Below are 138,812 nucleotides of genomic sequence, written 5' to 3'. Positions count from 1 at the left end.
TCAGATTTAAAATTTAAATACTTAGAAAAGGCTTTCACAAAACCAGAAACCAACTTTTTAGAATCCGGGGAGCTCAGAAGGAGTGTAAAAATTGACCCCTCTTCCGGAAGAGATGGAAATACTCTGACGAGCATAGATTCCTATCTGTAAATAATAAAAAAAATGTGACGCAGGGAGAGAGAACTTGTTCTGCAACTGAGTAAATGATGCAAACTGCCTGTCAATATATAAGTCTTTGAGAGTAATAATACCTTTCTGTGTCCAGACCTCAAAAGAGGCGTCTAAACATGAGGGTGGAAATGCATGATTACAATATATTGGAGTATGGATCGAAGTGTCTGGTGGGTTCTTTTACATTTGACAGAAGCCAATTGAGTCTAATAATGGATTAAATGCCATGTTGAGGCTGTCATTTTTAGCATCTACATGAATATTAAAATCACCCACAATAATTATTTTATCTGAGCTGATCAATAAACCAGATAAAAAGTCTGAGAAATCAGACAGAAACTCAGTGTAAGGCCCAGGTGAACGATGGATGATAACAAGTAAGACTTTATTGGGTCTTGAAGACGAATTAAATGACAAAATAAAGGCAAAAACAAATTGTCAATAAATACACTGCTTGAGCGCGCCACTGGGTTCAGTGACAGTAATCTCTGGCTGGACTGGATGGCTCTAAATGCTAGGGAACAAGAGGTATCCAATTGTGTTGCTTGTGCCTCTGCTAGACCACGGTTGTTCACAGAGCCCGCTCCGCTTCATCCGGAGGACAAGTGGGGTTATGATTGCATGTTGCGAATGACTAGAGGAGCGGTGAGTACTGGAGACTGTACTGTGTTATCCAGTTTGTTTCCTCCAGTTGATAAGCGGACAAAGGTAGGACCATTTTTGCCGAAAAAAGGTAATTATACGTGTTTTAAGTTCTCCACAGATAAAGTAATATATAACGTGGGGGAAATCGACCAAGTTGGTGCGCTGTTACCCAGACGGGAAGAACCACAAACAATGTAAGTGATCCCAACACTTTAATTGGGACTTGGGCTAGAAGTGGACTTTATTATTATTGTGGGCACAAGACTCTTTTGGCTCGTGTTCCTCTGGGAAGTGTGGGGACGTGCGCGATGGTGAGACTAGGAGCACCTCTTATGCTAATTGGAAATCAGGTAAAAAACATTCCACAGCACAACACACGCACATTGGCAGCTAGGCGGAAGAGACACATCCTGTCCAAAAGCGGGATTGAGGGAACACACGCTTATGACCCTAGGCTGAACTCGCCAACCTGGATTGACTCAATAGGGGTCCCCAGAGGAGTTCCGAATGAATATAAACTCGTAGACCAAATAGCTGCGGGTTTTGAGAATCTTCCAATAATTTCTGCTCTTTTTCCAGTGACCCCGAACAAAAATGTAGACAGAATTAATTATGTTCACTATAATTTGTTGAGGCTCTCTAACCTTACCAGAGACGGGATGGAAGGGTTAGCGGAGCAGATGGGTCCGACCTCATTAATGGGAGTCCAAAATAGAATGGCCCTTGATATGTTATTGGCGGAAAAAGGGGGGTTTGTGCGATGTTCGGTGATCAGTGTTGTACTTTTATCCCGAATAACACTGCTCCAGATGGCTCGGTGACGCGAGCCTTGGAGGGGCTAAAGAGTCTCTCTAGAACCATGCATGACCACTCGGGAATTGACAACCCGCTGGAGAGTTGGATGACCTCAGTGTTCGGAAAGTGGAAGGGGCTTGCTCTGTCAATTATGTTGTCTCTATCTGTATTGGTGGGTATTTTGGTGACCTGTGGTTGTTGTCTCATTCCTTGTGCCCGAAGGTTGGTAGAGAAGGTGATTGTAAAGGCAGTGGACCCTGGGGCGGTGGCCCCTATGTCCATGATGCCGATGATGGATCTGGAGGTAGTCGAGTGGACTGAGGAGTGAACAACAACCTATGTATCGACCTCTGGTGTGCCAGCGGTCGAAAGGGGATTGTGGGGATGAACAAAAAAGTATTTGACCAGCATAATATAATCTGCAGTATGATCATTGCTTTAACAATGTAACAGATAGCTTTAAGATGGCCTTAAGATGTTATGCATACAGTTATTATGTTGACCTTGTATTTCAGGTGCAGTTATGACTATTTTATACATAATGCATATCTGTGCTTATTAAAGAGTTGGAGCTCGGTCAATTAATTGGGGGTCGGAAGCTTTGTTCAGCGCGATGTTCGGACAATCTATTGTGCAAGTGACTTGGAGCCATAGAAGGAATTGCAATACATGCTTACAAAACACTTATATATCAGATCATTTTATATTAAGGTTTTAGTAGAAGTTCTTGGTTAAACATTTATTTAGTAGAAGACATACACATAGTCTCAGTGAGCTTCTGGTCTAGTGAAAGGTCAGAGGTGCAACAGGTGAATTGAGAAAGAGCATTTGAGGACGAGACACAGACAGTTAAGAGGTGACACAAAGAGCATGTGAGGTCAACACATACACACATTAGTTAGACTTATTTAGAGGAGAGATTAGTTATGTCTCGACAAGAAAGAGGAACAATTCACTTTAAGACAAGAACGGAAAGTACCAGCCATGAAAATAGAAGATGATTTTCTGGGTGAAAAGTCATTGTGGTGTTTATCTGATCTATGTATAAAATGTATCGGTGACGCATGAAGGGGCGTCAGTAAACAAACCCTGATGTTATAAAATAATTGTTTGTGCTTTAGTAAGTCGAAGATCAATTGCTGTTTCCAGTGATCTTCCCACGTGTGAATTAAAATCTTCGTTTGACTTCACCCGGCCGGACCAGTGTGGTTATTTTTCGATCACCTCTTGTACCCTTTCTCAACTTTTGAATCTTAACACTACATCTGTGCACTTTTGGCTGCGTGAAATGGAACCACAAAAATCCCCTTTTAATGAGACGACTTGTTGGGTAGGAAACATGGAAATAAGAAAACTAGGTTCAAGCCTTGTGGAAATATTCAAATACTGATGCTGCTGATAAAAATGTAAATTGATGGTCATGAATGGACACTTGTTTGTCAGCTAAAAAAATACCAGTTACGAAAGACCTCCATGTCTCACTGAAACTAAGCTGGATGTTTTTTCATGAAGTGTTTGATGTAAGAGAGCACAGACTAAATTGAATGAGTGACAGTACCTGATAGTTTCCTTGTCTCACAGCCAGGTCACCTCTGAACTTGTAAACTTTCTGCTTCTCCAGAGAATCTTCAGTATCCAAAGCAGCACTGTGACAAAACCACTGCAGAGAGGAACAACTTTACTACACAGCACAAAGCTGTTAGAGGATGCTGCTCAGTCAGTCACTGCCAGAGAAGTACATATCTCCACAGATACTCAGCTTCCTCTATGGTTAAACATCAACATAATAATAATAATAATGATAATTGTTGTTATTATTATTATAATTATAATATTTATTATTCCCCAAAGGTTGATTCTGTTCATCTGGACGTAGAGTTTCATCACTCATCCAAGAGACTTCTTCAGTATCAGCTGCAGGTTTCCCCAATCTTATAAACAGTACATTTGCATAATGACTGAAACCAGCCCACTGAAGGAACAATGGGCTGGGAGGTCAGTTACTTCATCATGATTATGCAAATTCTCATGACCATAAACTTACATCTGTAAGCCTTTTTAAAAAGAAATTTCTCTCCATATAAAAACTATGAAGACATTTCAACTACTATCCGAAGCCTTTTACGGAGCCATTATTATGATTATTATTATTATGTGTTGTCTTGCTGTGCACAAGACATATGTAGAATTATACAGTGTGTTTAAAGGAGACGATCTGAAACACAGATGGAGTCATTGAATAACCTTGATAGAAACATCACACCACACTGGTGGCTGCCTGAGCTTCCCCTCGAGCTTCCTCTTAGGAGATGCAGCTGTGGCATATCTCAAAAATCAAACATCACCTCATTCTTGAGTTACAGTGTTCACTAAGTTAAGTGTCCACACCACAAATCCACCAGGTAATGACATAGTGAGGCGTGAAAACTAAACTGACAAACATTTGTACTCCATTTACAGTTTTATTTTTAAAGCAGGTTCACACATGACAGACACGAGGAAATCATGTTTTAATGAAAGAATATATAAGTTCAAAATAATATATGTTTTATAATCTAAAGATTTGTGAGAAATACCTAGACTCTGAACATTTTAGTTTCACATAGCTATCATATCAAAGTAAATTCAACAGGAGTTTGTACTGAATGTAAGTTCAGACACACAAAGGTGGCAATGACAACAGTTAAGTAGGCTGTAGAAGATTGTTAAAAATAAACAATAACATGTTTATAATACGAAAGTTCTGCTTAATTTCTCCACTGTTTATCTTCCTGCTACACTGAGCCTGAACCCATCACCTTTGATTTATTAGAGGAAAGTTTGCTGCAACCCAACAAGCCACTACTGACACCTGTCTAACTGAATAAACAAAACCAACCCATGGATCTTCTTACACTGCACAGATGAAATTATATTTATCATAAACAGACTTCTTGTACCACAAATGGTTCCCACTTGTATTCATAGCACCACTTATGCTACAGTCTGCTGTTCTTGTCTTGTCAGCCCACTGATCAAAACCTACACAATGATCATCAGCCCAGAACCAGAGGTCCAGGGTGCAGCTGTAGTGAAGACCCAGCCAGACAAAGGGAGTGTCAGCCTTCTGAGCCTCCAACCCAACCCAGACCTGGGTCTCGTTATCAAGGATGGAAACCAGATCCATGTGTTCCTCTCTGCAGTGGTACAGGGCGTCTGCCCATGTCTTGTTCTCTTTAATCAGTTTAAAGGGCTCTAAAAGGAAAAACATCAAGAAAATGAAACTTAGAAGCATCAAAACCAAACAGTGTTTCTGAGTGTCTAACATGCTGCGTTAATCTAAGCACATAATTCTTCTTACTTATTCTCGCTTATTCTTTAACCCTCAAAGAGTTTCTCAGTCTTGTTCTCTAAAACCTAAAGAATTATGCGCTTGATCAACTGGTCCCATAATGGAATTGATACCCTGCTGAGCTTGGGAGAGCCCGATTGTCCTGCGGAGACGTTTGCTGCAGGATACTCGATGGTCGTTGCGTCGTGTGTCTGGCGACACTCTCGATGGAGGACATTGAATGACATCTACCAATTCGGAACCACAATAACAGAGTTCTGGCTGATTGGACCTGGCTTATCGAAGTAAAAGAAGCGGCTACAGCTGTTCAAAATCCCATAAGGCTGCCCGACATGATAGACAATGGGCAAGGCTGTGAGTACTCAGATTGTGTTTTGAACGCAAAATGGATAACATCTTGGAGAAGAACAACAGGAATTGAGAGGATTGGTGCCAGCTGAAGGCCTGCCAAGGTTGAAGCTGACTGGAACAACAAAAATTCTTCCATGATAACAGGATTGTTGTCAAAACTCTTTGTCCCTCCTTTAAGGCCATCCGCGTTGATCGAAGATTGTTGACTTTTGCTTAACCGGGTGAAGGAACACTTTCTCTCAGCTGAACACAGAAAACACACACACGCACACACACACACACACACACACACACGCATGTACACTGACACAGACCTGCACTCACCCCCCACCCCCTCCAAATGCCTTTGAAGCTTATGTCTTCTATGTTGTGAGATGTGATCACTCATGTGCTGAGGTGTTTTTTTCTGTTCTCAAACTGATCTCGCTGTTGGACCTCAGCCTGGGGGGAGTTCTTTTTTCTCCTCATCTTTCCTCATGTTGTGCATTTTCCATTGTTATATCTCTCTGACCTGACTTCCCCATGTGATGCTGTGTAATGTATGTATGGTCGGGAGGGTAAGATGGCGCTGGCAAAGGTCGGCAGCCTTAACCCAATTTCCCTCGGGATGAATAAAGTATTATCAATCAATCAATCAATTTACACATTTATATCGACTCTACTGACTGACCAGTTAACTTAGTGGGTAAGAATGTTTTATTGTACCTTTTTTTATGCCTTTCATCGTCACCTCACACAGAATCACAAGCCCAGGTGTGTTTTTGTACACAGTTACATAACGCCCCCACTTTGGTCCATTTACACAGTTAAATGTTTTATTTTCTCCTTTGGTATTTGTGTTGATTGTTGCACACCTGTAAACAAAGACAAAAGGTTGGACAGATGTACAGAAAGAGTTTCTGGCTCTGTTTGATTAAATCATGCTGTAAACAGTGGAGACAGTCGAACAGCTGGATAATAAATGTGAGCTGCTGTCTGAGAACATTTTAGAAAGAAGGAAAACACCTACAAATAAACAACAAAGGAAAAAGAGAATAAATAAAGATTTTTATATTCTTCACATATACTTGATTATTACTCCAAACCACATCACACCATATTAGACCTCCTATTTCATCTGATAGGACTGATACAGGGTTCTCTGTGTTACTGTATTACTGGATTTAAATGCATTTAAATGTTCATAAAATTATCTAAAAACATTGGACATGCTGGAGCCTGACTGAGAACAGAATGATTCAAAGTAAGATGAAGGTATTACTCAGTGGTGTCAGCAGCATTTCTCTCAGATGAGTTCCCGATGAGGATGTGAGCACTACTTAGATCGACATTGTGTTGATCTTTGTTGTAAATGCTGATGCAGGAAATTTCATATAGACCCAATAAGTCAACTGTCCACCAGTTGATGGGCTGTTTTTCTACAGTGTTAGAACATGTTTCTTTATTTCCGTCCAAAGCTCTGTCAGCAGTGTAGTTGAGACCATTGTCTGTGTAGACTGAAGACTGAAATGCCACTTTGTCATCCAGTTTGATAGTTTCCCATCCTGATGGTGTAACAGAAAGTAAAGTAAAGTAAGAAAAAAGAAAAGAAACAATGTCAGTGGCAATAATACTTCAGACCAGGTCTTCTAGTGTTTTTTAGGAAAAATCTCCTTTTCACTCCTAAATAATGAATCTGAATTATGACTTCATGATCTGACTAAATCTTTTGTGGCAAACATATTACACACACACACACACACACACACACACACACACACACACACACACACACACACACACACACACACACACACACACACAGGTTATTTCCAAGCAGCCTCACTACATTATAAATGTTGAATAGTTTTGCAGTTAGTGAATAAAAATTAATCAGAATTTATGAAATGAATAATTTGACTCTCAAAACATATCAAAGACTGCACGTTTATCAAAGCACTTATTTCTAAATCACGTTGATCACATATCATAGAACATAATTCAATATAAATTTACATTTATAACATATATTTATACAGATGTTTGTAAAATTACTTCAGTCCAACAGAAAATCCCCACATGAAACATTCCCACAGATATGACGTCTACTGTGATGCAATAAATAAATAAATGAATTGAAAAATAAAATATAAAAATAATTAAAAAGGCATAAAATTAAATACTTTACAAATAAGTATAGTCAGAACAGAAGCACCATCATACTTTTGATATAACCTGAAGAAACTGATTAGAAATGCACTCTTACCTGGATCCTGTTGAGTTGATCTTCCTGTGAAGTTTCAGAGAACGATGTAAGAATGAGTGAATTACTGCCAGCTCTGATATTGTTGTTTGGTAATACAGCAGAAAGCACAGAATGTAAACCATCCTTCAACACTCAGAAATGAAACTGGCTTTACTAAAGTCAAATCCTCTTTAAACTAAATGAAACGACTTTTGCTTTATCGAGCAGTTTGGATCAACTCACAGTAAAACTGAACTGTTATATTTGATCTTTTTCATTCTTTATAACGATCATTGAAACATCACTGTGCCAGGCAGGAACATCAAATGATCCACTTACCAATCAAAGTGATGAACAACAGACTCCACAGCATCTTTACTTTAGACTCTTTGCACAAATGTGTCCTCTAATAAGAGAAAGAAAAGACTTCTACCCTCACTCTGGAGTTTTCTGTAGACACACTGATGTTGATATGATCCCCTCTCTGAGTCAGAGCTGGATTTGTATTTCTGTCACTTCCCTCACAGCAGAAAACATGAAAATATTCATTTCTCCTGTTTACACTCAGAGTGAGGCTGTTATGTTCAGTAGGCAAAGCATTCCCAGACTTTTACATCTGATTTGCAGATGTGATCATACCACGACTGTTATGATCACCATGTTCAAACTACATTGTGCGTGCATCCAAGTACATGCAAATACTTGAAACTTAGCATAGCAGGAAATTTACTTCACCAGTGGAGGCTGTGTGAATAAAAGGTATTCAGTGACATTTCAACAGGTGGACATTTGGTCTACTTTAAAGAAAAAAAAGAGACATTATTAACAATCGGTCATTCATTAATAAGCTGCCGGGAAAAAACCTTCACAAGTCCATCATTGTGTCTACTTTCTGCTCTGCATCTGCATTTAGTCTGGATTTCATGTTTCATGCAGAAATTATTTATAGCAAAGTGCTTCACACACTGCTGAGTATTTGTAAATGTGTGCATGAGGGCAGGAATGCATGTTTGTGTCTGTGTGAGCCTGTTTCTCTAAGTCTATGTCAGGCTACCCCCAGGTGTGGGGCCGATCTCACCACACTCCATACCAGTGGTTGATGCCCTCGGGCATCGGTGCGTTGGTGGTTCTCGGTGTCCAGGGCTGGGCACTTAGGTATGTACTGGGTCACTCCCGGTGGCTGTTTGGCGGGGCCTGGCGCCCGTGGCTCGGTCGGGCCCCTACCAGAAGGCAGGGGGCCCTCATACCTTGGGTGGCTGGGCCTGGTACTCTGCTGCAGCTGGCTGCCAGCACAGCCTGCGGGCACGTCACTGCAGCCCCCTGTAGCTTCTGCACCTTTGCTGCAGGGTGAGTCCTATTCATCACCAATAACATGAATTCAATCATGTACAGTCTTGAAGTGCAGTTCTCACTTTGATTTGTGCACATTAAATACATTTGGTCATTGGAGCAGAGAAGCAGCTGGGATATTCAAAGTAAAGCAGCATCATGGTTTTTGCTGCAAAAGCACAGGAATCTGCATATCAGACTTAAGTCCTGGTGTGTTATCACAGTGTGAAGTTCTTGTTTTTAAAAATATATACCGGTATATATATTGTAAGTCATTTTAATCAAGAGTTCCTTTTCATTGGTACTTGGTTTCAGACTCAGGTCTGTCACTGTGTTCATGTGTAAAAGAGGGTGAAAGAGTAGTGATAAAGCACACAGCTCAGTGAACATGGAGGTGTGTAGACCAAGGAGACAATATTCAACCTCATCTGGTAGTTCATTGCTTTGAGCAGTAGGTGGCGCTGCTGCATAAAATGAGGATCTGAGATTCAAACATGAAGCAGCCCCTGAGCTCAGAACTGCTTCTAAATCAATTTGTCATTTTTTGTCATTTGTCAAAAAATTTGTCATTCTAAAGAACTCACTGAATTTGAGCATGCTACTGTAAAAGGATACCGCCACTGCAACAAGTCAGTTTGTGAAATTTCTTCCCACCTTGATACTGTTTGAATAATTTTCTTCTTTTCTTTTAGAATGAGATGCTCTGACTTTCATGGTGGCCATTGCATAAGAGCTGTCTTCTATTCCATTCATCTACACAGATTTATTTACATGGAAGAAAGTTTTCCATCTACTAATAAATCTGAACCACAGAAGTTTAATGCTGGACTTGCACTTTGCCATGGCAGAGGGCAGTAAAATAAGGAATGACTTTTATGAACCACTGTGGAGTAGGGAAATTATTTTACTGCTATTGTTAAATAATTGTCATCATTACCATTGCATTAATAATATAATCTGGAGTTTATATTGCATTCAGAGGTTGAACAGTGTGTGTGTCTTTCAGAAAGACTAAGTGGCAGGAAACAGGCTTGCAGAGAGTTTGCAGAAGTGAAAGTTATTTTGAGCAGCAGGCTAAGACGAGGCTTTAACAATGTAACAGATAGCTTTAAGAAGGCCTTAAGATGTTATGCATACAGTTATTATGTTAACCTTGTATTTCAGGTGCAGTTATAACTATTTTGTACACATTGCATATCTGTGCTTATTTGAGTTGATGTTCAGGTTCTTTAAAGGTTTGAAGCTTCACTGGCGCGACTGTTCAGGTGATACATGTTGAGGGAAAACTAGAACATAGAAGGAATTGCAATACATGCTTACAAAACACTTATATCAGGTCATTTTATATTAAGGTTTTAGTAGAGGTTCTTGATTAAAACATTTATTTAGTAGAGGACATATACATAGTCTCAGTTAGGTTGTAACACATAAGGATGAGCCTCTGTTCTGGTAAAAGGTCAGAAGTGCAACAGGTGAATTGAGAAAGAGCATTTGAGGACGAGACACAGACAGTTAGTAGGTGAAGAGGTGACACAGAGAGCATGTGAGGTCGTGACACACACACACACACACACTCAGTTAGAGAGAATCATTTATACGGGAAAGTTTAATTATGTTTTGCTGGGGTTGCAAAAAGCAGTTTGTCACAGAACTGCTGCTGAGGTGTCAAGATGACAAGCGAGCATCCGGCAGTGACAGGATGTACCTGTTAGGGAGATAGAAGACAATGTTTTTTGAACTGTGTTAAAAGTCATTGTGGTTTTGATTTGATCTATGTATAAAATGTATCTGTGACGTTAAAGGGGCGTCAGTAAATTTAAGCCCTGACGGTATAAAATATCTGTTCATGCTTTGATTAAGTCGAAGACCACTTGCTGTCTGCGTACAGAGTGTTCTTCCCACACGTGTGTATTCATTAAAATCAATCGTTTGACCAAGAGCTTCTGGACCATGGGTGGTTTGTACTCTCCTTCCTCAATATTTGAACCTTAACACCACATAGCAGGAAGGTGCAAGATGCTAACGTGCAGGGCATACATGGAACATGATAACCAAATGGCTGGCATAGTTCAGAGGCTGGGCCTGGAAGTCCCAAAGTCAATATGGGAGACACCGCCAAGGGTGGTCGAGAATGACCGGACTAAGATCCTGTGGGACTTCCAGATACAGACGGACAAACTGGTGATAGCAAACCATCAGACATACTAGTGATGGACAAGCCACTATACCGAGTAATAGCAGCATCAGGAATAACGAATACCAGAAGCTCGAAAAACAACAAGGCCTGAGAGAGGAGGTTAAGAAGATGTGAATGGTGAAGGCAACAGTGGTCCATGTAGTAATCAGAGCACTCGGGGCAGTGACCCCTAAACTGGGCAGGTGGCTCCAGAAGATCCCAGGAATGACATCTGAGATCTGTGTCCAGAAGAGTGCAGCTCTACGAAGGGCAAAGATACTTTACAGGATCCTGGTAAACATTTGTAATAACGGATGTGTGTGACTCTGAGTGAGGCACAGGATTGCTAGATCAAGGCTAGCGACCTTAAAATGGAGATTCCAGAAACTTTCTTTACCGCGATGATCAAGCATCAACACTTAAAATGGAGAGCACTTCAGTCAATGTGATATTGATGTAGTTATTTTTATTCTCAGATGTTAACTGTTGGAAAATCCTGCACAAAAACACATTTTGTCTTTTAAAAGATATCAGGAACTTAAGGCCTTTTTTGATTATGTCAACGTAACATCAGTTCAAAGTACAGTCATGGGTGTGGAACCTTTTCTCAGTGTCTTTGGCTTTAATGAAGGCTATATTATTAAAACACTGTAAATGCCGTAATTTCACTGCTCATACAGATTCATTCAGAATAATTATCACTGGTTCAAATTCATGGATTGAATAAAAGGGTCATCAGGTGTTGGTCGTTACTGAACTGTCTCCATTTGAAAACATTAAAAAGACACTTTTGTGCAAATGACCATTTTAACTGAAACAAGCATTTTACAGTGTAAAAATCATATATGGAGTTATTTAGTGAATTTAAAGGAGACAATCTGAAACACAAACACAGTCACTGAATGTCTGTAAACTTGACAAACATCCCAACAAAAATAAACTGAATTGACAAACATTTGTTTTCCAGTTTATGTTTTATTTGTTCAGCAGGTTTAAACATGAGAGACGCGAGTAAAACAATTCAAAGGCCAACGATCCATTTACAACTAAAGGAAATAATATATATATATGTCAATTCAAAATTATAGAAAACACTGAATGCTTAATTTTTTAAGTGTCATATAATCATCATATCAGTGTATCATGAAATACAATCAAAAGTAATTTATAATAATAACATGTTTCTGAGTGTTAATAGAGAAGTTCTGCTTAATTTCTCCACTGTTTATCTTCCTGCTACACTGAGCCTGAACCCATCACCTTTGATTTATTAGAGGAAAGTTTGCTACAACCCAACAAGCCACTACTGACACCTGTCTAACTGAATAAACAAAACCAACCCATGGATCTTCTTACACTGCACAGATGAAATTATATTTATCATAAACAAACTTCTTGTACCACAAATGGTTCCCACTTGTATTCATGGCAGTGTTCATGCCACAGACTGCTGTTCTTGTGTCATCTGGAGCCCACTGATCAAAAAATACACACTGATCGTTGACCCAGATCCAGAAGTCGAAGCCACAGATGTATTGAAGACCCAGCCAGACAAAGGGAGTGTCAGCCTTCTGAGCCTCCAACCCAACCCAGACCTGGGTCTCGTTATCAAGGATGGAAACCAGATCCATGTGTTCCTCTCTGCAGTGGTACCGGGCGTCTGCCCATGTCTTGTTCTCTTTAATCAGTTTAAAGGGCTCTAAAAGGAAAAACATCAAGAAAATGAAACTTAGAAGCATCAAACCAAACAGTGTTTCTGAGTGTCTAACATGCTGCGTTGATTCAAGCACATAATTCTTACTGTCAACATTTACACAGTTATATTGACTCTACTGACTGACCAGTTAACTTAGTGGGTAAGAATGTTTTATTGTACCTTTTTTTCTGCCTTTCATCGTCACCTCAAACAGAATTAAAAACCCAGGTGTGTCTTTGTACACAGTTACATAACGCCCCCACTTTGTTCCATTTTCACAGTTAAATGTTTTATTTTCTCCACTAGTAGTTGTGTTGATTGTTGCACACCTGTAAACAAAGACAAAAGGTTGGACAGATGTACAGAAAGAGTTTCTGGCTCTGTTTGATTAAATCATGCTGTAAACAGTGGAGACAGTCGAACAGCTGGATAATAAATGTGAGCTGCTGTCTGAGAACATTTTAGAAAGAAGGAAAACACCTACAAATAAACAACAAAGGAAAATGAGAATAAATAAAGATTTTTATATTCTTCACATATACTTGATTATTACTCCAAACCACATCACACCATATTAGACCTCCTATTTCATCTGATAGGACTGATACAGGTTTATCTCTGTTACTGTATTACTGGATTTAAATGCACTTAAATGTTCATAAAATTATCTAAAAACATTGGACATGCTGGAGCCTGACTGAGAACAGAATGATTCAAAGTAAGATGAAGGTATTACTCAGTGGTGTCAGCAGCATTTCTCTCAGATGAGTTCCCGATGAGGATGTGCGCGTCTCTTAGATCAACTTTGAAAGGATCCATGTTGTAAATGCTGATGCAGGAAATTTCATATAGACCAAATAAGTCAACTGTCCACCAGCTGATGGTTTCATATTCAGTGAAGGAACCTGTCAAATAATTTCCATCCAAAGCTCTGTCAGCAGAGTAGTTGACACCATAATAATCTGTGTAGACTGAAGACTGAAATGCCACTTTGTCATCCAGTTTGATAGTTTCCCATCCTGGACTACATCCTGATGATGTAACTGAAAGTGAAGTTGGAAATAAAAAAACAAACAATGTCAGTGGCAATAATACTTCAGACCAGGTCTTCTAGTGTTTCTTTATCAAAATCTCCTTTTCACTCCTAAATAATGAATCTGAATTATGACTTCATGATCTGACTAAATCTTTTGTGGCAAACATATTTAGCGTGCACACACACACACACACACACACACACACACACACACACACACACACACACTCTCTCTCTCTCTCTCTCTCTCTCTCTCTCTCTCTCTCTCTCTCTCTCTCACGCAGTTGGTGAAAAAGAAATCATCAAAATTAATGATATGAATAATTGGACTCTCAAAACATCCTGAAGGATGACCCTGTAATATATTACACTCCCACCCACACATCAAAGACTGCATGTTTATCAAAGCATTTATTTCTAAATCACAGTGATAACGTATCATAGAACATAATTCAATATGAATTTACATTTATATCATACATTTATACAGATATTTGTAATATTGCTTCAGTCCCAAAAAAAAAATCCCCACATGGAACATGTTCCCACAGATATGGCGTCTACTGTGATGCACAAATAAAGGGAGAAAAAAATATATAAAAATAATTAAAAAGGCATAAAATTAAATACTTTACAAATAAGTATAGTCAGAACAGAAGCACCATCATACATTTGATATAACCGGAAGAAACTGATTAGAAATGCACTCTTACCTGGATCCTGTTGAGTTGATCTTCCTGTGAAGTTTCAGAGAACGATGTAAGAATGAGTGAATTACTGCCAGCTCTGATATTGTTGTTTGGTAATACAGCAGAAAGCACAGAATGTAAACCATCCTTCAACACTCAGAAATGAAACTGGTTTTACTAAAGTCAAATCCTCTTTAAACTAAATGAAACGACTTTTGCTTTATCGAGCAGTTTGGATCAACTCACAGTAAAACTGAACTGTTATATTTGATCTTTTCCATTCTTTATAACGATCATTGAAACATCACTGTGCCAGGCAGGAACATCAAATGATCCACTTACCAATCAAAGTGATGAACAACAGACTCCACAGCATCTTTACTTTAGACTCTTTGCACAAATGTGTCCTCTAATAAGAGAAAGAAAAGACTTCTACCCTCACTCTGGAGTTTTCTGTAGACACACTGATGTTGATATGATCCCCTCTCTGAGGCAGAACTGGATTTGTATTTCTGTCACTTCCCTCATAGATGCCAACATGAAAATATAAATTTCTCCTGTTAACACTCAGAGTGAGGCTGTTAGGCAAAGCATTCCCAGTCTTTTACATCTGATTTGCATCTCTGGACTTATCATGATTCTTATGATCACCCTGTTTAACCTACATTGTGCATGCATCCAAGCAGCAGCACATGCAAATACTTTAGCATACCAGGAAATTAACTTTACCAGTCGAGGCTGACTAAATAAAAAGATATTCAGAGATATTTGGTGTGCTTGAAAGAAAAAAAGGAGGCTTGTGATTCATATTCAAATTCAGTTTTATTTAAATTCCTGAAAGTGACGTACATTCAGTGACATCTATGTGCATCTTGTAGAGATTTTCTCACCTCTCACTGCTGCCAGGAGGAAAGCTTTCTAAGTACAGAAAGTTACATTTATTTTGAAACTAGGTGGGTAAATAATGCAGCTGAGTAGGAGGTGAAGCACAAGTACATTGCTAAATAAGGAATGACTGGACTGACAGCCGTCATTGTAATGAGCTTGCTAGCATTATATTAGCATGTTGCCTTCAACAGGTGGTTAAGTAATTTCCGCCATGCACACTTGATATAACAGTAATAACAATCTCGTCATGATGAATCACTATCTTACATATCACTTAAAAAAATCTGGATTCCAAATTTGAGTTTTTGATCACTTTACTTATTGCTCAGTTTAAATTGGATTTTTAAAAAGATTTTGTTATAGGAGTTTTTTGTTTGAACCCTTTGGTATTTCCATGTGGAATTTTACTCTGTTAAATTAAAATCCATCATCTCATATTTTATGACGTTTACTAGAATAGATTTATTCATCAAATTCTGAATTTTGGGTAACCGTAGCTGAACTGAGCACAACCTCTAGAGTGTGGAGAACTACTCTGAGCAAATATAGAGTGAAATCCAGAGCAGAGACCGAGGAGAGCTGAGGAGGTGAAGCACTGTGGACTGTGGTGGAGCAGTGTGCAAGCAGGGGCTGCAGGTTATTGATCAGAGGCAGATGCAGATAAGATGATAAACTCTGTTCTACTTTTACAATCATTTTAAAAATGTGTTCTTATTCTTTTGTTGTCAGCTATGAGGTCAATTTTAAGACAATCAGCTGTTCATCTTGTTTTACAGTGAGTGCTCTGTGTTATACTGCCTATTAGCTCAGTTATTGCCACTCCTTATTCAAAATAAATTTTTAACATTTTTAATGCTCCTTTCTTGTTATTTAGTCGCGACACAGGACCGAAGGATTCACTCTTCAGCTTTATCGATAGCAGTGCAACTGTCACTTCTCTGAATCTGTCTCTTTCCCTCTGCTCCATCTCACTTCAAGACATAAATTTCCATTCATCAGTCCAGTTCAGCACACCTGCTCTTCCCCGCTTCCACGCTGCCCTGTGAGCTCACGGCGTCACCCCTCCTCTGCAGCAGGCCAAAGACCACACGTCTGCCACATTAGTAACTGTGTTACTGTGTTGTTCTAACTTTCCAATTTGTAAAGAAATTTGTAAATCTAATAATTTGTAAATCTAATAAACTTTTTTTGACACAAATCGGAATAATAATGAGAAAATATGGATAAAATTAGCAACTTCTTTAAGAAATTATGTCTTTGCTATTGCTGCTTTTTTTAAGCCTTTTTTTCTTTTTTTTATTCATCAATGGATTAATAGTTTCAGAAATATTTATTTGTAATTCCTCTTTTTTATTGTCAGTTAAATAATGATATAAAGAATTACTGTTTTAATGTCTAAATAAAAAGAAAGACTCTTCAGCCCCTTCATAATCTTTTACAAACTTCTGGTCACATTCAGCAGCAGACAAGTAGAATAAAGGAGGCAGTTATGTCATTTCCCATTATTACACAGAGCTTCATTTATGGATATTTATCGTTTGATTTCTTTGCATGTATGAATTGGATTGGTTGTTCTCGACATCTGATGAGAATTTCGTGCCAATAGCACCTTTAGAAAAACAAATTGGGGATGTGTTCAGTTTTTATTTTATCTGCTGTATGTTTCTAATAATATTTCATCTGTTACTTCTTGCCGTTATTCCCTTTTCTTGCTGCCTTTCAATGCCCTTGACACACAATTACCTCTATATTATTGTTTCAATCTTTTCTTTCTTCTCGTCTGTTCTGTTGTCTGATGTAATCCCACTACCCGCCTTATTCTTTCTGTTAGCTTCTGTTGTGTCACCTGAAATGATTGAAGGTAAAACAAGTCAGAAAAAGCTTGCATGCTTTAAAAGCAGAATTAATATCAAATTGTGATTTATCTGATTACAGCAAAAGATTATTTGAATTATACTTGAAGAAAAGTGGATTTGTCCAGCACAATACAGAAAGACTAAACAGAAAAGGGAATTATAAACAGTTGTATCCCATCAACAGAGTGTCTTACCTCTCCAAAGCTGGATGCAGATCTCAGACTTCTGTCCTCCTGTAGATATGCTGCTGTTCCATTATCATGTCAGCTGCTTGATTTTAAACAGACTCACTGATCCTGCACGAGCAGGAACATAACTACAAATCCTCATCGTCCTATCACAGAGTTGTTCATTTTGCACTGCAGCAGTGGTCACAGTGCCTGATTTAGTAAGAGCTTTCATAAATGTTTAACGCTCTACACTTTTCAAGGTCCTGGGTTAATTAAATTGTTATATCTCCACATGATGCTAACTATTTTACTGATATGTATAATTGGAACCAAAACAATCTTTGCTTTGTTAAGTTTAAAAGTACTTTAAGAAGTTTGTAGTGCAGTAAAATGACAGATGTTTACTATGATTACACAAACATTATGTAGGATATAATGCATTTAAATGCATTCTGGGGTCAGCCTCAGAGACAGGCAGAAGTGAGGTGTAAAAGTGAGGTCAAATGTTACATGATATTTGGATGCAAACTATGATGTGATATTTAAAATCACCATATATCATTCTCTATATACCTATATGTTATTAGTACAAACAATATAAGTAAAAAACACAGTTTTAGATAACAATGCTATATACATGCAGAGCTATCAATTCTGTCAGTCGAAGATATTTTAAATCCTTTCGTGCTACTTTCTATATGCTGACAGTATACACCACATTTGTAGGAATCACAGTCTCACAGTTTTTGTCAGTTTTCAACCAATAAATCATGAAGTTGACCTTGAAGATGTTGATGGATGTAAGCCAAATTTTAATGGATTGTTAACAACATAAAATTGTTAGAAAACATCACCTCTTTGGCAGAGATGTTACACATTTTAAACATGTTAAGCACAAAATGAAGCACTTAAAATAATTCACTTGTTTCATGGTTTGATACAGATCAGAGGCACTGCCGTATATTTATCACCGTGAAGTGGATGAAATAGTGAAGGTTCAGTCTGCAGGCTTAATGACGACCACATTCACTGTGCTGCTTGTCTGAAACATCTTCAGCTGGTTCTTCACTTCCTTCCTGTCTGTGTTCACCTTTGTAAACAGTCAACACTGCAGCATGAGGATATTGTGCCCGTCAGTCTCTAACACGCCTGTCAGTAAGATCTTGTTCCACCAGCGCTGTCTGAAGCTGTGCAAAGAGACACTGGTCAGGCTCTCCCCATCCTGGTAGTCCTCCCTCATCTTCTCTGGGATCAGGTCCTCTGACATCACCTGGAAGACCAAAGAGAGATAATGTTGATGTGTAAAAATGAGCCAATTTAACCCAAACTGCCTGGAATTTAAGCCTCCTCAAGCAGGTCTTGTAGTCCAGCTAGACGGCATGTCCCGTCTACCTAGCCAAGCTGCCAGATGGAAGCAGTCTTTAAAGTATGTGGTACAAACCGTCTGTGGGCCACTGATGCTCGTGCTGTTGTTGGTCCACCAGCCAACCGTGTACAAAGAGCTGAAGTAAACCAGAGTCTTAAAAACAATGAGCTGTCCACTACAGCCACTGTCTTTGCTTTTCATGCCATTTTTTTGTCTTTGAACTTCTCCATATTCCTGTAAATCCACTGTCACCACTTTCTTTAATCAAGCCCACTTGTCAACCAGTCAACATTTAGCAGAAGCTTATGTTATCCACCTCCACTGACACCCAATCAGGATCTTGACGAACTCAACAGGAGCAAGTCTGGTGTGTGAAAACCCCTTCGACCAGAATCGTGGGACTATAAAAACTGGTTTCAGAGTATGTGTGCAAGAAGGATTCTCACCTCAGTGAGAGCCTGCAGGGTTTCTTGTTTGGGGTTTAGCCGCTGTAACGCCTCTTCTGTCATCTGTAGGACTCTCTCACTACGCTGAAGCACAAAGGAGGACTGCTGTTGTCGTAGGATTCTCAACAGGAGTCTGTAGGAGGCAGCAAAACAATGTGAGTACTCTTATATCTAATATTATACCCTATATTATCGGTCTATACTTGGTCTTTTTTATGCTTAAATCTTTGACAGCTGGCACAGACATCATCCAAAAGACTGTGGCTGTGGATAATTAAAGGATCCATACAACACTCTGCACCACTTACTGGACAGTCACCTGTTTCAGCTCCACTTCACACCACAATAACTGCATTTATTTGTTACCATCTTACATATTAAGCTCTGTATTGTATTAAATTTAGGTTTTTATTCATTTTTTATTTTTTTTCCATTTTCCACTTCACTAATGTTGTTATTTAGTGTAAGTGTCACCTTTTTGACCTATTTTGTGTTGTCATATTGTATATTTTATTTAGTAAGAGTTATGTCTTAACTGTTTTGGATACTGTAATCCAGCAACTTGCTCACTGTTAGGATAAGAACTGTATATCTCATTATATTCACACAAGGCCAGGGGGGCACTTGCGGCCCGTATTTTGGCATGAAGAACTATAATGAAATTTGGCCCTAGAAGTTAGTTTTTTTTGTTAGGAAGGATTTGTTTGTTGTTGAGTGCAATGTTAAAATAAGTTCTTTAAAAAGCAAATAATGATTTATTATGAAGGCAATATGAGCAGAGAAGACAAACATGCTGAGGGATTGGCCGTGTTAGTTCAGTAGGAGAGTTATTTGTAAAGAAAACAATTTTCACTAGCAGTCAAAAACTAATGTGAACACTTATGTCTGCATTTTTATTTTGTTAAATACGAACAAAATTATAGCAGAAGTGCTGCCACGTGTCTGGCCAGAAAGACAGTACTAATTTGTTTATGTGGTAGTTCAATGAAAGGCTTCAGTTAGTTTAGAGTGAGGGGAAAAAAAATTGCATTCACATTTGCAGTTTTGTCTTGTTACACAATATTTGAAATAAAAAACAAACAAATGGTAAATGGACTGATTCTTATATAGCGCTTTTCTACTCTCCCGGAGTACTCAAAGCGCTGTATATTCACCCATTCGCACCCCACTCATACAAGCACTTCTCAACACAAGTGCAAACTAAACTACATTCACACATGTTCATACTCCGATGAACGCATCGAGGGCAACTTGGGGTTAGTATCTTGCCCAAGGATATTTGGCATGCAGACTGGGGAAGCCAAGAATCGAACTACTAACCTTCAGTACCTAATCTGCTCTACCACCTGAGCCACAGCCACCCCATAAACATTGTGACACATTGTGGGTGTTTTCTTATTTGTTTTTTGTACTACTTGAACACTAAAGTGGTCCTGCAACGCACAGGTTCTCAATGTGGTTCGGATCAGGTGAACAAGGAGGCCATGTCATTAGTTTTTCTTCTTTTATACCCTTTCTTGCCAGCCACGCTGTGGAGTACTTGGACGCGTGTGATGGAGCATTGTCCTGCATGGAAATCATGTTTTTCTTGAAGGATGCAGACTTCTTCCTGTACCACTGCTTGAAGAAGGTGTCTTCCAGTAACTGGCAGTAGGACTGGGAGTTGAGCTTGACTCCATCCTCAACCCGAAAAGGCCCCACAAGCTCATCTTTGATGATACCAGCCCAAACCAGTACTCCACCTCCACCTTGCTGGTGTCTGAGTCAGACTGGAGCTCTCTGCCCTTTACCAATCCAGCCACGGGCCCATCCATCTGGCCCATCAAGACTCACTCTCATTTCATCAGTCCATAAAACCTTAGAAAAACCAGTCTTGAGATATTTCTTGGCCCAGTCTTGACGTTTCAGCTTGTGTGTCTTGTTCAGTGGTGGTCGTCTTTCAGCCTTTCTTACCTTGGCCATGTCTCTGAGTATTGCACACCTTGTGCTTTTGGGCACTCCAGTGATGTTGCAGCTCTGAAATATGGCCAAACTGGTGGCAAGTGGCATCTTGGCAGCTGCACGCTTGACTTTTCTCAGTTCATGGGCAGTTATTTTGCGCCTTGGTTTTTCCATACGCTTCTTGCGACCCTGTTGACTATTTTGAATGAAACGCTTGATTGTTCGATGATCACGCTTCAGAAGCTTTGCAATTTTGAGACTGCTGCATCCCTCTGCAAGATATCTCACTATTTTTGACTTTTCTGAGCCTGTCAAGTCCTTCTTTTGACCCGTTTTGCCGAAGGAAAGGAAGTTGCCTAATAATTATGCACACCTGATATAGGGTGTTGATGTCATTAGACCACACCCCTTCTCATTACAGAGTTGCACATCACCTAATATGCTTAATTGGTAGTAGGCTTTCCAGCCTATACAGCTTGGAGTAAGACAACATGCATGAAGAGGATGATGTGGACAAAATACTCATTTGCCTAATAATTCCACTGTGCCAGCCTCTCTCTTCACATGTTGCCTCCTGTGAGATTCCTGACACCCCTCCCCCACCCATCACCTTCACTCAATACCAGGTTGAGATGCAAATGAGGAGACTTCACTCAGGCAAGTCTGCTGGACCAGACGGAGTGAGTCCCCTTGTCCTCAAGGCCTGTGCCCCCCAGCTGTGTGGAGTCTTTCATAAACTGTTTATGCTGAGTCTGAGTCTGCAGAGGGTCCCGGTGATGTGGAAGACATCATGCCTCGTCCCTGTACCAAAGACGCCTCGTCCCAGTGGCCCCCAGGATTACAGGCCCGTGGCACTGACCTCCCACATCATGAAGACCCTGGAAAGGCTCATCCTGGACCAGCTGCGACCCATAGTAAGACCACATCTGGATCCCCTTCAGTTCGCTTATCAGCCTCGTCTCGGAACAGAGGACGCCATCATCTACCTGCTCAATCGTGTCTACACCCATCTGGACCAGCCGGCGAGCACTGTAAGGGTCATGTTTTTTGACTTTTCCAGTGCTTTCAACACCATCAGGCCGACCCTCCTGGGTGATAAGTTAGCAGCGATGCAGGTGGATGCTTCTCTGGTGTCCTGGATTGTTGATTACCTGACAGGAAGACCACAATATGTACGTCTCCCACAGTGTGTGTCTGACAAGGTGATTAGCAACACAGGGGCACCACAGGGGACTGTCCTCTCCCCCTTCCTCTTCACCCTCTACACCACAGACTTCAGCCACTGCACAGAGACCTGCCATCTTCAGAAGTTTTCTGATGACTCTGCGGTGGTTGGATGCATCAGCAGGGATGATGAGACAGAGTACCGGGCTGTGGTCGACTCCTTTGTCACGTGGTGTGAGCAGAATCATCTGCAGCTCAACGTGGCAAAGACCAAGGAACTGATCGTGGACTTCAGGAAGACCAGGAAACACTTGACCCCTGTTTCAATCCAGGGGGTCAGTGTTGACATTGTGGAGGACTATAAATACCTTGGAGTTCACATTGACAATAAACTGGACTGGGCTAAAAACACCACAGCACTTTACAGGAAGGGCCAGAGTCGTCTCTATTTTTTGAGGCGACTGAGGTCCTTCAACATCTGCCAGAAAATGCTGAGGATTTTCTATGAGTCTGTGGTGGCCAGTGCGATCCTCTATGCTGTTGCATGCTGGGGGAGCAGGCTGAGGGTCGCAGATGCCAACAGACTTAATAAACTGATCCGTAAGGCCAGCAATGTTGTGGGGATGGAGCTGGACTCCCTCAAGGTGGTGTCGGAGAGGCGGATGCTGTCCAAGATAAAGACAATGTTGGATAACACCTCCCACCCACTCCATGACATGTTGGTCAGTCACAGGAGCTCGTTCAGTGAGAGACTGAGATTACCGAAAAGCACCACTGAACGACACAGGAAATCATTCCTGCCTGTGGCCATCTCCCTGTACAATGCATCCACTTAACACACTGTTTGCTGCTACAACTACACATGTTTCTTTTCCAAATATTTATTTATAAGTGACTTATGTATGTATGTATGTATATATATGTATATATTGTACTATTCTTAGTTAGCGTATTGTCTGTCTTGTCTTAATGTTGGTTTAAAATGGAGCACTGTAACAAAAAATAATTTCCCCCAGGGATCAATAAAGTATTCTGATTCTGATTCTGAATTCTGCACTCCCTGTAAATACAGGGGTCACAGTCACATGTTGTACCTTGTCCTGATGAAACAAGTGCAAGCTTTGAGCCAGACTCTGTCCTCGCTGAGTTCTGCGGTCTCCTCCTGATGCCCCTCTCTGTCCTCCTGCTCATCTGTTGATTTGCAGCTCTCAGAGGAGGAGGATTCTTTGAAAAACACAAATACAGCAAAGGGAAAATGTTATATCTTTGATTACCTGCTGTAAAAAATTACAACAGAGTTCATTTACCATAGCAATACACTTGAAGAAGGAAGTTAAAGAAACACTACCTGTGGTTCTGTTTCTGTCCAGCAGTTGCAAACACATCTGTCCCAGGCTGAACCAGTGCCAGGGGTTAAAGGGCAGCAGGCTACACAGCTGCTGCAGAGACGACATCTTTGATCCTACAGCTCCAAACTGCTCATAGATGCTGACCTTGGAGAAAAAGTAAACATTAGATTTGTACAGAATGATTGGGACTGTGAGCAAGAAAAGGGTGAAAAGGCCGTCTGTGTTAGGAATACTGGGAGCAACACAGTGGAACTGATTCTTCAATATTTAAGTTACTCATTTGTAATGATTTCTAAAAAGTATCAATAATAAAATGAAAAAAGCAGTATTAATCACTTCCGAACATTTATTTTTTCCCGTGGGTAGCACTGTTGTCTCAGAGCATGAAGGTCGTGGGTTCGAATCCATCATCTGGTTGGGGCCTTTGTGTTCACATGTTCTGCCCGTGTCAGGGTTGGTTCTCTCTCAAGTAGTGGAAACTAAACTAGTGAATCTAAATCATTGGTGTGTGTGTGTGTGTGTGTGTGTGTGTGTGTGTGTGTGTGTGTGTGTGTGTGTGTGTGTGTGTGTGTGTGTGTGTGTGTGTGTTTTTTTTTCAAGCTGACCTTGAGCAGCAGGAGGCTGGTTAGGTGACAGGTGTTGGAGGCGTCTTTGCTCTGTAGAGAGATCACGTACATATTACTATCAGGTCCGGATTAGAGTTAAACCAGTTCACACTAAATCTGGTCCGTAGGCTTTTAGCCTCTGAGGACAAACTCTGGGTGCGTTCCAATAGTCCATTTTGCTTATTAAGGTCCTAAGTGAGAAAAGTGACTCTTCAATCCTTCCTTTATTGCTTCCTTAGGATCCACTGGAACATCCTTTACGAAGGGGAGAAGATGGCATACCATAATTCAGAGCGGCAGACCATCCGACTGTTAATGAAAACAATCGACATTATAAACAAAGTGGTGCAGATCATGGAAATGTTAATTATAACTGTATTTTATACTTCATGAAGAAACAACTCATCAAGAAGTAGTTTTTAATCCAGCTGTGTGATGTTCAGAGTTCAGCTGTGACTTTTGTTAACTCAAAAGACACGACGTCGTACTCTCATTCACAGCGCTTTATCCGTTCCGCCATTTTTCATACTGAACACAACAACAACACTTCGCGGGCAACCGTACTCTCGCGATAAAACAGAAAATAACAAGTTAACAATCTCCCTCTTTCTTAAAAAAAAATAAAATAAAAGTATAAACACACCCCTGTAAACATTTGTATACATATATGTATATATTTATATTAAAAAAAACATTTCAAAAGTGCTTTGCTTTACTTAAAGCATACTATCATTGCACACAATAAACAATGGTACATTTGAATGCAAAGACAACTTTGTAGACAAAGGATTACAGTATCCAGAGTCCTTCATCTAGCGCCTTTAGAAGGGTTAAAGGTGAAACTCCCTTTTTTGTCAGACAATCAGCAAGTTGAGATTTTGAATCTGACCAACAAACCTGTCTGATTTTATGGCTTGTATGAGCTCTTTAATACTGCTCATTTCTAGCCTCAGTCTTTTCTCTGTAACCTGCTTAGTAGACTTGAGTGCGTCAAACAAGGAATGATTATCAGTTACACAGATCAAAGGAAGAGCATTTAGACCAGTGTTACCAGTTGTAAGCTCAGAAAAAAAGTGTTGCCAGGAAGACAGCACTGTCTATTCCATCTGACATGGCAAGAGTTTCTCCTGCCAGTGTCCTTCTGACTACGCGCCTGATTTTTTTAGACTGCCAGAAGAGAGGACAAAACTTTCCTCCTTTACCCATAAGGACGATTAATGCCCCTCCTTGAGTACCGCCATCAGGAAGGTTTCCAAATGAAGCATCACTGAAAACAACCAATGCCAGATCCTCACTGTTACCCAAGTGCTGAAACTTAAGAGTCACTTTCTCTGCCTTAAGTTTACGGATAACTTTGTTCACTTCATGAATAGACTGTACAGTTGCATCTTTGATATTAGATCCAAGGCTACATGTGTCAAACATAACATCAGGCCTTGTTTGTTTGGCAACCCACAAAATCTGTCCTATTTTTGACCTGAGTTGCTCACGTTCTGTTTCACTTAAGGAAGCCTCCCTCTGTACAGCCCGTGCTGCTTGTAACTGAACCGGTTGTAGGTTGTCAATGTAAAGTTGTTGATGCACCTCTATTACATCATTAACTGTACAAATGTCCATACCAACATAAGAAAAGCTGTCATGTTCTTCACGGCCCACAAGGAAGGTAGATTTCAGTACAGGAATGATATGAGTTGCAAAGTGACTTGAACCAGCCCAAAGGAAATCATCAACGTGACATGCAAGCACTCCTGTAACCTCAGATTGTTCATTCTGCCAATAGAACACTGCAGGATCAACCTGTGATATTTTACCACCAGTTTTAAGCATAATGTCTTTGACCTTATTGTACCAATAAAGTGAAGCATCTGCAAGTCCATAAACACACTTTTTCAGTTTCCATAGAACATTGTCCTTGCCAGCTTCAGGTGGGGGACGAAGATAGATGTCTCTTGACAGTTCCATTCCCTGCAAGAAGGCAGATTTAATGTCCATTGAATTTACTCTCCACTTGTTTTGACATATCACAGCTAGCACCAGTCTGAGGGACTCAGACGCACATGTTGGAGAGTCTTTCTGTAGTTCTTTAGTATTTACCTCTTCAAACCCCCGTGCCACAAGTCGAGCCTTTGGGACAACACCATTAGTAGTTTCTTTGAGTGTACAGACCCATCTAGTAGACACACATTTTTGACCCAGGTCTTTCACTTCATCAAACACACCATTACTTTGCCAGCTCTCAATCTCCTGCTGCTTAGCAGAATCAAAGGAAATATCTTTTGTTATGAGTACATCTGCATCTCTGTTTTCAGCTTCAGTGCAAAGACCATCAACAAGTGACATGTCTACAGCTTTCTTTTCACCTTCACTACCATCATGCTCAAGATATTGCACATTGTACCAGTTTTTGTATTGCCCTTTTGCTTTTCCCGCTCTGCCTAGCACTCTGGCTGTGTGTTGAACACCGTTGTCTCTGTTGGTAAAAGCAATCAGCTGTCCTGATCTTAACTTTACATTTGCAGAGACATGATCAGTGGGTGTAGAGGGCTCATTTGCAGTTTGTGTGACAGACATGTTTTCTGTAGTGTTAGTTTCTCTGTCAATAGTGATGTCTTCTTCCTCACTAATACTCTGTTCACCATCGGGTGTGTCAGTGTCATCATTTTCAACTGTGTCTTTGTTGTCATTATCAGTAGTACTGTGTGGTATTTGTTTATCTCCAGTCTGTGAATCCACTTTAGTCAATCTTGACTGGTGTACTCTTACAAGAGTCCCCCCATGTCTTACAAATACAACAGTTCCATCCTGCCCAATAACTACACCTGGACCCTTCCACTCTGTACAGTCGACTCGTTTGTAGTATACTTTATCTCCTGCCTCATATTTGTCATCTGTAGGCCTAAGTTGTTTGCGTAGTGCTCTCCTGATCCTTTCTGAACACTCTGCCTCAGTAAATGCTTTCCTGGAAGCATGTAATGCTGAGATATGTTCAGCTACTCTTGCACTTACAGTTGTGCCCTCTAAGGCAGGTGGCTTATCCATCAACACAGAAGGAAGGTTGGGGTTTTGGCCAAACACAAGTTGATGTGGACTATAACCATGTACATTAAGCATACTGTTTTTGGCCATAAGGGCCCAGTCTAGCGCAGTGTGCCAGTCACATCCTCGTTCCTTTTTTACCTTCAGGAGGATTTCTGTAGGTGTCATGTTATGTCTCTCCAGTAGTCCGTTGCTCCAGGGACTATACCCCGCCGTTGTTTTTACCTCAATGTTGAAGTTTTCAGCCATGTCCCGAATGTCTGTGTTGTTGAACTCTCCGCCGTTGTCTGTGTAGAGCCGTCTGGGGGCACCGTGAATGCTTATCCAGGTGTGAATGAAGGAGTTGACAATCTCTGCAGCTTTCTTTGTCTTTACGATGCTGCCAGCACTGAAGCGTGTGAAGTGGTCGATGATGTGAAGGTACCACACATTGGGCTCCAGCTCATGTAGATCCATCGCTACTGTCTCATTATACTCAGAAGCCAGGGGTAGACCAACAGCAGGTCTCGGCTTGGTTTTGCAATATTTCTGACAAATGTCACAGTCACGAACTATCTCTTGTAGAATAACTGCACATTGTTTATCTGTATTGCCAGAGCTTTGGATGAGCCTCAATAACCTCTCTGCAGATGCATGACCAAACTGCTTATGAAGTTTCACAAGGACTTTCTGTTTCTCTTTTGTAGACATTTCAGCAGTTACCATGAGAACTTCATTTTCATTGCAGCTTTCTGTAGTATTTTCATCTCTAATGTCCACACAATAGTGTCCCGAACTAGTGAGCTCTAGGGGAACAGGCTGCTTGAACATGACAACACTGTCATTCTCCATGTCTAGAACAGTCCCTGCTTTCTTGAGAGACGTTTTGCTCAGTAGTAGTGGAATGTCAACAGGAACTACTTCACTTTCAATGTCACATTTTGTTTGTCCAATTTTGGCTGGAAGTTTCACTTTTCTGCTGGAATACACTACAATACCATCCCCAAAGCGAAATGGTCTGGAGCTGGGGGTTTCTGATTGCAACAGCTTGTTTACTTGGCCTTGGCTGAGGTCACGCATGTAACTGTCTAGCCACTTCTGACCACAAACTGTACGTGTACATGCAGTATCAATAATGGCTGACCCCAGTGCCTCAGTCAGGAAGATTTCAGAGTCTGTCATTGAGGCTTTAGTGTACAAAGTAATGTTACACTCCTCCACTTTCCCATCTTCAGTTAGCTTTACTTGGTCACCATTACGATGAGGACAGTCTTTCGCCCAGTGGTAAGTGCTCTGACAAATAGCACATCTTGTTCGCTTGCCAAACTTGTCAAGTGGGTTGGTACCTTGTAGTGGTTGTCGCTGTCCACTCCGCGACGAAGTACCGTTGTTTTGTTTGTATTTGGGACCTTTTTGTTCCGTAAGGAAAACTGCTTCTTGGTTCAGTTGAATTCCGCTGAAAACTCCGGTTACTTTCCCTCCGAAAATCCGTTTCAGTGCAGACTTCATAGACGCAAACGTTAAGTCCGTGCACGCTGTCAGTGCAAGCTGTCGACTTTTCTCATCAAGACAAGCTGTATCTAGAAGCTTAAATGCTAGCACAGCGTCAGGCAGCGTCATGTTGTACTTTTTCATCCGGTTATAACGCTGTTCAAAGTCTATAATGTAGTCTGGCATGGACACGCTGTGGTTCTTTGCAATGGAGTCAAAACACGAGTAGGCTTCATAAGCGCGGTCTTTCTCTTCTCTCTGAAACACCGCATCAAGTTTTGCAAGTAGTATTTCCATACCGTCATCTTTGTCCAAATCTTCCGCGGGTATCTCCATGGCCGTTTCTCTGGCTCTTCCCTCGAGCCCCAGCGCCACCGCGAGTGCCTGTTTCTTTTTATCCAGCTCCATAACTCGTCTCCAGATATTGACTTCATTCTTCCAGCATTCGTATGGCCTGGCTTCATCAAGCTTTGGTGGTACTTTGTAATTGGAAACCATCCTCTGCTACCAATGTTAACTCAAAAGACACGACGTCGTACTCTCATTCACAGCGCTTTATCCGTTCCGCCATTTTTCATACTGAACACAACAACAACACTTCGCGGGCAACCGTACTCTCGCAATAAAACAGAAAATAACAAGTTAACAACTTTAACAGGTTGCTGTTAAAATGTAAAACTATATCAGCAGATTATGGCATGAAGGACATGGATTTATGTAAGCTCTGTAAAGATTATGAGCTCGTCCTTTGCTGTATTGAAGACTTTCGGATTGTCTTAAATTTATTTTTACTTCAGGTCAGCTGGTATAAGGGAGGGATGGAATTTTATTGCAGTCACAGAAATCCTAAAAAGGGAAAAAGAAGTATGATCCACTGGATCACAGCAGAGAAACAAAAAAAAATTGTCCATCCCAGTTGCTGTGTGACTGTACCACGTGTGTAGATGCACCTTTAAAATGTCAAAAGAAGGCCTAGTGGTGCTGCATGACATTAATAAATCTGGCCCTAAATGTTCCTTCTTTATAATTTCCAAAGAGATATTTCTCACAGGCTGCTATCATTTAAATGACAAGCAGAGTGAGGTTAAAACACATTGTGGTGAAATAAGATTCTGTATTCTGTAGTCCATCTGCACGAGTTAGTTTCAACATTCGTCATCCGACTGGTGTAAGGTTGTTCCAATTCTCATCGCACAGCTCTTCTCTTTTCCTAAATGCTTTTCAGTGATCCTACCCACTTTTCTTTGACCTCAATGATGTTTTCATCCAAAAAGAGGAAAAGAGGTTAGAAAAAGGAGATAGGAGGGACTTTTGGAACACACCCTTAGTGTTCAGAGTTTATAGTGCAGACAGGGTCACTGTTAAGGAAGACAGATTTTTAAAAAGCGGATAAAAAGTCACAGGATGGTCACATGATAGCTGACAGTATTCACTCTGACTGTTCCTCATGGAAAACCCAGTCAGGTAAAGAATTACCAGTAACTGGGCCAACTCCAGCGCTCTGTCTCTCTGTCCCAGTCTGGTGCAGCATCGGGCCATCCCCTCCACGACATCTCGTCTAATGGTCAGGTTGTTGTCAGCGATCCACTGCAGGCAGCTGCTGTATGCCTCCAAGGCTTTCTGACCCACACACACCAAACAAAAAGAAACCAAACAAAACTTCTAAAACGTTACAAACGCTAAGGTGGAAAAGTGAGAGTGGCAGCAACAACAACAGGAAGAGTCAAACCCAGAGTGTGATTTGGTCCAACGCTTAAACAGCTTCTGTAGGTTTTATTTTTTCACTGAAACAGAAGTTTCTTGTCAATATTTTATGAAATCTTTTCCATGCTGTCTGGAAATGTTGCTGCTGTGTAAACCACTGCTGACTACATCTGTGCTCTTTGGCTGTGTGAAATGGGACTATAAAAATTGCTCTTTTCTGAGGTGACTTATTAGGCTGGAAATATGAAAATGATCTAACTAGTCTTGTTTGTTCATAACTTTACAACAGTCTTACAGAAATATTCAAATACTGATGCTGTTGATAAAGCAACAAAGTGATGGTCATGAATGGACTTTTTTTTTTTTATTTGCCTGTTAGTTTGCATCAGCTGTACAGGAGGTTTATCAGCTATACAAATACCTGCTACAATAGACCTCCATGTCCCAGTGAAACTTTCCGAGGAAGTGTTTGATGTAAGAGAGCACAGACTAAATTGAATGAGTGACAGTACCTGATAGTTTCCTTGTCTCACAGCCAGGTCACCTCTGAACTTGTAGACTTTCTGCTTCTCCAGAGAATCTTCAGCATCCAGAGCAGCACTGTCACAAAACCACTGCAGAGAGGAACAACTTTACCACACAGCATAAAGCTGTTAGAGGATGCTGCTCAGTCAGTCACTGCCAGAGAAGTACATGTCTCCACTTTTGCCCTGATGCAGCAGCTACTCAGCTTCATCTATGCTTAAACGTCAGCATAATAATAATGCAATTTAACTTACAGCGAGCAGCACAAATATCAAAGAGGAGCAATATTGAAATCTTGCACTTAATTCAGAGATGGGATATCCGATTTGTCTGCTTGTTTCTCTCCATGTAAACGAAACATGTGACAGACTCAGCCAAGTGCAATAACATGGGAGACGTCTGGCCTCTAGAAATGCCACAGGGTACTTATTTGGGCACTTATTTAGAAGCATGAACTTCATTTCCTTTAATTTGTGTGTTTAAAACTGAGTGTCTGTAATCACCAGCCTAATTTGACACAAACGCTTAAAATGACGAACCATAGTTACAGTTATTCTCCTGTATGAGCTACATGTCAGATCGTAAACGTTACAATTCGCACTTTAGTCTTTTAGCTCCGTGTTTGTTCTGTACATAACGCTCTGTGTTCGTGTTCACCACGAAGGACAATCTAAACAACCTTCATGTCTATCTTCATGTAGTAACGTCTCTGTGTAAGACTCTCACCTCTGGCTCACACAGTTTGGCGCTGTAAGAAGACAGAGACGCACACACTCGGTCTCTGACCTCCGAAAACACCGAGTCGTCAAACGTGCTCCCTAATATCTCCATCTGGAGCTAAATACATACAATTTACTCCACAAATACAGGCTGCCCATACAGCAACTACTGTGCGCTTGGTTAAACAGCCCGACGAATTCATTTCCGGACAGAAAGGTTCCGGCTGATGACGCAGTAACCACTCAGCTCCCTGGATATAAAGAAGAATTCATATCGTGGTGTCAAACATGCGGCTCAGACAAACGCTGTAAAATGTAAAAGTGAGTCTCCATTGTGTCCTCCCATCTAAACAGTTGACCACTTTTGATAAGTGTTTGCCTCTGTGCTCAAATTGCATATTCATCCAATGAAATTAAGGCAAAAATACACTGATGATGCTGCATCATTTTACAATGTACAAGACATATGTGGAATTATGCAGTTTATTTAAAGGAGGAAATTTGACACAGATGCAATCACTGAATATCTGTAAACCTGACGGAAACGTTACACCACACTGGCGGCTGGCAGCGCTACCCCTCAGCCTCCAAGTTGATGCACCTATGGCATCAATTTTAAAAAGCCTATGTCACCTCATTCTTGAGTTAGTCACAAAGTTAAGTCTCCACACCACCCACCAGGCAACGTGATGACGTGCTGACGTGCTGAGGGTATTTGACAAATTAATCTACTTATGCTACAGACTGCTGTTCTTGTCTTGTCTGGAGCCCACTGATTAAAAAATACACACTGATCGTTGACCCAGATCCAGAAGCTGAAGCCACAGGTGTAGTGAGGACCCAGCCAGACAAAGGGAGTGTCAGCCTTCTGAGCCTCCAACTAAACCCAGCCCTGAGTCTCTTCATCAAGGATGGAAACCAGATCCATGTGTTCCTCTCTGCAGTGGTACAGGGCGTCTTTCCATGTCATGTTAGGTTGAAGGGCTCTGAAAGGAAAAACATCAAAAACATGAAACTCAGTTCCACTTTCACTGAGCTGTGTACTTTATCATTATCCTTCACACCTCCTTTCCACAGTGACAGAGCTAAGACTGAAAATAAGTGTCAAAAAAGGGAAAAGACTGAAATTGAGAGGAAAAATTCTTAATATTGTGGTAAGAAAACCCACTGGTACTTAAAAGACAATGTTATAGTTAAATACATCAAAGTTGAACTTATTTAAAGTTCAATTCTGTCTGATCCAAATGTATTTAATGTGAACCAATCAAAGTAGTTACCAGTTTTATAAGCAGGTTTGGATTCTTAGTGAAACATTGCTCCTTCATGCTATTATGTGAGTTATTGGGTGACATGGGTGAAGGTGGGAGTGGGGGCTGAGACACCTGGGGAGGGATTTAGAAACTGCTATATAGGTGGCTAAGAGTTCACCAGCCAAGAATAACAAGAATAAAAAAACATCACACCTGAACTTTTTTTTAAATCCTTTATTTTAATGAAATATTATATTCCCTTTGTACCATTTTCCTCTGTGGTCCCTGAACTCCACAGCACTCAACCAGCTGTGAGACATGAAATGTGTGCAATTTTAATTTAAAATGCCAGCTGTTATTGAGCTTCACTCTTGATAGGTTGATTTAGAAAAGTTTATATTTCATACTTGCTTGAGGACAGAACCCGATTCATTTTTGCTTTAAATAATGCTTCATGAAACGTGAGGTCCGGACTAAATGGCAATGCTTTGGCTGCTGAGACTAGGCAACAGTAACTCAAATATCCACTCGTTAGAACCAAGGCATGCAGAAAAGTATCTCTGAACACAAAACATGAACACAATTTCTTGACAAAGGCAAATTAGACATAAAACTCTGGGAATGCTTTGCCTACTGAACAGCCTCACTCTGAACAGGAGAAATGTATATTCCATCTGCTGATCTTGTTGATCTGTTTATTTTCATATTTTTGTGTTCCAGGTGCTGTATGTTTGGTTTTCCTTATATTTTTCTATTTGTGCTCAATGCTTTTATTATGTAGTCTCGTATTTTCCCCCTTGTTCTTTTTTTTCTCCATCCTGTCCACTTAGACAATTGTCATACTACACATATAATGTAACAAGTGAAATAACACAAAAAGAAACAGATAAATAAACAGAACAAAAAACACATGAACAAGAAGAGCCTGTAGAGAATTTATAGAGAACAAGTTATAAAAGCAAAATGTGTTGAGCCCAACAGTGCTTTCAGATTACAAGTGTGCCTGCAAAAGCTACAAAACAGGACAGGATTTTAAGTAAATAAAATAAATAAAACCAGCAACAACAATGAAACACAACATGTTAGACACTGAAGCATCAAATCAAACAGTGTTTCTAAGTTTATAGGTTGATTTTGAAAAGATTTATATTTTATACTTGTTTGAGGTCAAAACCCAAAAAAATCTCGATTAAATTATGTGAACAGGTGAGAAGCATTTGCTTTAAATAATGTTGCATCAAGACTGAACTGAATGTAGACACAGAGCAGAAAGCAGGGCTTAATGGTTGACTGGTTGAGGGGCTTTTTTTTCTAGCAGCTTGTTAATGATTTACTGATTGTTACAGTAATTAGTTTTGTTTTAGTTGTTGAAAAGAATTACTATAAATTAGTTATAGAGTAGATCAAAATTTATAATTTAGAAATTGTAACTGTAACATTATGTTACTCGATACCTCATTATTCACCCATCTTCTACTTGTTATATAAATTTCCTGGTATGGAAAAGTATTTGCATGTGCTGCTACTTACGGACAATGTAAACTGAAACATAACGACTGTGGTATGTTCACAGATGCAAATCAGTGTGGGGATGCTTTGCCTAATGACCATAACAGCCTCACTCTGAGTGTTAACAGGAGAAATTTATATTTGGCTCACAGTCCCAATCTGTACAAATTAGAGATGGACCGATCCGATATTACGTATCAGTATCGGTCCGATACTGACGTAAATTAGTGGATCGGATATCGGAGAGAAATAAAAAATGTAATCCGATCCATTAAATATCAAAAAAGCACCTCACAAAACTTGCGACATGGCGTAACTCGGCTCATAACTGTAGCACGTAGTAGGTGTCACGTGATAGAGCGGCTGCCTGTATTTGTAGCCTCACTCCGGCATTTCATCTCCGAGGAAGTTATTCCAGAGAGAAGTAAAGCAAGTGTGTAAGTTCATCTCTGAATGTTTGTAAAGCATTCCCATGTTAAGCTTAACAACCGATATATGGAGCGACTGCCTCTCTCTCCCTCTCCTGCTGCTACTTCAATCATGAAACTGATCAATGATCAGCTGATCGTCGCGAGTCCGTCTCTCTGGTTTGTTTTTGGCCCACTTTGCACCAGAAAGAGGAAACCAGCGGCTGAACAACAGCAGCACGTTTAAGCTTGATAAGCTGTTGTTAGAATTTATTTAATATTACTTTCTACACCAGGATCCTTTTCTAAGTAGCTGACGGCTGGTAACTGTGCAGGGGCGGATCTAGCAAAGTTTAGCCAGGGGGGCCGATAGGGCATTAACAGGGAAAAGGGGGCACAAAGACATACTTTTTTTTCTTATTCTCATTTTAAATGTCTAGCTTTTAATAAATAATTATCTGAATCTTACACCCAAAGTTTTAATCTGATGTAAAATATATAGAAGTCCATTACTGTATATAGTAACTGTTAAGTCTAATATACCCTAGTAAGCTATAGTACTTTTTCCTTTGGGAAGGTACGATCTGTGCAGTCTGCAGTTCTGTTGAAGAAAGATGTTGAATCTATTTAATTATTCTTGAAAAATAATTTATTTCTGGGCATTTTTTTCACACTGCATCAAATTGAAGTTGATTACGTCAATTAAGCCTTTTTTGCGCCACGGACCGGTTTATGCCCGACATTATTTTTCACAGACCGGCCTTTAAGGTGTCGCGGATAAATACAACAAAATAAAACTAGTACCGGTACCGAAAAAAAGAAGATTTATTCATGACACACGTGAAAAGACCCAGGAAAACAGAGTTAACGATAAAAACGATAACAAAATAACGCTGAAAACCGATAAAAATCCCTGAAAACTATACATTTCACACCTGAGTATCAACTCTCGCGGCCTGGTACCAAACGACTCACGGACCGGTACTGGTCCGAGGCCCGGGGGTTGGGGACCGCTGAATTAAGCATCATGAGGTGGAGGGTGGTTCCTTATTTTATTTTATTTTTTTTGCTGGGAGTTTTAGAACCCTATTAGTTAGGTTGCTTACTCTTTAAAATACCAGAATAGGGAGGATGGAGTAGGTTTAAGTTTATTAGATTGATCAGTATTGCTGAACTATGAAATATTTTGGGTGCAGTGTATTTTTTGCATACAGGTATAACAGAATAGCTTTAGTGTTTTGTTTTGTTTTTTTAACTTGAGTATGAACTTATACAAAAAGCAGCAAAATATTTAAAAAAACAGTTTTATTGATTAAAAAACACACTATATCGGATTCATATCCAAATTTATGATATCGGTATCGGACATAAAAAAGTGGTATCGTGCCATCTCTAGTACAAATATAATGTTTACTTTGTCTCCAAGGTCAGCATCTATGAGCATTCATATCTGAGGGATCAAAGATGTTGTCTCTGCAGCAGCTGTGTAGCCCACTGCCCTTTAACCCCTGGCACTGGTTCAACCTGGGACAGATGTGTTTGCAGCTGCTGGACAGAAACACAACCACAGATTGGCAAATTGTCGTGATACATTAACACTACTTTTTACAGCAGGTCATCAAACATATAACATTTTCTATCAGTTTCATCAGGACAAGGCAGAAAACCAAACCAAAGCACATGCCAGCTTCACTGAAGTTGCAGCTAAAATAAAAATGGAGGAACAGGCTTGATGTTTAGTGAATGACTGGCATTTGTAAGATTAAAACCAAATAAGTAAAGAACACTTTCATTTGAACAAGAAAGATATAATATGCAAATACCTCACTTATTTTAAATGCATTATTTGCAAAAAGGTTTAAAACATCAGCTTAGATATATTTTTTTCCCCCTAAATTACCGTCACAGCAGGCAAAGCATTAAACACATATCAGAGGACACCACTTAGGGAAGGAGGAAAATATGTAATTTTGTAATAGTCAAAATTCCCTTGAAAGAGCAACAGGTCTGATGTTTAGTGTATGATGGTGTCACAATGTGCTTTGTGGAAGGTGGTTGTTGCTTTGCAGACGCAGATGCAGAACACAACCCACATCCTCATCTCTACTGCTCAACCCACAAATGCATTTTCCTTACAAATGTGGCACCACTGAGGGGAAAATAAACAGGCTTTCCCACAGTGTAAGATTTATTAGTAAGAAACATTGTTACAATTTTCTTTAAGTTACAATTTTTTTTACCATATTCAATATGTTTTCACCCCAAATTTGTTTAAGGAGGACAGAATTCTGATCTCAGATCTGTCTTTGGAAAGGATAAAACTATTTACTCACCTTTTCTGTTTAGTTATCCTGTATTGTGCTGTGCGACGACTAAAACAACTTTCTTAGCATTAGAATTTTCACAACACAATTTCAATTTGTAAACATTCTTACACTTGGTACACAAGTTAAGTATCTGCATAACTGCACTAAGGTGTTAATGATGCAAAAATCATATTTTGATTGGAGCTTTCATGTTGAAACTTCTGCACTTTGGTAACTTGTCTCTTTTTTCACCTGACATTTTGTTAATGTCAAAGAGTTCACAAGTGTTCAAATACTTTTTCTTTAAATATGCAAATTCTTCATTATCCTTTAAATGTGTGTGAATCTGTGTAAATCACAAGAACTGTAATCTGAACTCTTGACAAGCCAGGTTAGGGTTTGTTTTTTGTTTTATTTTGCTAACATTTGACACTGAACAGTTTCTAAATATTCTAGATATAGTCCTAACAAAGTGGCTTGAGTTATAAAACCTGCTGCAGGTTAATCTGGATCAAAATCAGAATAATCCCTGAGGAAATTATGTATTTCCTTGTAACATTGCAGTAAATCCGTTAGATTGGATCAAATTGGTGTGGAAATGATTCATTTTTACAGTGCTGTGATTGTTCTTTCTTAATAATCTGTATCAAAATTGCATCCAGACTGCTTCCTTCAATAATGCCCTTCCAATTTCTTTGTACTGTTGTACTAGGTATGACTGTGCAATGACAATAAAGAGTTATCTTATCTGTTATCTTATCTTATATACTATTCACATAATTTTGCTGCCAAACAGACAAACAGTCAGCAGTGGTTGACAAACTTTGCATACTGGCAAACCTGTATATCAGCTGTTTACAGGTTTTGATTTAATCCTCTTATCCACTGCAACACTCTGTGCTACAATGTTTAGCCAATCTGAATTCTATAAAAAACTTAAAATATAACACAAATCAGGTACATGTAAAGGGGTATTGCAAGACTGAAATCTATTTAAAGCATGCAAATTTTTCCCTGTTTTTTATATATCAGATTTGTATATTTGTTATACCAATCTCAGAGAAGGATTCTTCCCTGTCTGGACATTTGCAGATGTTGGTAAAAGATGGCAATACGCTGGAACAAACTGGTCATCAAAGCAGACGTTTCCCCCAGGAATCTGGAATATTTCCTTCTTTCTTTAAAGTGACAGTGTTTTGTGTTTTGATATTATTTATATCTAAAATACTGAAGCTACATGGTACAGCTGGACAGATTGTGCTAAATGGAAGAGAGACTTAATTCTGGTATCTTAAATCATTTGTTTTGTTGCATTTGACTAAGTGCCTGGGAATACTGCACATATTCAATAAATTAAGAAAAATACATTAATATTGTTGTAAATTATTATATTTTATAGAACTGAACTTGACTGGTTAAAGACCCCAAATGTTACCCTGACAGCAGTAATAAATATGCTTATTACTATTTTTAATAAGTAATAAATACACAGACCACCATGTTCCCTGAAATAATTTTGCTAATGTTAATGAGATGCAGCCTAAAAAGGCTTGTTTTACATCAAAATCATTCTTTATTCTACTTAAATACTTATTAATGTGAACAGAAGTTTGGCTACAGAAATTAAAGAAATGATTTAAATAAAAATAGTCATTCTTTAATTCATTTATAAATTCATTGTGTATTCCCATCCGTGGTACAGAGCTACAGCTTTCAATAAAACAAGTGTTGTATATAGGTCAAGTAACCCAGGTAACAGAATTAATATGCTTAAGAACATTAGTAGTCACAACGACACACATAATTAACGTCACAACAGATTTGCACATTCACCTACCATCTGTTGCACAATATTAATGCTGAGTTGCTTTTTGCATGAATTATAAATAAATTGTAAAAAAAAAAAAAAAGTCTGTTCAGAGTAAAAACTTTATACTTTAGTGTTCAACACATTGTTTCACAAATGCAAACAAAGATACTGAAATTTAAACTTCATTTGATTTTTGTTGTTGTTTAAAGAGCAAATGAAACACTAAACATGAAGGCTAATTTACACCACTGAGACATGCTTTTATATGTAACACTGTCTGTGAGCTGGATTTACGTAGCGTTACGTAGTAGTAACTAGTAACAGAACCAATAACTCAGGGGACAATAAGGACACAAAAACTAAAATTCCATCTAAGGGGATCAATTTTGTGCTGCCACTGGCTGTAACAACCATGTTTATGTTAAAACTGTCCAGTTTCATTCTTTATTTCCTAAGCAGTAAGTGGTTCTTTGTTGTTTGGCTAGCTGCGCTGAACTGTTCGGTTTTGTAAAGTACTTAATGAATGAGGACTGTGTGGAAGTCACCAGATCTCAGTCCAGTAGAGCACCTTTGGGATGTGATAGAAAAGGACTTTTGGATGAGCAGCTGACAAATCAACAGCAACTGTGTGATGCTATCATGAGGCAACACACATAAACATTCAAACACATAATTCTCTGCACAGATTGTTTTCCTTTTGACAAAAATCTGTTGTCAGTTGAACAACAGATTGTGCTGCATCTCTTCTTCAGCACAGTATGTTCATGGTGACACTGCCTCTGATTTAAGATGGTGGGTAATAATGTTTTCTACCAGCATTTGGCGCCTAAATTGTATTTATTTTATTAAAAAAATAATATTCTAAAGTGCTTTGGCAATTTCTGTCCTGAAGATGGCAGCACAAACTCTGTAAACAAATTCAGATAGTGTTTAAAAATGTCTTCCTACTGATGTTATGATGTTATAAACTTATCATAAACAAACTGGTTATTCCATATTTGGAAAGAATGCATGCTGGTTGATAATTTGAAATATTAATTTAACAATAGAAGATTTGTCACAGAAAAGGTGCAGAGTAGATGAACTGGCACTTCTTTTCTGAAAGTACAGTGAAGTTCAGTTCATCAGCATTGAAATCAGTTCAGGTTTAATGCACAATTCTGCTCATTTCTAATGTTACACGTGTTGTTGATGCTCCTAAATGGGCCAAATGTAGCTTTTGTGGATGTGGTGGTATTAAAGACCCTGAACAGAAAGTGGTGGCACATAGTAAATGCTTTGATTGTTGATATTCTTTGTTTTTAGTAAGGTAATGGTTAGATTACCCATCATATGATTCTTAACATATTTGAGTGTCAACTTTGTGACTGTCAGTAACCTGGAAAGCAATTTCCAAGTAAAGAGGACGAAACATTAGAAAGTGTGGGTAATATAAAGTTTTTAATGATTTTCACATTTTTTATGACTTTCACTTTGATCCCGTTTTCACCTAAATCATCTCAATCAGTTGTTGGTATCTACCATCACACAAAATCTAAAAAAAAATACCTTGAAAACTGAGGATGTAATCCAAACTGATTACATCCTCCCTCGTTCAGAGGGAGAAATATAGTGACATTAAATAGTGACATTAAAACAAAGGCATGTCTTAAAGCATAATTTCATTGAATAACTCACACACACACACACACACACACACACACACACACACACACACACACACACACCAACTTCGTTTTGCAAAATACTCTTTCTTAGTTTCTTAGAGTGCAATGTGCAGTTTTGCTCCTGTGCTTGTCTGTTATATGTCATATCAGGGTTTCTCCGAGACCACTGTCTCATTTCACTCTGTACTGCACCACTGTACACAGTTGAAATGACAATAAAAGCCACTTGACTTGACTGTTACGTTAATATTTTAAATAATTTATACAATTTCATCACATGTAAACATGATTTCCTGTGGATTTGTTCATCTCTTTCCACAGCTTCACACTGGAAGGTCACCAATTAACACTAACAGACCAACCGACTGTCTCTTGTTACTTTTCATCATGTGTTAGGAAACCATCTTGCCCTCTAGCATCACCTATAGGCCTTTGCCATGCCAGTAGTATAGGGAGTTCTGGACTGACATCATTTTTATAATCCTGTTTCAAATCTTTTAATTATTAAATATGATAAAGTTTTTTGGGAACATCTGGACTGATGAGACTGTTCACAGAAAGCATTATGATAATTATTTTAAAGGCTGCAAACTCTATATTGGCTAATTTTATTAGTTTATTTATTTCTTACTTATTTCTTTTACACTGTATTTTATAAATATTTTAAAAATCTGAAAATTATTTTTGGTAAATGCCTTTTTCATTTGAGGTCGTTATTAATAGAGTTATTAAGTTTTGTCATAGCCCTTGGAGGAAGCACTCTCTAAATACTGTTTTAGTTCAGTTTTTTAGTTCAGTGTCTTGGTTGTGTGTTTTGTTTTGTGTTGTTCTTGTGGTTTTGTTTGTTTGTTTGTTTGTTTGTTTGTTTGTTTGTTTGTTTGTTTGTTTGTTTGTTTGTTTGTTTGTTTGTTTGTTTGTTTGTTTGTTTTCCCCTTTCTTGATGATAAAAAATATAAAAAGGAAGCAATGTCAGCCTATGGGGCAATTTGTAATTGTTACTTGTGCTTGGTGCTTCACAATAAAAATATCTGAAGAGAGAAGAAGAAGAGCTTAAAGAGCAATTAGAGAACTGTACAGATTCATTTCCATGTTAATAAAATAAAGCCTTAATTTTTAACCTGACTTCATACAGTTTTCAAGTCACAGTTCTTGAGATTTAGAGATTTGTTTAAACATTCTGAGGCAATGGAGAATTTCTGTATTTACATGAACAACAAGTAACTGTATTAATTATTAAAGTGTACAGCTATGAATACAGATTAGAACGTTCACTATTCACAAACAAAATGCAGTGTGGAAAATAGACGTGTGTTTTTACTTTTTACTTAAGTCAACATCAAGTGCATTATGTATAGCTGGCACAGGTTAAAGGGAAAAGCAGCAAAACACAGCACGCATTTCACTTTCATAACATAACTTTCAAAGTTGGATGCAGACCTCAGATCAGAATTCTGTCCTCCTGCAGATGCGCTGCTGCATTACGACGTCACTGCTGTCACTGAGAACAGAAAACTCTAATCATGATCTCAGCTGTTTGATTAGAAACAGACAATCACTGATCCTGCAGGAGCAGGAAATGAATTACAAACCTTTGTAGCCCTCATTACAGTTGTTCGTTCTACACCGTGGCAGTGGTCACAGCGTTTTAAGTGGCTTAAGCACTTAAAGCTGATCTTTAATAAAACTTTTGATAAATATTTAGCCTTCCCCACATGAATGAGAGTTCAGTTTGAAGGCTTAATGACGACCACATTCACTGCGCTGTTTATTACAGCCATCTTCAGCTCGTTCTTCACTTCCCTCCTGTCTGTGCGCACATTTGTAAACAGTCTACACTGGAGCGTGAGAATGTGTTTTATGCTGCTGCCAATCAGTCTCTAACAGGCCTGTCAGTAAGATCTTGTTCCACCAGCGCTGTCTGAAGCTGTGCAAACACACAGTGGCCCAGCTCTCTCTTTCCTAGTAATCCTCCCTCATCTTCTCTGGGAGATGAAAGAGAGAATTAATGTTGGTGTGTGAAAATGAAGAAGTTTAAGCCCAAACAGCCTGGAATTTAATCTTTGTCACAGTGTGTGTGCAAGAAGCAGTGCATCTCACCTCAGTGAGATTCTGTTAATGTTGCAGATCAATTTACCATATAAGCTTCCTCGCCCTATAACGGTTTAAGCAAATCTGGGGTGAAAACATAGTGAATGTGGTGCCATAGATAGTATAAACTTAGATTAAAAAGTAAGGAAATTTGTGCTTGGTCAATTATTTCTTTGGTGTAACGATGCTTCTTGGCAATAAGTCTTATACTGATGAAAGCCTAATGGTGCCACATTAAATGGTGCCACATTTTTAAGGAAAATACATTTATGGACTGAGTGTAAATGACCTCATTAATATTTGGTAAAGTGTTTTGTAAACTTATGAGTGGCTATTATATTGTTGGAGTGAATGCTTTTATTTTGAAAGTCACAGAGCGACAAGGTGCCGTAAATTAAGTGGCGTAAACCATATAGCAGAAGCGCGAGTTTTAATGCACAGAGAGAAGGTGTGCTCTATGGTTAATGGACGGGAATGGGAAAAAGAACGGCTATTAAGGTGCAACACTGAGTTGAAAGCAGTTTCTTAGCACCTGGTTGATGAGGGAACAAGGTTTGTAACAAAGTTTGTCCTGTAGATATGTATTTTGTTGTTTTACGGAGCATATAGCTGCTGACCGCTACTAAGCATAAAGGCTAAGTTTTCACCCACTAGAGGGCGCTAACGTACCTCGTCATGTTTAGGCAGCGATGCAACGATTTCCCTGTTATATGCAATAATTTACAAGTTTTAGTGTTATTTGTTATGTAAGGTAAGGAGAATTAATTTGTGATTAATGAATAAGTCAAAAGGTTAAAGGTAACACACTGTTTGATTTACTAATAGTCTTTTATTCTGTATGTTGTAGCTCTTACGGTGTGTTCACATACACAGCTGTTTAATAAAAGGATTGTGAACCATCAGTTTGAGAGACCATCTTTTCAACCGGGGATGCTACACTGAGCAGTAGACATGAGTTTGTGGGATTCAGCCATAAAACACTTGCCAAAATGTCAAACTGTCTAATTCTTTTTAATTTATTGTCTCAGTCTCTCCTTTGTCCATTGTTGAGTCATGTCGTGTGTGTAAAGGTGCTCCTGCAGTCTACACAGCCAGTGGACTCCTCCTCAAATCCAAGCTTTGAGCCAGACTCTGTCCTCACTGAGCTCTGATGCCTCCTCAGTGTTTCTATCCTCCTGCTCATCATGTTGATTCACACAGATCTCAGATGAAAAAGATCCTGTAAGGTTTAAATATGGCAAAAACAAACAAACATATTCATAATATTTCTGTAACATAACTCTATTTATCAGGAGATTTTGAATAATTAGTTTTGACTGGCTGTTGTGTGTGTCTTTCGTGTCGTGTCATTTGCTGTTAGGTGTCATAAGTATATTGGATGCAGATAATTTTAAAAAGCTGATAAAAAGTCACATGATGGGATGGTCACATGATAGCTGACAGTATTCACTCTGACTGTTCCTCATGGAAAACCCAGTCAGGTAAAGAATTACCAGTAACTGGGCCAACTCCAGCGCTCTGTCTCTCTGTCCCAGTCTGGTGCAGCATCGGGCCATCCCCTCCACTACATCTTGTCTAATGGTCAGGTTGTTGTCAGCGATCCACTGCAGGCAGCTGCTGTAAACCGCTGGTCATGAATGAAGACTTTTTTGCATCATTTTTAGTTTGCATCAGCTGTATAGGTTTGTCAAGAATGAAAATACTAGCTGAGCTTAAGCCGGATACTATTTGAGGAAGTGTTTGATGTAAGAGAGCACAGACTAAATTGAATGAGTGACAGTACCTGATAGTTTCCTTGTCTCACAGCCAGCTCACCTCTGAACTTGTAGACTTTCTGCTTCTCCAGAGAATCTTCAGTATCCAGAGCAGCACTGTCACAAAACCACTGCAGAGAGGAACAACTTTACTACACAGCACAAAGCTGTTAGAGGATGCTGCTCAGTCAGTCACTGCCAGAGAAGTACATGTCTCCACGTCTATGATATTTTTTATACATAATGCAATTTATGCTCAGAACCATAAATATCAAAGCAATATTATCTATTATTTGATCTTGAACTTGAACTTCCATGCAGAATCATGATGAAAAGAAAGTACACCAAAATCAAAGGTCTTGCACATTAGGGCATAGAAATAATTTATTTTCTGCCAAGTTCTAAAACTATTTAACTACAACCTGAATAAATGAACATCAACATTTGTTCATAAACAACAAACACAAGGCTAAAACATTAAAGTCCACAAGTCTCGTGCAACATTTTTGTTACACTAGTGTAGTGCAACAAAAGTGTTGCACTACATTTTGCAACATTGTTGTTTGTCCTGCACATAGTAATTCATGGTAGACATTTATCTAAAATAGCTAGCATATGTTTTTATGGCAGCTTATGACTGTTGTAAAATCTCGAACTTGCTGACTTATCTAGTAACTTACAGCAAGTAAGGGACTCTCACAGCTGGTGTTCTAACAATAGAGAGACACTCACTCAGTCTGTGGCCTCAAACAGGCATCTCCATCCTTCCTGTGCCTTTCCCCATGAAACTGTAAGTGCATCTAATGACCGCAGACTCACTCACTGTTTAAAAGAACTGAGGTACAGTTTTGAAATTGAACTTCTTTTTCTTTGGACATCTCAGGCACCTGGTTTGTAAATTCATTGTTCATATATAGTTTGTTGTGTTATCTGGCAAGAATTTAGAGGACTGCTTTAAGAGGATTTTGGTCTTATGGTTTTAGCTGTTTAGTTGAACATTTTCAGAAATTAAACATTCTTAAACATCAAGAAAGCATGACGATTGTAGACGGCCCATGATCACTTGTATTCCAGACACACTATACTGTTGAATATGATGTTGGCCCACCCTTCAGCTATGACAGCTTCAACTCTTTTGGAAGGCTTTCCACAAGGTGTGTTAATGGGAATTTTTGTTCATTCTTTCACATTTGTGAGGTCAGACACTGATGTTGGACAAGGAGGCCACATCAGGATGCCTGGCTCATAGGCTCTGCTCTCATTCATGATCTAATTAATCTAATTAATCTAATCTAATTCATCTAATCTAATATGGAGTCATATTGGAGCAGGAAGGGACCATTCCCAAACTGTTCCCAGAAAGATGGGAGTATGAAATTGTCCCAAAAAATATGCTGAAGCATGAAGAGTTCCTTTCACTGATAATGGAGGTGTTTAGAACACCAGAATTCAATGATCTGGATGAGTGAATATAGTGTATGAACACATATCAGCTTTTCTTGACACAAAACACAAATGTGCACATCCAGAGTGTCCTCCCAGCTAAACAGATGACTGCGCACAGATAAGAGACACTTGCTTCTGTGCAGAAAGTACCGTAGAAAAATTTGAAGTATCATATTTGACCTCTGACCTCTCCTTCAAATTCAAAATGATAACATGTTCATTAACCTCCTAGGACCTGGCATCATATTTTGGGTTGTCTAGACCAAAATACTTAATATTGCTCTACAAGGCCCTGATATCCACTTACGAGGACATTATACTGCCACTTTTCTATCGAAAGTTAAAACTAATGTCCTCATATGTGGCTCTCATTTTATCAGAAACAAAAATCAGGTAAAAAAAAAAAAAAAATCAGGTAATTCTTTGTTTTTACATTCATCAGGTCCCAATAAACCCAAAGAGCAAAGAGAAATTAAAAAAGGATGTCATGAAAGAGTTTGGGTCTAAGGAGGTTACATGCAATTCAGATAAAAATTATACAAATTATATCTTTTTTTTTTATTTTTTTCACAGCAAATTTTCATGAGACATACATGAGCAAATCAATAACTCCCAAAAAATTACCTTCAAGAGAACAAAAGCAAATTAAGATTAATTTCTATTTATAAACTGCATTTAATTAGATTACAAACAAAATATAAAATTGCGTTATTATACCACAGAATGATTATTTTTTTCTTAATTTCACCACTGTTTATCTTCCTGCTACACTGAGCCTGAACCCATCACCTTTGATTTATTAGAGGAAAGTTTGCTACAACCCAACAAGCCACTACTGACACCTGTCTAACTGAATAAACAAAACCAACCCATGGATCTTCTTACACTGCACAGATGAAATTATATTTATCATAAACAGACTTCTTGTACCACAAATGGTTCCCACTTGTATTCATGGCACCACTTATGCTACAGTCTGCTGTTCTTGTCTTGTCAGCCCACTGATCAAAACCTACACAATGATCATCAGCCCAGAACCAGAGGTCCAGGGTGCAGCTGTAGTGAAGACCCAGCCAGACAAAGGGAGTGTCAGCCTTCTGAGCCTCCAACTCAACCCAGACCTGGGTCTTGTTATCAAGGATGGAAACCAGATCCATGTGTTCCTCTCTGCAGTGGTACAGGGCGTCTGCCCATGTCTTGTTCTCTTTAATCAGTTTAAAGGGCTCTAAAAGGAAAAACATCAAGAAAATGAAACTTAGAAGCATCAAACCAAACAGTGTTTCTGAGTGTCTAACATGCTGCGTTAATCTAAGCACATAATTCTTCTTACTTATTCTCGCTTATTCTTTAAATGGTCTGTATTTATATAGCGCTTTACTAGTCCCTAAGGACCCCAAAGCGCTTTACATATCCAGTCATTCACCCATTCACACACAGATTCACACACTGGTGATGGCAAGCTACATTCTAGCCACAGCCACCCTGGGGCGCACTGACAGAGGCGAGGCTGCCGGACACTGGCGCCACCGGGCCCTCTGACCACCACCAGTAGGCAACGGGTGAAGTGTCTTGCCCAAGGACACGACGACCGAGACTGTCCGAGCCGGGGCTCGAACCGGCAATCTTCCGATTACAAGGCGAACTCCCAACTCTTGAGCCACGATTGCCCTCAAAGAGTTTCTCAGTCTTGTTCTCTAAAACCTAAAGAATTATGCGTTTGATCAACTGGTCCCGTAATGGAATTGATACCCTGCTGGGCTTGGGAGAGCCCGATTGTCCTGCGGAGACGTTTGCTGCAGGATACTCGATGGTCGGTTGCGTCGTGTGTCTGGCGACACTCTCGATGGAGGACATTGAATGACATCTACCAATTCGGAACCACAATAACAGAGTTCTGGCTGATTGGACCTGGCTTATCGAAGTAAAAGAAGCGGCTACAGCTGTTCAAAATCCCATAAGGCTGCCCGACATGATAGACAATGGGCAAGGCTGTGAGTACTCAGATTGTGTTTTGAACGCAAAATGGATAACATCTTGGAGAAGAACAACAGGAATTGAGAGGATTGGTGCCAGCTGAAGGCCTGCCAAGGTCGAAGCTGACTGGAACAACAAAAATTCTTCCATGATAACAGGATTGTTGTCAAAACTCTTTGTCCCTCCTTTAAGGCCATCCGCGTTGATCGAAGATTGTTGACTTTTGCTTAACCGGGTGAAGGGACACTTTCTCTCGGCTGAACACAGAAAACACACACACACACACACACACACACACACACACACACACACACACACACACGTACACTGACACAGACCTGCACTCACCCCCCACCCCCTCCAAATGCCTTTGAAGCTTATGTCTTCTATGTTGTGAGATGTGATCACTCATGTGCTGAGGTGTTTTTTTCTGTTCTCAAACTGATCTCGCTGTTGGAGCTCAGCCTGGGGGGAGTTCTTTTTTCTCCTCATCTTTCCTCATGTTGTGCATTTTCCATTGTTATATCTCTCTGACCTGACTTCCCCATGTGATGCTGTGTAATGTGTGTATGGTCGGGAGGGTAAGATGGCGCTGGCAAAGGTCGGCAGCCTTAACCCAATTTCCCTCGGGATGAATAAAGTATTACCAATCAATCAATCAATTTACACATTTATATTGACTCTACTGACTGACCAGTTAACTTAGTGGGTAAGAATGTTTTATTGTACCTTTTTTTGTGCCTTTCATCGTCACCTCACACAGAATCACAAGCCCAGATGTGTTTTTGTACACAGTTACATAACGCCCCCACTTTGGTCCATTTTCACAGTTAAATGTTTTATTTTCTTCTCTAGTAGTTGTGCTTATTGTTGCACACCTGTAAACAAAGACAAAAGGTTGGACAGATGTACAGAAAGAGTTTCTGGCTCTGTTTGATTAAATCATGCTGTAAACAGTGGAGACAGTCGAACAGCTGGATAATAAATGTGAGCTGCTGTCTGAGAACATTTTAGAAAGAAGGAAAACACCTACAAATAAACAACAAAGGAAAATGAGAATAAATAAAGATTTTTATATTCTTCACATATACTTGATTATTACTCCAAACCACATCACACCATATTAGACCTCCTATTTCATCTGATAGAACTGATACAGGGTTCTCTGTGTTACTGTATTACTGGATTTAAATGCACTTAAATATTCATAAAATTATCTAAAAAACATTGGACATGCTGGAGCCTGACTGAGAACAGAATGATTCAAAGTAAGATGAAGGTATTACTCAGTGGTGTCAGCAGCATTTCTCTCAGATGAGTTCCCGATGAGGATGTGAGCGCCTTCTAGATCAACATTGTCTTGAAATCTGTTGTAAATACTGATACAGGAAATTTCATATAGACCCAATAAGTCAACTGTCCACCAGCTGATGGGCCGTTGTTCTACAGTGTTAGAACATGTTTCTTTATTTCCGTCCAAAGCTCTGTCAGCAGTGTAATAAACACCATGCTGATCTGTGTAGACTGAAGACTGAAATGCCACTTTGTCATCCAGTTTGATAGTTTCCCATCCTGGACTACATCCTGATGATGTAACTGAAAGTAAAATAAAAGAAGAAAAAAGAAAAGAAACAATGTCAGTGGCAATAATACTTCAGACCAGGTCTTCTAGTGTTTTTTAGGAAAAATCTCCTTTTCACTCCTAAATAATGAATCTGAATTATGACTTCATGATCTGACTAAATCTTTTGTGGCAAACATATTACACACACACACACACACACACACACACACACACACACACACACACACACACACACGCACACACAGGTTATTTCCAAGCAGCCTCACTACATTATAAATGTTGAATAGTTTTGCAGTTAGTGAAAAAAAATTAATCAGAATTTATGAAATGAATAATTTGACTCTCAAAACATATCAAAGACTGCACGTTTATCAAAGCATTTATTTCTAAATCACGTTGATCACATATCATAGAACATAATTCAATATAAATTTACATTTATAACATATATTTATACAGATGTTTGTAAAATTGCTTCAGTCCAACAGAAAATCCCCACATGAAACATTCCCACAGATATGACGTCTACTGTAATGCAATAAATAAATAAATGAATTGAAAAATAAAATATAAAAATAATTTAAAAGGCATAAAATTAAATACTTTACAAATAAGTATAGTCAGAACAGAAGCACCATCATACTTTTTGATATAACCTGAAGAAACTGATTAGAAATGCACTCTTACCTGGATCCTTTTGAGTTGATCTTCCTGTGAAGTTTCAGAGAACGATGTAAGAATGAGTGAATTACTGCCAGCTCTGATATTGTTGTTTGGTAATACAGCAGAAAGCACAGAATGTAAACCATCCTTCAACACTCAGAAATGAAACTGGCTTTACTAAAGTCAAATCCTCTTTAAACTAAATGAAACGACTTTTGCTTTATCGAGCAGTTTGGATCAACTCACAGTAAAACTGAACTGTTATATTTGATCTTTTTCATTCTTTATAACGATCATTGAAACATCACTGTGCCAGGCAGGAACATCAAATGATCCACTTACCAATCAAAGTGATGAACAACAGACTCCACAGCATCTTTACTTTAGACTCTTTGCACAAATGTGTCCTCTAATAAGAGAAAGAAAAGACTTCTACCCTCACTCTGGAGTTTTCTGTAGACACACTGATGTTGATATGATCCCCTCTCTGAGTCAGAGCTGGATTTGTATTTCTGTCACTTCCCTCACAGCAGAAAACATGAAAATATTCATTTCTCCTGTTTACACTCAGAGTGAGGCTGTTATGTTCAGTAGGCAAAGCATTCCCAGACTTTTACATCTGATTTGCAGATGTGAAAATACCACGACTGTTATGATCACCATGTTCAAACTACATTCTGTGTGCATCCAAGTACATGCAAATACTTGATACTTAGCATAGCAGGAAATTTACTTCACCAGTGGAGGCTGTGTGAATAAAAGGTATTCAGTGACATTTCAATAGGTGGACATTTGGTCTACTTTAAAGAAAAACAGAGACATTATTAACAATCGGTCATTCATTAATAAGCTGCCGGGAAAAAACCTTCACAAGTCCATCATTGTGTCTACTTTCTGCTCTGCATCTGCATTTAGTCTGGATTTCATGTTTCATGCAGAAATTATTTATGGCAAAGTGCTTCACACACTGCTGAGTATTTGTAAATGTGTGCATGAGGGCAGGGATGCATGTTTGTGTCTGTGTGAGCCTGTTTCTCTAAGTCTATGTCAGGCTACCCCCAGGTGTGGGACCGATCTCACCACACTCCATACCAGTGGTTGATGCCCTCGGGCATCGGTGCGTTGGTTCAGAAGCCGGGCCTGGAAGTCCCAAAGTCAATATGGGAGACACCGCCAAGGGTGGTCAAGAATGACCGGACTAAGATCCTGTGGGACTTCCAGATACAGACGGACAAACTGGTGATAGCGAACCATCAGACATACTAGTGATGGACAAGCCAGTATACCGAGTAATAGCAGCATCAGGAATAACGAATACCAGAAGCTGGAAAAACAACAAGGGCTGAGAGAGGAGGTTAAGAAGATGTGAATGGTGAAGGCAACAGTGGTCCATGTAGTAATCAGAGCACTCGGGGCAGTGACCCCTAAACTGGGCAGGTGGCTCCAGAAGATCCCAGGAATGACATCTGAGATCTGTGTCCAGAAGAGTGCAGCTCTACGAAGAGCAAAGATACTTTACAGGATCCTGGTAAACATTTGTAATAACGGATGTGTGTGACTCTGAGTGAGGCACAGGATTGCTAGATCAAGGCTAGCGACCTTAAAATGGAGATTCCAGAAACTTTCTTTACCGCGATGATCAAGCATCAACACTTAAAATTCGAGAGCACTTCAGTCAATGTGATATTGATGTAGTTATTTTTATTCTCAGATGTTACCTGGGTCATGGGTGTGGAACCTTTTCTCGGAAGACCAGTGGAAGGTTTCCAAAGCCTTATCAATTCTCCTACTCACCTTTGACCTCAAAAGTCAAGGAAAAGAGGTTTGGAAAATGAGACTGGAAGCACATTTGGAATGCAACCTGGGTTAAGAGGCAAGAGGAAACAGGTGGAAGCACAGAAAAAAAAACATAAATACGACGAAGCAGGGGAAGTACACACATCAGAAACAGAAAACAACATTTACTGCAAAAACACAGGAAGACACAACTGAACACTTACTTAACTGAATTACTTCTAATGCACTAGTGGTTTATAAAACAGAGTGAAAAGGAAACACTGTGTCCCTGTGGTTCATGTTTTGATTTACTCTTTGCATGTGACATACTGAATGTAAATACAGAGGTTACAGTCACACGCTGTACTCAGCAAAATCTCCAGTGTTAAATTAACACTGGAGAGTGTCTATATGGGTCCACACCTCTGAGTGTTAAATACAACACTGTTGAGTGTTAAATTAAGACTTTTGACAGTGTTATATGTTTAAAAGTAATCTAGTCAGTTTTGAAGATTAACAAAGACTAACACTGAGCAGTGCTGATATTCTAACACTGGAAAATAACTCAAAATGTTAGAAATATTCCAGTGTTAATTTAACACTGGAGATTTTGCTGTGCTTGTCCTGATAACTTCATATATAATTTTTACACTGTAAAATGCTTGTTTCAGTTAAAATGGTCATTTGCACAAAAGTGTCTTTTTAATGTTTTCAAAGGGAGACAGTTCAGTAACGACCACCACCCGATGCCCCTTTTATTCAATCCATGAATTTGAACCAGTGATAACTATTCTGAATGCGTCTGTATGAGCAGTGAAATTACGGCATTTAAAGGGTTTTAATAATATAGGCTTCATTAAAGCCACAAAAACAACTGAGATCAGGTTCCACACCCATGACTGTATTTTGAACGGATGTAACACTGATTTCATCGAAAAAGGACCAGAACTTCCTGATATCTTTCAAAAGACAATCTGTGTTTTGTGCAGGATTTCCAACAGGTAAGCTGTGCAATAGTGAGCAACTGAGTGTAAAATCTTTACTTTCTTGAAAATCGTTTTTTGCAGTGTATGTAACTGAACTGATTTCTTTTGACACACATCTTTTTACTGACAGTCTGTCACCTAACCAGCCTCCTGCCGCTCAAGTCAGCTTCAGTCTGAAACTGCTTTTCATTAATCATATTTTTTAGGGTCTTGTTTCCCTCTGACAGCTTTGAATCAGCAGATGAGCAGGAGAGTGAGGGACAGCAGGAGGAGACCGTGAAGCTCAGCGAGGACAGAGTCTGGCTCAATGTTTGCACTTTTCAGGACAAGGTACAGCGTGTGACTGTAACCTCTGTATTTACATTCAGTATGTCACATGCAAACAGTAAATCAAAACATGAACCACAGGGACACAGTGTTTCCTTTTCACTCTGTTTTATAAACCACTAGTGCATTAGAAGTAATTATTAACCCCTCAAGCATGCACGCCTAACCCTAAATGCGATCTCCTCCCTTTGCCCCCGTATCTGGGGGTGTTGGTGCTTCAGAGGTTAAACTCTCTCCTGTAGTTTAACCTCTGGACCAGCTTCTGGTATTCGTTATTCCTGATGCTGCTATTACTCGGTATAGTGGCTTGTCCATCACTAGTATGTCTGGTTGGTTCGCTATCACCAGTTTGTCCGTCTGTATCTGGAAGTCCCACAGGATCTTAGTCCGGTCATTCTCGACCAGCCTTGGCGGTGTCTCCCATATTGACTTTGGGACTTCCAGGCCCGGCCTCTGAACTATGCCAGCCATTTGGTTATCATGTTCCATGTATGCCCTGCACGTTAGCATCTTGCACCTTCCTGCTATGTGGTTCATAAAAGTCATTCCTTATTTTACTGCCCTCTGCCATGGCAAAGTGCAAGTCCAGCATTAAACTTATGTGGTTCAGATTTATTAGTAAATGGAAAACTTTCTTCCATGTAAATAATTCTGTGTAGATGAATGGAATAGAAGACCATTCATGGCCACCATGAAAGTCAGAGCATCTTATTCTAAAAGAAAAGAATAAAATTATTCAAACAGCATCAAGGTGGGAAGAAATTTCACAAACTGACTTGTTGCAGTGGCGGTATCCTTTTACAATATCATGCTCAAATTCAGTGAGCTCTTTAGAATGACAAATTTTGTTTTATTACAAGAAACTCACAGACCTGTCACAGGTTTAAACGAACTTAAAACACCTGAGTTTCCTAACGTCTAAACTATCAATATTGAACAAAAAACTATGTATTGTAAGTATATATGGTCCAAATGTTGATGAACCCTCATTCTTCCACGGAATTTTTTAGTGCACTCTCTGAACACCTCGATTGCACACTCATTCTTGGCAGCGACCTCAACCTTGGACTAAATGAAGAAATGGATAGGCTCAACACAACAGGAACTCAGCGCAATTGGCAATCCACAAATATAATCAAACAGTATATGAGCGACTTTGGCCTTCGTGATGCATGGCGCTCCCTTCACCCCAACAGTAAGGAATATACTTTTTTCTCACATTTTCATCACTCCTACTCTCATCTGGATTATTTTTTGGTCAGCAGCTCACTGCTGAACGACATTTCAGACACTGAGATTCATCCTATAGCTGTCAGCGATCATGGTCCTGTATCTTTAACACTAATGCACAAGAATAATACTACGCCAAGTAAAAACTGGAGATTTAATACATCATTGCTTAAAGATGAAGACTTTATTAAATATTTTAAAAAGGAATGGACTTCATATTTAGACTTTAATGACACTCCCGGAATATCTGCTTCTGTTCTATGGGAAGCAGGGAAAGCTGTGATGAGAGGTAAAATAATTTCTTTCTCATCACACAAAAAGAAAGAAGAAAACAAAAATATTCAGGAATTAGAAAAAACCATCAAATCACTAGAAGAAGCCTACGCATGCGACCAAGATCAGGAAACATTGAACAAAATACGCAAAACAAAACTAGAATTAAATGAAACTATTAATAAAAAAACACAATTCCTTATACAAAGACTTCGCTTGCAGAATTTTGAACACAGTAACAAATCAGGTCGATTTCTAGCAAACCAGCTAAAAATAAATAAAGAAAAAACAACTATATGTGCTGCTAAAGATTTATCGGGGAACACAATATATGACCCTGGAAGAATAAACAACATTTTTAGGGATTTCTATGAAACTTTATACTCACCACAAATAAACCCATCTAAAAATGAAATTGATTTGTTTCTTGACAACGTAACTCTTCCAAAATTACTAGACAGTCAAGCAATGGAACTGGATTCGCCACTGACGCCAGGTGAACTCCAGGAAGCCCTGATAAGTATGCCCAATAATAAGGCTCCAGGTCCAGACGGCTTCCCTGCAGAATTCTACAAAGAATTCTGGACAATTCTGGCACCAGTATTCCACGGAATGTTGCAGGAAATCGAGGAAAATGGCAGACTACCACCAAATATGAATTCTGCCAACATTAGTCTCCTGCTAAAACCAGGCAAAGACCCTTTATTTCCCTCAAACTATCGTCCAATTTCTCTTTTAAATGTAGACCTTAAAATAATCTGCAAAGCTCTCTCAAAGAGATTAGAGAAAATGACCCCCCTCTTAATTCATCCTGACCAAACTTGTTTCATAAAAGGTCGGCACTCCTCAACAAACACTCGTAGATTACTTAATTTAATAGACTACTCATACGATAAAAACATCGAAACCATAATATTATCTCTAGATGCAGAAAAAGCATTTGACAGAGTTAACTGGAAATTTTTATTCGCAACTTTACACAAATTTGGTTTTGGAAACTCTTTCATAAACTGGATAAGAATATTATACAATTCCCCAACAGCTCGTATCAGAACAAATGACCAGACATCCTCCAGCTTCTGTCTCCTGAGGGGCACCAGACAGGGATGCCCACTCTCCCCTTCACTTTTTGCAATTTTTATCGAACCTCTAGCAGCAGCATTTAGACAGGCTACAACAATTAAGGGCATAAAATGTAAGAGCATAGAACATAAAATCAGTCTCTATGCGGATGATGTGTTGCTTTTTCTGCAAAACACACAAACCAACCTCTCTGAGGTAATTACTCTAATAAACTGGTTTTCAAGAGTTTCAGATTATTCAATTAACTGGCCAAAATCTACAGTTCTCCCCATTAACTGCTCCTTCCATAATTCTTCCTCTGCCCCACTACAATCTGGAAATATTAAATATTTAGGTATTAATGTCTCTCCTAAGCTTTCAGACTTAACTAAATTAAACCACATCCCACTTCTAAAGAAAGTAGAAGGCGATCTGACTAGATGGAAATCTTTACCCATATCACTCATGGGAAGGGTCGCCACTATAAAAATGATGATCTTGCCAAAAATAAATTACTTATTTTCGATGATCCCTAACAAACCATCACAAGATTGGTTCAGATCTCTGGATTCATATATTTCCAAATTCCTTTGGAAAGATAAACCCCCGCGTATCAGCTTAAAAACGCTACAAAGAACCAAGGATAGAGGAGGATTAGATCTGCCTAATTTTCACCAATACTTCTTAGCCAACAGGCTTCAGTTCATCTCAGAATGGTTAAAACATACCTTCTTAGATGAGCCCTGGCTAGATGTTGAACAGGCACTATGCAAGGATCTAGAGATTTCAGACCTACCATTTATTAGCTCAAACATCAAAAGACATGAATGCTTTAAAAGTATCAACATCAGCTTCTCTCTGACAGCATGGTGGGAGTTTCTAAAAATAATGGAGTCTTCATTAATCCCATGCAAACGTACACCTATCTGGAATAACCCTGACATATTACAAAACAATAATATGATTAATTTCCCAGAATGGAGTTGTAAAGGAATTAAATACTTAGAACATATATTAGAGGGAACAGAATTTATTCCATTTGACAGACTAGTTGCACAATATGGGATCAACAAGAAAAGATTTTTAGAATATCAACAAATTAAATCCAGAGTAAAACAGAAATTTAACCTCAGTCAAGTTGAATTACAAACACCACCAAGTGCGGCACATTTCCTTACTCTTAAATCCCCCAAATTATTATCTAAAATATACAGAACACTTTCTAAATTAGATGAATCAATATCCCTTCCTATTGCAAAGTGGGAAGCAGATTTATCAGTCAGCTTAGACCAAAACTTCTGGTCTCAGATATGCTTAAAAACCTTTAAATTGATTAAAAATCCCAGTTTGCAATTAATACAATACAAAATACTACATAGAGTGCACTATACAGGTCATCGGATGTTCAAGATGGGCTTTACATCTTCCAACAACTGCTCACACTGTCAAGGCAATACACCAGACAATTATATCCACACTCTTTGGTTCTGTCCACCAGTGCAGAAGTTTTGGCGCGAGATATGTGAAGACTTATCAAAGTGTCTGAAATGTAAAATTCCAACCTCCCCTTTAGTATGCTTGTTGGGAAAATTGGATGAGGTCACTACAGAAACTACTACAGTCCACATGGTTTTCACTGCCCTATGCATCGCCAAGAAAACGGTCCTCATGAACTGGAAAAATAAAAATAATCTTAATTCTAGCCAATATAGAAACTTCTAATGGATCACATTAGTCTCGATATAGCCTCTGCCACCACATTAGATCAATCCCTCTGGGCTCCATTGATCGGCTCCATCACTTAGCGGGGGTAGGGGGTCGTGGTTTGGTCCTGCCTCAGCTACTGTGGTTAATATGGAGTTGGGACAGGCTTAGGGCGCCTGGAGGACCCCTAGAGACATTATCCCTGGAGGGCTTAACCCGGGGGTTGTGTTCATAACCTGGTTAGTGGCTCTGGTCGCTCTTAGAGGTTGTTCTCCTCGTGGCTGTGTGCAGCGGGGCTGGAGGATGGTCTGTACTGGTGGACGTAGGTTACTGGCCTGGTGGCCTGGCTGCCCCTGAGTGGATCCGGGGCAGGCGTGGGGGTTTGGGGTTCGGGGGTGCTTCGCCTCTGTGCTGGGGCTCTGGCTGGGCCTTGGGGGCTTCGGTCCTCGTCGGTGTGTCACCGAGGTTGTGAGCGGGTGGGTGCACGGGGACTCAGCCCTGGCGCAGGGGGCCTCTTGTGCATCGGCCTAACTGGGGGGCTCTTCAACTGGCGGGGAGGTTGTTCCATCCTTGCAGGAGTCCACTCTGCAGGTGGGGGAGAGACATAAGAGAGGTGGAGAATAAACTTAACCTGGGTGTCTGTAGTCTTGTGTAGTCTGGGAGACGATTGAATGTTGGTGTGGGTACAGTTTCCTCTGCGGTGGGGTAGGGTGGGCTGCCCCGGGTCCTGTGGGGCTTGGCAGTGCTACCGTAGGCCCCGGTCTGGATGGACCTGGGCTCCCTTGCCTTGGTGGGTACCAGAGGACGAGGGTACCTACTGGGGTCAGCGGGGGAGCTGGCCCTAGGGAGGGGCATCCTCCCCTCCCTCCTTTTCCTCCCCATCCCCGGCTACCTCCCTCTTCCCGCTCCACCACACTCACCCACACAAGTAGGTCCTTGGGGTGCGAGTGTGTCACAAGGGTGCAGGGGAGACACCTGCTGCTCTCTGGCAGCAGCACCATGCTCTCCCTTGTTTTAAATGCACTTTAGAACAACACGCAGCAACACTACACATGAGCGGGAGGAGGGAGGTATGGGGTCTTCACACACCCCCGTTCTCTGCTAGCCATCGGGGCGGGGGGGCTGGGAAGAGATGTTAGCTGTCCGATTGGCCTCCCTGCTGCTGCGGAGCCTGGGACGGTCTGCTTGCCTCCATCCCGGGGGGAAGGGTAACATCTCTTGGGTCTGGGTTCTGTTTCCCCCTCTGGGGGCGAGGGTACCTGGACCCGGGGTATAGAGTATGTTTGGGGAGTGTGATTGTGTGTACATGTCCATTTATGTCAATCCTTACGTTGGGTGAGTGCTGAGTGTTTGTATATGTGTGCATGAGGGTGGGAATGCATGTTTGTGTCTGTGTGTCTGTGTCTATTTGTCAGGTCGGGTCTTAGACTCCACCTCTCTGGGAACTCCCAGGCCCTCCAAGGCCTATCTCCCCTCACCACACTCCCTGCCGGTGACTGATGCCCTCATGGGTCGGTGCATTGGTGGTTCTTGGTGTCCGGGGCTGGGTACTGGGTATGTACCGGCTCACTCCCGGTGGCTACTTGGTAGGGCCTGGCGCCTGTTGCTCGGTCAGGCCTCCTCCTCCTCTGGGCCTGCGGCTCGGTGCACTCTGGCTCAGCTGGCTGCCGGCAGAGCCGGCGGGCACGCCGGTGCAGCCCCCTCTAGCTTCTGCTCGGTTAGATTAATGCGATGCTGTTGTGTTTAGTATGCTGGTTGGGTTTTTTTTTTGCTTGTTTTCTATTCTTCTTCTCTCAACAGGTGATCCAGGAGATTTTTTTCTCCCCCCTTTTCTCACTGTCCCTCTCCCCTTCTGTTTTTCTTTTCCTTCCTCTTTCTTTCTCCCTTTCCTGTCCCTCACTCATGTCTGTCCCGTCTGTAACATCTGAAAATAAAATATAATAAATAATAAAAACAAAGGTCAGTCAAATGGACCAATACGGCAATGCCACGATGATCCATTTGGCAAAGTAAATCCATTGGGTATCCTTGTTGGTCTTCAGACAACAATTCTGATGGCTAAAGAACCAAATAGGACAGGCAAAAGAAAAGAAAAAAAAGAATGACAAATTTTTCGGGTTTTTGTAAAGACAAACTGCAAAGCTGAGTCTTACACATCCATGACCAGGGTGCATTTGTGTGAAAGACCCAGAGGAGCTCAGATATGTTTTTCCCCACAAAAAAATACTTCAGGAACCAGTGATGCTATATACTCTGAGCATGTACTATGGTCAATGTAACCTCTATGAACCTTCATGAACTTTAACTAATTAAATTCAGAGATTATAATAATATTGTAATGTTCTTAAAATAAGTGTAAATCAACATCTGCAACATTTCCAGTCTAATATTTTCCTCCTCAGACTCATTCTAACACAACAATACGCTTTAAGACACCACTTAGCAACACTTGGCCAGCTACGCCACTTAAAATCAATATTTAATATGAAATCATTTCCAAATACTAAATCTTTAAGTGATGCCACTTTAAAGAAAAAAGTTATTCATATTTCACTATAGTAGATTCCAAATAACACACTGTGGTTGATGATGGAGGTTTTCTGCTTTCTACCAGAGCTCCATCTACAGTGTGCTGCTTGACCTTTATGCATATCTGCAAATCTCAGGAAAGGAGGCAACTCTGTTACATTCACTGAGATCAGCAGACGTTTAGAGTTTGAGAGTCAGGCTGCTGTGTTAACATTAATAAAAATAAATGAACCTACTAAAAAAGCCTTTTCCTGCTCCTTCTCTATCTCCTCTGTTAAAACCCTCTTTGCTTCCACTGGTCCATTCAACTCGATTGTTTTTACATCCTGCTACTACCAGTCCAACTATTTATATTGGGGCGATCGTGGCTCAAGAGTTGGGAGTTCGCCTTGTAATTGGAAGGTTGCCGGTTCGAGCCTCGGCTTGGATAGTCTCTGTCGTTGTGTCCTTGGGCAAGACACTTCACCCGTTGCCTACTGGTGGTGGTCAGAGGGCCCGGTGGCGCCTGTGTCCGGCAGCCTCGCCTCTGTCAGTGCGCCTCGGCAACCTTCCAATTACAAGACGAACTCCCAACTCTTGAGCCACGATCACTTCTGAAGGCTGATTCATGTGTTGAAATTGGTTTAGGAGCAGTTCTGAGCTCAGGAGCTGCTTCATGTTTGAATCTCAGATCCTCATTTTATGCAGCAGCGCCACCTACTGCTCAAAGCAATGAACTACCAGATGAGGTTGAATATTGTCTCCTTGGTCTACACACCTCCATGTTCACTGAGCTGTGTGCTTTATCACTACTCTTTCACCCTCTTTTACACATGAACACAGTGACAGACCTGAGTCTGAAACCAAGTACCAATGAAAAGGAACTCTTGATTAAAATGACTTAGAATATTTTTTTTTTTTTAAAACAAGAACTTCACACTGTGATAATAAAACACACCATGACTTAAGTCTGATATGCAGATTCCTGTGCTTTCGCAGCAAAAACCATGATGCTGCTTTACTTTGAATATCCCAGCTGCTTCTCTGCTCCAATGACCAAATGTATTTAATGTGCACAAATCAAAGTGAGAACTGCACTTCAAGACTGTACATGATGGAATTCATGTTATTAGTGATGAATAGGACTCACCCTGCAGCAAAGGTGCAGAAGCTACAGGGGGCTGCAGTGATGTGTCTGCAGGCTGTGCTGGCAGCCAGCTGCGGCAGAGTGCCGGGCCCAGCCACGCGAGGTATGAGGGCCCCTGCCTTCTGGTAGGGGCCCGACCGAGCCACGGGCGCCAGGCCCCGCCAAACAGCCACCGGGAGTGACCCAGTACATACCTAAGTGCCCAGCCTGGACACCGAGAACCACCAACGCACCGATACCTGAGGGCATCAACCACTGGTATGGAGTGTGGTGAGATCGGCCCCCACACCTGGGGGTAGCCTGACATAGACTTAGAGAAACAGGCTCACACAGACACAAACATGCATTCCTGCCCTCATGCACACATTTACAAATACTCAGCAGTGTGTGAAGCACTTTGCTATAAATAATTTCTGCATGAAACATGAAATCCAGACTAAATGCAGATGCAGAGCAGAAAGTAGACACAATGATGGACTTGTGAAGGTTTTTTCCCGGCAGCTTATTAATGAATGACCGATTGTTAATAATGTCTCTGTTTTTTTCTTTAAAGTAGACCAAATGTCCACCTGTTGAAATGTCACTGAATACCTTTTATTCACACAGCCTCCACTGGTGAAGTAAATTTCCTGCTATGCTAAGTTTCAAGTATTTGCATGTACTTGGATGCACACAGAATGTAGTTTGAACATGGTGATCATAACAGTCGTGGTATGTTCACATCTGCAAATCAGATGTAAAAGTCTGGGAATGCTTTGCCTACTGAACATAACAGCCTCACTCTGAGTGTAAACAGGAGAAATGAATATTTTCATGTTTTCTGCTATGAGGGAAGTGACAGAAATACAAATCCAGCTCTGCCTCAGAGAGGGGATCATATCAACATCAGTGTGTCTACAGAAAACTCCAGAGTGAGGGTAGAAGTCTTTTCTTTCTCTTATTAGAGGACACATTTGTGCAAAGAGTCTAAAGTAAAGATGCTGTGGAGTCTGTTGTTCATCACTTTGATTGGTAAGTGGATCATTTGATGTTCCTGCCTGGCACAGTGATGTTTCAATGATCGTTATAAAGAATGAAAAAGATCAAATATAACAGTTCAGTTTTACTGTGAGTTGATCCAAACTGCTCGATAAAGCAAAAGTCGTTTCATTTAGTTTAAAGAGGATTTGACTTTAGTAAAGCCAGTTTCATTTCTGAGTGTTGAAGGATGGTTTACATTCTGTGCTTTCTGCTGTATTACCAAACAACAATATCAGAGCTGGCAGTAATTCACTCATTCTTACATCGTTCTCTGAAACTTCACAGGAAGATCAACTCAACAGGATCCAGGTAAGAGTGCATTTCTAATCAGTTTCTTCAGGTTATATCAAAAAGTATGATGGTGCTTCTGTTCTGAATATACTTATTTGTAAAGTATTTAATTTTATGCCTTTTAAATTATTTTTATATTTTATTTTTCAATTCATTTATTTATTTATTGCATCACAGTAGACGTCATATCTGTGGGAATGTTTCATGTGGGGATTTTCTGTTGGACTGAAGCAATTTTACAAACATCTGTATAAATATATGTTATAAATGTAAATTTATATTGAATTATGTTCTATGATATGTGATCAACGTGATTTAGAAATAAGTGCTTTGATAAATGTGCAGTCTTTGATATGTTTTGAGAGTCAAATTATTCATTTCATTAATTCTGATGAATTTTTATTCAGTAACTGCAAAACTATTCAACATTTATAATGTAGTGAGGCTGCTTGGAAATAACCTGTGTGTGTGTGTGTGTGTGTGTGTGTGTGTGTGTGTGTGTGTGTGTGTGTGTGTGTGTGTGTGTGTGTGAGAGAGAGAGAAATGTTTGCCACAAAAGATTTAGTCAGATCATGAAGTCATAATTCAGATTCATTATTTAGGAGTGAAAAGGAGATTTTTCCTAAAAAACACTAGAAGACCTGGTCTGAAGTATTATTGCCACTGACATTGTTTCTTTTCTTTTTTTATTTTTTTTTACTTTACTTTCAGTTACATCATCAGGATGTAGTCCAGGATGGGAAACTATCAAACTGGATGACAAAGTGGCATTTCAGTCTTCAGTCTACACAGACAATGGTGTCAACTACACTGCTGACAGAGCTTTGGATGGAAATTATTTGACATTTTCTGCCACTCTATATGAAAACATCAGCTGGTGGACAGTTGACTTATTTGGTCTATATGAAATTTCCTGCATCAGCATTAACAAAATGGATCCTTTCAAAGTTGATCTAAGAGACGCGCACATCCTCATCGGGAACTCATCTGAGAGAAATGCTGCTGACACCACTGAGTAATACCTTCATCTTACTTTGAATCATTCTGTTCTCAGTCAGGCTCCAGCATGTCCAATGTTTTTTAGATAATTTTATGAATATTTAAGTGCATTTAAATCCAGTAATACAGTAACACAGAGAACCCTGTATCAGTTCTATCAGATGAAATAGGAGGTCTAATATGGTGTGATGTGGTTTGGAGTAATAATCACGTATATGTGAAGAATATAAAAATCTTTATTTATTCTCATTTTCCTTTGTTGTTTGTTTGTAGGTGTTTTCCTTCTTTCTAAAATGTTCTCAGACAGCAGCTCACATTTATTATCCAGCTGTTCGACTGTCTCCACTGTTTACAGCATGATTTAATCAAACAGAGCCAGAAACTCTTTCTGTACATCTGTCCAACCTTTTGTCTTTGTTTACAGGTGTGCAACAATCAACACAACTAGTGGAGAAAATAAAACATTTAACTGTGAAAATGGACCAAAGTGGGGGCGTTATGTAACTGTGTACCAAAACACATCGGGAGGATTTTTAATTCTGTGTGAGGTGACGATGAAAGGCAGAAAAAAAGGTACAATAAAACATTCTTACCCACTAAGTTAACTGGTCAGTCAGTAGAGTCAATATAAATGTGTAAATGTTGACAGTAAGAATTATGTGCTTGAATCAACGCAGCATGTTAGACACTCAGAAACACTGTTTGGTTTGATGCTTCTAAGTTTCATGTTTTTGATGTTTTTCCTTTTAGAGCCCTTTAAACTGATTAAAGAGAACAAGACATGGGCAGACGCCCGGTACCACTGCAGAGAGGAACACATGGATCTGGTTTCCATCCTTGATAACAAGACCCAGGTCTGGGTTGGGTTGGAGGCTCAGAAGGCTGACACTCCCTTTGTCTGGCTGGGTCTTCAATACATCTGTGGCTTCGACTTCTGGATCTGGGTCAACGATCAGTGTGTATTTTTTGATCAGTGGGCTCCAGATGACACAAGAACAGCAGTCTGTGGCATGAACACTGCCATGAATACAAGTGGGAACCATTTGTGGTACAAGAAGTCTGTTTATGATAAATATAATTTCATCTGTGCAGTGTAAGAAGATCCATGGGTTGGTTTTGTTTATTCAGTTAGACAGGTGTCAGTAGTGGCTTGTTGGGTTGTAGCAAACTTTCCTCTAATAAATCAAAGGTGATGGGTTCAGGCTCAGTGTAGCAGGAAGATAAACAGTGGAGAAATTAAGAAGAACTTTTCTATTAACACTCAGAAACATGTTATTATTATAAATTACTTTTGATTGTATTTCATGATACACTGATATGATGATTATATGACACTTAAAAAATTAAGCATTCAGTGTTTTCTATAATTTTGAATTGACATATATATATATTATTTCCTTTAGTTGTAAATGGATCGTTGGCCTTTGAATTGTTTTACTCGCGTCTCTCATGTTTAAACCTGCTGAACAAATAAAACATAAACTGGAAAACAAATGTTTGTCAATTCAGTTTATTTTTGTTGGGATGTTTGTCAAGTTTACAGACATTCAGTGACTGTGTTTGTGTTTCAGATTGTCTCCTTTAAATTCACTAAATAACTCCATATATGATTTTTACACTGTAAAATGCTTGTTTCAGTTAAAATGGTCATTTGCACAAAAGTGTCTTTTTAATGTTTTCAAATGGAGACAGTTCAGTAACGACCACCACCTGATGACCCTTTTATTCAATCCATGAATTTGAACCAGTGATAATTATTCTGAATGAATCTGTATGAGCAGTGAAATTACGGCACTTACAGTGTTTTAATAATATAGCCTTCATTAAAGCCAAAGACACTGAGAAAAGGTTCCACACCCATGACTGTACTTTGAACTGATGTTACGTTGATATAATCAAAAAAGGCCTTAAGTTCCTGATATCTTTTAAAAGACAAAATGTGTTTTTGTGCAGGATTTTCCAACAGTTAACATCTGAGAATAAAAATAACTACATCAATATCACATTGACTGAAGTGCTCTCCTTTTTAAGTGTTGATGCTTGATCGTCGCGGTAAAGAAAGTTTCTGGAATCTCCATTTTAAGGTCGCTAGCCTTGATCTAGCAATCCTGTGCCTCACTCAGAGTCACACACATCCGTTATTACAAATGTTTACCAGGATCCTGTAAAGTATCTTTGCTCTTCGTAGAGCTGCACTCTTCTGGACACAGATCTCAAATGTCATTCCTGGGATCTTCTGGAGCCACCTGCCCAGTTTAGGGGTCACTGCCCCGAGTGCTCTGATTACTACATGGACCACTGTTGCCTTCACCATTCACATCTGGTGACAGCTCTTATGCAATGGCCACCATGAAAGTCAGAGCATCTTATTCTAAAAGAAAAGAATAAAATTATTCAAACAGCATCAAGGTGGGAAGAAATTTCACAAACTGACTTGTTGCAGTGGCGGTATCCTTTTACAGTAGCATGCTCGAATTCAGTGAGTTCTTTAAAATGACAAATTTTTCGGGTTTTTGTAAAGACAAACTGCAAAGCTGAGTCTTACACATCCATGACCAGGGTGCATTTGTGTGAAAGACCCAGAGGAGCTCAGATATGTTTTCCCCCACAAAAAATACTTCAGGAACCAGTGATGCTATATACTCTGAGCATGTACTATGGTCAATGTAACCTCTATGAACCTTCATGAACTTTAACTAATTAAATTCAGAGATTAAAAAAATAACTACATTGTTTATAATAATATTGTAATGTTCTTAAAATAAGTGTAAATCAACATCTGCAACATTTCCAGTCTAATATTTTCCTCCTCAGACTCTCATTCTAACACAACAATACGCTTTAAGACACCACTTAGCAACACTTGGCCAGCTACGCCACTTAAAATCAATATTTAATATGAAATCATTTCCAAATACTAAATCTTTAAGTGATGCCACTTTAAAGAAAAAAGTTATTCATTTTTCACTATAGTAGATTCCAAATAACACACTGTGGTTGATGATGGAGGTTTTCTGCTTTCTACCAGAGCTCCATCTACAGTGTGCTGCTTGACCTTTATGCATATCTGCAAATCTCAGGAAAGGAGGCAACTCTGTTACATTCACTGAGATCAGCAGACGTTTAGAGTTTGAGAGTCAGGCTGCTGTGTTAACATTAATAAAAATAAATGAACCTACTAAAAAAGCCTTTTCCTGCTCCTTCTCTATCTCCTCTGTTAAAACCCTCTTTGCTTCCACTGGTCCATTCAACTCGATTGTTTTTACATCCTGCTACTACCAGTCCAACTATTTATATTAACCTTCCTCATCCTGCTATTAATAATAATATGGCAATTATAATAATGACTGTGGCTCAAATGTAATAAAATGATTTTTGTGGTTTTATGTGATGGTCAGTGACCAACATGCATCATAAATATTTTTAGACATGGACACATGCAGGTAATAAAATGTTAGTGTACTAATATATGCTGTGTTATTGCAGATAAACTTGTTAGACTGTAGTGGACCTCTTATCACTTCTGAAGGCTGATTCATGTGTTGAAATTGATTTAGAAGCAGTTCTGAGCTCAGGAGCTGCTTCATGTTTGAATCTCAGATCCTCATTTTATGCAGCAGCGCCACCTACTGCTCAAAGCAATGAACTACCAGATGAGGTTGAATATTGTCTCCTTGGTCTACACACCTCCATGTTCACTGAGCTGTGTGCTTTATCACTACTCTTTCACCCTCTTTTACACATGAACACAGTGACAGACCTGAGTCTGAAACCAAGTACCAATGAAAAGGAACTCTTGATTAAAATAACTTAGAATATATATATATTTTTTTAAAAACAAGAACTTCACACTGTGATAATGAAACACGCCATGACTTAAGCCTGATATGTAGATTCCTGTGCTTTTGCAGCAAAAACCATGATGCTGCTTTACTTTGAATATCCCAGCTGCTTCTCTGCTCCAATGACCAAATGTATTTAATGTGCACAAATCAAAGTGAGAACTGCACTTCAAGACTGTACATGATGGAATTCATGTTATTAGTGATGAATAGGACTCACCCTGCAGCAAAGGTGCAGAAGCTACAGGGGGCTGCAGTGATGTGTCTGCAGGCTGTGCTGGCAGCCAGCTGCGGCAGAGTGCCGGGCCCAGCCACGCGAGGTATGAGGGCCCCCTGCCTTCTGGTAGGGGCCCGACCGAGCCACGGGGGCCAGGCCCCGCCAAACAGCCACCGGGAGTGACCCAGTACATACCTAAGTGCCCAGCCCTGGACACCGAGAACCACCAACGCACCGATACCTGAGGGCATCAACCACTGGTATGGAGTGTGGAGAGATCGGCCCCCACACCTGGGGGTAGCCTGACATAGACTTAGAGAAACAGGCTCACACAGACACAAACATGCATCCCTGCCCTCATGCACACATTTACAAATACTCAGCAGTGTGTGAAGCACTTTTCCATAAATAATTTCTGCATGAAACATGAAATCCAGACTAAATGCAGATGCAGAGCAGAAAGTAGACACAATGATGGACTTGTGAAGGTTTTTTCCCGGCAGCTTATTAATGAATGACCGATTGTTAATAATGTCTCTTTTTTTTCTTTAAAGTAGACCAAATGTCCACCTGTTGAAATGTCACTGAATACCTTTTATTCACACAGCCTCCACTGGTGAAGTAAATTTCCTGATATGCTAAGTTTCAAGTATTTGCATGTACTTGGATGCACACAGAATGTAGTTTGAACATGGTGATCATAACAGTCATGGTATGTTCTCATCTGCAAATCAGATGTAAAAGTCTGGGAATGCTTTGCCTACTGAACATAACAGCCTCACTCTGAGTGTAAACAGGAGAAATGAATATTTTCATGTTTTCTGCTATGAGGGAAGTGACAGAAATACAAATCCAGCTCTGCCTCAGAGAGGGGATCATATCAACATCAGTGTGTCTACAGAAAACTCCAGAGTGAGGGTAGAAGTCTTTTCTTTCTCTTATTAGAGGACACATTTGTGCAAAGAGTCTAAAGTAAAGATGCTGTGGAGTCTGTTGTTCATCACTTTGATTGGTAAGTGGATCATTTGATGTTCCTGCCTGGCACAGTGATGTTTCAATGATCGTTATAAAGAATGAAAAAGATCAAATATAACAGTTCAGTTTTACTATGAGTTGATCCAAACTGCTCGATAAAGCAAAAGTCGTTTCATTTAGTTTAAAGAGGATTTGACTTTAGTAAAGCCAGTTTCATTTCTGAGTGTTGAAGGATGGTTTACATTCTGTGCTTTCTGCTGTATTACCAAACAACAATATCAGAGCTGGCAGTAATTCACTCATTCTTACATCGTTCTCTGAAACTTCACAGGAAGATCAACTCAACAGGATCCTGGTAAGAGTGCATTTCTAATCAGTTTCTTCAGGTTATATCAAAAAGTATGATGGTGCTTCTGTTCTGACTATACTTATTTGTAAAGTATTTAATTTTATGCCTTTTAAATTATTTTTATATTTTATTTTTCAATTCATTTATTTATTTATTGCATCACAGTAGACGTCATATCTGTGGGAATGTTTCATGTGGGGATTTTCTGTTGGACTGAAGCAATTTTACAAACATCTGTATAAATATATGTTATAAATGTAAATTTATATTGAATTATGTTCTATGATATGTGATCAACGTGATTTAGAAATAAGTGCTTTGATAAATGTGCAGTCTTTGATATGTTTTGAGAGTCAAATTATTCATTTCATTAATTCTGATGAATTTTTATTCAGTAACTGCAAAACTATTCAACATTTATAATGTAGTGAGGCTGCTTGGAAATAACCTGTGTGTGTGTGTGTGTGTGTGTGTGTGTGTGTGTGTGTGTGTGTGTGTGTGTGTGTGTGTGTGTGTGTGTGTGTGTGTGTGTGTGAGAGAGAGAGAGAAATGTTTGCCACAAAAGATTCAGTCAGATCATGAAGTCATAATTCAGATTCATTATTTAGGAGTGAAAAGGAGATTTTTCCTAAAAAAAAACACTAGAAGACCTGGTCTGAAGTATTATTGCCACTGACATTGTTTCTTTCCTTTTTTTATTTTTTTTTTACTTTACTTTCAGTTACATCATCAGGATGTAGTCCAGGATGGGAAACTATCAAACTGGATGACAAAGTGGCATTTCAGTCTTCAGTCTACACACACAATGGTGTCAACTACACTGCTGACAGAGCTTTGGATGGAAATTATTTGACATTTTCTGCCACTGAATATGAAAACATCAGCTGGTGGACAGTTGACTTATTTGGTCTATATGAAATTTCCTGCATCAGCATTAACAAAATGGATCCTTTCAAAGTTGATCTAAGTAGTGCTCACATCCTCATCGGGAACTCATCTGAGAGAAATGCTGCTGACACCACTGAGTAATACCTTCATCTTACTTTGAATCATTCTGTTCTCAGTCAGGCTCCAGCATGTCCAATGTTTTTAGATAATTTTATGAACATTTAAGTGCATTTAAACCCAGTAATACAGTAACAGAGATAAACCTGTATCAGTTCTATCAGATGAAATAGGAGGTCTAATATGGTGTGATGTGGTTTGGAGTAATAATCAAGTATATGTGAAGAATATAAAAATCTTTATTTATTCTCATTTTCCTTTGTTGTTTATTTGTAGGTGTTTTCCTTCTTTCTAAAATGTTCTCAGACAGCAGCTCACATTTATTATCCAGCTGTTCGACTGTCTCCACTGTTTACAGCATGATTTAATCAAACAGAGCCAGAAACTCTTTCTGTACATCTGTCCAACCTTTTGTCTTTGTTTACAGGTGTGCAACAATCAACACAACTAGTGGAGAAAATAAAACATTTAACTGTGAAAATGGACCAAAGTGGGGGCGTTATGTAACTGTGTACCAAAACACATCGGGAGGATTTTTAATTCTGTGTGAGGTGACGATGAAAGGCAGAAAAAAAGGTACAATAAAACATTCTTACCCACTAAGTTAACTGGTCAGTCAGTAGAGTCAATATAAATGTGTAAATGTTGACAGTAAGAATTATGTGCTTGAATCAACGCAGCATGTTAGACACTCAGAAACACTGTTTGGTTTGATGCTTCTAAGTTTCATGTTTTTGATGTTTTTCCTTTTAGAGCCCTTTAAACTGATTAAAGAGAACAAGACATGGGCAGACGCCCGGTACCACTGCAGAGAGGAACACATGGATCTGGTTTCCATCCTTGATAACAAGACCCAGGTCTGGGTTGGGTTGGAGGCTCAGAAGGCTGACACTCCCTTTGTCTGGCTGGGTCTTCAATACATCTGTGGCTTCGACTTCTGGATCTGGGTCAACGATCAGTGTGTATTTTTTGATCAGTGGGCTCCAGATGACACAAGAACAGCAGTCTGTGGCATGAACACTGCCATGAATACAAGTGGGAACCATTTGTGGTACAAGAAGTCTGTTTATGATAAATATAATTTCATCTGTGCAGTGTAAGAAGATCCATGGGTTGGTTTTGTTTATTCAGTTAGACAGGTGTCAGTAGTGGCTTGTTGGGTTGTAGCAAACTTTCCTCTAATAAATCAAAGGTGATGGGTTCAGGCTCAGTGTAGCAGGAAGATAAACAGTGGAGAAATTAACCAAAACTTCTCTATTAACACTCAGAAACATGTTATTATTATAAATTACTTTTGATTGTATTTCATGATACACTGATATGATGATTATATGACACTTAAAAAACTTAAGCATTTAGTGTTTTCTATAATTTTGAATTGACATATATATATATTATTTCCTTTAGTTGTAAATGGATCGTTGGCCTTTGAATTGTTTTACTCGCGTCTCTCATGTTTAAACCTGCTGAACAAATAAAACATAAACTGGAAAACAAATGTTTGTCAATTCAGTTTATTTTTGTTGGGATGTTTGTCAAGTTTACAGACATTCAGTGACTGTGTTTGTGTTTCAGATTGTCTCCTTTAAATTCACTAAATAACTTCATATATAATTTTTACACTGTAAAATGCTTGTTTCAGTTAAAATGGTCATTTGCACAAAAGTGTCTTTTTAATGTTTTCAAATGGAGACAGTTCAGTAACGACCACCACCTGATGACCCTTTTATTCAATCCATGAATTTGAACCAGTGATAATTATTCTGAATGAATCTGTATGAGCAGTGAAATTACGGCATTTACAGTGTTTTAATAATATAGCCTTCATTAAAGCCAAAGACACTGAGAAAAGGTTCCACACCCATGACTGTACTTTGAACTGATGTTACGTTGATATAATCAAAAAAGGCCTTAAGTTCCTGATATCTTTTAAAAGACAAAATGTGTTTTTGTGCAGGATTTTCCAACAGTTAACATCTGAGAATAAAAATAACTACATCAATATCACATTGACTGAAGTGCTCTCCTTTTTAAGTGTTGATGCTTGATCGTCGCGGTAAAGAAAGTTTCTGGAATCTCCATTTTAAGGTCGCTAGCCTTGATCTAGCAATCCTGTGCCTCACTCAGAGTCACACACATTCGTTATTACAAATGTTTACCAGGATCCTGTAAAGTATCTTTGCTCTTCGTAGAGCTGCACTCTTCTGGACACAGATCTCAAATGTCATTCCTGGGATCTTCTGGAGCCACCTGCCCAGTTTAGGGGTCACTGCCCCGAGTGCTCTGATTACTACATGGACCACTGTTGCCTTCACCATTCACATCTTCTTAACCTCCTCTCTCAGCCCTTGTTGTTTTTCCAGCTTCTGGTATTCGTTATTCCTGATGCTGCTATTACTCGGTATAGTGGCTTGTCCATCACTAGTATGTCTGATGGTTTGCTATCACCAGTTTGTCCGTCTGTATCTGGAAGTCCCACAGGATCTTAGTCCGGTCATTCTCGACCACCCTTGGCGGTGTCTCCCATATTGACTTTGGGACTTCCAGGCCCGGCCTCTGAACTATGCCAGCCATTTGGTTATGATGTTCCATGTATGCCCTGCACGTTAGCATCTTGCACCTTCCTGCTATGTGGTTCATAAAAGTCATTCCTTATTTTACTGCCCTCTGCCATGGCAAAGTGCAAGTCCAGCATTAAACTTCTGTGGTTCAGATTTATTAGTAGATGGAAAACTTTCTTCCATGTAAATAAATCTGTGTAGATGAATGGAATAGAAGACAGCTCTTATGCAATGGCCACCATGAAAGTCAGAGCATCTCATTCTAAAAGAAAAGAAGAAAATTATTCAAACAGTATCAAGGTGGGAAGAAATTTCACAAACTGACTTGTTGCAGTGGCGGTATCCTTTTACAGTAGCATGCTCGAATTCAGTGAGTTCTTTAGAATGACAAATTTTTCGGGTTTTTGTAAAGACAAACTGCAAAGCTGAGTCTTACACTCGCTGTTGGAGCTCAGCCTGGGGGGAGTTCTTTTTTCTCCGCATCTTTCCTCATGTTGTGCATTTTCCATTGTTATATCTCTCTGACCTGACTTCCCCATGTGATGCTGTGTAATGTATGTATGGTCGGGAGGGTAAGATGGCGCTGGCAAAGGTCGGCAGCCTTAACCCAATTTCCCTCAGGATGAATAAAGTATTATCAATCAAGCAATCAATTTACACATTTATATCGACTCTACTGACTGACCAGTTAACTTAGTGGGTAAGAATGTTTTATTGTACCTTTTTTTCTGCCTTTCATCGTCACCTCACATAGAATTAAAGGCCCATATGTGTTTTTGTACACAGTTACATAACGCCCCCACTTTGTTCCATTTTCACAGTTAAATGTTTTATTTCCTCCACTAATAGTTGTGTTGATTGTTGCACACCTGTAAACAAAGACAAAAGGTTGGACAGATGTACAGAAAGAGTTTCTGGCTCTGTTTGATTAAATCATGCTGTAAACAGTGGAGACAGTCGAACAGCTGGATAATAAATGTGAGCTGCTGTCTGAGAACATTTTAGAAAGAAGGAAAACACCTACAAATAAACAACAAAGGAAAATGAGAATAAATAAAGATTTTTATATTCTTCACATATACTTGATTATTACTCCAAACCACATCACACCATATTAGACCTCCTATTTCATAGGTGTCAAACTCTGGCCCGCGGGCCAAATTTGGCCCGCAGCCTAATTACATTTGGCCCGCGAAGCTATACCAAATTATTATTAGAGCTGGCCTACTGGTATTAAACAGCTAATATATATATTGTTTAGTATTAAGCTTTGCTTGTTCCATATTCAGTTTTCCAGCAAAACTTATTTGAGTCCATAAGAAAAGATTCATTCCTATATCTGGAGGAAGATTTTTTAAAAAATAAATATTAACGTTAGCCCGCGACTTTGTTCCAGTTTTGAATTTTGGCCCACTGTGTATTTGAGTTTGACACCCCTGTCCTATTTCATCTGATAGGACTGATACAGGGTTCTCTGTGTTACTGTATTACTGGGTTTAAATGCACTTAAATGTTCATAAAATTATCTAAAAACATTGGACATGCTGGAGCGTGACTGAGAACAGAATGATTCAAAGTAAGATGAAGGTATTACTCAGTGGTGTCAGCAGCATTTCTCTCAGATGAGTTCCTGATGAGGATGCGAGCGTCTCTTAGATCAACATTGTGTTGATTTATGTTGTAAATGGTGATGCAGGAAATTTCATATAGACCAAATAAGTCAACTGTCCACCAGCTGATGGACCGTTTTTTTACAGTGTTAGAACATGTTGAATAATTTCCATCCAAAGCTCTGTCAGCAGTGTAGTTGAGACCATTTACTGTGTAGACTGAAGACTGAAATGCCACTTTGTCATCCAGTTTGATAGTTTCCCATCCTGGACTACATCCTGATGATGTAACAGAAAGTAAAGTTTTCAAAAAAGATGATGTACGTGGTACTAACACTTCAGATTAAGGCTTTTGCTGTTTCTTTATCAAAATCTTCTTTTCACTCCTAAATAATGTATCTGAATTCTGACTTTATAATCAGATTAAGTCTTTTGTAGCTACCATATTTAGCACACACACACAATTAATATTGTGATGCACAAATAAATAAAGGGAGAAAAATATATAAAAATAATTTAAAAGGCATAAAATTAAATACTTTACAAATAAGTATATTCAGAACAGAAGCACCATCATACTTTTTGATATAACCTGAAGAAACTGATTAGAAATGCACTCTTACCTGGATCCTGTTGAGTTGATCTTCCTGTGAAGTTTCAGAGAACGATGTAAGAATGAGTGAATTACTGCCAGCTCTGATATTGTTGTTTGGTAATACAGCAGAAAGCACAGAATGTAAACCATCCTTCAACACTCAGAAATGAAACTGGCTTTACTAAAGTCAAATCCTCTTTAAACTAAATGAAACGACTTTTGCTTTATCGAGCAGTTTGGATCAACTCACAGTAAAACTGAACTGTTATATTTGATCTTTTTCATTCTTTATAACGATCATTGAAACATCACTGTGCCAGGCAGGAACATCAAATGATCCACTTACCAATCAAAGTGATGAACAACAGACTCCACAGCATCTTTACTTTAGACTCTTTGCACAAATGTGTCCTCTAATAAGAGAAAGAAAAGACTTCTACCCTCACTCTGGAGTTTTCTGTAGACACACTGATGTTGATATGATCCCCTCTCTGAGGCAGAGCTGGATTTGTATTTCTGTCACTTCCCTCACAGCAGAAAACATGAAAATATTCATTTCTCCTGTTAACACTCAGAGTGAGGCTGTTATGTTCAGTAGGCAAAGCATTCCCAGACTTTTACATCTGATTTGCAGATGTGAACATACCACGACTGTTATGATCACCATGTTCAAACTACAATGTGCGTCCATCCACGTGCAAATACTTTAGCATACCAGGAAACTTACTTCACCAGTGGAAGCTGTGTGAATAGGTTTTCAGTGACATTTCCACAGCTGGATCATTATGTAGGGAAACAAGAATTTATGTTTTCATTTTTAACAGGACACTATGCCAGACTTTCTGCACAACATCTGAATTTAAATGTCCTGAAACTTCATGTTTCATTATTTAAAGCAAAATGCTTCTCACATGTTCACATCCTTTGATCCAAATTTATTGGGTTTTGTCCTCAAACAAGTATAAAATATAAATCTTTTCTAAATCAACCTATCAAGCCAGAGCCTCAATAACAGCTGGGATTTTAAATTAACATTGCACACATTTCATGTCTCACAGCTGCTAGCTACAAGCTGAGGAGTGCAGGGACCACAGAGTATTTTCAGCCTTCTACAGCAACACTGGAGAAACAATCACACACACCAGGATTAATCAAAGGTCATCACAGAAACTTTAAGTTAGTGGAAATGTTGGTTCCACAGACGCAGAGTAACAAGGATTTCAACTTTGTAAAAGCCTCAGTAGGTCAGTTTCATTCAGAGAATCTTCTCCAGTCAAAGCCTATCAGGAGATTATTTACAGCTATAGGAGTCGGTACCGCAGTTAAATTTAGGAGCGATATATTGAAATGGCTTCAAACCACTGGTTAAAGTGGAGCGTACATGTGTTCGTCCTGCATTATCTGTGTCTGTGGAGAAACAACTGTAACTAATTACATCCAGACACTGTCATGAATCAGCAAAAACAGATCTGAAGGTACACAGAGTACTGATGCAGAAAAGAAAACATTTGGGATCCAAAGCAAACCGCACCGACATGAAGGAAAAATCTGATCAGAATACAGAAGGTAAAAACTTTACAGTGAGATTAGAAAAAAATCAATTCATGTCCACAGTTATTTTCAAATCTGACAACGTGTATTTTCTAAAACCAAAAAGCTGGCAGCTGTAGAGTGAAAACATCTGGATTGCTGTAAGAAACATTCAGCTAACTACCTTTAAATACAGAAAACAAGTGAGGACTATAGCAGAAGTACAGCAGGTACAGATATGACATATGAGCGTAATAGGACCGCAGGTAAACTACTCAGATCACAACGTTAGCTTTTAGCTCTACAGCACAAGGTTAACTGGGATACGTGATGAATGCTGGATATAAAATCATAACTCAGTGAAAAGACACGGCAGCCTCGATATAAGCTACACATCTGTGTATTTATAGCTTCAAGAACTGTAAGACCAGATTAGACTTTACCAGAAAACATCTTTGAACAGCTGCTAATGGGACCACATCACTAATATTTATTGATGATGTGACTGCTGACAGAATTAGTAGAATGAATTTTAAAGTCTACAGGGTTGTACTCTCCTCTCAGACACACTCAAATGCTGTAAAACTGTACAACCATTAATACAATCCTTTCTTTAAATGCCTTAACTTAAAGCTGAAAGTCTGCACTTACATCACATCTAGATTGCTTGATTTAAAATCAACTTGAACTGTGGTGCTGTACATAGGCACTAACACAAAAGAAAAACGTGCCAGTGTCCAGATATTTATGGTTCTGACTGCATGTTTATAAAGTAATTTAGGATTAACATTTGAGCCCGAGCGATCAATACTGGTCAATGTTAATGATTTGCTGACCTACTGGTATCAGCATTTATATTTAGTCAATAAAAACTAAAATGCAAAGAAAAGGCAGGAGAACCAATCATGTTATGAGTCCTAACGTTGCACAGTTTGTCCACCAGAGGGCACTCTCAACTTCCCATGTTTATAATCTGCACTGTCATTTTATCATAATAAGGACTTAGTAATAACTATGTATGTTCAGAGAATGTTTAGGTGCGATTTTCTATGTCTAAAAGAAAACAATACTGGCTCATAACTTTTGCACTGTCCACTTCCTGCTGTGACAAAACAAATTTCCCACGTGTGGGACTAATAAAGGTTATCTTATCTTATCTTATCATTAGTTGTGTTCTAATTAGCACCTCAAATATGAACACACTATTAGCAAGCACAATTCATTCAAACATTAATCCAGCTGACTGCATGTCTTTTCTCTTGAGTTATGATTCTACATTTTTGCAAAGTACCAAAAAGCCACTTGTGCACAGTGAACTCTAAAACTGATTCTAATTAAAAACACTAATCTATTGTACATATTGAGCCTGTCTTGCTAACAGGAAGTCCACTGTTGACTGGATAGAGTTGCAATGACAGTTTTCATAGATAGAAACATATAAAAACCATTCAAAACAGATCGACTATAATAATGAAACAGCACACTGTAAAAGACTGTGGGCTGGATACCTGGGGGCAGCATGAAGCCTAACCTGTAGACTAAATTGAGTACTGACTGCCATTTTGTACCATGTATAGACATTAGCATATGAGATCATAAATGCTTAGAAAAGAGCACAAAACGGCTGCACTTGGGGTGTTTTTTTTAAAAAAAATGTTGTGCAAAATAGAAATAAGTCATTAAAATAAGCCCCTCTAAACTAAAAGTAGCTCAAACTTAGCAAATATTCCAGTGATTTGAGCAACATTTTCAAAAGAAAACAGGTCCTCAAATCGCATTTTCAAGCTACATTTTCAGTTTAACCAGGATGAGGCTTCTACTGTGCCAAGTATACCAACCCCAAATATGTACAAATGTTGTTTGTCTTGGTTATTGCATGCAGTATTAGACAAAAGTATTCTTTAAAACGGTGACTCTGTTATTTTCATGACCAGGCACTCGTCACATGATGACCAAACAGATAAAAGGTTTCAGCTGGATTAAAGCTAAAGATGTTGGAAATCTAACTGCAGTGACTTCTAGTGCGACAAGTGCCCGGGGATACGTTCTAAACACTATCAAAATTCAGAACTTCAAGGTGTCTGTTTAAGGACTTAGAACTGAAGTTACCAATGTTAGCTTCAGTGTAGCTAGGCATCTAACAGCGTCAGCAGAAAGCAGAGCTCGCTCATGCATCATCATTAGTTTGAACAATCCTTCCTTAAGTTTACTGATTTCCAAAGTTGAGAGTTGGTGAAATTCTGTTCAAAACAAGCGACGAGCCACGTAGGCACAAAGGTTAACCTGCAAAGCTTCATCGGTTTCTCTCTCCTGTCAGTGAAGAACAGCAGTCGGGACAGTTCGCAAAGAGTTTGAAAGAGTCAAGAAAACAGAGAGTGGAGCTTTATTTGGTAGTCTTCTCGCCGCAGAGGGAAAGCTGTGCCACGTCTTCATCACAACGATTCCTCCGATGAGAGAAAGCAACTTTATCCAAGAACGTCTTTTAGTTTTCCAAAGCGTTTTTCAGTTTTCAGTCCCTTTGCCTCTGTGCCTGCTTACGCTGCAGACAATTTACCGAGACAGAGAGCCAATACGACGCTGCTAATGTTTACACCTTGGGAAGTGCGCATCATGTAATAGTCACTTATTTGACAAACAACACAGGAGGAGAGGGGTAAAGCAGCGGGCAGGGGGGTGTAGAAACAAGAGGGAGACGCGGGAAACGGTTCCCTTGATTTAAAGCAACAACAGGATTACAAGACATATAATGCAAATGCATTTTCATACCAAGAAATCTTGAAAAATTGGGCTCAAATTGTGCAATTTAGTGAAACAACATGTTGGGTGATTGTTCTATTATTTTCAGCCATATAAACATCAAACTATGAAACAAATATATTATTAAAAAAGTGATTAAACTGGTAACATTCCAGGTTAGTACAAATAAAAAAAAAAGGCAAAACACTGGTTCAGTTTGTAGTCATACAAAACAGATTTGGTCTTCCATTTCATGGAATTAAATGAGATTAAGGTGCCTAATCAGTATTTAGTCCACTATGAACACAAGTGGACAAAGTGCATTGATTTTTAAAGTTTACTTTAGGTGCTTCAGGTTTCTCTCTTCAGTGCAGAAAGGAGTCAGATTGTTATTTGAAATACTGCCTAACTGTTTTTGCTTTTATTTTTCTAAAGTACGAGTCAGAGCCATCGTGATTCACAGGCCTCATATCATTGATGTGGTGCTAACTCCAGTCTTGTTAAGGTGAGAACTTGCTTTTATTTGCACGATTTTAGGGAAACGTACAGGTCACAACTAGTAAAACACTGCAGCAAAGTTTTTGCGTCTGTGTTGTTATTTCAATGGAACCAGAGGTCCATCTCCCAGTGGCCCTTATTTAGTGCACAAATGGTGCCTTTGTAGCTCACTGCCCAGAAGACAACACATTCAACTTCACATAAACGCTCTCATTCTCATGATCTACACAAGCCCCTTTAAAAAGGTCAGAACAGATCACAGGAGGTGTTTTATCAAAAGGTGAAAGCAGTGCATATTAAACGCATTCTTTCCCATCCGACCTGTAGGTGTTATGTTAAAAATCTATAAGAGTAAAGAAACAATGAGCAAGTATAAAGGGAAGACTTGAATAGACATCCTGTGTTATTTAATGCCTGGCCTTGGCATTCATTCAGCATTAAGGTACTTTTTTTCTCATATCATTTCACACAGATCATCAAATTCATGTCAGCTCGAATAACCTGCTGATTCTCTTGATCTGCTCTTCACAGGTGCTAAAAAACAGGTAAAATGAAATCCCACAGTCATGTGCTGGTTTCACTGGATACACCGCTCAGCAGTGACATCTAGCTGCAATACATTTTCAAGCACCTTTTTAAGTACAACTGCTCAGAGGAGGGTGGGCATTCACAGAATTACAAATTGATATTTGAATTCAGGCCCTTGCTCACAACTTATCAAACACTCCTTCCAGAAGAAAAGCAGCATCAGTGTCTGAAAGGGGGCAGCTTAGTAGCTTCATTTAAGCAGGCAAGGAGTGCAAATTAGAAAGGAGCAAAATCTGTCGTTAAGACAGTTTGCTTCCTTTAAAAAAAAAAAAAAAAAAAAAAGGGTTTAATGGATGTGTTTGGATTCAACATATTTTTGGATACCTATCTCACTGACAGTTGTCATCCTCAGCTCAGCTTGAAGATTGTATTTCACGCCATTCCTCTTTATAAACATTATGTAGGTGCTGCTTTATAAGCGTTATCAAAGTTTCATGTGCCTCTGTGTGGGGTCGGATTCTTGTTTTCACCTTAGTTACAGTGAGAGATTGATCTAAAGCTAATAGTCCGTGTCTTAGTGTCACATAGACGTGACTCGGAAACAGCTTGAAAAGCAAATGAATGTGGAGAACTACACATGCAAATCAGTGGATAAAAACACTTGGTCTAGCTAAGTGCCGTCCAGCGTCGATTCCTCCAAACAGTATTTCTTGTAACATTCAGTTAAGCTTCACCCTGCTTCCCCACAATTGCTAGTCTTCAGAAACGGACAAAGATTTCTTGACGCTGCGTGATGGCTCCCAAACCTCACTGTCGTCTGTGTCATCACCATCCTCCTCCTCGTCCTCCTCCTCATCTTCTTCATCTCCCTGCCCTGCGCCTGTCTGCTCGTCGGTGGCCATTGACTCTCCCTGCGTCTCCTCTCCTTCCTCCTGTGTTCCTTCGTCTCCATCAGTCCTCTGTGCGCTCGGTTCCAGGAAAGGATCTAACCCCCCATCCAAGCGTCGCTGCACCTCGGCGAACCACTCCCTCACCTTTCGACAAACAGAGAAAGAGGAGGTCGTGACCTCAGAAGGTTATTTCTCAGCTTTGAGGTGGTTGAAAATACTTTCACTTTACTAGTGAGTGTTAATGACATGAAGACCAGTTAGGTCCATGCAACCCTTAGTACGTTTTCTGTAACAATCCTGATTATCTTTTAACTAGTGGCACAGAGACAACCCTAGCCTCAGGGGGTCACAAACTAGCATAGTGCTGGTCCAGGATAAATGGAAGGTTTGCCTCAAGAAAGGAATGTGGTGAAAAATCTGTGCCAAATACCAAATCTGTGTCAAATAAAGTGGACTCATTCATTGCGGTGAGCCATGGAGAAATAAGAGAGCAGGCAAAAGTACTTTAACTCATTATCTTTTGACTAAATATACATTATTGGGCCACATCTCTTAATCTTTGAATTCAGCTTTTTTCCAATGTCATTGCAGCAGATGTACAATATCAAGTAACTAGCATGACAAAGGGCCTTTATAAACATTTGTAAAAGAACAGGTTGTTCTGCAGAGATCACTGAATTTAAGCGTAGTGCTGTAATAGGATCTCGTCACTGAAAACATTTCCAGATATTTCTAGGTACAGTGTTTCACAATCAGTGGTAAGTGGTAATACAGCAAAGTGGAAGTGTTTAGGAACCACAGACACTCTGCCGTGAAGTGAAAGTTACAGAGCGCTCTGCTGACTCAGTAATTGCAGAGATCCAAACCTCCTTTGACATTAACATCAGCATCCCAGTGTCGACTGGGAGCTTCATTGCACTAAATTCAATAACTGAGCAGCTCCTTTAGATGTTCCATGTAGGTGGCCCAGTATTTTGTCTATACAGTATACAGCGGTCCCTCGCTATAACGCGGTTCAGCTTCCGCAGTCTCACTGTTTCGCAGATTTTTTTTGTGCAATTTTGCATGCTTTTTTTTAACAGAGCATTGTGTTCTGCGTCCTGATTGGCTGTAGATAGAGCTGGGCGATATAAGATTTTTTCATATCACAATATGCTTTTTTCATTTCAGGCGATAACGATATATATCACGATATAACCCAAATAACTATATTTGTAAGATTTAAATGTGCCGTTGCTCACAAGTAAAATGTGAAATAATCAGCAGCTTGTTTTGATTTAAATATTTATTTCCCATAATAAGTTCAACAGGGTAGATGTACTTAAAATGAGGCTTCAGTTTAGGCAAAATAAAGGCAAATATTACAAACTACACAAAAGGGAGCCGTTAAAGCGTTTAAGTTTCAAAATAGAACAAACAAAACAGACTGCTAAATTGTCAGTTCCACGTAGAAACAAAATATTAATTCTAAAAATAAATCTTAGTTTATTTTACAGAAGAAGAGACAAAATTGACTAACTTTTTTAATATTGCTTTGGAAGCGCTGTCTGAGAAATGTTTATGTCCAAGGAGTTGGTAACGAGGATCCATTACTTTAATTAGCTGCTTGAATCCTTCATTGTCGACCGTGTTTATTGGTAGCATGTCTTTAGCAAGACAGTAAGCTATGACATTCGTTATGTTGCTATGTCTCTTAGCTTTTTTGTCATATGGTAAGACGCTGGAGAAAGCCAACTCAATTGACTGTTGCTGCTTCTCAGGGATTCCCCCTGGTTGTTTTCGATGACGAATTAGCGCTTTCAGTCAGAGATTGAGCGTGCTCTAGTGGGTGGCACTGCTTCAGGTGATAAAAAAAAAAAGGTTTGTTGTATTTCCAGACTTTGTGGGAACATGCTTTCGGCACAATTTACAGTGGGCGTTACTCTGTTTTTTGTCAGACTTCAAATAGCTGAAATACCTCCACACTACGGAACTTCTCTGGCCTTTCCTTTTGACAATCTCTCCGGCATTGGAACCGTCATCTGTGTTCTCTTCGGTAACCTGGTCACCCAAGCTCTCGGTTGATTTTTCTCTAGTTGGCACACTCATTTCCTCCATTACCCGGCGGCTGGCTGCTTCCCAAACAAATACACACGTGCGGCTTGGCACTTGTGCGGCTTGGCACTTGTGCTCACAAGTCACGTGACGTGGTTCGGCTCTGCGCTACTTAATTTGGATTGGCTGTTCTTTTTTTTTTATAAGAGAGGAAGAGAGAGAGAGATGAGGTCTATTGCAACAGTTTCATTTTTCTATCGAGAAAAAGTTATTTCGCAATACATATCGTTATCGTTCTATCGCCCAGCTCCAGCTGTAGACCACTGTCAATCAATCTCCTCTGTGCCGTGTCTCCTGTACAGTACAGAATGCGTTCAGCTTGTCAAATTTACACAAATCTTCGATCGCTAGCAGTGTGACTCTGAAGTGCTGCACTGTATGTTTGTAAGTTTTCTCCCCAACAAACACAACAATGCCAATAAAACTTTTCGCACCGCAAAGGCAACCGCGGGTGCCTTTGGTTTCATCCTATAATACTGATAGTGTTTAAACAAGAGAGAAAAGTGTCTGAGAAATGTGTATAAAGTGTGTAGTGAGGGGTTTTACAGCCTTACAAAATCTATAATAACTGTAAAAAAGAAAGTTGGCTACTTCGCGAATTTCACTTAACGCGGGTTATTTTTAGAACGCAATAAACGAGGGACCACTGTATACCAAATCATCTCATAAGGGGTTTTTTTTTAGGTAAAAACAAAGTATTTAAAAACCAGAATGTCAATAATACAGAAGCTTATCAAGCTCATAATCCAACACAGTCCACAGGCTACTGTAATGAGTGAAGAACAGAAAGGAGTCTAAGGAGCTTGAAAAAGAAAAGCGTCTGGACTTTTTTAAGTTGCTTGAAGACGTTTCACCTCTCATCCGAGAAGCCGCTTTTCTTCCCAAGCTCCTTAGACTACGATGACCTGGATGACTGAGAACCTTCACAGACAAACAGAAAGGAGGTTACAAGTTTTCCTGTTACTATACTAACTAAATTGCACAAACTAAAGATAATTAAACTAAAACTAATTAAAATCTACAAGAATGCACACAAACAATCATATTCATGGTTATGGGCACTTTTCCCAAAAATTGCTACTCAACCTAGGGCAGGGGAGTCCAACTTCAGGCCTCTAAAGGCAGTCTCCTGCAGGTTTTAGATATCACCCTTGGTAAACACACCTAAATCAACTGACTAGTTCACTACCAAGCCTCCGGAGAACTTCAAGACATGTTGAAGAGGTAATTTAAATCAGCTGTGTTGGATCAAGGAAACATCTAAAACCTGCAGGACACCGGCCCTTGAGTCCTGGAGTTGGACACCCATCCCTAGGTGGTGTAGCGATTCTTGGGAAACGTGTCTATAAAACTATAAATACAACCCTGACACTGAGCAGAATTTAGGTGAAGACCTTTTAAGTGATCGCTGTGCAAGTTTCTCTAAAATCTGACCAATATTTATAATTCTTGTGAATTGCACTATGAAGGACGGATGGACAGATGCCTCACCATTGCATCCGTCCATTTGGCTGGATGAGCTAAAATAGGAAGAGATTTTAAAAAAGAAATATTGTTCAATTCTGCAGTTATTATTGTTATTATTATTATTTTACTTTCCTCACCTAAGAGGAAAGGTGATCCTAGGAGTTACTTGTTCTTACCTGTTCATAGCTCATGTTGGTCTTGGTGACAAGCTCGTCCAGATCTTGCTCATTCAGGAAGTGGTGCTTCAAGTAGTACTCCTTCAGGATCTCCTTCCCAGTCTTGAACTTCTTTGATGGGGTTGGCCGGTCGACATCCGAACTTAAAGAGGTGGACCTTCTTGGCTGCTTCCTGGTTCGGGATCGTCCCCACCCACGATTTCGTACACGTCTTTTCCGACTGCCGCTTCCCAGTTTACTCCCACCTCCGCTGTTTGGTCCTTCGATGTTGCCACTTTGGTATTGAAAGAACCACTTCAGGTTTCCGTTCTTCCAGGAATACCGAGAGTCTCCGAACCAGCTGACAATGTAGGAGCGAGGAAGGCCGCTTTCCTCTGCCAGCTGATCGTACTCCTCTGGTGTGGGCCACTGGGTCCTAACAAAGGCACTTTTCAGAATATGGAGCTGCTCCGGAGTCTTTTTACTCTTGTCCTTAATGTCCTTCTTGTTGCTGCTGGGCAAATGCTTGGTGCGATTCCCAGGAGGAGTTTGACTACCTTTTCGAGATGAGGAGGCAGGAGGTGAAGAAGAGGCCGTTGCTCCTGTTCCTCCCCCTTCTCCTGCTTTTGCTCCATCTGTTTCTATTTTTCCTCCTTCAGAGGAATCTGGAGACGAGGTGCTGACGGATGGCATTTTTCGTCTCTCGGTGAACCAGGCGTCAATTTCCCTCCGTGTCAGTTTAGTCTCCGTCCTCAGACGGCTCAGCTCTTCATCTGAAGGTGTGGTGTTCTTCTCAAAACTCTCCTCCAGCACCACAAGCTGCTCCGGCGTCTTCTCCTTAAACTTCTGCAGGGTAAAGTCTGGAAACGGGTTCCACGTTTTGGGACGGGTCTCCTTCTCCTTCACGGGAGGTGTACGTGGAGGATGGGGTGATGTCGGGGTCTCGTCGCTGGAGTCGATAACAATGGTGGTGTTAGCAGCGCTGCTACATGTGCCCCCGCTTCTACCACCTCCGTCGTGAAACACGATGACGTGGCTGTTCTTGGAGTTGCGCTGGTTGTACCTGGTGTCACTGAACCACTTTTTGATCTCCCCTTTCGTCAGGTTGGTAAGTTTCATCAATCGGGCAATTTCGGCATCTGTGACAAAGTGGTTCTTCAGGTAGCTGGCTTTCAGCTCCGCCAGCTGCTCTTTGGATTTCTTAGGTCGCATGCTGAATGTGTCAACACTGAGGGCTGAGTTCTCCTTAGAGACAGAAGGAAAAAGTTACATTTTATTTACATTTTGTTTCTCCAACACAGTTCTAGCTGAAAGAAACACCACAAGGTCATTTTTGTGTACTGATTATAAAGCCATTAAAGGTTCTTCTTGGTAGCACGAGCTGTAAGTGCTTTCCACACCTGTGGTGAAAGAGAGGGAGGCTGGATAGTGGTAGCCCGCTTCAGCTCACTGTTTGTCAGGGTGGGCTGGCAGGAAACTCTGCTGGAGCTCTGGGACTGGCTAGGCAACCCTGCCACTGTCAGGGTGATGGGACTGGTCACTGGAAGGTTGCCTCCTGGGCCAACCTACATAGCATCAGAAAAAAATAATAAAGGACAGAGATGTGATGTTTTGTTTAAAGGGAAAACGTGTTTATAAAACAAAAGTGTTTTTTTTAAGGGTTTAACCGCTGTAATGTTTTCATGTACTTGTGCTAGTGGCTTTTTTGGCAAGACTCCAATTCCCATCTCCTCTCATGTCTGGCTAAAGACCAAAATCAACAGAGGTCAGAACATCCAGCTCACTCAGAAAGAATTCAGTTCTCACACACCAAAGTGAGAGTAATAATTCACCTATTTGTTCTGCATTCATTTGGTATAAGAGGCTCGGTTCCAGAGATGCAAAGCAACGTCAACATTGGGTGTAAAAGCACGAAGTCTGTGTGTCCATCAGTACTGTTGTTTCTGAGTGGCTAATTTAGTATTACTGGAATTCAGAATGCAATCGCAGCCAGCTTTTATGGAATTGGTTTTTCAAACAGTTAAAGTGATGTGCTCATTTTCAAATCGTCACTGTGACATCAACAGGAAAGCTATTCATATGCGCACACCTTCTTAGATGGATTTGTAATTGATTACTCTTTTGCATTACATTACTACTCATTCAGACTAGTTCATTGTACCTGAGACAAGATGAAAAGCTGAGAAACCCAAGCCAGGTTAAGGCTGGGTCAAATGTAACACGTGTTTTTTCCTTACCTACCTGTGTGAACACGAGGCCAGGCTGGCCCACTATCTGGCAGGTCTGAAGGATGGACTGCAGGCCGTTAGCAGCAGCCGACAGCTGGTGAGCAGGTATGACAGTGATAGTCTGAGGCACAGTGTGCACCGTGCCATTAAACTGCTTCCTCCTGGCCTCTTCCACTTCTTCTGGAGTCCAGCTGACACCGTGCTTCAGCCTCTGAGCTGAGAACCACACCTGCGACACAGATCGAGCACATCTGACTCTAATATTTTGTTTTAAAGTATACTTTAAAACAGTCCGTTTGTAGATGAAAAATGGGAATTCCAATTGAGGAAGCTTTTCACTTGTAAAACAACAAGTAATACTACACTACAAAAACAATGATGGCCATTACACAAAAGTAATTATCAGTAATGAGCCTCTGAATTCCTTACTGGTGACTCACCAATATATCCGATTTTAGTCCTACTTACTTAAATGTGTGAAAAATATTCAAAGTAAGAACTAAGAAATCATGAAAGCTTTATGCGCAGAGGTACCTTGATCTGTTCCTCTGTGAACTGTGTTTGTGCTGCCAGGCTGCTGATCTCAGCCATGGAGGGGTAAGGGAACTTCTTATATGTGGTGCCCAGCAGAGGGTTGGTGTCCATAGCGGCACTGTAGGAGGGGATGCTGCTAAGTGGAATCAGCAGCTGGGGCTGAACTGCTGCTGTGTTTTGCTGGGCCTGGAAGGCAGAGAGCACCTGGAACAAAGACAGAGAGGGATGGAAATGAGAAATGTTATCCATGTAGAGCAGCTAAAGGAGAGATGGTGTCCAAGCTCTATTTGGCAGGCTTCTGACCAGCTGAAGTGTTCCTGAACGAGGCAATGAATATTTATCAGCTGAAGGGCTGCTATTATGCTGTTGATATTTAACATTACAGCAACCCTTTGTCCAAAAGCTTGCAGCAGGTTTTAGGTACAGACCGCTGCTGGGTCTCACCACATGCATTAATTGCTCACAGGCACTGGTAAAATCGGAATTCGTACAGCTGTAAAACACATGACATTATATAGTGTCTCTACCTGTGCCAGACCAGCAGGCAGGACTGTAGGATTTAAAATGGATGACTTCCTCTGCTGTTCAAACTGAGGGGTGATCAGCAAGCCGCCTCCCCCGAGCTTCATGGAGTCGTGCATGAGCATCTCCACAGGCGTCATCGGCCCCGGAGGAGCTTCAATGGGTTCCTGCTCCCCACCCAACTCTCCATCGCCACCTCCTCCAAAAGCCTCCGCTGCCTCGTCTGCCGATTTCAGGGACACAGCGATTCTCTTGGGTTCAGATTTGGTCTTCATCCTCATGATCGGGGTCTTGCTGAGAGAGATGGCAGCAACTGCAGCGGGGTCTGCTCCCCCCTCCTCAGGGGTGTCACACTGTTGCTCGTGGGTGGGCTGATCGCTGCTCAGATCCTCAGGAGGATTTGTAGTGCTGCTTTTCAGTGACGGACCGACAGCCTCTCTGTTGTCTACAGTAGATACACCAGGTTCATCTGTAGTATAAACAGTAACAATAATGCAGCATTCATTATTTACAGCACATCTGTGTATACTAAGTATATTACAGGTTTGTCAGGTGAGAATGAGACCAAGAAAGAGTCTTACCTGAATCTGGTGGAGCAGGAACAACAACTACAGCCTGCCCCAGCTCCTCTGCAGTCAGCCCCTCCTCCGTTCCCTCCTTCACCTTTCCCTCCTCCTCCTCCCCAGCGTCTTCCTCCTTCGTTTTCTCTGTTTTCTCCTCCACCTCCTCTTGCTCCTGCTCAACCACATCAGAGGGCACCACCATGCAAGGTGTGGTGGATTTCCGGCGGCTCGACATTGTCAAACCAAACTTTTTACTTCTCCGGCAAAACTAGATGCGTGGCAGAACTGCCGAGACTCACATATCGCAAGCAAACGTGCTCCCACTTTAAAGTCCTTGAATTCTGTATTTCTGTTGAAAAACACACACACAGACAAAACAATTATTCAAATAATCTGCCCACTGTTGCTTAAGCGTTCCTATTGTTGTTATCAAATCTTTCCTTTGCTGCCAAAGGTAAGAAACTGTGTGTGGGACAGGAGTTCAGTTTTCAGCTGTGTATTTGTTACTGAGTTGAGTGTTTTAAAGAGGCACGTAGAGAAGGGCATTACAAGTAAGCCCAAGCTATTTAACCTGAGTGAATGCAGGTTTAATTAATTACAAAGCGTAATTACACTGAAGGCTTAAAACTCCAACTTATTCTTACAAAATGACTGGACGGGTTTTTATTTATTGTTTCTTTTATTCTTTGTGTTTGATTTTATTAACAAATGACTTCAGGCCCCCGGTTTGGACGGGCAATCCTTAGGAAAGCTGCAACACCACAGTCTGTAACATTCGCGCTATTTTAAGAACAGAAGCTTAATGATTGCCTAAATGTCATGCATTTAGGAGACATCTATGAACTGGAGCTACACATGCTGCACTAGCTTTGTACAATTACCACCTTCAGGATATGATTCATAAAACCCACATAAGACTTTCACTTCATCTTTAAGGCTTTTACCACTTAACTAGCAGTAAAGGGGTCAATGACGGTGGGGTTAACCTCTGATACTGTTACCAATTTCAGTTTAGAGCATTACTATGGAATCATGCTGACCGGCAGCAGTCACTATTTAAGATTAAACAATCACCCAAACAAATCATTGATTAACACAGTGAGTTCCACTCTATGCTGCAGATGAAGTCCCCATGAGGTGATTTCTTTTTTCATCTCGAATGAAGTTATTCATTATGTTCATTCATCAGTATACTGCAATATGTGTCTTTAATTACTTGATGTGTGATGTGACTTAATGATGATGTTATAATAGTGAGACAACTAGGCCAGTTAAGTTATATTTTTACATAGTGCACTGCACAGGCTACGAACTGCACAGTCCTTCAGATGATGATGTAACTGCATGAAATTGTGAGGCGTAACTAAAACTTGATCAGCTGAGTTCTCTGCCTCCTAAAGTCATCACAGACACTTGTGAATTTATACCAGAGACATTAAAAGGGAGATACTGCAACAGCAAACATGGTGCTACAAGCATAACTTCAAAGAGTGAGAAGATTGTTAAAAACAAAATCTCATTTTAAGGCAAATTCAGCTAAATTTTAAGCATTTTTTTTTTTTATCAGATTTGATGAGTGATTTGATACATGTGGTATATTTGACCGTTGAAAACAAGCAGCATTCAGACAGTGTATGTCACATGTTATTAACAGGTTATTATTAGACTATTAATAACAGGTGTTACACATAATACATTGGGCACAGAAGGTAACAAGAAATAATCATACAGGACTTAAAAGGGGCCGCATCCTCATATACAGTCACGTGAAAAAATCTGAACAAGCAGAGACTGGATCCACTTTGAAACAGTTAAATCCAGCTGAAGAAGATATTCAAATAAATGACAGTAAATTTACATTTAGATAAACAAAGGAGATCCATAAAATTTGAGTCAGGTGTTTGAGATTAGGTGTCGGTGATAACAACCTTCTTCGGAAGTGACAGTGAGTTCTGTTTTATTTAAACTTTGACATCTGTGATCTTGAAGTGTGTGGCGTCATCCTGTCAAGTTCTAAAGAGCCCTTTGAGGCCTTCAGAATACATCTTGTAGTTGTGGAGACTATAAGTTTGGCAAGGGCTTTTAAAAAGGCCGCTAAAATGACTTAAATTAGTCAGATCAGGATATATTAAAGCAATTATGGTAGGGGGATCATATCATAATCTATTTCATTATTTACATCTCGCTTTAAGGCACAGATTTCCTGCTCAAAAATAATATTTGAATTCACTTTGCATGTGTCTTTGCGAATTAAGAGTTCAACTTAAAAGCTTATGGATGCCAGGTTGTTGACTGTGACACAAGTGCTACAGCAAATAAGCAAACATTTTCCTCTAACACGCCTCTGCACACGCTTTGAGCCAACTTCTCCTGACTTGTTGCTGGTAAAGTCACCCTAACAGATTACACAGAGGTGTGGACGGCATGCTACGCTGCTCTGCCATCATGCGCTCATTTGCATCAACTGTTAGCAACTCAATAATGTGGAGGTGTGAGCTAGCTCATTCGTTATAATTATTAATGCCACGTTCAAGCTACGAATTATTAAACAAAATATGGTTAGTTCGACTCTAAAGCATCCGACACGTACAAAGAAATGGGCCAACTAGCCAGTGTTAGCCGGGCCAGTCATAATTATTGATCACGTCTGGCGGTAAACTTACTGGAACTACTGAAATGTGCACTGTGTTGCTACCAGGCTGTCGAGACAAGGCGAGGAGTGATTTCCTGGGTCTCAGCAGAGCAGCTCTCAGCTCCTCTCTGGTGGTATCTGTCGGCGTCTCTGCTTTCCCCCGGCTAACCGCTCAGACCCGAGCCTGGCCCGGGACCGCAGCAGCGTTAACGTTATCCGGGCAAACGGGTCTTCCCAAACCCAGCCGAGGGACGCAGACAGACAGACGGACCGGTCTAACGGCTACGGCTGTCGTTGGCAGATGCTGGAAAACACCGGACATCTCCCTCTCTCCCCGTCGGAGCAGGTTACTTCACGCCAAAGCGGGGGCTTCTTTGTCAAAGTTGAACCACCGAACGAACGCACGGGAGTTACATTCATACCGTGCTGTTTGCTGACCCAATTCTCTGATTTTTTTTTTTAACGGCAGATTTTTTTAATGATCAAACGGCGTCATCATTCAATGTAATACGTCCTGACGTCATTCCTCGGCGACTCTCTCTGTGCTCTTAAAATTTTTGGGGAGAAATTTTAGGCTACAAAATGCCCAATTTAACAGCACTACAGTGGACTCGGTGTGAGCTTGTTTTGGCCGTGATATCCTTAGAGAGTAACTGCGTGTCAAACAGCGTGTGCGGCGGGCCGTAAACTCATCATTTCCCCGATCCGGCTGCGTGCCAAAATGTCCTTACATGACCTGTCAGGGCACGATGAGAAGCTACTTAAGGACAACACTGACAATGCAGACTTTCCTTTCAACACACGCGATACTGTGTACAGTTGCTGTTCAGGCTTTTCTCGTGATTATTTTCACTTTTGAAAAAAAAAGGGCTATTATGTAAAGAGCTTTTTAAGCTGCCGTAAAAAAACGTCTTTTATATATTTAAAATAAAACGAGGTTGTCGCCTCCTTTTGGCTATAAACAATAACAAGAATGCGTCAGAGTATAATGCAACAGTCATACATGAAGCGCGGTATAACTGGTTAAACACTTCAGGTTGTATTTACTTCGCTTTTTGTTATCCGTTAGTTATCACTGGCATTACGCAACCAAAATCAGTGTGTGGATCATTTTAAATGCACTTCATTGAATTAATGTGCCATAATAAAGTCACATGGTTGTTAGGAGACAAGTTATGAGCATCTGTGAAGGGATGAATCCCTAAAATGGGGTCACATTTTTAAAAATCCTGGATCCTCAATTTCCCATAATGCAATTATTTAATCTCTCCGGTCTACCTATTCTTAACAATGGTCGTTAAAAGTATTATCTATATATAAGATCAGATAAGTTTGTTTGTGTAGTCCCGCTGCAGTCGCTGATAACAACTTGTAAAACTTTCTAAACCTGATTGGCTTTCGAACAGTCAACCACAACTTGTAGTAGTGAAATACAGGAAGTGATAGTATTATGATGCTTTCTAATACAGTCTGCTGATACCCTGAAGTGCACAAATATAGCAGATTTCTGTGGACCTAGTCATTTTTAAATGATCAGCTTGGGGATAAAAAAAAAAGAAGGCACACAACAACAGTTAGAGGAAACCCATTTAATTAAATATAAACATGAGAAGTAGTACAAAGTATTAGCTAATGCAAATATAGGTGCCTGTGGATTTCTATGAAAATAGAACCAATTTGTTTCTATTTACACATATGGAAGGATGGGAATAACTATTAAAAATGACATTGCTGTTCATGTGGACATGTCAACAGAAGTCTTCAATTTCTTGCTCCATCTCCTAATAAAACAAACACACAAGGGAAGAACTACAGATTAGGAACATTAAAATACTAAAGCAAAAGTAGACATCTTTGAAAATAAAATACAAAACAAAACTGATCAACAAAGTTCAATTGTGATAAAATACTCATAATCATACAGAGACCCATCATTAAAGTTATCAGTTACACCAACTCAGAATATCTCCAGGAGCAAAGTTTACCAACGCTCCTCCAGTAATCACCTGTATTAGTGCAGTTTTGTTGTAGTCTCGTCTGTGTCTATAGATGCTCTGGCAGAGCAGAGCATACAGTTTCTCCAGCTTATACACCTCATAGCCTTCTGTTTTAGTTACCACCTGCTCCAACAGCACCTGAAAACACACAGGACAAAAAAAGGAATGGAATTACACATTTACAATATGTATGTATGTATGTATGTATGTATGTATATATATATATATATATATATATATATATATATATATATATATATATATATATATATATATATAGAGGGAGAGAGAGAGAGAAATCTGCAGTTGAGCAGTTTAGTTCTCTTTTTTTCCTCGTTGTCAGCACACACTACACAGATGGTATCCCACACCTTTAATTTGTCTTTGTCCACAACTACAGGAGGGGTTTCCTCATCCAAGATCTGCAGAGCTTTGTCCACATTGATCATCTGCTGCTGCAGCACAGCGTTTTTCAGAGCCCGAGTCATTCGCCTCACGTTCCGCTCTGAGACACCAAACAAACATGCACACACAGGAAAACACACAAAATGTTTACACGATTGTAACAGACGATAGCCTGCTGGTATTTTCACTCTGAGGCCCAAGGACTGTGGTCTAGAAGCACTATACTAGTAATCTGCTTTCCCTGCTGGACATGACGTGTGCTTTTTTCCCCTTTCAGCAACATTTTCAACTAAACATCTGGTGTCACATTAAATGTGAGAAACCAGTCTTAGTGTGTTGACATCCAACCTGTGCCTGTGTCCTCCTCTCCTCTGGCAGCTGTGCAGGCATCTGTGGTTGAGGATTCTTCCACCTCCATTGGTTCAGCAGTGATGTTCTGCTCTGCCTCCTCTTCTGTAACTACCTTGATGTTTTCTTCCTGGCCTACACAGCGACTCGGCTCAGTCTGAGTTTTTGACAAGTTTAGAGTTTGAGCATCTACTGCGCGGGGATGCTGGTTATCTGCTTCAGCCTCAATGTAGCTGTGCTTGTTAGTGTTCACTGAAAGAGGTTTGTGGTTCTCTTCTGCTTCCTGTCCTAACAGCTTGTTTTCCTCTAAGTGATGTGCAACAGCATCGTCCACCTTCTCTTGTTCATTCTGCGTCTCGCTGTGATTTTCCAGTTTTGCTTTTTCACATGAGTTGACCTCATCTTCAGGATCTGTTTTCTTCTCCACTCTCCCCTCCTCACTGCTTTGCATTTTCTCAGAAAGTCCAAAACCATCTATGTGAGTTTCTGCAGGTTCTGACTCTGCATCAGCTATTGTATGATCCTCCTCTGCTCCATCGCCCTCATCACATTCTTCTCCTGCTTTCTCAACTTCATCCTCATCATCTCCATCCTCTTCCTCCTCATCAGACCCAAGCTGATCATCATTTTTGGACACGTGAGGAGAAATGGACTTCTTCTTTGCATAGTAGCCAGTGGACCATCGGCTCTTCCGACGTTTCTTCTTCTGGGCTGGGGGAAAAAAATGTTGTAATCCATAAACTGAGAGATTATTTGCAACTGATTTATGTGTATGATTATTTGCTACTAATTTAAGTGTATGATCTTTACCTGTATTTTTGGGCGTTGTAAAAGCAGAGGAACATGGATTATTAGTAGCTGGAATTGTGGATCCATCCAGCTGCTGTGAGCTGCTGTCGGTGATCTTAGCCTCAGCAGGAGATTTGGACTGTTTGGGAAGGACGTGGTAGAAGGAGGGAGTAAATCGTGCAGTGGAACAACCTGAGGTAGTCAAAAATAGAAATATGTACACTTTTACTTGTTTAAAACTGCAAATGAACTGCTCCTTAAGGAAACCTGAGACAAACAGAGTTTGTTATATCACATTAAAACTAAAAATTTCAGATTACTCAAGGTTTTTTATTTTATTTTTTATAGCCATTATTGATTGACCCCAGATTGTTTATTTTATAACTGAGCTAAACCAAACAGTCTTTTTAATTCCATTGGACCAGGACAAATGTCAATAATCATGCACACACACATAGAGACACAAACTGACCTCTTGCTCTGCGTGACTCCTTGGTCTCCTCACAAAGCTTCTCAAAATCTTCATCCAGTTCATCTTTGATGATAGCATGGACTGTGTCTTTCAGTGCACATGCTCTGTGCCGTATCTGACGATCTGAGAAAAAACAAACATTTACACTCCAATCAGCCTATGTGTGAGCACTTTGTATTTCACTGATTCTTCTCTTATCCATGGTGTATGTGCATGTGTGTGTCTGTTGTCCACTGTGTGTACCTGAGGGATCCCTGTCTGGGTTGTATTCGAGGGCATTCTGCCAGATGAGATCCACGTCCTGAAGGAACTCTTTGACTGTTCCGTACTGATGGAGGTCTATCCTGGAGAGGACTGTTGACAGGTCCATAGGCTTCTTGATCACTTCAGCATAATCTGGAACCTGAAACACAGGACAGATGCTGAGTGAAGGAAAGAGATGAAACCAAACATTTCAGAGGATCTCAGAGGACAAAATCGGTTGATATGAGCACGGCAGTAAATTGCACATTAAACTTGTCATTTGTGGGGATAGGTTTGCTGCCCCCCAGTGGCAGTATCTAAATACATACTTTAGCTAGGCAAATCTTTAACCTTCAGTCATTGCTCCCCTCCTGAAATATTCTCTACTGTAGTAATCCAGTGCTGTCTAAGGCATTGTTGGAGTACAAGGTAATAATAATAGCACTACTACCTCCTCTAAATCCACTGGCTTTGTAAAAGCCTTGAAGCGCTTATCTTGGGACAGACGGTTGGTGACATCACGTAAAAAGAGGCGAAGCTCTCTGAGGGTGTCTTCCTCCTGCTCCTCCAATCTCTGAGTCTCCTCTTGTGTTAGCTGACGTGGAGCTGGTGGAGGGGCGACTGGCAGCACTTCCAATGCATGAAGCACTGAGACAAGTGAAGAGTTGACAGATTTAATTCAATTATGTTTTGCAAGAGACAAAATGTATATCTTGGAAGCATCTGCTTTTAGCTTCCATCTAGGATAAGATGAACATTGCCGCACTGTGCGACCATATGAACAGATGTTGCACACTTAAACTACAAGACTGCTGCTTTGAGCCAATTTTAGTCATGAGCTGGGAGATATGTTAGTATGAATGTCTAGGCTTACCAGCTTTCTTTTTTGAGACAGGGGCCTTAGCAGCCTGGTTGAGGATTAGATCCTCAAAGAAGTCTCTTCTTTCCCTACTGGTGGGGACCTGAACTTGGAAAACCTCTCCGTACTCAAGCCGAAACAGCTCCTGTACCTGAGATGAAGAAGGTGAAAGGTGAGACTACCGCAGATGAATGCAGCTCTAAATTTTAGCGGGCCCTTTTGCATTCAGTAAAAACAGAGACACTGATTTATTACACCTTGTAAGAACATTTGACAAAGCAGATAATAACTGTTTATCCTCTGGCACATTTGCAACCCATGAAACAGAGCATTACTCATCTTTCCATACCTCAGTGCTGAGTTGGTCATAACGGAGGCTGCAGGTAGCGAGCAGAAGGATAGGAGAGAAGGCCGGGATGGAGCTCAAGAGACTCAGGAAAGTAGCTCTTAAAGCAGGACCAACTGTTTCCCACCACTGGCCAATGTGAGGGATGTACAGGATACTGGGGGAGGTTCTCTTGGCTTCAACAAAAATCTGCAGAACATGTGACAAGAGCAGTAAATTCTAATGCAATTGCAACATCTGGACTGAAATCTACAGACGTGGGTATGGACGTGTAACAGCCGTCAGTTCCCTGCCCCTCCTTCATTGTGACTAATCTATTCTGTGTGTTTTCCTTATGCTAAACGCTCCGCTTAAGCCTCGCCCAGGACTGGAGCATTAGTTTCTTCTGTCGTCTTCTCTTTTCTGTTCTCATGACCCTGAATGGACCAGTACCCCAGTTCCTGCTTCAATGATGCTGCACCATCAACCATACCTCCTGCTTAAAAGTGCAGCAAACTAGGGTGGCTTATGATTGTGTGTGAGAAGCCTGCTGCCATGCATCACTGTAAAATAACAGCATCTTCTTTCATACACGCACTTGTCTGTAGTACATAATTATCCCCACTGCTCATGGTACAAGGAAGTGGAGCCCATGAACTACAGTTTTTCTGTGGCAGCCATTTTGGCCAGTCAGGTCCACTTAAAAGAACACACTGAATTTGACAAGGCTGCAGAGGCAAAGATTGCCTCCAGACCACCTCAAGTCAACATGTACCTCTACATTTTCTTTAAATGCAAATGATCCAAATGTAACCATAATATCACATATTTAATTTGGCTTTATAGCTCATGTACCTGAGCACATGTCTCTTCTGGTGCAGTTGCGCTGGCTCCAAACAGCATGGCCATGTCCAGTGTGTACACCGTGAACTTCTCCAGAGCGTGGAGCACAGCAGGAGCTAGGTGAGAGCTCTGGCCTGAACCTGGTCTGCCCTCCAGCAGCAACCGGGGACGGTAGGATATGGGCTGGCTCAACACGCTCCTACACAGGACAGACAGAGATACTGAGATGGTGAAGTAATAGGAATGTTTCACTTCAGTAACATCTGGGTCTCAGGCATTCCAGATAGCTAACAGAGAGGCAATGTAGAGACACAAAGTGGTAGAAGTAGATGGCCATTTGATTTAAAATTGATTTCAAACAGTACTTGTCAAAAATACCACCTTATATTTGAGACTATGTGTCCTACCTGTGGAGGTTCAGGAGGCCGTTAGCGGCAGGTGTTTTGTGTTGGGAGGTCTGTCCAATGGGGCAGACCTCAGAGTCCTCTTCCTCACTGAACATCAGATCATCATCAGATACAGCAAAGGCCACATCTTGGATCACACAAACACAGCAGGTAAATAATTACACCCTGAATTAAAGAAAATGAAAAAAGCTCTTTGTGTGTCGCATCTTTTTATTGTTTCTCTCAGTCTTTGATTTCTTGAAAGAATTCCTATGATGAACATAACATGCGTGTAGCAACAGAGCAAGAATAACAAGGTAAAGCAGGACCGCACCTTGTTCCCTCTTTCTCTTTAAGCCCATCTCAGCATGCGGAAACACTCTGCTGACTGTGAGGAGGATGCTCTGCAGGGCTGCATTCAGCAGTGGACGAATGGCAGGTACCAGAGCCTTAGCTGGTGACACTACCGCTCTAAAATAAATAAATAAATTATCATAATCATTATCAAAAGTACTTAACAGTATGTATGCAGCAACCAGGCTGCATAAGGACTGTGAAGACAGCACCAAAACTTTACCTCTGGGCAGCAGGTACCATCTTGGACATGGCAGACATAAAATCTTTGTTAGTGATGGAAATGGAGTTAACGTCAAGTACAAGTTTCTGTGATGAGGAGTAGATCTGTGGGTAGCGGCGCCGCAGTGCGCACAGGGCTGCCTCTGAAACGACCGCCTTGATGTCCGCTCCACAGTAACCTTAACAACAGAAAGTTTATTAATAAGCAAACTTTAACCTGTATGGCCAGAAAACTTCATGTGATCGCTTCCTAAATGAATTCAGGATTGTTAGTGTCTCAGGTTTATTCCTTCCTTCTTCCTATCACATTTCAACTTACTTATACAGTATGGACAACTATAACTTAATGAAGCATGTATCTCTACGTGACATGTGCTCAACTTACCAACACATTTATCTGCCAGTTCCTCCAGAAAAGCCTCAGAGAGTGGAGGAGTCCACTGTCTGGTATGGATCTTTAGAATCTCCTTTCTTGCCTGCCATACAACATAAGATGCCAACAATTCATGTTCAGAACGAGCAATGCTGCTTTTTTTCTACTCATGCTAATGTGCAGCAGTATTGAAAACTACTAATATTTACAAAATACTACCAATATTTACTATATCGTATTGCTGAAACTACATTCCTCACCTCTCTGTCGGGAAGGCCAAACAGGAACTCTCTGTCAAAGCGTCCGGGTCTTCTCAGAGCTGGGTCGATGGAGTCCAGCCTGTTCGTAGCTCCAATCACAACCACTTCTCCTCTACTGTCCAATCCATCCATCAGAGCCAGGAGGGTCGACACAATGGAGCTACAGACACAAAGGGTTAGATTTAGTTTTCATTAACAGTCTTCTCTGTAACAAAAAGGACACACAGTGACACAACAAGCCCTAAATATTAAGGCTCACTCTATCAAGGTACCTAACTGAGACAGTGTAAACTGGAAAAAACAAACAAACAAAATAAAGACCGTTCTGCTTCATTTTTCTGGTGCGTTTTAGGGCTCTACATTTAGGAACTGAAAGAAGCTTCTGTAACAATTTCCTAATGTAAATTATACTTTATTCCTAATAAAATATACAAGCAAATGTTTATTTTACAGAGTTGTTAAATTTGAGATAAAGTCAAGACTGCAAACAAGCCTGACCTGTGAATCTGGTCCTGACGGCTGGACCTGACTGGAGCCAAACCATCAATCTCATCAAAGAAAATAATGGAGGGACGCATCTGATATGCCTGGAAAGAACCCAGTAAGAACCTATTAACACCTGATACATGTACAGGTATTAAATTTTTAATTTTCAACATAAAGGCAGATGAGTTCAGTTTACCTGGTCAAACAGGAGACGTAACTGTCTCTCAGATTCTCCAACCCACTTGCTGAGGCAGTCAGCTCCTTTCCTCATGAAGAACGAAACCTTTTTGTCGCCCTGACTGCACTCACTGGCTAAAGCTCTGGCTACAAGTGTTTTACCGGTGCCCGGGGGACCATAGAAGAGACAGCCCCTGAAAGACAAGAGAAAACCATAGCGATAGGGCTGTGCGATATGACCAAAATCTCATATCCCGATATAAGACATCTATCGTGCAAACATGTTTGTGTAATATCCTGTATATCTTGCATACATAGTGTAGTGTACTTTATGTAGCCTCATTATTTGGGAAAATAAATTGAAAAAAATCTTCAAACTACATTAAAAATAATGTGCAACCGTGACTTTTTGACACACAACTTTCTCCTGTTCACAAACACACTGCTTACCTGGGTGGCTGTATCTTGAACCTCTCAAACACCTCTGGGTAAAGCAGCGGGAACACCACCATCTCCTTTAGAGCTGAAATGTGTCTGCTCAAACCTCCGATGCTGTCAAACCGCACCTAATCGCATTCACAACAGAGTTACATTAGGATTACATGTTTAATGTGCTTTCGTGTAACATGTTTTTTCATTGCATCTGTTAATCGGGCCATTCTCTGACGCAGCTCACCGTCCTGTCAATCTGCATGGGGTCCACATCAGCGAGGCTAGCTCCGATCTTCATCCTGTCTTTGTGGATCCCCAGCAGGTCTTCTTTCACAAGGTTCATAGGTAGACATCTACAGGACACACAAACAAAAACTGTAAATAGCACCAGCATTTTATTATTATAAAACACAACAATCAGGAGTTCTGGTATTCTCACTAATGAGTCACAAGGCTAACCACAAGTTTTTCTTTAAAATCTTTTGTACAACCTTTTATGTGTCTTATTTCACATTGCAAAAAAACCAGAAAACAAAACAACACCTTGATACACCTACTGCTCTCACCTATTGACTGACCGGCTCCTGTTCTTACTCCTCCGTCTCTGAAATTGCTCGTCGTCTGAGGAGGAGGACGTGGAGTCGCTGCTGTGGATGGCATGTCTCCTCCTGTGCACCAAAAGATGTGAACACAGCTTATTGTAAACAAACAAGGTTATCAGCATGGAGGCAGGTTACTCTCACCAACAATAAGATTAGGATTAGAAGCCATCTGTAGCCACATATAAACTGTGACAAACAAAAAACAATACACCACCATTGGTCATCATTCATTAGTAGAAATCATATTGAGGAAAAAACAAAGCAAAATATCTGATTTGTACAAGTGTAGCAAAACAGGAGTGACTCATCCAACCACTTTAGATGACACCATCACCTGACGACACCTGAGCAACACACAGGGAGAGCTTCACTTGCAGAAAACTTAAAAGGCTTGTGAGGCCAAACCAATTGCACAACATTCAAACGTTTTTAAAGTGACAGAAGTTTCAGATTAGATGTGCAGAAATGAAAACAAGTGCACCCAAAAAAAGCTGTCAAATGTAATACAAAAATAAACTAAAATAGAAAGTTAGGGCATTTGCTCTGTAACGAGCAACAGGGGAACATAAAACTAATTAATGAATAATCAAGTTAAGTTTTTTCATTATCTACATTTTTCCACATGGTCAAGACTTATATTTAACTTATGATTATTCACTGACGAGCTCGGATTTTTTACAGCAGCCTAAAAGAAATGCTCTAAAGTGCATAACGTTTGAATGAAGATTGGTTCATCATCTCTTTACTCGCCACAGCAGAGTGAAACTCAAATGCACCAACAGCAATTACCAACAACCGCAGAGCTAACAAGGAGAGACTCTATTAAAGACAAACTACAAAAACTGTAAACACTGACAAAGAAGAGCAGTGAGGGTCTTACCTCTCAGAACTACTCCTGATGGTAGGACGGGGAAAAAAAAGAGGAAGAAAAGAGGATGGATTTGACATGCAGTGATTATGCTAGCAACTAGTAGAAACAGTGTTATGGCAATAGCTGTCAAAGAATCTGTTTGAAATCAAGCCTTTGCCAAACATTTTTGAGTATGTCTGAGATGAGGATCTAAACAGGTATGTGACTGTTTAAAAAAGTTCATAGATAACCTGAGAAAAGTGGACAATGCGCTAAAATAATCCTGTCTGATTTAGTAATAAACATCTGTCACGTGTACAAATTTAAGAAAAACAAAACATAACAACATGAGGTGTTACTCCTGCATATGCTGTATGTACAGGGTAATGTTCGGTAGCCGAGCTGTGACACTAACCTGCTGGTTCTCCTCCTGTTGTAGGGGCTCCTCGGGGCTGTGGAGCTGAATCTGAACCTGCGCCTGGTAGATGAGGAGTGGTCCTTGAAGTACATGCTGCGCTTCCTGGTCTCTCTCGGTTCTACAAAAGAAAAGAAAGCATCCTTCAACAGTGCAAAATGACAAGACAAAAGCAATTTAAGCAATTATTCTAGTTAATCATGATGATGATCCACAGCTCTGAATGGACAGCATACCATCTAGTGGGGCCTGATAGCGGACCACGGTCTTTCGCTGTCTTAAGTCATAGCGTCTTTGGTTTTCTTCTTCCTCATCTTCAGCATCCTCATCATCTTCTTCTTCCTCCTCGTCATCTTCTCCATCTTCCTCCTCCTCTTCATCATCATCATTATCATCCTCATCCCCTCCTGTGAATTCAATGAAAATGTAAAACAAAAATGAAACACCACATGACACTGCTGCTGTCCAAACTTCACTATATGTTGAGATTGATGTTGAGATTAATCCTCCCCTGAAGAAGATAAACTCAGACCAGCATGCCTTCAACTAGAAACGTTCCTGGTAAATAAACGTGAAAAAAAATTAACTAACCGACTAGCCTAAAACTAACAAGCCCCTAGATATCAAGTTTTATTTGAGGAGCCTTTAATGGAAAATCTCAAAGCTGCCTAAACAAAAAAACAAGAAGGCAGTTTGTATCCGCAAAATAGCCAACAATAATAGCCCTAACAAAAATTTCAGGTCTTGATTAACAGAGTGATGGCATTTTTTTTTAAAACAGTGACTGCAGCTCCATCTGGTGGCAAATGGCTGCATAATATTCAGGACACAAACCCTGCATTGGGTATCAATTCAAATGTTTATAATTAGATTAAACAACTGGTACGTCTGGTACTGAACAGTGACAGTAGCAAGTTGTGCACATTCCCACTGCACACAGTATTCCTAAACTGTGTTCCTAACATTACTGGCTTTAACCATCTCACCTTGGTTCTCTTTCTCAGTTTCTTTAGTCTTCACATTGTTCCTCAGAGACCTTCTCATTCTGCCACTTGTGTACACACTCAGCTGCTCAGAGGAAACAGAAACAAACACTCATCAGTTCAACAGCTCGAAGATGGCTTCACACCGTCAGCTACTAGCTACCCACTCTCTATAAAAACACTACATTACAGAGCACCATGCAGAACTGTGAAGTTTCCTGTGTGGATTATCACCTCTTCCTTAGCGTCTCTATCCCGGTCTCGGTTCCCCAGCCTGCGTCTCATCTTCTGCATGTCGTCCATCTTCTGGAGAACAGCTTCAGCAGTGCTGAGGGACAAAGGAAGAATGGGACATTCATGTCTTATCTAATCCCTCATCAGCCCGCAGTGTATGGAACCGTGTTTGTTAAATACTACTAGAGATGACAGTTTTGCTGAGTGAATTCTGCTGAACTCACTTAGTAATTAGGCGGTCATACAGCACAGACTGGTTGCGGGAACCCAGTTTGTATCTGGTGATTCGAGAGCTGCGACGCACTGAGCGATGATCCTCGTCTTCCTCCTCTTCTTCCTCCACTTCTGGGCTTCGTAGGTTAAAGCGGCTCCTCTTGGGAGTGGATGAGCCTTCCACTTCATCCGGAACATCTGGGATGCAAAACATAAGCTCTCCCAAGTTAGATGTATAGAGACTAATATAGAAATATTAGTTACTCTACACTGCTTTAATTTAAAAGCATGGATTCTACAATACATGGTACCTGCTTGCTGCTTGCCATTCGATGCCTTTCCATCTCTCTGCAGCCTGGAAGATTTCCTGACAAATGATGACAAAATAATAATTTTCTTGTGTTATATTGCTGCATTTCATATACATTAAGCACTGATGGAAATCCACTGAGAACTAGATTTTGCATACAGCTGGTGAACTTGGATGGCAAAAATATTACAGTTTAAATTGGGCATTGATTCAGCTAGCTTACGAAAATATAAAAATCTCATTTTTATACCCATCAGTCATTTTAGTGAATGGCAGGTATTACACATTTAACACACAACCTTCAAATCTGCAAGTAGAGGCACCAGAGAGCTTGTTAAACAACACGACTAAAAAAATAATCAGTTAACAATGTGAGTGGTGTTGGATTACCTGGTACAGCAGCCTCCAACTTTGTCCTCATCAGCAGGGGAGCTGTTCTTGGGTCGCGAGTCCGCAAATGAGACCTCAAATTTAACCTTTTGCCCTCTGGTCCTCAGAGAGTGGTGGAGACCACTGTCCTCCCCCTGTTTCATATCAGCATGTGAGTGACACACAGTGCTGTTATAGTTTACAGAATATGTAGTCGGGAGTTAAAAGCTGCCTGTCCAATGAGTTAGGAAGTCAATCTCATGCTCAGATTAAGTGCAGTTAATGATTAACATTAGAGTGAAAAACTGATGTGCAGAGAGTGCACATCTACTAATCAGTTATCACCTGTGTACTGAAAGGACCTATTTATATATCATTAATTTACATAATTTATCTAGTTCACTTAAATTCCTTCACATGTAGTATCTTATATTTGAGATCACTCTTTAAAACGTGCTCACACACACACAAACACTAACATGTCTAACTCCAACTATGTTATGAGCTATAGGTAATTAATTAATTCAAAGCAAATATAGCAAACCGAAGCTCTGACATGAATGCAAAGAGGACTGCTGGGTGGAAGTGATGGTCATATGACTGAACAGCTATAAACTTGCTTTCCTGTGCATTAAACACGATAGTATCTTGGTTTGCTCTAGTAACTAAACCACTATTTGCTCCTCTAGTGCTGCGGCTGACCTCGGTTCCTGCAACTATTTATTTTCCATCAAGCAGATTTAAAAAGTACTTTTGTTATAAAGTAACAGACGGGTCTAAGATAAAGGTCAATGAAGAATTACTGAATGGACAGAAGCCTTATAATCTTTCTACTAACAATACAAACACGCACACGTAACTAACAGTGAGTTTAATTATGTGATATCATACGATGTTGTTATATGATTATGATGCTTAACGGCAAATCAATAAGATGATTTAGTTAAGAAGTCATTTAGACTGCGATAATAAATGATTGTCACGCATGAATAAAAAATAATGTGACTATGCTTTTAACTCTTTCGATACATCATGATAGGTAACAAAGCGTCATAACTTAGTAATGCAGAGGAGAGGATAGTTTTTAGCCAACTTAGCATGGTAGCTAAACTAGCACAGCAAAGTTGCATTCATAGCAGACTTATCCAACCAACAAACGGTTACTACTTATCTGACCAGCTGTTTCAGTGTGTGTTCTCACATTCGCAGTGTTGTTTTCAGGGCTGCTAAAGCTGTCGTACGGGGCCCGGGAAGATCGGCTGAGCCGGGCGGACTTTCTCTGCGACGCGGGAAGCAGTGAGAGAAACTCGGAGCTCGTATCCAACTCAATCGTCCTCGTCGGTGTTGTCGCTACCGGCTCGGCTCCGACACTGCCGCTGCTGCGTAGTACCACCATCTTGGCTCTTAAACAACCTTATAATGACATGAACGACGAGCAATAAACTGTCAATCTACATTAAAATGACTGGCGGTTACGGAACCGCCGACACATTACATAAAACGGTATATCCACCAGCTGACGCACACTAGCTCCTTACTAAAGCCTTGATTTCTGGCGCCATAAACGTCATCAGAGGTTATGAGGTAAGCGGCAACGGCCTGCCGCTCGCAAAAATAGACCTCCTAGCTAAATGCAAAGCGGAGTAATAAGATGAACTTTACACGGGTAGTGAAATTAACTGTTAAAGTAGATTTATTTTCATCATGTCGATATTACGGCGGGTTTGAATGGTCGCTGTAGCCACTCTTGGAACAGTCGCAGTATTCGTAAAAACATTAGGAAGCGGAGGGACACACTACAATTTGAAAAAAAGGTGTTCCGGCTCATGTTAGAGCGCGCTCTGCTGTGAAGTACGCGCTCATTTAAGTCCGCAGATATTCAAACGGCTCATTCGCAGTTTGAACATAAAAACACCGCGATAAGGCTGCCATTTCACAACAAAAGCACATACATTAAACACACGGAGTCATCACAAACTCACCGGCTTTTATTTGAATAAGTGACAGATATCAGAAGAGAGAAAAAAATACAAACTTTGGAACTGTTTGTAGGCTAAAAAGAAAAAAAGAGTACATCATGTAAAACTGCTGTACAGGCAATCAGATCCTGACAGTAAAATCTCAGAATCTCCCATTAGATCCTCCCTATGTGCTTCTTTTGTTTATCCTCTTTCCTAGTGGGTTTCAGAGTGGATGAGGAAGAATTAATCAGGGATGCAAATTAAGGCTTCTCCTGGGCTCAAGAAGTCTCACTTACATTTAAAACCCAAGCCATGTCTAGCAATACCACTTTTGAATAAATCCATGCTCGATCTTAAGTGCCTTTCAAACATTAATGAGCAACAAAAACAGATTTGATGGAAGACTTGAGATTTTACTCATCAGAGTCCACATTCCTTTTCATTTGCACAGTAGCCAACTGTCACATTTCACAGCACCAGGGTGTGTTCAACAACAATACCAACTGGTTAAAGATCTGTTATTTGCCACTGGCAGATTTTAGTCAATGCACAACGGCTGCCTCATTACTTTAATGGGTCTGGTCAGCCGGCCTGTTGTGATGGTCAACAGGCCATTTAATTCTGTCATACAAGATAAGAATGCATAATAATAACAACTATGAATATGAAGAAGTTACAGCAGTTTTTTTTCTCCGGTGTTTGGAGAACAGAAGCTGTCTCATCATAAGACAATGGGGCCATATTATCTTTATAATGGGTTTACAAAAAAAAAAAAAAAAAGCATCATGAGACAATTGGCTACTGTGCTGGCTTTTGTCTTGAATGTGACCGAGGGGGATGTGTTCAAGCAATGGCTGCCAGGTAGTCTTTCACCTCTGCTGGGGTGAGTCTTTTGAAGCCAGCCTCGTTGCAGATGCCCACCTCAATGTTCTCCTCTGTCATCTGACCCTCAAAACTCTCCTGAAACACAAAGACAAGATGGTTTGAATAACCACCACTAAGGTGGAGTCACTAAGCCGTTTCTGGTTACAAGCTGCATACCTTTAATGTCAGGATGGCTGTGTGGATGGCGTCTTCTAATTCCAAGTCATTGTTATACCTGAGGAAGAAAAACAAAGTGGTCAAACCCTTGAACTATTGAAACAATAGACCCCTTTCACAGCAGCTCCTTTTTGCATTAAATGGTGCTGTGTGTTAATGGTTCTCTATTCAAGTACAGAGCCTTTAAAATGCATTTACCCAGTCTTCATTTTCAAAATAGACAATTTAAAGTAGGTCAACAGTCTAAATTCAAACTGTGTGAAGAGCTTATTGGTTACCACTCATTCAAACTGCTTTATAATAAACCACAAATGAGATATAGCACTCTAAACACAGTTTACACATGATCATTGAGACAGCTACAGTAAATACACAGAGCTCTTACTGTGGGAGTTTGGCCACCGAGCACCAAATACATCCAGTACAAAATATCAAGCTCAGTCCATGGAACAGAAAATCACTGAATTTTAATTAAACGTGACTTTATAAATGGGACCTATAATTCTAATTTCCAACAATATATTTTATTGTGCGGCATCCCTTAAGTTGATGTGAAAGGCAACTTACTTATCTTATGGAGCCCTTCAGATTTCATATAAATGATGCATCTATCCCACTGGTTAGTGGACTTCCAGCACTTCTTATTTATGTTCTTGAGTTTGGACTTTATGCATTGCCATCTACTATACTCTGAATATGTATCATTCTTTCATTAAAAATGAGGCTCAAACTGTGTTACTAAGGCCATAAACTACTTAAGATTTTTTTTAACAAGATAATTCAAGTGAGTTGTATGGCCATCCTCTCAGACTTCTAATTTAACAGAGGTCGCCCTCTGCAGGTTTAAGTCACTTTGGCACTGAATTCACTTTTCAGAACCATCTTTCAACTCAAAAACAACCTGTTTTAGCCAAACCGCACCTTTGTAAAGGCTTATTTTTTTCTAACAGGCCAATATCTGGAAGCCTGCAGAGCGTCAGTGCTTTTGAGCACTAATGTACATAAGCGCATAAGTACTAAAGTTGGCCTTAAGCAAACAATCATACAGAAAAACTGTGACAGAATCAGACGTAATATATATTCCTTATAAGTTTTACATAAACATGCAACAATTTAGTAATATGAATGAAAACAGGGAAATAATGAGTTACTCATTTACGTGTACCTTTTTTCAAGGAATGTTTTTCCATTAACATAGTTCTTCCCCATGGCTGTGGCTTTCCATGCGAAATATGCACCCTGCCAATCACAAACAGAATAAAAAAAAACTTTAGGTTAGCAGGATGACCTGCAAAAGCATTTTTAAAAGCACAAGCAATATTTAATCCTGAGCTGTAGGCAGCAGTGCTGAGAACTAGAAGAACGTACAGAAGGGTCCGACTGGAACAAGTAGGGCTGGTCTTCATCCCATCCAGCTATCAGCAGAGACACACCGAATGGACGCACTCCACTAGGGATGGAGGGGTGAAAAAGAGAGAAATATTACACGTCACTAATTAATTTCTCTCTAAAGACCTCGAAACTGTCAAGCAAAATCAGTAACACATTAACACGTCTTTTAAAGTGGACTGAATTTTGAGAAAATATCACAGCAATGCAAAACAAATTCTACCCCTAAAGCATGTCACTAGTAAACAGCAGTGTGTCTACCTTTGTGTGTGTGTGTGTGTGTGTGTGTGTGTGTGTGTGTGTGTGTGTGTATGTATGTTTGTTTGTTTTGTTAAGTATATACCCACCCAGACTGTGTGTACTCCTGCATCACAGAGGCCACCCTCTGGACAAGCTGGCCTGTAGGAATGGGCTCCTGGTAAACCAGGAAGTACTGTTGTGCCAACTTGCGGGCTCGCCGCACTAAAACCCTGCCAACATGACACACTCATTATTTTTCTGCAATTAGCTTTCAGTTGTCATTTCAGTTGCCTAACAAAATGTCACACTATAGTCTGCAAAGCCGTTGGCAACACTCACCGGTAGTCAGGCCCCATGCCGCTGTAGACCATTCCTATGTGTTTAGTGATGGGCTCCACTTTATGGACGCTCTGTTCATCATACAGTATGGACTTCTGTTTTTTCTCTGTTGCCAAGACAACGCCATTGGAAGCTGGAAATCAAGAGTCACGCAGTTATTGAAGAATATGCGTTTCTAACCAGTTTCAACTCTGCTTGAATGTGCAGAGCTTTCAAGTATGCTTTGCGTCGCTAACATGTTGACAGATTCACTCTCAAAGCTACAGTCGAGTTCTGGACTCACCTTTGATGCCCACCGAGGGGGCTCCGGCTGCTACAGCTGCCAGAGCATACTCGATCTGTACCAGCTTACCGGAGGGGCTGCAAGAGAAAAAAAACACAACAAGCTGCTTCACTATGTGTTAAAGTCAGATAAACGATTGGAAATCCGAATTAGCGTATTGTAACTAACAGAGACGAAACTGAAAGTAAAATCTAAAACAACTGACTCATTTAAGCTAATTCGACGCTTTGCCAAAATAATCTAAATATTTAGCATTCAAAACCAAGCCGTCCATTTCAGTCTGCTCGGGTACTGTTCCGCATTAAAACAGGTGAGCTTTTGTTATGGGTTTGAACAAAGTTTATCTTTTCGAATGTTCAGTTTGGAAAAACTGTTAGCCAACATGCTAATAGGCGATGTTAGCCGATTCATTATCCGGCAATGACAGTGCATCAACTCCAGCGGCTCCAAAACCTCATCTACGTTTTGAAATAAAAAGTAATGCATACATGTGATGACGCTACTGCCACAAAGCAATTGCTACATGCCATAAGCTTCGATGCGGCTACTCAATTTTATCCATATTTTGACAAAGTTTACCTAAATGTGGTGAGAGAGAAACTGTAACCACGTTCCGCCATCTTGAGCTTCTTCTTCTTCTCTGCTGCTCTGGAGAGCTCCAAGTGCGATCACGAGTGAACATCGCCACCTGTGAAGATTGTGTGCTCGATCAATATTATTTTATGACTCCGTTTTTTATCATTTTTACTTTGCATTTCATTAAACTTGGGAGTTTAGTCCTTTCCACTGTTTTGAAAAAATATTTTTCTTAAGTATATATTATTCTTTAAAATAAAATAAAATACATATTTGCATATTTTGAACTGAGTGTAGATATTTGTGTGATTACATATCATTATGGTTAACTAAAACTAAAAACTAAAACTAGACTTCTGAACAAAAAAATTAAATGAACTGAGATCATTTTGTGTCCGTTAGGGTAACTAAATTAACATAAAACTAAAGGTTTTATTTATAGAAAATACTTAGTTTTAGTATTTGTTAATTTGGTAAAAAATCTTATTACAAGTTGCCTGATGCGGCATTGGATGGTGTGTTTATTGAAACTCTGGATTTCTACTTTTAGAAGGTTCTGTGTTTTGTTTTTTATAATAAATTGACTGATTTTCCTAAACCTTGTCTTTGACACATGCCCAGTATATGGTGGCTTTCTCCACCAAGCTTGTATTATGTCACAAAGATTACATAAATATAAACCAGAGTTCTCTAGTCTGTGCTTTAAATGTGGCATTGAGGAGGATTCATTCCTGCACAGTACGTGGTTTTGCATAAAGGTAAACACATTCTGGCAAAAATGTCAAAACTTTTAGAGTTACTCTTTTCTTTAGATCCTCAAATATGTTTATTAGGAGACTTTACAAATGTTAGTACACTATTAAGAAAAAGCCCACAGAAGTTCCTGGAATTGGCACTATGCATTGTCAAAAAGTGTAAACCATTACCCGGAAAGCTGGAAAGCTGCCTATTTTTAGATTGATCTCAGAGATGAATAGTTGTATTCCACTTGAAAACATCACCTACACTCATCTTTATTTTCGTTGTCGTTGTTTCTCCTCTTCTGTGTGCGTGGGTTTAGAGGTGTGTTTTGTTCATGCTTCGCTAAGTGGAAAATCGGAAAGTAAAGTATTGCAAAAAAAACGATCACAACTAAAAGTAAAACTAATAGAAACGAAATTAAAACTAGACATTTTAAAACAATAAAAGCTTAAACAAGAACATTCCCTCTGGATACTAAACTGAACTAAATAGCAAAAATATAGCTATAGCAAAAAAACAAAAAACAGCTGGAAAGCTTGAACTCAAATTTCCACACAAATCTAAAATATGCACACAAGGATTGAGACACAGTTTTGCTACAATAAAAGCTCCACGGTTCACCGCTAGATGGCAGCAGCGTACAAAATCTTTCCTTTTGTGTGCCGGAAATTAAACAGACGAAGTGCAGCTTGGCGTCGCTGTTTTACGACGTAGGGATCCTCAGTGACCGTGAGCTGTTTGACATGCTGGGAGAAGAGGAAGCCCGTTGGTAACAAAAATGATGAATTTATCTGCGTTAATTCACAGCCTCAGGTGCTCTCTGCTGCGCATTGAGAGTAGACTGTTGCAGGCGGTCGGACTAGAAGCACAGTTGGGTGAGTGAGCTGCTGCTAATAGCCTCTTTTTACGATGGGGTCATTCACACAAACATACTCATTAAAGATATTTTTCATTTAATACCACCAGTCCGTGTCGTGTTGCTGTTTCGGTGGAGTTAAAGACGTAGTGATTCCTGTAACGTTGTTTCCTTCTGCGTGCAGCTCCGGGTCTGGCTGTGAACGGCCCCAGCCTCCTGCCTCAGCTCGACCAGGAGCAGCAGCTGGAGGAGCAGCAGCAACCCGGCCTCTTGGACAGCATCATGTGGATGGCAGCACCCAAGAAGAGGCGCACAATCGAGGTCAACCGCACCAGGAGGAGAGCTGAGAGCAAACTTATTAAAGTCAAGGTACGCTCCGCAGTGACTGGATGATCTCATTGGGTCATTTCAACCTTTAAACCAAATTATAGCTTCATCTGTCTTACTGGTACCTAATTTTACTGCAAAGAGGGGTTTGATTTGTGGCAAATAAACCATTCAGTACGACGAGTCACTGGTAATATTTAGGATTTAAGGAGAGCACCTCGTTCATTAACGTTGGGTCCAGCTGGAGTGACTTCCATAGATCAGAGTACGCACATTGAAATGAAAGTGTACTTTGTGAAAGATACTAATATTTTAAACTGAATCCAAAATCTTTCTAGGAGGCAAACATTTTAGCATTGGCACGGACCTATATAGGCAATTCTTCTAAAGCATCATCTAATTTAGCTGCAAAGTCAGTGAACTTTGGCCCAAAATACAGTATTTGAAGTATTTTTTCCTTCGGAAATTATTTTTGTCTCCCAAAGATTTTTATTTATACTTCTTCAATTGCTGTTTCTCCTCTTGAATGTGTCTGATCAAACTATCTAAACAGATTCAATTACGGAGAAATGAGATTATTTTTATTTTACTTTAGTTTCATGCTTGCAAGACCTGTGGCATCCCCTGGGTCAGTCCTCATAGACTCCCAGGTTAAAATGTTAATACTTGTAAGCCTATTTTCCGACTCCCTTAGAGCAAAAATTCCTTGAGTGAGGAATTTTCTTTGGTCTGAACTCAATTTGTACACTTTTTAAAACACAGTTTCATAGAAATTTCGAACAGAATAAAATGATATTTTGTATTGGAGCGCTGAGAGTTGAGCTTCACTTAGACATCACTATGAAAACAAAAAATGACACTATTCAGCTCTACAACTGTGTAATAGAAGGGAGCGTTGTGACCATGTCACATGTGATAAGAAGCTGAACGGGTCACACTAATGTCAAGTGGCCACCTTCAATGTGTGTGTGGTGCAGCTCTCCTGTTTGCTGGACAGAAAGAAAGAAAAATAAAACTAGCTTTATTTTAAAGTGATACCTAACCCCAGTGATGTGTAAATGCTACCATTGATGTATATAGGTAGTGTTTACTAAAACGAGACCACAAAGTGTGGTGCAGGAATATCAAAGATGATCAGAAACATTTAGAGAAGCAGTCGCTTGCATCCATTGACCCTGTTTGCTTTCCCCTGCACCCCTCTCTTCCTCAGAACAACATCGAGCCGTGTCCAGAGTGTGGCCACTTGAAACAGAAACACATCCTGTGTGGCTTCTGTTACGCTAAGGTGTGCAAGGAGACCAGTATGATTCGTCATCAGATTCAAGCCATGGAAGGAGGCCCATTGAAGGCCCCCACTGTTGAGACTGTGGTCTTATATGAGGGGGAAATCCCAAAGGAGCAGGACAAAGACAAGAGGATAGTGGAGAGGCCCAGGAAAAGGCCTGCATGGTTCAACTACTGAAGCTGTATGTGACATATACCACGACAAACAGCATATTTCAGTCTCTCTGGGTCAGTTTTTCTTCCACAAATTAAGAATTAGTTTGTTCAGAACTGATCCAGAGAGCTTAAACATCAGAAACGTGTTTCCAGTAGAAAATATGCCTTTGGAGTTAATGATATCATAGTTCGGTTTTTCTAAAAGCCAAGACTGTCAGATTATGGACATAATTCAACTGCATAATACTTTTGATGGTTTGACAATAAATTCCTTATTTGAAATAATCTGCTTTGGGTGAAGGTGAATGACTTCTTCTGCTTCATGAAACAGGAGGAAACTTCCAGACTGTTTATGAAACGTTCTCCAGTCTTCTGAGCATTGGAGGGACGCCATTCTTAAAAACATGAACATATTCTAGTTTATCAAATCCCATTTAAACCCTGTTGTGTGACCTCTCTCCTTAAAGTAGGAGGAAAATGAACATATGCAATCACAATTATTAGTGACGAGAGGTGCTTTCACTATAAATGGAATAATGACTCAGAGTCTGATGTTTTTAAGATCTGGAACACTTAACATCAAATCATGAGTGTCACTGTCATGTTTACTGCTTTCTAATGCTTATCAGAGTCTGGCTGCACAATTGCTTGTGGTAGAAAACTGTCGGTTAACAGGATCAGACACTGGTGTGTACAAACAAGCATGCAACGTCGCTTCAGCCACAACTTCCTTTAATCAGGATTCGGCATTAAACCAAAGTCATGTAACGGTGGCTCATGTGTCGCTGGAGTAGACTGTTTTTGCTGGGATGAGTCCAGCATACCTTCCACTGCCTCAGTGTCCCTGTGATTCAGTTTCCCCCTCATAGTTTGATAAGACCGGGCTTATCAGTGTTCCACTGAAATTACTTTGGTTTACTTGGTTTGCACAGCGCTGTAATCTTGCTTGTTATGTTCTTACCAAATTCTTTAGCAAGAATTTAGTATATTTTTAAACAAATGCTTTCACTTGCCTTTTAATTAAGGCTGCCAAATATATTTTAACCTTAAATATTTTGTAACATCTGCAGACATTTGTATGCAATCCATCAAATTAATCGTTAACTGTATTTGTGTTATCTCTCTTGCTTTATCAAATGAATGATACCTAAATTGCAGGTGTACAAAGGTGGTGAACCCCTGAACTGTAAGTGTACAAACGTATAAAAAATGATTTATTATTGGCAAGTGTGTTTTATCAGCACTGTTTCAGTATTTTGCCTATCATGCTAATTTCTAACACTTTATCTTCATTGAACTATTCTAGGGCAGCTTGAATTAAAGCTCAGAATAATCCTTATTTACCTCTTAGCTCCCCTTCCTTTAAAGCTAGATTTCTTTTGATTGGCTGCCCCTCATTAGCACAAAGTTTGAGCAGCAGGTGGGAGGGGCTTCTGTGCTCACAGTCAGAGCTGTGTGTGCATGAAATGGCTTTATTAGAAAAAAATCCCCTCACACTGACCATCATGCAGATCCCAAACATGACAATTACAATCCCATTTTCAGAAAAGTTGGGAAGCTGAATGAATCCATTTTTATTCACAATAGAGCCTAGAAAACATTTAATCTGAGCTATTTTAATGCTTCATGAGCAATAGTAGCTACTTTTTAATTTAAAGGCAGCAACATGTCTCAAAGAAGATGGAAAAGTAAGCAGAACTACAAAAACAGCCAGAGGAACATTTCACAGCTAATTAGGTGAATTGTGAACAGGTTAGTAACATTAAAAAAAGAGCATCTTAGAGAGGCAGAGTTTCTCAGAAGCAAAAAAACAAAATCAAATTGTGGAACAATTTCACTGTAAGACTTTAAAAATCAAGGTCAGGTGGGTGCCTTTGCCTTCAAGCCGTCAGGCGACTCTCCATCAAACAGGTTTCTGTTGTGAAAATCACTGCATGGGCTCAGGAGCACTGTCTGTGAGCACAGTTCACCGTGCCATGCACAAATGCACGTTAAACCTCCATTATGTGAAGAAGACGAGGATCCAGGATCTAGAAGTGACGTTATCTCCTTTAAGCTTACTTAAAATGGACTGAGGCAAAATAGAAAACTCTTCTGTGATCAGATTAACCGAAATATTAAAATCTTTTTGGAAAACATGGATACGCCATCCAGCAAACTAAAGAGGAGAGGGAACATCTGGTTTGTTATCTGTACTCTGTTCAAAGGCCTGCATCTCTGATGGTTTGGCAAGGCACTGGATATTTCAACAAGACAAAGCTAGACTACATGCTGCAACTATGACAACAGGATGGCTTTGTAGCAGAAGAGTCCAGGTGATGAACTGGTCTTCCTGCAGTCTACACCTTTCAGCAACTGGGAACATTTGGAGCAATCTTGAAATGGGAAATGTGGGAAAGGAGACACAGGATTGTTGAGCAGCTAGACTCCTGTATCTCCTCTCTTGTTTTTCTTCAAATGGTTCATGTTCTCATATTAAGTAACATCTCATGTATGACAGGTCATAAGGAAAGGCCGGGTCCCTCTTAATTATTGTAGCAATCATCAGTATAGTGATAACCTGCCTTCCTTTATATCTTTCCATCTGAAATCAAAGACCTCTGTTAAACTCAAAGCTGCTACCACTCATCCACCATTTAATTACTAAGTAAACTGTTTAAGAACTGAATGCACTCTACTGATCTGCTGTAGCAGTGATGACTGCGACAGAGTACCTTTGTAGCGTGGTGATTTCAGCCGAGGACCTGACGCGGCTTCGGATTAATGAGTTAGATTGTGAGTGTCAGTTAGCGCTCTAAGTGCCTTCAGCTGTTTCCCCACAGCAACATGTGACACTTGAGGAGCAAGAGGCTGGATTCTCTGACCCGATCAGATAGGCGATCTTGCATTCATCTCGTTTAAGCAGATTAGTCATTTTATATTTCCTGTCATCACACAGAGATGAATTAACACGTCCCGCAGCTTTAAACGCACTGATCCTTACAAACATATACAGTATAAGAGAAAAAAGTGTATTTACAAACCCAAGAGACAATAAATGTGACTGAATAGTTATAGATTAAATGTTAATGTTTAAGATTACTACTTAGTTTTATCCAAGAGTACATAAAAATCTAAAAGATGAAGTCAGAGAGGTCCACGTTCAGCTTTCATTTGGATTATTCTGGTTGGATCACATCATGGAAAGAACTAAATTCCATTTCATGTGAAAAACAACCTTCAGGATGTCTTAAGCAGGGACATTCACTACGTTCACTACAATGTGACACAGAGGAGTAAAAATAGAAACAAGACTGGATATTTAAGACATTGGCCAACACACACACACACACACACACACACACTTCTCACGGTGTTTTGAACATACATTTAGCATGATTTGACAGATCGTTGTATCCTTTATCCCACGAGTTTTATTCATCTGTAGAAGCACCCACATGAAAGAGGACATTCATCTTGGAGCAAATTACTAACATTTGAGTTACGGACAAAACCGCACCATGCACTGTGTGAGCAGAGGAGGCTGCTACCTGGTGAACTCCTGGTGTGATCTTCGGGAGGAGAACAGGTGGAAGAAAGAGAGCTATGAAGCCTGCTGGGTGAGCCTCGTCCTTGAAACCAGACCACAGTACAGGTAGGTTGCTCACATTAGATACTGAGCTGTGCATGACTCACTAAATATACTTTTTTGGAGGGTAAAATATTCTGTGTTGCGCTCATTTGAGCTTTGCTGTGTATTTGTAGTTTGTTGTGGTGTTTTAAGATGTAGTATTACACTGAAGCAGCCTATTTGCTCACTGTAATTTGGCAGTAAAGCCATGACATGTGATGTTGTATTTTAACTTAGACGGAATAGCAGTTAAAATCTGCTTTGCTCAGCAAAATGACTTACCAGGCTCTGATCAGTCAAGCCTGTACAGTGTGTTTTATTGCAGTTAACAATTCAGACGATTCAAAATGTGAACTAACACAGAGGCAGTGACGCAGCTGTATACAGCGTTAGTGTTTCACGGATGTAAGAAAAGCTTGATCTGTGTGTTGCAGGCTGAAGCTGTCAGAGAGCGACAGCATTCGCAGAGAGAGTTATAAACAGCAACAGGTGGCCCACTTCATGGTGGAGAGGAGCCCCAGCCAGATACTGATGCTGGGCAGCACCAGTGGAGCGATGACAAAGCACCAGCTACCCTTATTCAACACCAGCAGGGAGGTGGATCGTACTACAACCAGCTTTAGGCACACAGAAGAGCCTGTTATAAAAGAGAAGCTGATTGCTGGAGCAGATAGACAGGGAACAGGAGCCACCACAGATCAAGATCTTAGCAAGCCGGTTAGAGTGAACTTCAGGGCCTCGAGTCTGATGTCCTCTCCCAGGGAAATCTCTAATCGGGTTCAGAGAAGGGAGTGATCACAGCCTTTGTTGTAGCAAATTTCTCAGCAGTATTAACAAAATCAAATATTCTTCTAAAATTGACTATTTTAGAAGTACTATTTTTATGCACATCAAACTCGAGGATGTTATCTCACATGCTATACTTATATTTGTAGTAGTGTCATATCTTCAGCAGCTAAATAATACTAAAAAAAGATGTGCTATAATTTGCATAAAAGCTCTGGGTGCTGCAGAATTGAGTCTGGTGTGAACTGTAACTTTGTTCCAGGAGGAAAATGCAATTTTGTCACACCTGGTGATTTTTATGGTTTGTAAAGCTTAATTAAACACTTTCTGGAAGCTTGCTTCACAAACCTCAATCAATATTCTCGTGTCAGTTGTTTTTACACATTCCTCGTGCATGCACCTTTTTAATCATGCATTATGAGCCTCCACATAGCTAACGGATTAAATTATATCTTTCCTGTATCTAAATCCAGATGAAGCTGCTCCTTGAAGCCCCCTCCCCCAAAAAACAGTCTCTATGGACAAAAAGGACAACCTACAAACTGAGTTCTAAACAAAAACAAATGTATTTAAATGACCACACAGAGTTGTAAGTGTCAGTTTAGCATCCAGCACTTAATCACCAAGGTCAAAATGAAAACATGGCAGCACAGAAAGGCCTGATAACCAAAGACAAATGCTACAGATTCAGTAAATCCTTTCATTGCATGTGTGAATGTGTGTTACAGTAACAAATTAAATGTGCTTTTTTTTTTTATTTTACTTTTTTTTTTTTTTTTTACAACACATTATATTATTCAGCACTATTTTGCATACATGCACCGTCGGTTAAGTCCGGCGTCACTGACATTAGTGAGGTACCCACAAACCAGTCATAAGAAACATCCTCCCTGTTCTGCTCGATCATGAGATCAGGCTTGTTTTAAATGGAGGAAACTCAATGAACAGAGAGGTTGTTGAAAACAGAAAGTCCCAGAGTTGTCTTTACAAATATCTCCCACATCACTCCTTCAACAACAGACTTAAATTATCTACAAAAACATAATAATAGATTTGATAGAGTGTTATGGCATCCCTGAATTCCTATCTAAGGAATAAAAAAATTGTTCTTCCGAGATATAATCTTAACTGACAATAATTCATGGCATTCAAAAATATGGACGTTAAATCGACATTTTTATAGGGGCTAAATTATAAAGTTTTATCATCTTCTATTTAATAAACCATGCATTTTTGTATCCAATATGGATATCACCTGATTAATCCTACTAATATTTCTGTTTTTCTTCAGTTAAATGAAATAAATCCTTATCTGAGCAGCTGAGGTTAACTGCTATAAGCGATATTAGTGCATCATCAAAATGTGATCAAGGGTGGAGTTTTCAGATGGTGATATTCAGCTTGTTAGACCTCACTGACCTTCTGTGTGTTTGCATAACATCCCTACAAGTAAAGGTTATTACACAGAGGGGATAAAAAAAACAAGAATTTTCCATTTCTAAACCACACCCTCGCCACATTCTTCAAGTCAAACCAAAACACCAGCTTAATGTTGCCTATTTGTCACTTTGTGTCTGAGTGGATTTTTCCTCCTAATATGGCTTCCTCGGCTCTTTTGTGTTTCTGGACGGTGATTTGCAGCTGCCAGTACTTGAGGTACACCCACATGAGGCTTCCGTTCTTCCTCCTGTCCATGTTTAGCAGGTCAGCACAATGCTTGTCTCTCTTAAAAATATCCTTCAGGTCAGTCTCTAGATCCAGGTTTGGCCCAATGGGATCTTTAACGACCTTAAGCAGCATGTTCTTCTCCATCTCCAGCCGCTGATCTCGAGGCTGGATGAGGGAGCAGTAGGCGTTCTGCCGCTCCACAAGTAAACCCTCCAACTCCTTCAGAGTGGCTGTGGCTCGGTTGTACCAGTTCTGCTCTTTTTCCAGAGCTTGATGCAGCAGAGCACCTGCAGCTCCTGATTTCACCAACTTTTGCTTCTCTTCCTCTAAGGACTCTCGCTCCTTGTTAGAAGACAGAATACAAGGTTAGTGAGTAAAGGCTATGCATTACAAAGGAAAATGACACAATGATAAAATGGGTGCAATGTTCAATGTAAAAGGAGGACAACAAAAGACATATGTGTGGCAGGTAACTGAGATGGAAGAAAACAAAGGTTTAAGACAGATTTCTACTCATTAGCTCCGTTATCCCTTATAAACCCTTCAGCAGATCTTTACCTGCTGTAACTGCTTCCTTTCTTCCATAAGCTGCTGGCTCTGTGAGACCAGGGCCTGCTTGTACCCTTTGACCCGCTGTCTCTCTTTCTCCAGCTCCAGCTCCAGCGTAGCTGCTGCCCTGCGCCTCTCGGTAAGAGTCTCCCGGTAACGGGCCTCCATATCACTTTTTATTGTAGACACATCTTTGTCATACTGAGCTTTCACCTTCTGGATCTCCCTCTGAGATTCTCTGGTCCAGATCCATCCTGAAAGGGCAATGGGATAAAAAAAAATGGGGAAGATGTTAAGTGATACTACCATGATTTTCTGAAGAGTAGAGTAGCTGGAGCTACTTATGAACTGAATTTTATAAAATCATGGCAATGACTTTATCTAAGTAACAGAGATGATCTATCATACAATCACACACAGATCAGAACAGATGCATGCTGGGGAAGCACACAAGCAGTTGTAGGTTTTTCCTCTGCCCTATACCCATCTTCCTAAAAATTTTTGGGAGGTTTGCGCTAAGTTTTATGGTGATGCTGATGAAGGCAGCAAGCCAGAATGTGTGCGTCTTGTCAATAAAAAACAAAACAAAAAACAACAACAAAACAAAAAATTGTTCTGTATATTACAACTGTTGCAGGTGTTTCCCCCCTGTTTTACAGTATGTAAAGTTGTGCAAGAAACCTCTGCTGTGCTTAACCTGGAAGGGTCAAAATGTCTCCTTTTAGTGGAATAATTTTTACTGATCTGCAGTTTAGTCTACTTCCCCCCCCCCCACTTCTGTGTTAATCATTAAATGCCATTTGGCATTCTAATGACAAAAGAGACTGTGTGTCTGTAAGCCAGACACTCACTCACTGATCATCATATTCTTTTGACTGCTCCCTTTAAGGGTCACCACAGCAGATCATTTGAAATTGATATGCTGTTCTACTCTGTTGTCTCATCCACAATCACACAGGTGAATCTCCTTGTGTAACTTACGAAATGCAGCCAGTCCCAGCATGGGGACCAGCAGGGCGTAGTTCCACTGGTTGCCATCGCCTGCTCCCGCCCCCCTTCCTCTGGGATCTGGTTGGATGTTCCATCTTGGGGGATCATTCAAGTTGTTCATGGAGGCCGCTGTTACACACACAAGCACGAAGAGAGCTCAGCCCAAAACATCACCAACAATTGACTCTTTCTCGGTTTTTATTTGTGAGTAACATATAATCTCAGAGGTGTTTTCTCTTTGACACGTCTATAATTTACTCTGCATTAACTATCACATCATTTGCTACTGGCTGAATAAAGAGCAGTGAATAAACGCCAATGCATCTGCTAGGGTGTGCAATCTGCAAAACAGTGTTTGGAATAAGCACTGGATGTGAAAGTGCATTAACAAATAGCTTTTTAGCATGAATCCAAACAATGCACCGGGCATGCAGGGCGAAAGGAGCCTCTCATGATTCGGAAGTTTGACAGCTGAGCTAACCATAAACAAAGCTAGCTATGTGCTACATGCTAGCCAACATTTGGCTTCGTGGCTCGTCATTGTGTTTATAAAAAAACACAACAGAACGAAGGGGCTTCATAGTTTTGCAATCCTGACAACGTGTCAGCGTACGCCTGTTAAATGTATGGAACTGTGTCTCACCTTGAATGAAAAGTGTAGGTCACTTATGCATTTGTTCCTGCACACGCAGATTATACAATTTTAACGCTTTAACGTTCCACCTTAGCCGGCAGAGGGTGATTTTAAAAATTACTTTCAAAAAGAACCTGTAAGTGTTGCAGTAAAAAACCCTGTATATTTACTCAGATGGTTTCAAGGTAATAATTTAATAATTAACCTTAAAACACATGGCTAAATGCTTTAAATAATAACTATCATATAAATATTAAATAAATGAGTGACCCCTCTTTTAGCACATTGGATTAGTCCGGTCCGGCAGAATATGTGTTCCTCCGCAGCGCAGCAGGAACGATCCTTCGTCTGACAACATGGCGAGTGTCCGCGCGGCGTCCCGTCTCCTCTCCAAGAGGGTTTTATCTACTGCGAAAGCAGTGAGTAGTGAAAAGATGCTTTTAAAAGTTAAATATTTATATATGTAGTATATTGTAAAAGATAATATTTTATTTTCCCTTTTTTGTTTCTAAAACGAAGCTTTCATAACCGGCGGATTCTGACTTGCGTAATCTGTTATGTAGCTGGTGCTGTTTCAATGTGACACTACGAGCAAAGGTATTTTGCAGGTCCAACAAAATGATTTATATTATATCTATTACACTTCTATTATCTCCACATTACACTTTGTTTCTAATGGCGACTGAACTTTCTGCCTAACCGAGACGTTTCGTCACCATGAAAGTCGTAAATGCCGCTGCCCTTGTGTAAAACAGTTCTAAGTATGTAGACGCTGTTGTTAGCTACAAAAGTAAAATGGGGCAAACTGCAGATATGAAAGGTTTAGACCGACGAAGATGAAAAATAACCGCCAAGAGCAATCGTCACTATAAAAATGGTCGTACGTTTTAATGCTTTTTGTTTTTGTTTTTTTTTTTTGCTATGGGTTGTTTTGGTAAATGCCTTCACAGCCATTATTAAACATAGTGCTGTAAGGCTGTTAACAGAAAGTTTTGTGCAGGAGTCCCCCCCCCCCCATTATAAATCACTGCTGATGTCGTGGCACAGGTATAGCAGATGCTTTTGGTTGGTATGCTGCTTGTATTTTAGCAGATCATTTTTCAAAGGCAGGAGCCACCTGACAGTTGATCAGACTGTAACCTCCCTGTCACTTCTCATGTAGATCGTTAAACTTATAGTTTCAGCTTAACATTAATTTGTTCTTTTTTTTAAATTTCTAATGTGAAATTAATATAAGTTACACTTAAATTAAATGAATCTGTTAGTCATTTCTGCTGCTTTCTGACACTTGTAAGCATCTGATTGTTGATGCCCCACAGGTAGGGAAGACCAAACAGAAAAAAAAGAAACAGATTATTTATTATTCACCAGGAATTATTCTTTTTTTTTTCTTAAAAAAAAAAAAATCCTGCATATAAGATATCGGGCTATTTTACACCAACAGATGCCATTCGTTCTTTTCTTTTTTTTAACATGGGGATCCTATTCTGGCAAATTTAAAAATATAACGATAAACAGCTTATTAATGTAAAAAGGAGATTTTTTGGTATACTTTCTACTTGATTCTACTGATAGAAACCCTGTAAATCGCCTGCATTCCCCAGTACATCCAAAAGTGACAGAAATAACAGAAACTAGCCAGGTGTAGTATTATTTACTCTGAATTTGCAGCAAGTCTTATACTATACTTACCCACAGTACAATTTCTCAGGGGATCATGCTCGGTATATGAGCACACTTCAAGATGACCATTGGATAGTCTCAGTGTCCTCCTCTGTTATCGGTTGGCCAAGCAGACAGTCAGTTGATCTAAGAGATGCTAGATGATAATTTACATGATAAATCATCACCTGTGATTTATATGATATTATCATTTTAGTGTTTAAGACCCTCCTTGCTATAATGTATAATGAGCTTCTTCCCAATATGGAGAGTCTGTATTTGCATCAGTGGGATTGGGGAACCTCTTTTTCACTGTGCTGTGAAGAATAAAATGTTGAATAGTCTTAATCACATTGTGTCAAAGGGCAATGAAGATCAACGGTCTGCTAGCTTAGTGTAAGTTGTTTACACTAAAGTGATTTTGGGAAATTCAGTCATTTAGTGTAAATGGTTTATTCATCATGTGTGAATAAGGATATCTCACACAAAATTATTTTAATTACTTCACATTTTGTCAGGAAAGTTTAAGCACGTGGGGCACAGTGTTGTTGTGTCTGTTAAAGTGATGCATTAGTTCCTCCTACTGGCAGGTTTGTATACTTTTAAATTCAAGTCAGTGTTGAACTACAGAAGGTTTAAAATACATTTGCATCTGACAAGATCAGCTGTGTAAATGCTGGTAACATTTTCAGTGATGAATGGCTCAAAATATTAATGATATGAATTATGGGTTGTGGAGGTGCCAAGACTGAACGTTTAAAGCTTTAAAACTTCACTTCATTGAATAATCATTTTGTTGTGTTTATTAGCAGAGTCTGGTTTTTCAGTGTGTTTTATGTTTGGGATTAATTTTAGTTTTATTTAAGTTGCTTTTTCTTCTGCCAGGTCCCTGCTGCTGCAGTTCAAGGTTCCAGGAACTTCCACTTTTCCATTTATGGCAAGAAGAAAAATGCCAAAGTATCAGATGACGTAAGCCACATTAAGTTTGTGTTTTTTTTAAATGCAGAACAGTATGTATATGATATGAAAACCAGGACTCCGCATACGTAGAGTACACTCTCATTGCTTCAAAAATGTTTGCAGTACATTGTCTTTTCAACTGGTTTCAGATCTCCACTCAATACCCAGTTGTGGATCATGAGTTTGATGCTGTGGTGGTTGGAGCTGGTGGAGCGGGACTGAGGGCAGCTTTTGGCCTGTCTGAGGCTGGCTTCAACACTGCCTGTGTCACCAAACTGTTCCCCACCAGGTCTCATACTGTCGCTGCACAGGTAAATCAGTGGTTACAGTAAATGATTTTGTGTGTCAGTTAGGACCAAAGTCTCAATCTCATTGCAAATATTTTACTAATCTTGAGTCATCAAGTAAACACGCATAATGTTTAAACTTACCTTGGTTAATAGGGTGGGATTAATGCGGCTCTGGGGAACATGGAGGAGGATGACTGGAGGTGGCATTTCTATGACACAGTGAAGGGATCTGATTGGCTTGGAGACCAGGACGCTATCCACTACATGACAGAGCAGGCTCCTGCAGCCGTAGTAGAGGTATGATCTCTCTTAGAAACACACTAACATGCATAACAAGTCATTATGTTAACTGGCAAGTACTAGGCCTTAAACAAAAGACATAAATGAGTGTGTAAGCCATGTGATCTTTAGGAATACCTCATTGCATAATAAAAGCCGAGCAGCTTATTGGTGGATTTAAATAATTATTAATTTATTTTATTTTTAATTTACACCAGATGGGGGTCATTCCACCCAGAGCTGTGTAAAAAGACAGTTACAGCAGATTAGGAATTCATGTTGCTCTTGTTTCCTCTTTTTTTTTTCCTAGCTGGAGAACTTTGGCATGCCATTCAGCCGCACTGAGGAGGGCAAGATCTACCAGAGGGCCTTTGGAGGTCAGAGCCTTAAGTATGGAAAGGGAGGTCAGGCGCACCGCTGCTGCTGTGTAGCAGACAGAACAGGCCACTCACTGCTGCATACGCTGTATGGAAGGGTGAGTACACATACTTTCCTACCTTCTTTCAATCTTTGTGTTGCCGAGGAGCACCAGTTAAGTGCCTCTGTGCGTCTGCCTGACTTGTCTTCAGTCACTTCGTTATGACACCAGTTACTTTGTGGAGTATTTTGCCCTGGACCTGCTGATGGAGAATGGAGAGTGTAAAGGGGTGATCGCTCTCTGTATGGAGGACGGGTCTATCCACCGCTTCAGAGCCCAGAACACTGTTATTGCTACTGGGTAGGAGATGCCTTTGCTTAAACATGTCTTCAACTGTCATTTTATCTACAAGCTTAGAAATAAGTTCTGTCTTTCTTTCCAGGGGTTATGGAAGAACCTATTTCAGCTGCACATCTGCTCACACAAGCACAGGAGATGGAAATGCGATGGTGACCAGAGCGGGTCTGCCCTGCCAGGATATGGAGTTTGTCCAGTTTCATCCCACTGGTGAGAAAAGAAACTTAATTTATTAAACCAAAAAATGTTGCTGAAGCATTGAGGAGAGTTTTATTTTGAAAGCGAAAGCTCCACAGGAACTATACAAATTCCTCAAAGATATGTTTGGAATACCTACAGTAAAGTTAACTAGTATAGATGCTGTATCAATAACAAGTCAATGTCTAGTAAGTGCAAATGTAATATAGTTAAGAAGAGATTGGAGAGAAAAATGAATGATTTTACATAGTTTGGCCACCAGAGGGCACTCTACAACTTCTGTTGTCAACTTCTGGAGTCAGAAAAACAAAAACCAGCTGATCTGAGTGCAGTCTGGCAGAGCATAAAGGAGTAACCTACGACTTGTGACAATAAAACAAAATTATTTTTTAAAATGCATTGTCATATTATCTTAGTTGAATTGAACTGAATTGAAAGCCTTTATTGTCGTTATACATCGTATAACGAGATTAGAAACAGCTCTATAAAAGTGCAGACGTGCTTTAGCACATTAAAAACTATAGAATAATTTAACAATACACTTAATATAAGTATAAATACACAGTACAGTAATGGATAACAGAGACAGACAGGCAGAGAATTGATGATATTTCAGTGCAGATTACTTTTTGTGCAAGTTTGAGTTGAGTATGGTTATAGCTTTGGGGAAAAAGCTATCCCTGAGTGTGTTTGTTCTGGTCCGTATGGATCTGAAGCGCCTGCCAGAGGGCAGTAGGTTGAAAAGATGGTAGCCGGGATGGGTAGTGTCCTTTAAGATGTTTCTGGCCCTGCTGATACAACGGGAGTTGTAGACGGCAGACAAGGAGGGCAGGGGGCAGCCGATGATTTTTTTGTGCTGTGTTTACCACCCTCTGCAGTCTCTTCTTATCTGCCTCCGTGCAGCTGGCGTGCCACACTGTCACCGCATAGTTTAGCAGGCTCTCGATGGTGGATCTGTAGAAGGTCACCAGCAGCGGGGTGTTTAGTTGCTCCTTCCTGAGCATCCTCAGGAAGTGTAGCCGCTGCTGGGCTTTCTTGACTAGCGCCATGGTGTTAGCTGACCAGGAGAGGTCTGCAGAGATGTGGACCCCAAGGAATTTGAAGGACTCCACTCGCTCTACACATTCTCCGTTGATGTGCAGGGGCAGCTCTGTTCCACCTGAAGTCCAGGATGAGTTCCTTGATCTTGGTAATGTTAAGTGCCAGGTTGTTTGATGCACACCATTCTCCCAGTTTCAGGACCTCATCTCTGTAAGCCGCCTCATTTCCCCCTGTGATCAGCCCCACCGCTGTTGTGTCATCAGCAAATTTGACAATGATGTTCTCTGGGTGGGCAGGACTGCAGTCAATATGTGTAGAGGGAGTAGAGTAGTGGGCTTAGTACACAGCCCTGGGGAGAGCTGATGTTGAGAGTGCGAGGGGAAGAGAGGTGAGGACCCAGTTTCACCCGCACTAAAAATTAACTACACATAAAAAATGTAAGGGAAACCTGTTCATGTTTCATGTGTCTAAAAGAAAAAACTATTGACCAATATTTCAGACTTTTAACTCACTAAATGTCTACATTTTACCCTGAAGACAACTTTCTTTTTCCTAAAGGTCATGTTTATTTTTGTTTTTCCTGGATATCATGATATCATTAAATATGGATGAAGTAGCACATGTGCCCTGTGGCATAGATGCTCCATCTTTGTAAATGCTTGTTGCATAAGGGCAGCAGACTTCGCCATGTTTCATGCATAACTCTGCTACACTGAGGGAAAACCTATGATTTAAATTGGTTGGTGGATATAGCAGGAAAAACGTACAGTTTTTCCACAGATTCTAGAGATAAAACTTTAAAATTGTTAGTGAAATTGCTTAACAGTACTGGGTCTATAAAGCATAATGTCTTTGGTTTTATTGACATTATATTGTGCCATGGCAATAAAACCTTGTGGATTTTACATTTACAGTGTTGACCTTGTGTTTCTTTGATGGGAATGAAAGCTTATAACTACTGTTGTTATTTATTCATAAATATTTGGATGTAACAGGTTTTTTTTTTTTTTTTTTTTTTTTCTTCTTCTTCATGTTTCATGCTTACAGGAATCTATGGAGCCGGCTGTCTGATCACAGAGGGCTGCCGTGGTGAGGGAGGAATCCTGATTAACAGTGAAGGAGAGCGCTTCATGGAGCGCTACGCACCCAACGCCAAAGACCTGGCTTCCAGAGACGTGGTGTCCCGTTCCATGACCATAGAGATCAGAGAGGGCAGGTATGCTCAACTCACCTGTCTGTGTGATGTCTGTCAAAGCTTTTAAGCCAGTTCCTGTTCCTTACTGACGTTTACGTTTTTAATTTCTTCAGAGGTGTTGGTCCAGAGAAGGACCACGTGTACCTGCAGCTTCACCACCTGCCTCCTCAGCAGCTGGCCGCAAGGCTGCCTGGTATCTCAGAGACAGCCATGATCTTCGCTGGAGTCGACGTCACCAAAGAACCCATCCCTGTCCTGCCCACCGTCCACTACAACATGGGTGGAATACCCACAAACTACAAGGGACAGGTACATAATCTCTGCATGTGTCATCTCCACGCGTCGTGCACTAACACTGTTGTTGTGAGCACAGCGGGCTTGCTTAGGATTTGTAATATTTGGCCCTTAGGTGATTACTCACGTCAACGACGAGGACAAGGTGGTTCCCGGACTGTATGCCTGTGGAGAGGCAGCTTCTGCCAGTGTCCATGGAGCTAACAGGCTGGGTGCCAACTCCCTGCTGGACCTGGTGGTGTTTGGCAGAGCTTGCGCCCTCACCATTGCTGAGCAGCACAAACCTGGTGAGAACCTCTGCTTTTCACAGAATACTTTATTAATCCCAAAAGTAGTGTATTTGGTTAAATTTATTACAATAAAAAGTTTCTTAATCTTAAAAAATAAGCATTAATAATGAAAAAAAAAATCATAAAAACAACTGATTAAAACAGACTTAATACTTTCTGTTAAAATATTAGCAGAAAATATATCTGTTCTACATTCACATTCGGAGAAAAATCACTTTTGCTGTCTCTGTGTTCATGCTGACGTTGGCTTTTTTGTCTTTTCCTGTGCAGGAGAGAAGCTGTCCCCTCTGAAGCCCAGCGCAGGAGAGGAGTCTGTGGCCAACCTGGACAGGCTGAGGTTTGCCAACGGAAGTCAGAGGACCTCTGAGATCAGGCTCAACATGCAGAAGGTGGACATGCTAACATGAACACAGACATATTGATGTATAAATTATATTTGTACTTAACTAATATTTGGCTTTACAGGAATTATTTATTTTTATTATTATTATTGTTAGATATTATTTATTATATACAACTCTACACCTTATCTGTAGATCTTTTCTAAATGATAATAATCATCAGGACATAAAAATGTAATGTATAATTACCACCAAATCTCTTACTAATGGCTACAATCTGGAAAGACCTGCCACAAAATAAGGTTTAGAAAGCTTTTCTCTCCACAAGAAAGGTTTTTATTTTTCATTCCCTTTTTTTTCTTTTTGTTAACGGGGTATTGTCGTGACCCAGGTGTGGGGAACCCAAGTTTATGACTGCAATAACTCAAGAAGGAAGTCACCCAGTACTTCCAAATTCATACCATAGGTGCATCTACTATAAATCTCAGAGGAGTTTGAATCCCAGTGACCTTGAACTCAAGGTCAGTGGTCAGGTATTATGAAAATCGTGTGAATGTGATAACTTGAGACGTCGTGATACAATACCATACATGCATCCAGTAGGGATGAGGGCAGGTGCCAGTGGGGTTTTTTTTTGTGAATTTTAGTTTCCTTTTTTTGGTTTCTAAGGATACTTTTCTTGTTTCAGTTCTGCTTTTATCAGTTTTAATATTAGTCAATATGGGCGGCATCTGTTAGCAGCAGATTTAGGAAGTTCCAACCAAGCTAGTGTCAATAAACTCATGTAGTAGAGCTCTTCTCTCTACCTCTTCCTCAATATTACTTCTTCACTAACAGGTCAATCAAACATAAATGTTCTTACTTTTGCTGTCAATAAAAAAAACAACAAAAACTAATTAATCGCACCATTTTCTGTAATTTATCGCGATTAATCACATTATTTGATCAGTAGCCTGGTTGCAATTACATTTTTTTCAACTTTATATTTAAGCTAACAGACACTTATGCAATATCATGTAGGGCTGTTCGATATGACGATATGAAAACGTCTATCATTTCATATTACGCTATCGTTTGTTTCATGGTGTCTACGGCAATATTATTTTGATGATTTTGATGGTCACAGTAGAATTCCTTAAAGTTCTTTCTTTCTCTTATATTTTAAATAACAACACTACAGACGGACAAGCGACTGTTTTTATGCGTCGTCTTTAGCAACAGCGACGGTAAAACCATCACGTGGCTCTGCCCTCCGCTTGTTTATTTTCCACATAAACCTTTCACAATAAAGCTGAAGATCCTTTTGAGACTTTTCAAGATAAACTGAATCATGTGAAATAGTATGCAGAGTGTTTACGGACGAGAAGCTAAAAAGAGTGTGCTACTACTAGTTTTTTCCCTGCAGCACGCCGTGTAATAAATACAAAATTCCGGCCGCTTTAACGTATGTAACACTCGACTCCAGCTGAAAACACTTCACACAAGTCGAGTTGCCCGAGATTCACAGAATTTACAGAAAATGTAAAATTTTTGTGATGTATAACGTTGTTGGGACGATAAATGTCTTATATTGGGATATGAGATTTTAGTCATATCACACAGGCCTAATATAATAAAATAAATGCAGAATAAACAGAATGTATGCTTAAATTCAAAGAAAATTTGAATAGTTTTCTTCAATCGTTTAGCAAAGGTTCTCTCCTGCGAAATACAACTTTAAAAAAACTTCTATACTAATAGGCAAGTATACGCTAATATATATTAGTGCTGTCAAACAATTAAAATGTTTAATCGGATTCATCACAGGGTTACTGTGGATTAATTTTGATTAATAACAATTAATTATCATTCATTTTTATTCTATATTAATAGCATTTCATTTGCCTGAGCAAACAGACTCGAGAAAAAAGGCAAAATATACGCACTTACCATGTCACTCTTGGGGAGGCACTTCAAGTCCTTGAAACGAGACATCAAAGCTATGTAAAGCAAGTGTTCTCAACGACATTAATAGGTCTGCAGTTTGTTGCAATCCACTTGGCAATTGTGTCAGTCAATATGTCCGAGGTAGACTTACTGAGTCCCCGATGCTTCATAAGTGGTTTGGCTAACGTGTCACCCAGCTTGCGACAAAGTGCTAGCAGCATGCTTGGCTAACGTATGCTCTGCGTCAATGTGATATTTCAAACTGGAGGTGCTTCGGTGAAAAGAAAATTCCTTCTTGCACAATCTGCATAATATTTTATGTCGGTCGACTGCTCCGTCTTGTTGTTTTTTTTAAATACCCAAATTTCCCATCTTCCATACGGAGTTGATTGGTTCAGCTGCCCGTCACTACCAGATCAACTGCCCATTTGCGCATTTGCGAAGGTAACTACTTGGACAAACTGCCCAGAATGCGTTGACAGAAACAGTTTAGGGATTTTGAGTTATTCTGCACTCCAGATGTGTTAGTTGCATTAAAATAATTTAATCGCGTTGACCGTGATGGCAGATTAATTTGCATTAATGCAAATTTTGACAGCAGTAGTTCTTACATATATCTTTACAATGATAATGAGCATTGGCCAGGATGACTTGATATCTGGATTTGATTACCACCACCACACAGGTTAAACAGGTGTGAAACACCACAACTGGCCCCTGTGTCATCCATGAGATTTCATTGTCGTGGTTCATTTAGAGTAACGTGTTTCTCTGCTTCTGCTTTCAGACCATGCAGACCCATGCTGCGGTATTCCGTACTGGCTCTGTCCTGAAGGAAGGATGCGATAAGATGGATGCTATTTATCAGACCCTGGAGGACATCAAGACCTTTGACAGAGGTACTGCACCACACTGCTGCTCTTCTTGTGCAAAAAGTTGTTGGAGGGTTACTTTGAAATGGGTTTGTTTTTTTTCCTCCCCTCTAAATTTCATCCTTTCTCCTTCAGGCATTGTGTGGAACACCGACTTGGTGGAATCGCTAGAGCTGCAGAATCTGCTGCTGAACGCCGTCCAGACCATCAACTCTGCCGAGCAGAGAAAGGAGAGCAGGGGAGCCCACGCCAGAGAGGACTACAAGGTCTGCGTCAACATGTTTAGCGTAAGGATGGAATTAATGTCTATACAATCTGCTCTCTGCCAACATTTCTTTGAACTGTGCTTCAGGAACGTGTGGATGAGTACGACTACTCTAAGCCCCTGCAGGGTCAGGAGAAGAAGCCGTATGACCAGCACTGGAGGAAGCACACTCTGTCCTTCGTTGATCAAAAGACTGGAAAGGTGATGACCCCCTCAGTGTGTGTGTTTGTCTGTGTCTTACAGAATAATTTAAACAGTTTTTGAAGCTATTGACAGCTTCAGCTGTCAGTATCCTCATACTCCTTTGCTTTTGACCAATCACAGGTCACATTGGAGTACCGCCCTGTGATCGACAGCTCTCTTGATGAGCAGGACTGCGCCCACGTTCCACCTGCCATCCGCTCCTACTAAGATGATTCCCTCCTGCCCTCCCCTTTATTCCCACCCTTTGCCCATCACATCCACCTTACCCAATTACAGAAGGCTCCTTAATCTATTATTAAGGAAGCTAAACTTTCTGTGCTAGAGATAACATTCTGAGACAAATTCAGACTTTTATTGCACATTTGTATGCATTTAGATCTGTTCAGTACAATACTGTCTATACCATTTTGTGTCACTTCCTGTTTCTCTCTTTCTCTTTTTTTTGGCGTGTTTTGCCTTGATTTCAATCTGTTTGCAGAAACTAAATTTCCACATGGTTCTCATGGCTTCTCGCGCTGTGTGAGCATATATATATATGAGGGGAAGAACAAAGTTGACAATAAGCCTGGCTTTTTGTGATGACATCATACTCTCATTTCCCAGTCTGGCATTGCAGTAAGAGCTTCTTGTAAACCTCTTTCTCCTTTTAGCTGAGTTGAAGAGATGATGGAAGTGATTGTAATTTCAACCACACACTTTGCAGGCAAGTTTGAAGTATGTAAATATTGCATAAATGTACAATAAATATGGTGAGTTGTACTGTATGTACTAGTTAAAGTGCAAGTCTCACATCTCGCTCACTGTGGCCTTCATTCTTGTGGAATACTCATTACACTTTGTGCATGTGTTCAACACTTGCCGCTTGTTCTGTAGATAATCAGCTAACAGGCTGTATTTGGCTCTAGCGTTCTACAATTTCGCGCTATAAGTGTTAATTATATTAAATTAATGTCTTCAGCCACATTACAGCCTCTCAGCTATTGGGATAAATGAACTGCTTTTTAAGTTACTTTGTTGATGTTGCTTTTTTTAAGACTGAGGATAAATTTCAGTAAGGTGGTGTAGCTTTCTTCAACTCCTTAAATGACTTAAATATCAAAGGTGAAAGATGCGCTCAGTGTTAAAATGTTGATGCCTCTTGTGCTGAATCAACAGTGACTTAATTTATTTGCTACAAAAAGTTAATCCTCTGCTTTTTGCTGTTTGTACTTTCGTTTTCATATGTTCAATAAAGTCTAGGCTGTGGATAGAAACGAACGCTTTTCTTTTTTTAAGCTTTTCTTTTAGTTTAGGTTTTAGTAAGAGGCCGGGAAAGTTTAAGACAAACACCTTCACAATAACCGTGAGAAGAATGAAACTGAGGAAGGGATTTTGTCACAGGTCTAAATATAAATGTGATTTTTGTCCAGTGGAGGGCAGCAGAAGCAAACATCCACATGTCACCCAGGAACAGCTGGTGCATGTTTGCTCTGCGGCTGCTCACTTGTCCTGCTATCATGATCTTTAGGAACATATTTCTATGTGTTACTGATAAGGGCCGGCACAATAATGACTGGATTTGTTCTGTAACAGCCTCATGGAGCTGCTTTGCCTAACTGTAAATGTAGTGGAAGGCTGTTATCGCTGAACAAACGGGACTGTAACCTGAGCCCTTCTCATATTCCCGGCAGCTGTACAAGCCCAGCTCGATGACGGCTGAAGTAAACAGGGTTGGAGTCAGGTATCACACTCCTGTTGGAACAAAGGAGAGGGTTTGTTAGGGGGAAGATAAAGGTTGGTTAACCTTTATTTGCTGTGGCAAATCGGTTGCATTTTAAAGTATGAATACATTTGATGACAGGTGGATTAAAAAGGAAAAAGCGTGGGAGGAGTCACTGTAACTGCCTTTACAGGAAATCCTACTCGCATTCTTTACGTTAAAGCTCATACGCCCACTCACATCTTGAAGTCATTATCAGCGTCTGGATTTTTTCCACCAGTGGGAGAAAAATGTTCTGTACTCATGAACATCCTCTAAAAGGAGTTAAAGTGTCAGTTCAAATAATTTAAAGGTAAATACAAGTAACTGGTAGACTGGGGGAAAATAAATACTACAGTGGAAACAAATGAAAAGCTGTTAAATTGAGTAGGAGCTAAAAGAAGTCAGATTGAATCTCACCGAATCTTAAATATAGCATCCGTGTAACCAGCACATGCAATTTTTCCTCAGTCAGTACAGCTTTAAAAATTCTTATGACAATTCCAGTCTGTGATTCTCCTTTTAAAGCCATTTAAGATATTTCCCAAGCGCTGTTAAACAGCAAGCATAGTTTTAACATAGCCTTTTCTAAATATCCTGGTTTTATTTTGGATATTGTAGAAACAAAACTACAACAAACAGCTGTGTGTTGTCATTTTCAACAGTCCCACACATCCATTCTTTCTTGGCGACTCTCTCAAGGTCCCCACAAATTTGCAGTGTGATTCTAGTCAGGGCTTTGTGCAAGCCAGTCAGTAATACTCCCATTGGTTTTCTGGAGGTACTTCTACAGGAGCAACATATTTTGTGGCTCTTTGTGTTGTTGGAATACAAACCCAGACCCAGATTTGTGCTGAGTGCTTGCATTTATTTCTTTTTTTCTTATTTTCACGTCCTTCTTTCTTCATGTTTCCCACAGCATAATGCTCCCACCACTGTGTTTCACTGTGGGGACAGTGTTCTTTGGATCGTACACCTCTCCCTAAGAAGGATCTCTGTGGCCAAAGAGCTCTAGTTTCATCTCATCTGACCAAAGGACCTGTTTCCAAAGAGAACCAGACAGTATAGAACAGTATGCTAAGGATGACCTTTCTCCTGGTTGTCAATATCATACTTCAATCTGGCTTCAGTCAAGTGAAGATTTTCTTGATCTTGCAGTTAATTCTTGTGCAAGGTTTTAGTGACCGCCTTCTTTGAGAGGACAATTCATGACTTGGCTAAGTCATTCACTAATGTCTAGGCAGTTGTTCTTGAGACACATTTCACACTAGTTTTCTTTCCAGAGTCTTTGAAATGTTTCACTTCCTGCTTATACCAGGCTCATTCTATAACCATGTGTGACTCGCCTTGAATTTCTTAAAAATACTTCTCACTGCAGTTCTTACACTTGGAAATGCTTTGACTACTTTGTATAGCCATCTCCGACTGTGTTAGTGTTAGAGTCAAATTGTTAAATGTTGCCATTATTGTACTTACATTTGTAAGTCTTAGTTCAAACAAAGACATTCCTTTGTTTCTGACCCCCGATGACGAGCCAGAACCATGCAGGAGCGCTGACGGGCTTCAGCCTGGGTTGAAGCCCGCCAGCGCTCCCCAGGACGATGATGACGTGCTGGACATCGGCCTGGACATCCATGGTTTGTCGGAGGATGAGCAGGAGAGCTCATTGTCGGCCCAATGTACTGCCGCTGCTGCGCCGGTCGGCCACGATGACACCTCTCTTTTCTCCCTGTTTCGCCGTGCTGCTGAGAAGCTGCAGGTGGACTGGCCCTCTCCTCCGCCAGCTCAGAAGCCGTCGCGGTTCGCGGGGTTTTTCCTCCCACCGGAGCCCGCAACGGCCAAAAACTGCCTTCCCATGTTCCCAGACTTTCTCTGCGAGCTAACAGCATCATGGGACAAACCTCTGTCTACCCGCGTCACTGTGCCCGGCTATGGACAGTACATGGAATTGGACGGCGCTGAGGGGGCTGGCTTAACTAACCCACCCCCTATAGAGCCGTCTCTGGCTGCTCATCTGGCCCCGTCCCATAACCATGGTGTCAGCGGCCCCGCAACTCTGCCGTCCAAGCACTGCAGATTCTCTGCTTCGCAGCTGGAGAAGATTTATCGAGCTCAGGCCGGCACTGCTCGCGCCATGAGCTCTGTCACCATGCTCCAGACGTACCAGGCAATGTGCCTGGCGGAGGTCGGATCGCTGGTTCTTGATGACAGCCCGCTGGCACCTCTTACCTTAACGAGGTCAGAGTCGCCACAGATTACATCCTCCGTGCGTCTCGCTGTGCAGCGCTCTCCCTGGGCAGAGGGATGACTTCGACAGTAGTGGCGCAGAGGCACCTGTGGCTGACCCTCTCTGACATCCCGGATAGGGTCAGGGCTGTATATCTGGACGCACCAGTGTCTGCGGCTGGGTTATTCGGACATTCACTTGAAGCCATTCAGGCTAGATTCGATCTGAGGAAGAAGCAGACGGAAGCTCTGTGCGACATCATCCCCAGACGTCAGCCGAAACCCAAGCCCGCAGCTAGCTCTCACAGGCCCGCCGCTCCTCTGCCGACTGGCAAGAGACCGGCGCCCACTGCTGAAGTGGGTGTGCTGCCAGCGAGAGCACATCCTCCGGCCCGAGCTCCACGCCAGTCGGCCTGGAGCAAAGGCCCACCCTCGGGCCCCCGGCGGGACCCGACGCCCAGGAGGAAGAAGCCTCAGCCCTCCTAGCTGTGGTTTCGAGTGGAGAGGGGGTCCAGCAGCAGGGAGACGCTGTTTTTACCCCTCTGTTGCCGCACAAGAGGTGCCGCTTAAGTTCTGTTCAGGTTGTCAGCCCCAGAAGGCGCTGCACTTTCCTAACACTGTCTCCCAAGCACAAAACCCCTGCACACAAAATGCCTCAGGTAACTCCCTGTTCAGGTGTGTTAAATGTTCAGGTGACCACATCGAGTGTTCCCGCTATTTTTCATTGTTGTGCCTTAGAAAAGGTGCCTCCAACAAAATGTATAAATGTACATGTTTCCATGTTAAAATCAATAAAGAGTGTTGTTTATTCTCAAACAATCACAAATGCTCAGCCTGCAGGCAGAATGTGCCAGGTCAGGCAGGTGATGCAGTCCCCTGCAGACACACTGGGGGGTGACGACACACTGGGGGGCGACAACGCCCCGCCAACGGTCAGCCGGCTGGCTGCTGACTTCCCTCAGTGCTGCGCTTGCGCCCCCTCTCCATGGGTGCTGCGAACTGTTGCCATGGGTTACCGGTTGCAGTTCCGGGTCAAGCCGCCTCGTTTCCAAAGAGTCGTAAACACGACTGTCAACACCGAGGCGGCCATGATACTCAGAGAGGAAATAAAGGCGCTATTGCAGAAAAGAGCAATACGAGTGGTCCCCGCTTCGGAGACAGACAAAGGTTGGTACAGCCGTTATTTTGTTGTTCCGAAAAAAGGGGGAGGGCTTCGTCCCATCCTCGACCTGCGAGTCTTGAACACGTATCTACGAACGTACAGGTTCAAGATGCTAACACTCAGACAGCTCTTGAATGCGGTCGGCTCGGGAGATTGGTTTGCAACAATCGATCTAACAGATGCTTATTTTCATGTGGCTATACACCCGAAACACAAGCAGTTTCTGAGGTTTGCATTCGAGGGCGTAGCCTACGGATACCTAGTGCTGCCGTTCGGGCTGTCGCTTGCTCCTCGCACCTTTACGAAATGTGCCGAGGCAGCACTAGCGCCCCTCAGAGAGAGAGGAATCCGCATCTTAGCCTACCTAGACGACTGGGCTCTCGTAGCTTGCTCCAGAGAACAGGTAGAGACACAGCTGTTGCTGGTTCTGTCACACATTCAGACACTGGGGTTCTCTGTGAACTTTCAAAAGAGCTCGCTAATCCCGAGTCAGCAGATTACTTTTCTCGGTTTGGAAATATGCTCGCTTTCCAGCCGCGCGCGTTTGTCGGAGCACAGAGTGGCCGCGTTTCATCGCTGCCTCGCTCAGTTTCATTTGGGACGCAGACTGCGTTTCCAGATGATATTAAGCTTGTTGGGCATGATGGCATCTTTGATCGCCGTAGTGCCACTTGGACTGTTAAAAATGAGAGCGTTTCAGCGCTGGACTGACTCTCACCGTTTGTGTGCATCGCGTCACCTCTGGAGGAGGCTGCCGGTAACCGCGTCTTGCATGCTAGCTCTCAGTCCTTGGAGGGAGCCCGGGCTGCTCCTGTCTCGCTCTCTGCTGTTATGGTGCAGTGTTCATTTTCTCTCTCTAAGAGCCACCCATGTCCCGGGCCACCTGAACCTGGGGCCCGACCTTCTCTCAACGGGGGGGTCCTCTGGTGAGAGAATGGAGGTTACACCCTTTAATAGTGGCTCAGATTTGGGACCTATTAGGCAAGGCGCAAATAGATCTTTTTGCTTCCAGGGTAAATACTCACTGCCCCCTGTTCTTCTCCATAATCGACCACGATGCACCCTTGGGCTTGGACGCGCTAGCGCACCAATGGCCAGACGTGCTCCTGTATGCATTTCCCCCAGTGGAAATGATATCTCCAGTTCTAGAGAGAGTGCGTTGGCATTCCCTCTCTCTGATTCTAGTGGCCCCTTGGTGGCCCACAAGGTCGTGGTATGCAGAGATAATCAGCCTGCTAGCAGCGAGTCCTTGGCAGCTTCCTCTCTGCAGGGATCTCCTCTCTCAGGCGGGAGGAAAAGTGTTTGATCCGCACCCAGATCTGTGGCGCCTTCATGCTTACCTGCTGAGAGGTTAAACTTGATTGCTAAGGGTTTGCCACCTAGCGTGATAGCGACAATTCAGAGCGCTAGGGCCTCATCTACTAGAGGCTTGTATGCTTACAAATGGCGAGCCTTCGAGCAATGGTGCCAGGACCGCCACATTCTGCCATTTCAGTGCTCTATTGTGGATGTTTTGACATTCCTGCAGGAGCTGCTGGATAAGGGCCTTTCATTTTCGACAATTAAGGTTTATTTGGCAGCTATATCTGCTTGTCATATTGGCTTTGACGGGGTGACACCAGGTGCACATCCCCTCGCCATACGTTTTCTGAAAGGAGTTCGCCAGCTGAGGCCCGTGCTTAAGTCCAGTGTCCCTGCTTGGGACTTGTCTTTGGTGCTGGAGGCCCTTTGTAGCCCCCCGTTTGAACCCATTGAGTCTGTGGATATGAAATTTCTTTCATA

The 138,812-nt window shown here is 40.5% G+C and overlaps 16 protein-coding genes, 1 long non-coding RNA gene, 1 other non-coding gene and 1 pseudogene across 23 annotated transcripts in view; 6 read left to right on the top strand and 13 right to left on the bottom strand.

Moving 5' to 3' along the window:
* Positions 1–3,961, bottom strand: part of LOC113032079 (zinc fingers and homeoboxes protein 1-like) — a 20,205-nt gene extending 16,244 nt beyond the window's left edge. The window contains exons 1-2 of the mRNA XM_026184743.1: positions 3,957–3,961; positions 3,170–3,287 (exon numbers count right to left, since the gene is read on the bottom strand). Coding sequence (XP_026040528.1) covers positions 3,170–3,287; positions 3,957–3,961 — 123 coding nt within the window. The remainder of the gene's footprint in view (positions 1–3,169; positions 3,288–3,956) is intronic.
* Positions 3,962–4,090: 129 nt separating this feature from the next.
* LOC113032286 (fucolectin-2-like) lies at positions 4,091–8,106 on the bottom strand. The gene is made up of 5 exons (XM_026185112.1): positions 7,857–8,106; positions 7,539–7,562; positions 6,555–6,837; positions 5,999–6,147; positions 4,091–4,845 (listed from the first exon to the last, which is right to left on the bottom strand). The coding sequence occupies exons 1-5, from the start codon at positions 7,888–7,890 to the stop codon at positions 4,502–4,504; spliced, it is 834 nt and encodes a 277-aa protein (XP_026040897.1). The 5' UTR covers positions 7,891–8,106; the 3' UTR covers positions 4,091–4,501.
* A 4,124-nt stretch (positions 8,107–12,230) lies between these two features.
* LOC113032078 (uncharacterized) lies at positions 12,231–13,674 on the bottom strand. Its single transcript, XM_026184742.1, has 4 exons — positions 13,670–13,674; positions 13,455–13,595; positions 12,899–13,047; positions 12,231–12,721 (listed from the first exon to the last, which is right to left on the bottom strand). The coding sequence occupies exons 1-4, from the start codon at positions 13,672–13,674 to the stop codon at positions 12,375–12,377; spliced, it is 642 nt and encodes a 213-aa protein (XP_026040527.1). The 3' UTR covers positions 12,231–12,374.
* An 8-nt stretch (positions 13,675–13,682) lies between these two features.
* Positions 13,683–14,815, bottom strand: LOC113032444 (uncharacterized). Its single transcript, XR_003273875.1, has 3 exons — positions 14,786–14,815; positions 14,468–14,491; positions 13,683–13,737 (listed from the first exon to the last, which is right to left on the bottom strand). It is a non-coding gene; the product is annotated as an uncharacterized LOC113032444 (long non-coding RNA).
* A 3,329-nt stretch (positions 14,816–18,144) lies between these two features.
* Positions 18,145–31,901, bottom strand: LOC113032333 (uncharacterized protein C8orf76-like). Its single transcript, XM_026185204.1, is given in 9 exon segments — positions 18,145–18,486; positions 18,489–18,627; positions 19,170–19,302; positions 23,369–23,498; positions 23,623–23,767; positions 24,229–24,279; positions 30,211–30,354; positions 30,951–31,052; positions 31,690–31,901. Coding segments are annotated over 9 exon segments (1,068 nt in total). The 5' UTR covers positions 31,795–31,901; the 3' UTR covers positions 18,145–18,367.
* LOC113032332 (uncharacterized) lies at positions 24,307–30,204 on the bottom strand. Its single transcript, XM_026185203.1, has 2 exons — positions 27,406–30,204; positions 24,307–24,537 (listed from the first exon to the last, which is right to left on the bottom strand). Exons 1-2 carry the CDS (start codon positions 29,230–29,232, stop codon positions 24,517–24,519), a joined length of 1,848 nt encoding a protein of 615 aa, XP_026040988.1. The 5' UTR covers positions 29,233–30,204; the 3' UTR covers positions 24,307–24,516.
* Positions 31,902–46,631: 14,730 nt separating the features above from the next.
* Positions 46,632–48,674, bottom strand: LOC113032445 (snaclec agglucetin subunit beta-1-like). Its single transcript, XM_026185365.1, has 2 exons — positions 48,623–48,674; positions 46,632–47,144 (listed from the first exon to the last, which is right to left on the bottom strand). Exons 1-2 carry the CDS (start codon positions 48,639–48,641, stop codon positions 46,801–46,803), a joined length of 363 nt encoding a protein of 120 aa, XP_026041150.1. The 5' UTR covers positions 48,642–48,674; the 3' UTR covers positions 46,632–46,800.
* A 13,224-nt stretch (positions 48,675–61,898) lies between these two features.
* Positions 61,899–65,776, top strand: LOC113032303 (uncharacterized). Of its 2 annotated transcripts, none has more exons than XM_026185137.1 (5): positions 61,899–62,165; positions 62,460–62,483; positions 63,201–63,480; positions 63,889–64,037; positions 64,215–65,776. In XM_026185137.1, exons 1-5 carry the CDS (start codon positions 62,132–62,134, stop codon positions 64,559–64,561), a joined length of 834 nt encoding a protein of 277 aa, XP_026040922.1. In that variant the 5' UTR covers positions 61,899–62,131; the 3' UTR covers positions 64,562–65,776. The 2 variants fall into 2 exon arrangements, with proteins under 2 accessions (XP_026040922.1, XP_026040921.1); XM_026185136.1 differs by having other exon boundaries at positions 63,177–63,480.
* Positions 65,777–68,275: 2,499 nt separating this feature from the next.
* Positions 68,276–70,963, top strand: LOC113031351 (fucolectin-5-like). 2 transcript variants are annotated; one of them, XM_026183357.1, is made up of 4 exons: positions 68,276–68,535; positions 68,830–68,853; positions 69,581–69,872; positions 70,280–70,460. In XM_026183357.1, exons 1-4 carry the CDS (start codon positions 68,502–68,504, stop codon positions 70,458–70,460), a joined length of 531 nt encoding a protein of 176 aa, XP_026039142.1. In that variant the 5' UTR covers positions 68,276–68,501. The 2 variants fall into 2 exon arrangements, with proteins under 2 accessions (XP_026039142.1, XP_026039141.1); XM_026183356.1 differs by lacking the exons at positions 68,276–68,535; positions 68,830–68,853 and adding an exon at positions 70,606–70,963 and having other exon boundaries at positions 69,729–69,872; positions 70,280–70,428.
* A 2,128-nt stretch (positions 70,964–73,091) lies between these two features.
* On the bottom strand, positions 73,092–75,377 carry LOC113031353 (fucolectin-3-like). Its single transcript, XM_026183358.1, has 4 exons — positions 74,965–75,377; positions 74,647–74,670; positions 74,008–74,302; positions 73,092–73,282 (listed from the first exon to the last, which is right to left on the bottom strand). The coding sequence occupies exons 1-4, from the start codon at positions 74,996–74,998 to the stop codon at positions 73,102–73,104; spliced, it is 534 nt and encodes a 177-aa protein (XP_026039143.1). The 5' UTR covers positions 74,999–75,377; the 3' UTR covers positions 73,092–73,101.
* Positions 75,378–79,384: 4,007 nt separating this feature from the next.
* Positions 79,385–92,493, bottom strand: zhx1 (zinc fingers and homeoboxes 1). Of its 2 annotated transcripts, none has more exons than XM_026183536.1 (8): positions 91,027–92,493; positions 88,382–88,712; positions 87,806–88,269; positions 87,279–87,482; positions 86,758–86,973; positions 85,917–86,081; positions 84,538–85,761; positions 79,385–80,944 (listed from the first exon to the last, which is right to left on the bottom strand). In XM_026183536.1, exons 2-8 carry the CDS (start codon positions 88,596–88,598, stop codon positions 80,663–80,665), a joined length of 2,772 nt encoding a protein of 923 aa, XP_026039321.1. In that variant the 5' UTR covers positions 88,599–88,712; positions 91,027–92,493; the 3' UTR covers positions 79,385–80,662. The 2 variants fall into 2 exon arrangements, with proteins under 2 accessions (XP_026039321.1, XP_026039322.1); XM_026183537.1 differs by lacking the exon at positions 79,385–80,944 and adding an exon at positions 84,186–84,414.
* Positions 92,494–92,569: 76 nt separating this feature from the next.
* Positions 92,570–105,578, bottom strand: atad2 (ATPase family AAA domain containing 2). 3 transcript variants are annotated; one of them, XM_026183533.1, is made up of 31 exons: positions 105,468–105,578; positions 105,144–105,355; positions 103,964–104,097; positions 103,575–103,630; positions 103,275–103,461; positions 103,051–103,144; positions 102,820–102,901; positions 102,070–102,240; positions 101,834–101,954; positions 101,449–101,463; positions 100,533–100,634; positions 100,211–100,319; positions 99,985–100,100; positions 99,554–99,728; positions 99,370–99,458; positions 98,872–99,031; positions 98,624–98,714; positions 98,240–98,417; positions 97,997–98,133; positions 97,684–97,810; positions 97,289–97,475; positions 96,458–96,643; positions 96,124–96,259; positions 95,701–95,897; positions 95,250–95,409; positions 95,007–95,129; positions 94,556–94,726; positions 93,746–94,456; positions 93,364–93,497; positions 93,002–93,130; positions 92,570–92,776 (listed from the first exon to the last, which is right to left on the bottom strand). In XM_026183533.1, the coding sequence occupies exons 2-31, from the start codon at positions 105,336–105,338 to the stop codon at positions 92,744–92,746; spliced, it is 4,506 nt and encodes a 1,501-aa protein (XP_026039318.1). In that variant the 5' UTR covers positions 105,339–105,355; positions 105,468–105,578; the 3' UTR covers positions 92,570–92,743. The 3 variants fall into 3 exon arrangements, with proteins under 3 accessions (XP_026039318.1, XP_026039319.1, XP_026039320.1); XM_026183534.1 differs by having other exon boundaries at positions 105,481–105,578; XM_026183535.1 differs by lacking the exon at positions 101,449–101,463 and having other exon boundaries at positions 105,144–105,578.
* Positions 97,030–97,166, bottom strand: LOC113032882 (small nucleolar RNA SNORA5). The gene has a single exon (XR_003273954.1). It is a non-coding gene; the product is annotated as a small nucleolar RNA SNORA5 (small nucleolar RNA).
* A 331-nt stretch (positions 105,579–105,909) lies between the features above and the next one.
* On the bottom strand, positions 105,910–109,878 carry psma2a (proteasome 20S subunit alpha 2a). Its single transcript, XM_026183538.1, has 8 exons — positions 109,775–109,878; positions 109,196–109,272; positions 108,913–109,045; positions 108,681–108,803; positions 108,313–108,394; positions 108,110–108,183; positions 106,945–107,002; positions 105,910–106,863 (listed from the first exon to the last, which is right to left on the bottom strand). Exons 1-8 carry the CDS (start codon positions 109,813–109,815, stop codon positions 106,747–106,749), a joined length of 705 nt encoding a protein of 234 aa, XP_026039323.1. The 5' UTR covers positions 109,816–109,878; the 3' UTR covers positions 105,910–106,746.
* Positions 109,879–111,186: 1,308 nt separating this feature from the next.
* Positions 111,187–113,424, top strand: mrpl32 (mitochondrial ribosomal protein L32). Its single transcript, XM_026184520.1, has 3 exons — positions 111,187–111,387; positions 111,553–111,737; positions 112,906–113,424. The coding sequence occupies exons 1-3, from the start codon at positions 111,291–111,293 to the stop codon at positions 113,155–113,157; spliced, it is 534 nt and encodes a 177-aa protein (XP_026040305.1). The 5' UTR covers positions 111,187–111,290; the 3' UTR covers positions 113,158–113,424.
* A 3,018-nt stretch (positions 113,425–116,442) lies between these two features.
* On the top strand, positions 116,443–117,884 carry LOC113031756 (telethonin). The gene is made up of 2 exons (XM_026184133.1): positions 116,443–116,769; positions 117,180–117,884. The coding sequence occupies exons 1-2, from the start codon at positions 116,636–116,638 to the stop codon at positions 117,538–117,540; spliced, it is 495 nt and encodes a 164-aa protein (XP_026039918.1). The 5' UTR covers positions 116,443–116,635; the 3' UTR covers positions 117,541–117,884.
* A 399-nt stretch (positions 117,885–118,283) lies between these two features.
* Positions 118,284–121,643, bottom strand: LOC113031755 (coiled-coil domain-containing protein 127). The gene is made up of 4 exons (XM_026184132.1): positions 121,382–121,643; positions 120,730–120,867; positions 119,758–120,002; positions 118,284–119,541 (listed from the first exon to the last, which is right to left on the bottom strand). Exons 2-4 carry the CDS (start codon positions 120,857–120,859, stop codon positions 119,095–119,097), a joined length of 822 nt encoding a protein of 273 aa, XP_026039917.1. The 5' UTR covers positions 120,860–120,867; positions 121,382–121,643; the 3' UTR covers positions 118,284–119,094.
* Positions 121,644–121,700: 57 nt separating this feature from the next.
* sdha (succinate dehydrogenase complex, subunit A, flavoprotein (Fp)) lies at positions 121,701–133,157 on the top strand. Its single transcript, XM_026184131.1, has 15 exons — positions 121,701–121,791; positions 123,920–124,003; positions 124,144–124,305; positions 124,438–124,581; positions 124,874–125,038; positions 125,133–125,281; positions 125,364–125,488; positions 127,565–127,733; positions 127,826–128,021; positions 128,122–128,293; positions 128,567–128,685; positions 131,351–131,462; positions 131,571–131,701; positions 131,788–131,901; positions 132,025–133,157. The coding sequence occupies exons 1-15, from the start codon at positions 121,729–121,731 to the stop codon at positions 132,109–132,111; spliced, it is 1,992 nt and encodes a 663-aa protein (XP_026039916.1). The 5' UTR covers positions 121,701–121,728; the 3' UTR covers positions 132,112–133,157.
* Positions 133,158–136,713: 3,556 nt separating this feature from the next.
* LOC113032077 (uncharacterized) lies at positions 136,714–138,385 on the top strand (annotated as a pseudogene).
* Positions 138,386–138,812: the final 427 nt, after the last annotated feature.

Source organism: Astatotilapia calliptera, chromosome 11 (genome assembly GCF_900246225.1).
Source record: "Astatotilapia calliptera chromosome 11, fAstCal1.2, whole genome shotgun sequence".
NCBI classification, from domain to species: Eukaryota; Metazoa; Chordata; class Actinopteri; order Cichliformes; family Cichlidae; genus Astatotilapia; species Astatotilapia calliptera.
Note: the sequence above shows the minus strand (reverse complement) of the source record. Positions and strands in the feature narration are given on the sequence as shown.

Coding starts and splice junctions, on each gene's coding strand:
- LOC113031756 (XM_026184133.1), top strand. CDS start 116,636: ATGCACTGTGTGAGCAGAGGAGGCTGCTACCTGGTGAACTCCTGGTGT. Junction 116,770..117,179: donor GAAACCAGACCACAGTACAG/GTAGGTTGCTCA, acceptor TGTGTGTTGCAG/GCTGAAGCTGTCAGAGAGCG.
- mrpl32 (XM_026184520.1), top strand. CDS start 111,291: ATGATGAATTTATCTGCGTTAATTCACAGCCTCAGGTGCTCTCTGCTG. Junction 111,388..111,552: donor CGGACTAGAAGCACAGTTGG/GTGAGTGAGCTG, acceptor TTCTGCGTGCAG/CTCCGGGTCTGGCTGTGAAC. Junction 111,738..112,905: donor GCAAACTTATTAAAGTCAAG/GTACGCTCCGCA, acceptor TCTCTTCCTCAG/AACAACATCGAGCCGTGTCC.
- LOC113031351 (XM_026183356.1), top strand. CDS start 69,790: ATGGATCCTTTCAAAGTTGATCTAAGTAGTGCTCACATCCTCATCGGG. Junction 69,873..70,279: donor AATGCTGCTGACACCACTGA/GTAATACCTTCA, acceptor CTTTGTTTACAG/GTGTGCAACAATCAACACAA. Junction 70,429..70,605: donor GATGAAAGGCAGAAAAAAAG/GTACAATAAAAC, acceptor TTTTCCTTTTAG/AGCCCTTTAAACTGATTAAA.
- LOC113032286 (XM_026185112.1), bottom strand. CDS start 7,890: ATGCTGTGGAGTCTGTTGTTCATCACTTTGATTG. Junction 7,563..7,856: donor GTTGTTCATCACTTTGATTG/GTAAGTGGATCA, acceptor GAAACTTCACAG/GAAGATCAACTCAACAGGAT. Junction 4,846..5,998: donor GATGAAAGGCATAAAAAAAG/GTACAATAAAAC, acceptor TTTTCCTTTTAG/AGCCCTTTAAACTGATTAAA.
- LOC113032303 (XM_026185136.1), top strand. CDS start 62,132: ATGCTGTGGAGTCTGTTGTTCATCACTTTGATTG. Junction 62,484..63,176: donor ATCAACTCAACAGGATCCAG/GTAAGAGTGCAT, acceptor CTTTACTTTCAG/TTACATCATCAGGATGTAGT. Junction 63,481..63,888: donor AATGCTGCTGACACCACTGA/GTAATACCTTCA, acceptor CTTTGTTTACAG/GTGTGCAACAATCAACACAA.
- LOC113031353 (XM_026183358.1), bottom strand. CDS start 74,998: ATGCTGTGGAGTCTGTTGTTCATCACTTTGATTG. Junction 74,671..74,964: donor GTTGTTCATCACTTTGATTG/GTAAGTGGATCA, acceptor GAAACTTCACAG/GAAGATCAACTCAACAGGAT. Junction 73,283..74,007: donor AATGCTGCTGACACCACTGA/GTAATACCTTCA, acceptor CTTTGTTTACAG/GTGTGCAACAATCAACACAA.
- LOC113032332 (XM_026185203.1), bottom strand. CDS start 29,232: ATGGTTTCCAATTACAAAGTACCACCAAAGCTTGATGAAGCCAGGCCA. Junction 24,538..27,405: donor CTACAGAAATCCTCCTGAAG/GTAAAAAAGGAA, acceptor TTTCATTAACAG/TCGGATGGTCTGCCGCTCTG.
- sdha (XM_026184131.1), top strand. CDS start 121,729: ATGGCGAGTGTCCGCGCGGCGTCCCGTCTCCTCTCCAAGAGGGTTTTA. Junction 121,792..123,919: donor TTTTATCTACTGCGAAAGCA/GTGAGTAGTGAA, acceptor TTCTTCTGCCAG/GTCCCTGCTGCTGCAGTTCA. Junction 124,582..124,873: donor CTCCTGCAGCCGTAGTAGAG/GTATGATCTCTC, acceptor TTTTTTTCCTAG/CTGGAGAACTTTGGCATGCC.
- LOC113032078 (XM_026184742.1), bottom strand. Junction 13,048..13,454: donor AATGCTGCTGACACCACTGA/GTAATACCTTCA, acceptor CTTTGTTTACAG/GTGTGCAACAATCAACACAA. Junction 12,722..12,898: donor GATGAAAGGCAGAAAAAAAG/GTACAATAAAAC, acceptor TTTTCCTTTTAG/AGCCCTTTAAACTGATTAAA.
- LOC113031755 (XM_026184132.1), bottom strand. CDS start 120,859: ATGAACAACTTGAATGATCCCCCAAGATGGAACATCCAACCAGATCCC. Junction 120,003..120,729: donor GCTGGGACTGGCTGCATTTC/GTAAGTTACACA, acceptor TTGCCCTTTCAG/GATGGATCTGGACCAGAGAA. Junction 119,542..119,757: donor AAAGGAAGCAGTTACAGCAG/GTAAAGATCTGC, acceptor TCTTCTAACAAG/GAGCGAGAGTCCTTAGAGGA.
- zhx1 (XM_026183536.1), bottom strand. CDS start 88,598: ATGTCGAGCCGCCGGAAATCCACCACACCTTGCATGGTGGTGCCCTCT. Junction 87,483..87,805: donor TGCCTGCTGGTCTGGCACAG/GTAGAGACACTA, acceptor TCTTTGTTCCAG/GTGCTCTCTGCCTTCCAGGC. Junction 85,762..85,916: donor CTCCCTCTCTTTCACCACAG/GTGTGGAAAGCA, acceptor TCTGTCTCTAAG/GAGAACTCAGCCCTCAGTGT.
- atad2 (XM_026183533.1), bottom strand. CDS start 105,338: ATGGTGGTACTACGCAGCAGCGGCAGTGTCGGAGCCGAGCCGGTAGCG. Junction 97,811..97,996: donor AAAGAGAAAGAGGGAACAAG/GTGCGGTCCTGC, acceptor GTGTGATCCAAG/ATGTGGCCTTTGCTGTATCT. Junction 93,131..93,363: donor TGGACAAAGACAAATTAAAG/GTGTGGGATACC, acceptor GTGTGTTTTCAG/GTGCTGTTGGAGCAGGTGGT.
- psma2a (XM_026183538.1), bottom strand. CDS start 109,815: ATGGCGGAACGTGGTTACAGTTTCTCTCTCACCACATTTAG. Junction 108,804..108,912: donor GGCATGGGGCCTGACTACCG/GTGAGTGTTGCC, acceptor TCATGTTGGCAG/GGTTTTAGTGCGGCGAGCCC. Junction 108,395..108,680: donor CAGGAGTACACACAGTCTGG/GTGGGTATATAC, acceptor CTCCATCCCTAG/TGGAGTGCGTCCATTCGGTG.